We start from the raw sequence: 144,179 nt of genomic DNA on the forward strand, positions 1-144,179 counted from the left end.
ACACCTGGCCCATCTAGGAGTGGCGCTGCAGTGTCAGACAGGATGGCACTTCAAAATATAGTCCCCAAACAGCACATGATGCAAAGAAAAAAAAAAGTGCACCAAGGTCGCTGGATGGCTAAGCTAAGCGACTAAAAAGTGGCCGACACAAAAACCTGGCCCATCTAGGAGTGGCACTGCAGTGTCAGGCAGGATGGCACTTCAAAAAAATAGTCCCCAAACAGCACATGATGCAAAGAAAAAAAGAGGTGCAATGAGGTAGCTGTGTAACTAAGCTAAGCGACCCAAGTGGCCGACACAAACACCTGGCCCATCTAGGAGTGGCACTGCAGTGTCAGACAGGGTGGCACTTCAAAATATAGTCCCCAAACAGCACATGATGCAAAGAAAAAAAAAAGTGCACCAAGGTCGCTGGATGGTTAAGCTAAGCGACTAAAAAGTGGCCGACACAAACACCTGGCCCATCTAGGAGTGGCACTGCAGTGTCAGGCAGGATGGCACTTCAAAATATAGTCCCCAAACAGCACATGATGCAAAGAAAAAAAAGAGGTGCACCAAGGTTGCTGGATGGCTAAGCTAAGCGACCCAAGTGGCCGACACAAACACCTGGCCCATCTAGGAGTGGCACTGCAGTGTCAGGCAGGATGGCACTTCAAAAAAATAGTCCCCAAACAGCACATGATGCAAAGAAAAAAAGAGGTGCAATGAGGTAGCTGTGTGACTAAGCTAAGCGACCCAAGTGGCCGACACAAACACCTGGCCCATCTAGGAGTGGCACTGCAGTGTCAGACAGGATGGCACTTCAAAATATAGTCCCCAAACAGCACATGATGCAAAGAAAAAAAAAAGTGCACCAAGGTCGCTGGATGGCTAAGCTAAGCGACTAAAAAGTGGCCGACACAAACACCTGGCCCATCTAGGAGTGGCACTGCAGTGTCAGGCAGGATGGCACTTCAAAAAAATAGTCCCCAAACAGCACATGATGCAAAGAAAAAAAGAGGTGCACCAAGGTCGCTGGATGGCTAAGCTAAGCGACCCAAGTGGCCGACACAAACACCTGGCCCATCTAGGAGTGGCGCTGCAGTGTCAGACAGGATGGCACTTCAAAATATAGTCCCCAAACAGCACATGATGCAAAGAAAAAAAAAAGTGCACCAAGGTCGCTGGATGGCTAAGCTAAGCGACTAAAAAGTGGCCGACACAAAAACCTGGCCCATCTAGGAGTGGCACTGCAGTGTCAGGCAGGATGGCACTTCAAAAAAATAGTCCCCAAACAGCACATGATGCAAAGAAAAAAAGAGGTGCAATGAGGTAGCTGTGTGACTAAGCTAAGCGACCCAAGTGGCCGACACAAACACCTGGCCCATCTAGGAGTGGCACTGCAGTGTCAGACAGGATGGCACTTCAAAATATAGTCCCCAAACAGCACATGATGCAAAGAAAAAAAAAAGTGCACCAAGGTCGCTGGATGGCTAAGCTAAGCGACTAAAAAGTGGCCGACACAAACACCTGGCCCATCTAGGAGTGGCACTGCAGTGTCAGGCAGGACGGCACTTCAAAATATAGTCCCCAAACAGCACATGATGCAAAGAAAAAAAGAGGTGCAATGAGGTAGCTGTGTGACTAAGCTAAGCGACCCAAGTGGCCGACACAAACACCTGGCCCATCTAGGAGTGGCACTGCAGTGTCAGACAGGATGGCACTTCAAAATATAGTCCCCAAACAGCACATGATGCAAAGAAAAAAAAAAGTGCACCAAGGTCGCTGGATGGCTAAGCTAAGCAACTAAAAAGTGGCCGACACAAACACCTGGCCCATCTAGGAGTGGCACTGCAGTGTCAGGCAGGATGGCACTTCAAAAAAATAGTCCCCAAACAGCACATGATGCAAAGAAAAAAAGAGGTGCACCAAGGTCGCTGGATGGCTAAGCTAAGTGACCCAAGTGGCCGACACAAACACCTGGCCCATCTAGGAGTGGCGCTGCAGTGTCAGACAGGATGGCACTTCAAAATATAGTCCCCAAACAGCACATGATGCAAAGAAAAAAAAAAGTGCACCAAGGTCGCTGGATGGCTAAGCTAAGCGACTAAAAAGTGGCCGACACAAAAACCTGGCCCATCTAGGAGTGGCACTGCAGTGTCAGGCAGGATGGCACTTCAAAAAAATAGTCCCCAAACAGCACATGATGCAAAGAAAAAAAGAGGTGCAATGAGGTAGCTGTGTAACTAAGCTAAGCGACCCAAGTGGCCGACACAAACACCTGGCCCATCTAGGAGTGGCACTGCAGTGTCAGACAGGGTGGCACTTCAAAATATAGTCCCCAAACAGCACATGATGCAAAGAAAAAAAAAAGTGCACCAAGGTCGCTGGATGGTTAAGCTAAGCGACTAAAAAGTGGCCGACACAAACACCTGGCCCATCTAGGAGTGGCACTGCAGTGTCAGGCAGGATGGCACTTCAAAATATAGTCCCCAAACAGCACATGATGCAAAGAAAAAAAAGAGGTGCACCAAGGTTGCTGGATGGCTAAGCTAAGCGACCCAAGTGGCCGACACAAACACCTGGCCCATCTAGGAGTGGCACTGCAGTGTCAGGCAGGATGGCACTTCAAAAAAATAGTCCCCAAACAGCACATGATGCAAAGAAAAAAAGAGGTGCAATGAGGTAGCTGTGTGACTAAGCTAAGCGACCCAAGTGGCCGACACAAACACCTGGCCCATCTAGGAGTGGCACTGCAGTGTCAGACAGGATGGCACTTCAAAATATAGTCCCCAAACAGCACATGATGCAAAGAAAAAAAAAAGTGCACCAAGGTCGCTGGATGGCTAAGCTAAGCGACTAAAAAGTGGCCGACACAAACACCTGGCCCATCTAGGAGTGGCACTGCAGTGTCAGGCAGGATGGCACTTCAAAAAAATAGTCCCCAAACAGCACATGATGCAAAGAAAAAAAGAGGTGCACCAAGGTCGCTGGATGGCTAAGCTAAGCGACCCAAGTGGCCGACACAAACACCTGGCCCATCTAGGAGTGGCGCTGCAGTGTCAGACAGGTTGGCACTTCAAAATATAGTCCCCAAACAGCACATGATGCAAAGAAAAAAAAAAGTGCACCAAGGTCGCTGGATGGCTAAGCTAAGCGACTAAAAAGTGGCCGACACAAAAACCTGGCCCATCTAGGAGTGGCACTGCAGTGTCAGGCAGGATGGCACTTCAAAAAAATAGTCCCCAAACAGCACATGATGCAAAGAAAAAAAGAGGTGCAATGAGGTAGCTGTGTAACTAAGCTAAGCGACCCAAGTGGCCGACACAAACACCTGGCCCATCTAGGAGTGGCACTGCAGTGTCAGACAGGGTGGCACTTCAAAATATAGTCCCCAAACAGCACATGATGCAAAGAAAAAAAAAAAAGTGCACCAAGGTCGCTGGATGGCTAAGCTAAGCGACTAAAAAGTGGCCGACACAAACACCTGGCCCATCTAGGAGTGGCACTGCAGTGTCAGGCAGGATGGCACTTCAAAATATAGTCCCCAAACAGCACATGATGCAAAGAAAAAAAAGAGGTGCACCAAGGTTGCTGGATGGCTAAGCTAAGCGACCCAAGTGGCCGACACAAACACCTGGCCCATCTAGGAGTGGCACTGCAGTGTCAGGCAGGATGGCACTTCAAAAAAATAGTCCCCAAACAGCACATGATGCAAAGAAAAAAAGAGGTGCAATGAGGTAGCTGTGTGACTAAGCTAAGCGACCCAAGTGGCCGACACAAACACCTGGCCCATCAAGGAGTGGCACTGCAGTGTCAGACAGGATGGCACTTCAAAATATAGTCCCCAAACAGCACATGATGCAAAGAAAAAAAAAAAGTGCACCAAGGTCGCTGGATGGCTAAGCTAAGCGACTAAAAAGTGGCCGACACAAACACCTGGCCCATCTAGGAGTGGCACTGCAGTGTCAGGCAGGATGGCACTTCAAAAAAATAGTCCCCAAACAGCACATGATGCAAAGAAAAAAAGAGGTGCAATGAGGTAGCTGTGTGACTAAGCTAAGCGACCCAAGTGGCCGACACAAACACCTGGCCCATCTAGGAGTGGTGCTGCAGTGTCAGACAGGATGGCACTTCAAAATATAGTCCCCAAACAGCACATGATGCAAAGAAAAAAAAAAGTGCACCAAGGTCGCTGGATGGCTAAGCTAAGCGACTAAAAAGTGGCCGACACAAACACCTGGCCCATCTAGGAGTGGCACTGCAGTGTCAGATAGGATGGCACTTCAAAAAAATAGTCCCCAAACAGCACATGATGCAAAGAAAAAAAGAGGTGCAATGAGGTAGCTGTGTGACTAAGCTAAGCGACCCAAGTGGCCGACACAAACACGTGGCCCATCTAGTAGTGGCGCTGCAGTGTCAGACAGGATGGCACTTCAAAATATAGTCCCCAAACAGCACATGATGCAAAGAAAAAAAAAAGGTGCACCAAGGTCGCTGGATGGCTAAGCTAAGCGACCCAAGTGGCCGACACAAACACCTGGCCCATCTAGGAGTGGCACTGCAGTGTCAGGCAGGATGGCACTTCAAAAAAATAGTCCCCAAACAGAACATGATGCAAAGAAAAAAGAGGTGCAATGTGGTAGCTGTATAACTAAGCTAAGCGACCCAAGTGGCCGAACACAAACACCTGGCCCATCTAGGAGTGGCACTGCAGTGTCAGGCAGGATGGCACTTCAAAAAAATAGTCCCCAAACAGAACATGATGCAAAGAAAAAAAGAGGTGCAATGAGGTAGCTGTGTACCTAAGCTAAGCGACCCAAGTGGCCGACACAAACACCTAAATACCTGGCCCATCTAGGAGTGGCACTGCAGTGTCAGGCAGGATGGCACTTCAAAAAAATAGTCCCCAAACAGCACATGATGCAAAGAAAAAAAAGAGGTGCACCAAGGTCGCAGGATGGCTAAGCTAAGCGACCCAAGTGGCCGACACGAACAACTGGCCCATCTAGGAGTGGCACTGCAGTGTCAGGCAGGATGGCACTTCAAAAAAATAGTCCCCAAACAGAACATGATGCATAGAAAAAAAGAGGTGCAATGAGGTAGCTGTGTACCTAAGCTAAGCGACCCAAGTGGCCGACACAAACACCTGGCCCATCTAGGAGTGGCACTGCAGTGTCAGGCAGGATGGCCCTTCAAAAAAATAGTCCCCAAACAGCACATGTTGCAAAGAAAAAAAGAGGCGCAATGAGGTAGCTGTGTGACTAAGCTAAGCGACCCAAGTGGCCGACACAAACACCTGGCCCATCTAGGAGTGGCACTGCAGTGTCAGACAGGATGGCACTTCATAAAATAGTCCCCAAACAGCACATGATGCAAAGAAAAAAAAGAGGTGCACCAAGGTCGCTGGATGGCTAAGCTAAGCGACCCAAGTGGCCGACACAAACACCTGGCCCATCTAGGAGTGGCACTGCAGTGTCAGGCAGGATGGCACTTCAAAAAAATAGTCCCCAAACAGCACATGATGCAAAGAAAAAAAGAGGTGCAATGAGGTAGCTGTGTGACTAAGCTAAGCGACCCAAGTGGCCGACACAAACACCTGGCCCATCTAGGAGTGGCACTGCAGTGTCACACAGGATGGCACTTCAAAATATAGTCCCCAAACAGCACATGATGCAAAGAAAAAAAAAGTGCACCAAGGTCGCTGGATGGCTAAGCTAAGCGACCAAAGTGGCCGACACAAACACCTGGCCCATCTAGGAGTGGCACTGCAGTGTCAGGCAGGATGGCACTTCAAAAAAATAGTCCCCAAACAGCACATGATGCAAAGAAAAAAAGAGGCGCAATGAGGTAGCTGTGTGACTAAGCTAAGCGACCCAAGTGGCCGACACAAACACCTGGCCCATCTAGGAGTGGCACTGCAGTGTCAGACAGGATGGCACTTCAAAAAATAGTCCCCAAACAGCACATGATGCAAAGAAAAAAAAGAGGTGCACCAAGGTCGCTGGATGGCTAAGCTAAGCGACCCAAGTGGCCGACACAAACACCTGGCCCATCTAGGAGTGGCACTGCAGTGTCAGACAGGATGGCAGATTTAAAAAATAGTCCCCAAACAGCACATGATGCAAAGAAAAAAAAGAGGTGCACCAAGGTTGCTGGATGGCTAAGCTAAGCGACCCAAGTGGCCGACACAAACACCTGGCCCATCTAGGAGTGGCACTGCAGTGTCAGGCAGGATGGCACTTCAAAAAAATAGTCCCCAAACAGCACATGATGCAAAGAAAAAAAGAGGTGCAATGAGGTAGCTGTGTGACTAAGCTAAGCGACCCAAGTGGCCGACACAAACACCTGGCCCATCTAGGAGTGGCACTGCAGTGTCAGACAGGATGGCACTTCAAAATATAGTCCCCAAACAGCACATGATGCAAAGAAAAAAAAAAGTGCACCAAGGTCGCTGGATGGCTAAGCTAAGCGACTAAAAAGTGGCCGACACAAACACCTGGCCCATCTAGGAGTGGCACTGCAGTGTCAGGCAGGATGGCACTTCAAAAAAATAGTCCCCAAACAGCACATGATGCAAAGAAAAAAAGAGGTGCACCAAGGTCGCTGGATGGCTAAGCTAAGCGACCCAAGTGGCCGACACAAACACCTGGCCCATCTAGGAGTGGCGCTGCAGTGTCAGACAGGATGGCACTTCAAAATATAGTCCCCAAACAGCACATGATGCAAAGAAAAAAAAAAGTGCACCAAGGTCGCTGGATGGCTAAGCTAAGCGACTAAAAAGTGGCCGACACAAAAACCTGGCCCATCTAGGAGTGGCACTGCAGTGTCAGATAGGATGGCACTTCAAAAAAATAGTCCCCAAACAGCACATGATGCAAAGAAAAAAAGAGGTGCAATGAGGTAGCTGTGTAACTAAGCTAAGCGACCCAAGTGGCCGACACAAACACCTGGCCCATCTAGGAGTGGCACTGCAGTGTCAGACAGGGTGGCACTTCAAAATATAGTCCCCAAACAGCACATGATGCAAAGAAAAAAAAAAAGTGCACCAAGGTCGCTGGATGGCTAAGCTAAGCGACTAAAAAGTGGCCGACACAAACACCTGGCCCATCTAGGAGTGGCACTGCAGTGTCAGGCAGGATGGCACTTCAAAATATAGTCCCCAAACAGCACATGATGCAAAGAAAAAAAAGAGGTGCACCAAGGTTGCTGGATGGCTAAGCTAAGCGACCCAAGTGGCCGACACAAACACCTGGCCCATCTAGGAGTGGCACTGCAGTGTCAGGCAGGATGGCACTTCAAAAAAATTGTCCCCAAACAGCACATGATGCAAAGAAAAAAAGAGGTGCAATGAGGTAGCTGTGTGACTAAGCTAAGCGACCCAAGTGGCCGACACAAACACCTGGCCCATCAAGGAGTGGCACTGCAGTGTCAGACAGGATGGCACTTCAAAATATAGTCCCCAAACAGCACATGATGCAAAGAAAAAAAAAAAGTGCACCAAGGTCGCTGGATGGCTAAGCTAAGCGACTAAAAAGTGGCCGACACAAACACCTGGCCCATCTAGGAGTGGCACTGCAGTGTCAGGCAGGATGGCACTTCAAAAAAATAGTCCCCAAACAGCACATGATGCAAAGAAAAAAAGAGGTGCAATGAGGTAGCTGTGTGACTAAGCTAAGCGACCCAAGTGGCCGACACAAACACCTGGCCCATCTAGGAGTGGTGCTGCAGTGTCAGACAGGATGGCACTTCAAAATATAGTCCCCAAACAGCACATGATGCAAAGAAAAAAAAAAGTGCACCAAGGTCGCTGGATGGCTAAGCTAAGTGACTAAAAAGTGGCCGACACAAACACCTGGCCCATCTAGGAGTGGCACTGCAGTGTCAGATAGGATGGCACTTCAAAAAAATAGTCCCCAAACAGCACATGATGCAAAGAAAAAAAGAGGTGCAATGAGGTAGCTGTGTGACTAAGCTAAGCGACCCAAGTGGCCGACACAAACACGTGGCCCATCTAGTAGTGGCGCTGCAGTGTCAGACAGGATGGCACTTCAAAATATAGTCCCCAAACAGCACATGATGCAAAGAAAAAAAAAAGGTGCACCAAGGTCGCTGGATGGCTAAGCTAAGCGACCCAAGTGGCCGACACAAACACCTGGCCCATCTAGGAGTGGCACTGCAGTGTCAGGCAGGATGGCACTTCAAAAAAATAGTCCCCAAACAGAACATGATGCAAAGAAAAAAGAGGTGCAATGTGGTAGCTGTATAACTAAGCTAAGCGACCCAAGTGGCCGAACACAAACACCTGGCCCATCTAGGAGTGGCACTGCAGTGTCAGGCAGGATGGCACTTCAAAAAAATAGTCCCCAAACAGAACATGATGCAAAGAAAAAAAGAGGTGCAATGAGGTAGCTGTGTACCTAAGCTAAGCGACCCAAGTGGCCGACACAAACACCTGGCCCATCTAGGAGTGGCACTGCAATGTCAGGCAGGATGGCACTTCAAAAAAATAGTCCCCAAACAGCACATGATGCAAAGAAAAAAAGAGGCGCAATGAGGTAGCTGTGTAACTAAGCTAAGCGACCCAAGTGGCCGACACAAACACCTGGCCCATCTAGGAGTGGCGCTGCAGTGTCAGACAGGATGGCACTTCAAAATATAGTCCCCAAACAGCACATGATGCAAAGAAAAAAAAAAGTGCACCAAGGTCGCTGGATGGCTAAGCTAAGCGACTAAAAAGTGGCCGACACAAACACCTGGCCCATCTAGGAGTGGCACTGCAGTGTCAGGCAGGACGGCACTTCAAAATATAGTCCCCAAACAGCACATGATGCAAAGAAAAAAAGAGGTGCAATGAGGTAGCTGTGTGACTAAGCTAAGCGACCCAAGTGGCCGACACAAACACCTGGCCCATCTAGGAGTGGCACTGCAGTGTCAGACAGGATGGCACTTCAAAATATAGTCCCCAAACAGCACATGATGCAAAGAAAAAAAAAGTGCACCAAGGTCGCTGGATGGCTAAGCTAAGCAACTAAAAAGTGGCCGACACAAACACCTGGCCCATCTAGGAGTGGCACTGCAGTGTCAGGCAGGATGGCACTTCAAAAAAATAGTCCCCAAACAGCACATGATGCAAAGAAAAAAAGAGGTGCACCAAGGTCGCTGGATGGCTAAGCTAAGTGACCCAAGTGGCCGACACAAACACCTGGCCCATCTAGGAGTGGCGCTGCAGTGTCAGACAGGATGGCACTTCAAAATATAGTCCCCAAACAGCACATGATGCAAAGAAAAAAAAAAGTGCACCAAGGTCGCTGGATGGCTAAGCTAAGCGACTAAAAAGTGGCCGACACAAAAACCTGGCCCATCTAGGAGTGGCACTGCAGTGTCAGGCAGGATGGCACTTCAAAAAAATAGTCCCCAAACAGCACATGATGCAAAGAAAAAAAGAGGTGCAATGAGGTAGCTGTGTAACTAAGCTAAGCGACCCAAGTGGCCGACACAAACACCTGGCCCATCTAGGAGTGGCACTGCAGTGTCAGACAGGGTGGCACTTCAAAATATAGTCCCCAAACAGCACATGATGCAAAGAAAAAAAAAAGTGCACCAAGGTCGCTGGATGGTTAAGCTAAGCGACTAAAAAGTGGCCGACACAAACACCTGGCCCATCTAGGAGTGGCACTGCAGTGTCAGGCAGGATGGCACTTCAAAATATAGTCCCCAAACAGCACATGATGCAAAGAAAAAAAAGAGGTGCACCAAGGTTGCTGGATGGCTAAGCTAAGCGACCCAAGTGGCCGACACAAACACCTGGCCCATCTAGGAGTGGCACTGCAGTGTCAGGCAGGATGGCACTTCAAAAAAATAGTCCCCAAACAGCACATGATGCAAAGAAAAAAAGAGGTGCAATGAGGTAGCTGTGTGACTAAGCTAAGCGACCCAAGTGGCCGACACAAACACCTGGCCCATCTAGGAGTGGCACTGCAGTGTCAGACAGGATGGCACTTCAAAATATAGTCCCCAAACAGCACATGATGCAAAGAAAAAAAAAAGTGCACCAAGGTCGCTGGATGGCTAAGCTAAGCGACTAAAAAGTGGCCGACACAAACACCTGGCCCATCTAGGAGTGGCACTGCAGTGTCAGGCAGGATGGCACTTCAAAAAAATAGTCCCCAAACAGCACATGATGCAAAGAAAAAAAGAGGTGCACCAAGGTCGCTGGATGGCTAAGCTAAGCGACCCAAGTGGCCGACACAAACACCTGGCCCATCTAGGAGTGGCGCTGCAGTGTCAGACAGGATGGCACTTCAAAATATAGTCCCCAAACAGCACATGATGCAAAGAAAAAAAAAAGTGCACCAAGGTCGCTGGATGGCTAAGCTAAGCGACTAAAAAGTGGCCGACACAAAAACCTGGCCCATCTAGGAGTGGCACTGCAGTGTCAGGCAGGATGGCACTTCAAAAAAATAGTCCCCAAACAGCACATGATGCAAAGAAAAAAAGAGGTGCAATGAGGTAGCTGTGTAACTAAGCTAAGCGACCCAAGTGGCCGACACAAACACCTGGCCCATCTAGGAGTGGCACTGCAGTGTCAGACAGGGTGGCACTTCAAAATATAGTCCCCAAACAGCACATGATGCAAAGAAAAAAAAAAAGTGCACCAAGGTCGCTGGATGGCTAAGCTAAGCGACTAAAAAGTGGCCGACACAAACACCTGGCCCATCTAGGAGTGGCACTGCAGTGTCAGGCAGGATGGCACTTCAAAATATAGTCCCCAAACAGCACATGATGCAAAGAAAAAAAAGAGGTGCACCAAGGTTGCTGGATGGCTAAGCTAAGCGACCCAAGTGGCCGACACAAACACCTGGCCCATCTAGGAGTGGCACTGCAGTGTCAGGCAGGATGGCACTTCAAAAAAATAGTCCCCAAACAGCACATGATGCAAAGAAAAAAAGAGGTGCACCAAGGTCGCTGGATGGCTAAGCTAAGCGACCCAAGTGGCCGACACAAACACCTGGCCCATCTAGGAGTGGCGCTGCAGTGTCAGACAGGATGGCACTTCAAAATATAGTCCCCAAACAGCACATGATGCAAAGAAAAAAAAAAGTGCACCAAGGTCGCTGGATGGCTAAGCTAAGCGACTAAAAAGTGGCCGACACAAAAACCTGGCCCATCTAGGAGTGGCACTGCAGTGTCAGGCAGGATGGCACTTCAAAAAAATAGTCCCCAAACAGCACATGATGCAAAGAAAAAAAGAGGTGCAATGAGGTAGCTGTGTAACTAAGCTAAGCGACCCAAGTGGCCGACACAAACACCTGGCCCATCTAGGAGTGGCACTGCAGTGTCAGACAGGGTGGCACTTCAAAATATAGTCCCCAAACAGCACATGATGCAAAGAAAAAAAAAAAGTGCACCAAGGTCGCTGGATGGCTAAGCTAAGCGACTAAAAAGTGGCCGACACAAACACCTGGCCCATCTAGGAGTGGCACTGCAGTGTCAGGCAGGATGGCACTTCAAAATATAGTCCCCAAACAGCACATGATGCAAAGAAAAAAAAGAGGTGCACCAAGGTTGCTGGATGGCTAAGCTAAGCGACCCAAGTGGCCGACACAAACACCTGGCCCATCTAGGAGTGGCACTGCAGTGTCAGGCAGGATGGCACTTCAAAAAAATAGTCCCCAAACAGCACATGATGCAAAGAAAAAAAGAGGTGCAATGAGGTAGCTGTGTAACTAAGCTAAGCGACACAAGTGGCCGACACAAACACCTGGCCCATCTAGGAGTGGCACTGCAGTGTCAGACAGGGTGGCACTTCAAAATATAGTCCCCAAACAGCACATGATGCAAAGAAAAAAAAAAAGTGCACCAAGGTCGCTGGATGGCTAAGCTAAGCGACTAAAAAGTGGCCGACACAAACACCTGGCCCATCTAGGAGTGGCACTGCAGTGTCAGGCAGGATGGCACTTCAAAAAAATAGTCCCCAAACAGCACATGATGCAAAGAAAAAAAGAGGTGCACCAAGGTCGCTGGATGGCTAAGCTAAGCGACCCAAGTGGCCGACACAAACACCTGGCCCATCTAGGAGTGGCGCTGCAGTGTCAGACAGGATGGCACTTCAAAATATAGTCCCCAAACAGCACATGATGCAAAGAAAAAAAAAAGTGCACCAAGGTCGCTGGATGGCTAAGCTAAGCGACTAAAAAGTGGCCGACACAAAAACCTGGCCCATCTAGGAGTGGCACTGCAGTGTCAGGCAGGATGGCACTTCAAAAAAATAGTCCCCAAACAGCACATGATGCAAAGAAAAAAAGAGGTGCAATGAGGTAGCTGTGTAACTAAGCTAAGCGACCCAAGTGGCCGACACAAACACCTGGCCCATCTAGGAGTGGCACTGCAGTGTCAGACAGGGTGGCACTTCAAAATATAGTCCCCAAACAGCACATGATGCAAAGAAAAAAAAAAAGTGCACCAAGGTCGCTGGATGGCTAAGCTAAGCGACTAAAAAGTGGCCGACACAAACACCTGGCCCATCTAGGAGTGGCACTGCAGTGTCAGGCAGGATGGCACTTCAAAATATAGTCCCCAAACAGCACATGATGCAAAGAAAAAAAAGAGGTGCACCAAGGTTGCTGGATGGCTAAGCTAAGCGACCCAAGTGGCCGACACAAACACCTGGCCCATCTAGGAGTGGCACTGCAGTGTCAGGCAGGATGGCACTTCAAAAAAATAGTCCCCAAACAGCACATGATGCAAAGAAAAAAAGAGGTGCAATGAGGTAGCTGTGTGACTAAGCTAAGCGACCCAAGTGGCCGACACAAACACCTGGCCCATCAAGGAGTGGCACTGCAGTGTCAGACAGGATGGCACTTCAAAATATAGTCCCCAAACAGCACATGATGCAAAGAAAAAAAAAAGTGCACCAAGGTCGCTGGATGGCTAAGCTAAGCTACTAAAAAGTGGCCGACACAAACACCTGGCCCATCTAGGAGTGGCACTGCAGTGTCAGGCAGGATGGCACTTCAAAAAAATAGTCCCCAAACAGCACATGATGCAAAGAAAAAAAGAGGTGCAATGAGGTAGCTGTGTGACTAAGCTAAGCGACCCAAGTGGCCGACACAAACACCTGGCCCATCTAGGAGTGGTGCTGCAGTGTCAGACAGGATGGCACTTCAAAATATAGTCCCCAAACAGCACATGATGCAAAGAAAAAAAAAAGTGCACCAAGGTCGCTGGATGGCTAAGCTAAGCGACTAAAAAGTGGCCGACACAAACACCTGGCCCATCTAGGAGTGGCACTGCAGTGTCAGATAGGATGGCACTTCAAAAAAATAGTCCCCAAACAGCACATGATGCAAAGAAAAAAAGAGGTGCAATGAGGTAGCTGTGTGACTAAGCTAAGCGACCCAAGTGGTCGACACAAACACGTGGCCCATCTAGTAGTGGCGCTGCAGTGTCAGACAGGATGGCACTTCAAAATATAGTCCCCAAACAGCACATGATGCAAAGAAAAAAAAAAGGTGCACCAAGGTCGCTGGATGGCTAAGCTAAGCGACCCAAGTGGCCGACACAAACACCTGGCCCATCTAGGAGTGGCACTGCAGTGTCAGGCAGGATGGCACCTCAAAAAAATAGTCCCCAAACAGAACATGATGCAAAGAAAAAAGAGGTGCAATGTGGTAGCTGTATAACTAAGCTAAGCGACCCAAGTGGCCGAACACAAACACCTGGCCCATCTAGGAGTGGCACTGCAGTGTCAGGCAGGATGGCACTTCAAAAAAATAGCCCCCAAACAGAACATGATGCAAAGAAAAAAAGAGGTGCAATGAGGTAGCTGTGTACCTAAGCTAAGCGACCCAAGTGGCCGACACAAACACCTAAACACCTGGCCCATCTAGGAGTGGCACTGCAGTGTCAGGCAGGATGGCACTTCAAAAAAATAGTCCCCAAACAGCACATGATGCAAAGAAAAAAAAGAGGTGCACCAAGGTCGCAGGATGGCTAAGCTAAGCGACCCAAGTGGCCGACACGAACAACTGGCCCATCTAGGAGTGGCACTGCAGTGTCAGGCAGGATGGCACTTCAAAAAAATAGTCCCCAAACAGAACATGATGCATAGAAAAAAAGAGGTGCAATGAGGTAGCTGTGTACCTAAGCTAAGCGACCCAAGTGGCCGACACAAACACCTGGCCCATCTAGGAGTGGCACTGCAGTGTCAGGCAGGATGGCCCTTCAAAAAAATAGTCCCCAAACAGCACATGATGCAAAGAAAAAAAGAGGTGCAATGAGGTAGCTGTGTGACTAAGCTAAGCGACCCAAGTGGCCGACACAAACACCTGGCCCATCAAGGAGTGGCACTGCAGTGTCAGACAGGATGGCACTTCAAAATATAGTCCCCAAACAGCACATGATGCAAAGAAAAAAAAAAGTGCACCAAGGTCGCTGGATGGCTAAGCTAAGCGACTAAAAAGTGGCCGACACAAACACCTGGCCCATCTAGGAGTGGCACTGCAGTGTCAGGCAGGATGGCACTTCAAAAAAATAGTCCCCAAACAGCACATGATGCAAAGAAAAAAAGAGGTGCAATGAGGTAGCTGTGTGACTAAGCTAAGCGACCCAAGTGGCCGACACAAACACCTGGCCCATCTAGGAGTGGTGCTGCAGTGTCAGACAGGATGGCACTTCAAAATATAGTCCCCAAACAGCACATGATGCAAAGAAAAAAAAAAGTGCACCAAGGTCGCTGGATGGCTAAGCTAAGCGACTAAAAAGTGGCCGACACAAACACCTGGCCCATCTAGGAGTGGCACTGCAGTGTCAGATAGGATGGCACTTCAAAAAAATAGTCCCCAAACAGCACATGATGCAAAGAAAAAAAGAGGTGCAATGAGGTAGCTGTGTGACTAAGCTAAGCGACCCAAGTGGCCGACACAAACACGTGGCCCATCTAGTAGTGGCGCTGCAGTGTCAGACAGGATGGCACTTCAAAATATAGTCCCCAAACAGCACATGATGCAAAGAAAAAAAAAAGGTGCACCAAGGTCGCTGGATGGCTAAGCTAAGCGACCCAAGTGGCCGACACAAACACCTGGCCCATCTAGGAGTGGCACTGCAGTGTCAGGCAGGATGGCACTTCAAAAAAATAGTCCCCAAACAGAACATGATGCAAAGAAAAAAGAGGTGCAATGTGGTAGCTGTATAACTAAGCTAAGCGACCCAAGTGGCCGAACACAAACACCTGGCCCATCTAGGAGTGGCACTGCAGTGTCAGGCAGGATGGCACTTCAAAAAAATAGTCCCCAAACAGAACATGATGCAAAGAAAAAAAGAGGTGCAATGAGGTAGCTGTGTACCTAAGCTAAGCGACCCAAGTGGCCGACACAAACACCTAAACACCTGGCCCATCTAGGAGTGGCACTGCAGTGTCAGGCAGGATGGCACTTCAAAAAAATAGTCCCCAAACAGCACATGATGCAAAGAAAAAAAAGAGGTGCACCAAGGTCGCAGGATGGCTAAGCTAAGCGACCCAAGTGGCCGACACGAACAACTGGCCCATCTAGGAGTGGCACTGCAGTGTCAGGCAGGATGGCACTTCAAAAAAATAGTCCCCAAACAGAACATGATGCATAGAAAAAAAGAGGTGCAATGAGGTAGCTGTGTACCTAAGCTAAGCGACCCAAGTGGCCGACACAAACACCTGGCCCATCTAGGAGTGGCACTGCAGTGTCAGGCAGGATGGCCCTTCAAAAAAATAGTCCCCAAACAGCACATGTTGCAAAGAAAAAAAGAGGCGCAATGAGGTAGCTGTGTGACTAAGCTAAGCGACCCAAGTGGCCGACACAAACACCTGGCCCATCTAGGAGTGGCACTGCAGTGTCAGACAGGATGGCACTTCATAAAATAGTCCCCAAACAGCACATGATGCAAAGAAAAAAAAGAGGTGCACCAAGGTCGCTGGATGGCTAAGCTAAGCGACCCAAGTGGCCGACACAAACACCTGGCCCATCTAGGAGTGGCACTGCAGTGTCAGACAGGATGGCACTTCAAAATATAGTCCCCAAACAGCACATGATGCAAAGAAAAAAAAAAGTGCACCAAGGTCGCTGGATGGCTAAGCTAAGCGACTAAAAAGTGGCCGACACAAAAACCTGGCCCATCTAGGAGTGGCACTGCAGTGTCAGGCAGGATGGCACTTCAAAAAAATAGTCCCCAAACAGCACATGATGCAAAGAAAAAAAGAGGTGCAATGAGGTAGCTGTGTAACTAAGCTAAGCGACCCAAGTGGCCGACACAAACACCTGGCCCATCTAGGAGTGGCACTGCAGTGTCAGACAGGGTGGCACTTCAAAATATAGTCCCCAAACAGCACATGATGCAAAGAAAAAAAAAAAGTGCACCAAGGTCGCTGGATGGCTAAGCTAAGCGACTAAAAAGTGGCCGACACAAACACCTGGCCCATCTAGGAGTGGCACTGCAGTGTCAGGCAGGATGGCACTTCAAAATATAGTCCCCAAACAGCACATGATGCAAAGAAAAAAAAGAGGTGCACCAAGGTTGCTGGATGGCTAAGCTAAGCGACCCAAGTGGCCGACACAAACACCTGGCCCATCTAGGAGTGGCACTGCAGTGTCAGGCAGGATGGCACTTCAAAAAAATAGTCCCCAAACAGCACATGATGCAAAGAAAAAAAGAGGTGCAATGAGGTAGCTGTGTAACTAAGCTAAGCGACACAAGTGGCCGACACAAACACCTGGCCCATCTAGGAGTGGCACTGCAGTGTCAGACAGGGTGGCACTTCAAAATATAGTCCCCAAACAGCACATGATGCAAAGAAAAAAAAAAGTGCACCAAGGTCGCTGGATGGCTAAGCTAAGCGACTAAAAAGTGGCCGACACAAACACCTGGCCCATCTAGGAGTGGCACTGCAGTGTCAGGCAGGATGGCACTTCAAAAAAATAGTCCCCAAACAGCACATGATGCAAAGAAAAAAAGAGGTGCACCAAGGTCGCTGGATGGCTAAGCTAAGCGACCCAAGTGGCCGACACAAACACCTGGCCCATCTAGGAGTGGCGCTGCAGTGTCAGACAGGATGGCACTTCAAAATATAGTCCCCAAACAGCACATGATGCAAAGAAAAAAAAAAGTGCACCAAGGTCGCTGGATGGCTAAGCTAAGCGACTAAAAAGTGGCCGACACAAAAACCTGGCCCATCTAGGAGTGGCACTGCAGTGTCAGGCAGGATGGCACTTCAAAAAAATAGTCCCCAAACAGCACATGATGCAAAGAAAAAAAGAGGTGCAATGAGGTAGCTGTGTAACTAAGCTAAGCGACCCAAGTGGCCGACACAAACACCTGGCCCATCTAGGAGTGGCACTGCAGTGTCAGACAGGGTGGCACTTCAAAATATAGTCCCCAAACAGCACATGATGCAAAGAAAAAAAAAAAGTGCACCAAGGTCGCTGGATGGCTAAGCTAAGCGACTAAAAAGTGGCCGACACAAACACCTGGCCCATCTAGGAGTGGCACTGCAGTGTCAGGCAGGATGGCACTTCAAAATATAGTCCCCAAACAGCACATGATGCAAAGAAAAAAAAGAGGTGCACCAAGGTTGCTGGATGGCTAAGCTAAGCGACCCAAGTGGCCGACACAAACACCTGGCCCATCTAGGAGTGGCACTGCAGTGTCAGGCAGGATGGCACTTCAAAAAAATAGTCCCCAAACAGCACATGATGCAAAGAAAAAAAGAGGTGCAATGAGGTAGCTGTGTAACTAAGCTAAGCGACACAAGTGGCCGACACAAACACCTGGCCCATCTAGGAGTGGCACTGCAGTGTCAGACAGGGTGGCACTTCAAAATATAGTCCCCAAACAGCACATGATGCAAAGAAAAAAAAAAAGTGCACCAAGGTCGCTGGATGGCTAAGCTAAGCGACTAAAAAGTGGCCGACACAAACACCTGGCCCATCTAGGAGTGGCACTGCAGTGTCAGGCAGGATGGCACTTCAAAAAAATAGTCCCCAAACAGCACATGATGCAAAGAAAAAAAGAGGTGCACCAAGGTCGCTGGATGGCTAAGCTAAGCGACCCAAGTGGCCGACACAAACACCTGGCCCATCTAGGAGTGGCGCTGCAGTGTCAGACAGGATGGCACTTCAAAATATAGTCCCCAAACAGCACATGATGCAAAGAAAAAAAAAAGTGCACCAAGGTCGCTGGATGGCTAAGCTAAGCGACTAAAAAGTGGCCGACACAAAAACCTGGCCCATCTAGGAGTGGCACTGCAGTGTCAGGCAGGATGGCACTTCAAAAAAATAGTCCCCAAACAGCACATGATGCAAAGAAAAAAAGAGGTGCAATGAGGTAGCTGTGTAACTAAGCTAAGCGACCCAAGTGGCCGACACAAACACCTGGCCCATCTAGGAGTGGCACTGCAGTGTCAGACAGGGTGGCACTTCAAAATATAGTCCCCAAACAGCACATGATGCAAAGAAAAAAAAAAAGTGCACCAAGGTCGCTGGATGGCTAAGCTAAGCGACTAAAAAGTGGCCGACACAAACACCTGGCCCATCTAGGAGTGGCACTGCAGTGTCAGGCAGGATGGCACTTCAAAATATAGTCCCCAAACAGCACATGATGCAAAGAAAAAAAAGAGGTGCACCAAGGTTGCTGGATGGCTAAGCTAAGCGACCCAAGTGGCCGACACAAACACCTGGCCCATCTAGGAGTGGCACTGCAGTGTCAGGCAGGATGGCACTTCAAAAAAATAGTCCCCAAACAGCACATGATGCAAAGAAAAAAAGAGGTGCAATGAGGTAGCTGTGTGACTAAGCTAAGCGACCCAAGTGGCCGACACAAACACCTGGCCCATCAAGGAGTGGCACTGCAGTGTCAGACAGGATGGCACTTCAAAATATAGTCCCCAAACAGCACATGATGCAAAGAAAAAAAAAAGTGCACCAAGGTCGCTGGATGGCTAAGCTAAGCGACTAAAAAGTGGCCGACACAAACACCTGGCCCATCTAGGAGTGGCACTGCAGTGTCAGGCAGGATGGCACTTCAAAAAAATAGTCCCCAAACAGCACATGATGCAAAGAAAAAAAGAGGTGCAATGAGGTAGCTGTGTGACTAAGCTAAGCGACCCAAGTGGCCGACACAAACACCTGGCCCATCTAGGAGTGGTGCTGCAGTGTCAGACAGGATGGCACTTCAAAATATAGTCCCCAAACAGCACATGATGCAAAGAAAAAAAAAAGTGCACCAAGGTCGCTGGATGGCTAAGCTAAGCGACTAAAAAGTGGCCGACACAAACACCTGGCCCATCTAGGAGTGGCACTGCAGTGTCAGATAGGATGGCACTTCAAAAAAATAGTCCCCAAACAGCACATGATGCAAAGAAAAAAAGAGGTGCAATGAGGTAGCTGTGTGACTAAGCTAAGCGACCCAAGTGGTCGACACAAACACGTGGCCCATCTAGTAGTGGCGCTGCAGTGTCAGACAGGATGGCACTTCAAAATATAGTCCCCAAACAGCACATGATGCAAAGAAAAAAAAAAGGTGCACCAAGGTCGCTGGATGGCTAAGCTAAGCGACCCAAGTGGCCGACACAAACACCTGGCCCATCTAGGAGTGGCACTGCAGTGTCAGGCAGGATGGCACCTCAAAAAAATAGTCCCCAAACAGAACATGATGCAAAGAAAAAAGAGGTGCAATGTGGTAGCTGTATAACTAAGCTAAGCGACCCAAGTGGCCGAACACAAAAACCTGGCCCATCTAGGAGTGGCACTGCAGTGTCAGGCAGGATGGCACTTCAAAAAAATAGCCCCCAAACAGAACATGATGCAAAGAAAAAAAGAGGTGCAATGAGGTAGCTGTGTACCTAAGCTAAGCGACCCAAGTGGCCGACACAAACACCTAAACACCTGGCCCATCTAGGAGTGGCACTGCAGTGTCAGGCAGGATGGCACTTCAAAAAAATAGTCCCCAAACAGCACATGATGCAAAGAAAAAAAAGAGGTGCACCAAGGTCGCAGGATGGCTAAGCTAAGCGACCCAAGTGGCCGACACGAACAACTGGCCCATCTAGGAGTGGCACTGCAGTGTCAGGCAGGATGGCACTTCAAAAAAATAGTCCCCAAACAGAACATGATGCATAGAAAAAAAGAGGTGCAATGAGGTAGCTGTGTACCTAAGCTAAGCGACCCAAGTGGCCGACACAAACACCTGGCCCATCTAGGAGTGGCACTGCAGTGTCAGGCAGGATGGCCCTTCAAAAAAATAGTCCCCAAACAGCACATGATGCAAAGAAAAAAAGAGGTGCAATGAGGTAGCTGTGTGACTAAGCTAAGCGACCCAAGTGGCCGACACAAACACCTGGCCCATCAAGGAGTGGCACTGCAGTGTCAGACAGGATGGCACTTCAAAATATAGTCCCCAAACAGCACATGATGCAAAGAAAAAAAAAAGTGCACCAAGGTCGCTGGATGGCTAAGCTAAGCGACTAAAAAGTGGCCGACACAAACACCTGGCCCATCTAGGAGTGGCACTGCAGTGTCAGGCAGGATGGCACTTCAAAAAAATAGTCCCCAAACAGCACATGATGCAAAGAAAAAAAGAGGTGCAATGAGGTAGCTGTGTGACTAAGCTAAGCGACCCAAGTGGCCGACACAAACACCTGGCCCATCTAGGAGTGGTGCTGCAGTGTCAGACAGGATGGCACTTCAAAATATAGTCCCCAAACAGCACATGATGCAAAGAAAAAAAAAAGTGCACCAAGGTCGCTGGATGGCTAAGCTAAGCGACTAAAAAGTGGCCGACACAAACACCTGGCCCATCTAGGAGTGGCACTGCAGTGTCAGATAGGATGGCACTTCAAAAAAATAGTCCCCAAACAGCACATGATGCAAAGAAAAAAAGAGGTGCAATGAGGTAGCTGTGTGACTAAGCTAAGCGACCCAAGTGGCCGACACAAACACGTGGCCCATCTAGTAGTGGCGCTGCAGTGTCAGACAGGATGGCACTTCAAAATATAGTCCCCAAACAGCACATGATGCAAAGAAAAAAAAAAGGTGCACCAAGGTCGCTGGATGGCTAAGCTAAGCGACCCAAGTGGCCGACACAAACACCTGGCCCATCTAGGAGTGGCACTGCAGTGTCAGGCAGGATGGCACTTCAAAAAAATAGTCCCCAAACAGAACATGATGCAAAGAAAAAAGAGGTGCAATGTGGTAGCTGTATAACTAAGCTAAGCGACCCAAGTGGCCGAACACAAACACCTGGCCCATCTAGGAGTGGCACTGCAGTGTCAGGCAGGATGGCACTTCAAAAAAATAGTCCCCAAACAGAACATGATGCAAAGAAAAAAAGAGGTGCAATGAGGTAGCTGTGTACCTAAGCTAAGCGACCCAAGTGGCCGACACAAACACCTAAACACCTGGCCCATCTAGGAGTGGCACTGCAGTGTCAGGCAGGATGGCACTTCAAAAAAATAGTCCCCAAACAGCACATGATGCAAAGAAAAAAAAGAGGTGCACCAAGGTCGCAGGATGGCTAAGCTAAGCGACCCAAGTGGCCGACACGAACAACTGGCCCATCTAGGAGTGGCACTGCAGTGTCAGGCAGGATGGCACTTCAAAAAAATAGTCCCCAAACAGAACATGATGCATAGAAAAAAAGAGGTGCAATGAGGTAGCTGTGTACCTAAGCTAAGCGACCCAAGTGGCCGACACAAACACCTGGCCCATCTAGGAGTGGCACTGCAGTGTCAGGCAGGATGGCCCTTCAAAAAAATAGTCCCCAAACAGCACATGTTGCAAAGAAAAAAAGAGGCGCAATGAGGTAGCTGTGTGACTAAGCTAAGCGACCCAAGTGGCCGACACAAACACCTGGCCCATCTAGGAGTGGCACTGCAGTGTCAGACAGGATGGCACTTCATAAAATAGTCCCCAAACAGCACATGATGCAAAGAAAAAAAAGAGGTGCACCAAGGTCGCTGGATGGCTAAGCTAAGCGACCCAAGTGGCCGACACAAACACCTGGCCCATCTAGGAGTGGCACTGCAGTGTCAGGCAGGATGGCACTTCAAAAAAATAGTCCCCAAACAACACATGATGCAAAGAAAAAAAGAGGTGCAATGAGGTAGCTGTGTGACTAAGCTAAGCGACCAAAGTGGCCGACACAAACACCTGGCCCATCTAGGAGTGGCACTGCAGTGTCATACAGGATGGCACTTCAAAATATAGTCCCCAAACAGCACATGATGCAAAGAAAAAAAAAGTGCACCAAGGTCGCTGGATGGCTAAGCTAAGCGACCAAAGTGGCCGACACAAACACCTGGCCCATCTAGGAGTGGCACTGCAGTGTCAGGCAGGATGGCACTTCAAAAAAATAGTCCCCAAACAGCACATGATGCAAAGAAAAAAAGAGGCGCAATGAGGTAGCTGTGTGACTAAGCTAAGCGACCCAAGTGGCCGACACAAACACCTGGCCCATCTAGGAGTGGCACTGCAGTGTCAGACAGGATGGCACTTCAAAAAATAGTCCCCAAACAGCACATGATGCAAAGAAAAAAAAGAGGTGCACCAAGGTCGCTGGATGGCTAAGCTAAGCGACCCAAGTGGCCGACACAAACACCTGGCCCATCTAGGAGTGGCACTGCAGTGTCAGACAGGATGGCAGATTTAAAAAATAGTCCCCAAACAGCACATGATGCAAAGAAAAAAAAGAGGTGCACCAAGGTTGCTGGATGGCTAAGCTAAGCGACCCAAGTGGCCGACACAAACACCTGGCCCATCTAGGAGTGGCACTGCAGTGTCAGGCAGGATGGCACTTCAAAAAAATAGTCCCCAAACAGCACATGATGCAAAGAAAAAAAGAGGTGCAATGAGGTAGCTGTGTGACTAAGCTAAGCGACCCAAGTGGCCGACACAAACACCTGGCCCATCTAGGAGTGGCACTGCAGTGTCAGACAGGATGGCACTTCAAAATATAGTCCCCAAACAGCACATGATGCAAAGAAAAAAAAAAGTGCACCAAGGTCGCTGGATGGCTAAGCTAAGCGACTAAAAAGTGGCCGACACAAACACCTGGCCCATCTAGGAGTGGCACTGCAGTGTCAGGCAGGATGGCACTTCAAAAAAATAGTCCCCAAACAGCACATGATGCAAAGAAAAAAAGAGGTGCACCAAGGTCGCTGGATGGCTAAGCTAAGCGACCCAAGTGGCCGACACAAACACCTGGCCCATCTAGGAGTGGCGCTGCAGTGTCAGACAGGATGGCACTTCAAAATATAGTCCCCAAACAGCACATGATGCAAAGAAAAAAAAAAGTGCACCAAGGTCGCTGGATGGCTAAGCTAAGCGACTAAAAAGTGGCCGACACAAAAACCTGGCCCATCTAGGAGTGGCACTGCAGTGTCAGGCAGGATGGCACTTCAAAAAAATAGTCCCCAAACAGCACATGATGCAAAGAAAAAAAGAGGTGCAATGAGGTAGCTGTGTAACTAAGCTAAGCGACCCAAGTGGCCGACACAAACACCTGGCCCATCTAGGAGTGGCACTGCAGTGTCAGACAGGGTGGCACTTCAAAATATAGTCCCCAAACAGCACATGATGCAAAGAAAAAAAAAAAGTGCACCAAGGTCGCTGGATGGCTAAGCTAAGCGACTAAAAAGTGGCCGACACAAACACCTGGCCCATCTAGGAGTGGCACTGCAGTGTCAGGCAGGATGGCACTTCAAAATATAGTCCCCAAACAGCACATGATGCAAAGAAAAAAAAGAGGTGCACCAAGGTTGCTGGATGGCTAAGCTAAGCGACCCAAGTGGCCGACACAAACACCTGGCCCATCTAGGAGTGGCACTGCAGTGTCAGGCAGGATGGCACTTCAAAAAAATTGTCCCCAAACAGCACATGATGCAAAGAAAAAAAGAGGTGCAATGAGGTAGCTGTGTGACTAAGCTAAGCGACCCAAGTGGCCGACACAAACACCTGGCCCATCAAGGAGTGGCACTGCAGTGTCAGACAGGATGGCACTTCAAAATATAGTCCCCAAACAGCACATGATGCAAAGAAAAAAAAAAAAGTGCACCAAGGTCGCTGGATGGCTAAGCTAAGCGACTAAAAAGTGGCCGACACAAACACCTGGCCCATCTAGGAGTGGCACTGCAGTGTCAGGCAGGATGGCACTTCAAAAAAATAGTCCCCAAACAGCACATGATGCAAAGAAAAAAAGAGGTGCAATGAGGTAGCTGTGTGACTAAGCTAAGCGACCCAAGTGGCCGACACACAAGCACGTGTCCCATCTAGTAGTGGCGCTGCAGTGTCAGACAGGATGGCACTTCAAAATATAGTCCCCAAACAGCACATGATGCAAAGAAAAAAAAAAGGTGCACCAAGGTCGCTGGATGGCTAAGCTAAGCGACCCAAGTGGCCGACACAAACACCTGGCCCATCTAGGAGTGGCACTGCAGTGTCAGGCAGGATGGCACTTCAAAAAAATAGTCCCCAAACAGAACATGATGCAAAGAAAAAAGAGGTGCAATGTGGTAGCTGTATAACTAAGCTAAGCGACCCAAGTGGCCGAACACAAACACCTGGCCCATCTAGGAGTGGCACTGCAGTGTCAGGCAGGATGGCACTTCAAAAAAATAGTCCCCAAACAGAACATGATGCAAAGAAAAAAAGAGGTGCAATGAGGTAGCTGTGTACCTAAGCTAAGCGACCCAAGTGGCCGACACAAACACCTAAACACCTGGCCCATCTAGGAGTGGCACTGCAGTGTCAGGCAGGATGGCACTTCAAAAAAATAGTCCCCAAACAGCACATGATGCAAAGAAAAAAAAAGAGGTGCACCAAGGTCGCAGGATGGCTAAGCTAAGCGACCCAAGTGGCCGACACGAACAACTGGCCCATCTAGGAGTGGCACTGCAGTGTCAGGCAGGATGGCACTTCAAAAAAATAGTCCCCAAACAGAACATGATGCATAGAAAAAAAGAGGTGCAATGAGGTAGCTGTGTACCTAAGCTAAGCGACCCAAGTGGCCGACACAAACACCTGGCCCATCTAGGAGTGGCACTGCAGTGTCAGGCAGGATGGCCAATCAAAAAAATAGTCCCCAAACAGCACATGTTGCAAAGAAAAAAAGAGGCGCAATGAGGTAGCTGTGTGACTAAGCTAAGCGACCCAAGTGGCCGACACAAACACCTGGCCCATCTAGGAGTGGCACTGCAGTGTCAGACAGGATGGCACTTCATAAAATAGTCCCCAAACAGCACATGATGCAAAGAAAAAAAAGAGGTGCACCAAGGTCGCTGGATGGCTAAGCTAAGCGACCCAAGTGGCCGACACAAACACCTGGCCCATCTAGGAGTGGCACTGCAGTGTCAGGCAGGATGGCACTTCAAAAAAATAGTCCCCAAACAGCACATGATGCAAAGAAAAAAAGAGGTGCAATGAGGTAGCTGTGTGACTAAGCTAAGCGACCCAAGTGGCCGACACAAACACCTGGCCCATCTAGGAGTGGCACTGCAGTGTCAGACAGGATGGCACTTCAAAATATAGTCCCCAAACAGCACATGATGCAAAGAAAAAAAAAAGTGCACCAAGGTCGCTGGATGGCTAAGCTAAGCGACTAAAAAGTGGCCGACACAAAAACCTGGCCCATCTAGGAGTGGCACTGCAGTGTCAGGCAGGATGGCACTTCAAAAAAATAGTCCCCAAACAGCACATGATGCAAAGAAAAAAAGAGGTGCAATGAGGTAGCTGTGTAACTAAGCTAAGCGACCCAAGTGGCCGACACAAACACCTGGCCCATCTAGGAGTGGCACTGCAGTGTCAGACAGGGTGGCACTTCAAAATATAGTCCCCAAACAGCACATGATGCAAAGAAAAAAAAAAGTGCACCAAGGTCGCTGGATGGCTAAGCTAAGCGACTAAAAAGTGGCCGACACAAACACCTGGCCCATCTAGGAGTGGCACTGCAGTGTCAGGCAGGATGGCACTTCAAAATATAGTCCCCAAACAGCACATGATGCAAAGAAAAAAAAGAGGTGCACCAAGGTTGCTGGATGGCTAAGCTAAGCGACCCAAGTGGCCGACACAAACACCTGGCCCATCTAGGAGTGGCACTGCAGTGTCAGGCAGGATGGCACTTCAAAAAAATTGTCCCCAAACAGCACATGATGCAAAGAAAAAAAGAGGTGCAATGAGGTAGCTGTGTGACTAAGCTAAGCGACCCAAGTGGCCGACACAAACACCTGGCCCATCAAGGAGTGGCACTGCAGTGTCAGACAGGATGGCACTTCAAAATATAGTCCCCAAACAGCACATGATGCAAAGAAAAAAAAAAAAGTGCACCAAGGTCGCTGGATGGCTAAGCTAAGCGACTAAAAAGTGGCCGACACAAACACCTGGCCCATCTAGGAGTGGCACTGCAGTGTCAGGCAGGATGGCACTTCAAAAAAATAGTCCCCAAACAGCACATGATGCAAAGAAAAAAAGAGGTGCAATGAGGTAGCTGTGTGACTAAGCTAAGCGACCCAAGTGGCCGACACAAACACCTGGCCCATCTAGGAGTGGTGCTGCAGTGTCAGACAGGATGGCACTTCAAAATATAGTCCCCAAACAGCACATGATGCAAAGAAAAAAAAAAGTGCACCAAGGTCGCTGGATGGCTAAGCTAAGCGACTAAAAAGTGGCCGACACAAACACCTGGCCCATCTAGGAGTGGCACTGCAGTGTCAGATAGGATGGCACTTCAAAAAAATAGTCCCCAAACAGCACATGATGCAAAGAAAAAAAGAGGTGCAATGAGGTAGCTGTGTGACTAAGCTAAGCGACCCAAGTGGCCGACACAAACACGTGGCCCATCTAGTAGTGGCGCTGCAGTGTCAGACAGGATGGCACTTCAAAATATAGTCCCCAAACAGCACATGATGCAAAGAAAAAAAAAAGGTGCACCAAGGTCGCTGGATGGCTAAGCTAAGCAACCCAAGTGGCCGACACAAACACCTGGCCCATCTAGGAGTGGCACTGCAGTGTCAGGCAGGATGGCACTTCAAAAAAATAGTCCCCAAACAGAACATGATGCAAAGAAAAAAGAGGTGCAATGTGGTAGCTGTATAACTAAGCTAAGCGACCCAAGTGGCCGAACACAAACACCTGGCCCATCTAGGAGTGGCACTGCAGTGTCAGGCAGGATGGCACTTCAAAAAAATAGTCCCCAAACAGAACATGATGCAAAGAAAAAAAGAGGTGCAATGAGGTAGCTGTGTACCTAAGCTAAGCGACCCAAGTGGCCGACACAAACACCTAAACACCTGGCCCATCTAGGAGTGGCACTGCAGTGTCAGGCAGGATGGCACTTCAAAAAAATAGTCCCCAAACAGCACATGATGCAAAGAAAAAAAAGAGGTGCACCAAGGTCGCAGGATGGCTAAGCTAAGCGACCCAAGTGGCCGACACGAACAACTGGCCCATCTAGGAGTGGCACTGCAGTGTCAGGCAGGATGGCACTTCAAAAAAATAGTCCCCAAACAGAACATGATGCATAGAAAAAAAGAGGTGCAATGAGGTAGCTGTGTACCTAAGCTAAGCGACCCAAGTGGCCGACACAAACACCTGGCCCATCTAGGAGTGGCACTGCAGTGTCAGGCAGGATGGCCCTTCAAAAAAATAGTCCCCAAACAGCACATGTTGCAAAGAAAAAAAGAGGCGCAATGAGGTAGCTGTGTGACTAAGCTAAGCGACCCAAGTGGCCGACACAAACACCTGGCCCATCTAGGAGTGGCACTGCAGTGTCAGACAGGATGGCACTTCATAAAATAGTCCCCAAACAGCACATGATGCAAAGAAAAAAAAGAGGTGCACCAAGGTCGCTGGATGGCTAAGCTAAGCGACCCAAGTGGCCGACACAAACACCTGGCCCATCTAGGAGTGGCACTGCAGTGTCAGGCAGGATGGCACTTCAAAAAAATAGTCCCCAAACAGCACATGATGCAAAGAAAAAAAGAGGTGCAATGAGGTAGCTGTGTGACTAAGCTAAGCGACCCAAGTGGCCGACACAAACACCTGGCCCATCTAGGAGTGGCACTGCAGTGTCATACAGGATGGCACTTCAAAATATAGTCCCCAAACAGCACATGATGCAAAGAAAAAAAAAGTGCACCAAGGTCGCTGGATGGCTAAGCTAAGCGACCAAAGTGGCCGACACAAACACCTGGCCCATCTAGGAGTGGCACTGCAGTGTCAGGCAGGATGGCACTTCAAAAAAATAGTCCCCAAACAGCACATGATGCAAAGAAAAAAAGAGGCGCAATGAGGTAGCTGTGTGACTAAGCTAAGCGACCCAAGTGGCCGACACAAACACCTGGCCCATCTAGGAGTGGCACTGCAGTGTCAGACAGGATGGCACTTCAAAAAATAGTCCCCAAACAGCACATGATGCAAAGAAAAAAAAGAGGTGCACCAAGGTCGCTGGATGGCTAAGCTAAGCGACCCAAGTGGCCGACACAAACACCTGGCCCATCTAGGAGTGGCACTGCAGTGTCAGACAGGATGGCAGATTTAAAAAATAGTCCCCAAACAGCACATGATGCAAAGAAAAAAAAGGTGCCTGACTTAAACAAACCACGTCACCATCAGAATACTCCATGTCAATTTCCTCCCCAGCGCCACCAACACCCATATCCTCATCCTGGTGTACTTCAACAGTGACATCTTCAATTTGATTATCAGGAACTGTATTGCGGGTGCTCCTTCCAGCACTTGCAGGGGGCGTGCAAATGGTGGAAGGCGCAACCTCTTCCCGTCCAGTGTTGGGAAGGTCAGGCATCGCAACCGACACAATTGGACTCTCCTTGGGGATTTGTGATTTAGAAGAACGCACAGTTCTTTGCCGTGCTTTTGCCATCTTAACTCTTTTAAGTTTTCTAGCAGGAGGATGAGTGCTTCCATCCTCATGTGAAGCTGAACCACTAGCCATGAACATAGGCCAGGCCCTCAGCCGTTCCTTGCCACTCCGTGTCGTAAATGGCACATTGGCAAGTTTACGCTTCTCCTCAGATGATTTTGATTTAGATTTTTGGGTCATTTTACTGAGCTTTATTTTTTTGGCTTTTACATGCTCTCTACTATGACATTGGGCATCGGCCTTGGCAGACGACGTTGATGGCATTTCATCGTCTCGGCCATGACTAGTGGCAGCAGCTTCAGCACGAGGTGGAAGTGAATCTTGATCTTTCCCTTATTTACCCTCCACATTTTTGTTCTTCATTTTTTAATGTGTCGAATTATATGCCAGTAATATATCAATAGCAATGGCCTACTACTATATATACTGCGCACAACTGAAATGCACCACAGGTATGGATGGATAGTATACTTGACGACATAGAGGTAGGTAGAGCAGTGGCCTTCTGTACCGTACTGCTATATAGTATATACTGGTGGTCAGCAAACTGTGCAAAACTGAAATGCACCACAGGTATGGATGGATAGTATACTTGACGACACAGAAGTAGGTAGAGCAGTGGCCTTCTGTACCGTACTGCTATATAGTATATACAGGTGGTCAGCAGATTGTGCAAAACTGAAATGCACCACAGGTATGGATGGATAGTATACTTGACGACACAGAGGTAGGTAGAGCAGTGGACTACTGTACGGTACTGCTATATATATAGTTATACTGGTGGTCAGCAAACTGTGCAAAACTGAAATGCACCACAGGTATGGATGGATAGTTTACTTGACGACACAGAGGTAGGTAGAGCAGTGGCCTTCTGTACCGTACTGCTATATAGTATATACTGGTGGTCAGCAAACTGTGCAAAACTGAAATGCATCACAGGTATGGATGGATAGTATACTTGATGACACAGAGGTAGGTAGAGCAGTGGACTACTGTACTGTACTGCTATATATATAGTTATACTGGTGGTCAGCAAAATTCTGCACTATCCTTCTACTAGTATATATATTAGTGATGTACACCAGAAATTTTTCGGGTTTTGAGTTTTGGTTTTGGATTCGGTTCCGCGGCCGTGTTTTGGATTCGGACGCGTTTTGGCAAAACCTCCCTGAAATTTTTTTGTCGGATTCGGGTGTGTTTTGGATTCGGGTGTTTTTTTACAAAAAACCCTCAAAAACAGCTTAAATCATAGAATTTGGGGGTCATTTTGATCCTATAGTATTATTAACCTCAATAACCATAATTTTCACTCATTTCCAGTCTATTCTGAACACCTCACACCTCACAATATTATTTTTAGTCCTCAAATTTGCACCAAGGTAGCTGGATGACTAAGCTAAGTGACTCAAGTGGCCGACACAAACACCTGGCACATCTAGGAGTGGCACTGCAGTGTCAGGCAGGATAGCACTTGAAAAAAATAGTCCCCAAACAGCACATGATGCAAAGAAAAAAAGAGGTGCAATGAGGTAGCTGTGTGACTAAGCTAAGCGACCCAAGTGGCCGACACAAACACCTGGCCCATCTAGGAGTGGCACAGCAGTGTCAGACAGGATGGCACTTCAAAATATAGTCCCCAAACAGAACATGATGCAAAGAAAAAAAAGAGGTGCACCAAGGTCGCTGGATGGCTAAGCTAAGCGACCCAAGGGGCCGACACAAACACCTGGCCCATCTAGGAGTGGCACTGCAGTGTCAGGCAGGATGGCACTTAAAAAAAATAGTCCCCAAACAGAACATGATGCAAAGAAAAAAAGAGGTGCAATGAGGTAGCTGTGTACCTAAGCTTAGCGACCCAAGTGGCCGACACAAACACCTGGCCCATCTAGGAGTGGCACTGCAGTGTCAGGCAGGATGGCACTTCAAAAAAATAGTCCCCAAACAGCACATGATGCAAAGAAAAAAAGAGGCGCAATGAGGTAGCTGTGTGACTAAGCTAAGCGACCCAAGTGGCCGACACAAACACCTGGCCCATCTAGTAGTGGCACTGCAGTGTCAGACAGGATGGCACTACAAAAAATAGTCCCCAAACAGCACATGATGCAAAGAAAAAAAAGAGGTGCACCAAGATCGCTGGATGGCTAAGCTAAGCGACCCAAGTGGCCGACACAAACACCTGGCCCATCTAGGAGTGGCACTGCAGTGTCAGGCAGGATGGCACTTCAAAAAAATAGTACCCAAACAGCACATGATGCAAAGAAAAAAAGAGGCGCAATGAGGTAGCTGTGTGACTAAGCTAAGCGACCCAAGTGGCCGACACAAACACCTGGCCCATCTAGTAGTGGCACTGCAGTGTCAGACAGGATGGCACTTCAAAAAATAGTCCCCAAACAGCACATGATGCAAAGAAAAAAAAGAGGTGCACCAAGGTCGCTGGATGGCTAAGCTAAGCGACCCAAGTGGGCGACACAAACACATGGCCCATCTAGGAGTGGCACTGCAGTGTCAGGCAGGATGGCATTTCAAAAAAATAGTCCCCAAACAGCACATGATGCAAAGAAAAAAAGGAGCGCAATAAGGTAGCTGTGTGACTAAGCTAAGCGACCCAAGTGGCCGACACAAACACCTGGCCCATCTAGGAGTGGCACTGCAGTGTCAGACAGGATGGCACTTCAAAAAATAGTCCACAAACAGCACATGATGCAAAGAAAAAAAAGAGGTGCACTAAGGTCGCTGGATGGCTAAGCTAAGCGACCATAGTGGCCGACACAAACACCTGGCCCATCTAGGAGTGGCACTGCAGTGTCAGACAGGATGGCAGATTTAAAAAATAGTCCCCAAACAGCACGTGATGCAAAGAAAAAAAGAGGTGCCTGACTTAAACAAACCACCTCACCATCAGAATCCTCCTTGTCAATTTCCTCCCCAGCGCCAGCAACACTCATATCCTCATCCTGGTGTACTTCAACAGTGACATCTTCAATTTGACTATCAGGAACTGGACTGTGGGTGCTCCTTCCAGCACTTGCAGGGGTCGTGCAAATGGTGGAAGGCACAACCTCTTCCCGTCCAGTGTTGGGAAGGTCAGGCATCACAACCGACACAATTGGACTCTCCTTGGGGATTTGTGATTTAGAAGAACGCACAGTTCTTTGCTGTGCTTTTGCCATCTTAACTCTTTTAAGTTTTCTAGCAGGAGGATGAGTGCTTTCATACTCATGTGAAGCTGAACCACTAGCCATGAACATAGGCCAGGCCCTCAGCCGTTCCTTGCCACTCCGTGTCGTAAATGGCACATTGGCAAGTTTACGCTTCTCCTCAGACGATTTTGATTTAGATTTTTGGGTCATTTTACTGAGCTTTATTTTTTTGGATTTTACATGCTCTCTACTATGACATTGGGCATCGGCCTTGGCAGACGACGTTGATGGCATTTCATCGTCTCGGCCATGACTAGTGGCAGCAGCTTCAGCACGAGGTGGAAGTGGATCTTGATCTTTTTCTATTTTACCCTCCACATTTTTGTTCTCCATTTTTTAATGTGTGGAATTATATGCCAGTAATATATCAATAGCAATGGCCTACTACTATATATACTGCGCACAACTGAAATGCACCACAGGTATGGATGGATAGTATACTTGACGACACAGAGGTAGGTAGAGCAGTGGCCTTCTGTACCGTACTGCTGTATAGTATATACTGGTGGTCAGCAAACTGTGCAAAACTGAAATGCACCACAGGTATGGATGGATGGATGGATGGATAGTATACTTGACGACACAGAGGTAGGTAGAGCAGTGGCCTTCTGTACCGTACTGCTATATAGTATATACTGGTGGTCAGCAAACTGTGCAAAACTGAAATGCACCATAGGTATGGATGGATAGTATACTTGAGGACACAGAGGTAGGTAGAGCAGTGGCCTTCTGTACCGTACTGCTATATAGTATATACTGGTGGTCAGCAAACTGTGCAAAACTGAAATGCACCACAGGTATGGATGGGTAGTATACTTGACGACACAGAGGTAGGTAGAGCAGTGGACTACTGTACCGTACTGCTATATATATAGTTATACTGGTGGTCAGCAAAATTCTGCACTGTCTTCCTACTAGTATATATATTAGTGATGTACACCAGAAATTTTTCGGGTTTTGTGTATTAGTTTTGGATTCGGTTCCGCGGCTGTGTTTTGGATTCGGACGCGTTTTGGAGGATTCGGGTGTTTTTTTACAAATACCCTCAAAAACAGCTTAAATCATAGAATTTCTGGGTTATTTTGATCCTATAGTATTATTAACCTCAATAACCATAATTTTCACTCATTTCCAGTCTATTCTGAACACCTCAACCTCACAATATTATTTTTAGTCCTACAATTTGCACCGAGGTAGCTGGATGACTAAGCTAAGTGACTCAAGTGGCCGACACAAACACCTGGCCCATCTAGGAGTGGCACTGCAGTGTCAGGCATGATGGCACTTCAAAAAAATAGTCCCCAAACAGCACATGATGCAAAGAAAAAAAGAGACGCAATGAGGTAGCTGTGTGACTAAGCTAAGCGACCCAAGTGGCCGACACAAACACCTGGCCCATCTAAGAGTGGCACTGCAGTGTCAGGCAGGATGGCACTTCAAAAAAATAGTCCCCAAACAGCACATGATGCAAAGAAAAAAAGAGGCGCAATGAGGTAGCTGTGTGACTAAGCTAAGCGACCCAAGTGGCCGACACAAACACCTGGCCCATCTAGTAGTGGCACTGCAGTGTCAGACAGGATGGCACTTCAAAAAATAGTCCCCAAACAGCACATGATGCAAAGAAAAAAAAGAGGTGCACCAAGGTCGCTGGATGGCTAAGCTAAGCGACCCAAGTGGCCGACACAAACACCTGGCCCATCTAGGATTGGCACTGCAGTGTCAGGCAGGATGGAATTTAAAAAAAATTGTCCCCAAACAGCACATGATGCAAAGAAAAAAAGAGGCGCAATGAGGTAGCTGTGTGACTAAGCTAAGCGACCCAAGTGGCCGACACAAACACCTGGCCCATCTAGGAGTGGCACTGCAGTGTCAGACAGGATGGCACTTCAAAAAATAGTCCCCAAACAGCACATGATGCAAAGAAAAAAAAAGAGGTGCACCAAGGTCGCTGGATGGCTAAGCTAAGTGACCCAAGTGGCTGACACAAACACCTGGCCCATCTAGGAGTGGCACTGCAGTGTCAGACAGGATGGCAGATTTAAAAAATAGTCCCCAAACAGCACATGATGCAAAGAAAAAAAGAGGTGCCTGACTTAAACAAACCACCTCACCATCAGAATCCTCCTTGTGAATTTCCTCCCCAGCGCCAGCAACACCCATATACTCATCCTGGTGTACTTCAACAGTGACATCTTCAATTTGACTATCAGGAACTGGACTGTGGGTGCTCCTTCCAGCACTTGCAGGGGGCGTGCAAATGGTGGAAGGCGCAACCTCTTCCCGTCCAGTGTTGGGAAGGTCAGGCATCGCAACCGACACAATTGGACTCTCCTTGGGGATTTGTGATTTAGAAGAACGCACAGTTCTTTGCTGTGCTTTTGCCATCTTAACTCTTTTAAGTTTTCTAGCAGGAGGATGAGTGCTTCCATCCTCATGTGAAGCTAAACCACTAGCCATGAACATAGGCCAGGCCCTCAGCCGTTCCTTGCCACTCCGTGTCGTAAATGGCACATTGGCAAGTTTACGCTTCTCCTCAGATGATTTTGATTTAGATTTTTGGGTCATTTTACTGAGCTTTATTTTTTTGGATTTTACATGCTCTCTACTATGACATTGGGCATCGGCCTTGGCAGACGACGTTGATGGCATTTCATCGTCTCGGCCATGACTAGTGGCAGCAGCTTCAGCACGAGGTGGAAGTGAATCTTGATCTTTCCCTTATTTACCCTCCACATTTTTGTTCTCCATTTTTTAATGTGTCGAATTATATGCCAGTAATATATCAATAGCAATGGCCTACTACTATATATACTGCGCACAACTGAAATGCACCACAGGTATGTATGGATAGTATACTTGACGACATAGAGGTAGGTAGAGCAGTGGCCTTCTGTACCATACTGCTATATAGTATATACAGGTGATCAGCAGATTGTGCAAAACTGAAATGCACCACAGGTATGGATGGATAGTATACTTGACGACACAGAGGTAGGTAGAGCAGTGGACTACTGTACGGTACTGCTATACATATAGTTATACTGTTGGTCAGCAAACTGTGCAAAACTGAAATGCACCATAGGTATGGATGGATAGTTTACTTGACGACACAGAGATAGGTAGAGCAGTGGCCTTCTGTACCGTACTGCTATATAGTATATACTGGTGGTCAGCAAACTGTGCAAAACTGAAATGCACCACAGGTATGGATGGATAGTATACTTGACGACACAGAGGTAGGTAGAGCAGTGGACTACTGTACCGTACTGCTATATATATATAGTATATACTGGTGGTCAGCAAACATTGCAAAACTGAAATGCACCACAGGTATGGATGGATAGTTTACTTGACGACACAGAGGTAGGTAGAGCAGTGGCCTTCTGTACCGTACTGCTATATAGTATATACTGGTGGTCAGCAAACTGTGCAAAACTGAAATGCACCACAGGTATGGATGGATAGTATACTTGACGACACAGAGGTAGGTAGAGCAGTGGACTACTGTACCGTACTGCTATATATATAGTTATACTGGTGGTCAGCAAAATTCTGCACTGTCCTCCTACTAGTATATATATTAGTGATGTACACCAGAAATTTTTCGGGTTTTGAGTTTTGGTTTTGGATTCGGTTCCGCGGCCGTGTTTTGGATTCGGACGCGTTTTGGCAAAACCTCCCTGAAAATTTTTTGTCGAATTCGGGTGTGTTTTGGATTCGGGTGTTTTTTTACAAAAAACCCTCAAAAACAGCTTAAATCATAGACTTTGGGGGTCATTTTGATCCTATAGTATTATTAACCTCAATAACCATAATTTTCACTCATTTCCAGTCTATTCTGAACACCTCACACCTCACAATATTATTTTTAGTCCTAAAATTTGCACCAAGGTAGCTGGATGACTAAGCTAAGTGACTCAAGTGGCCGACACAAACACCTGGCCCATCTAGGAGTGGCACTGCAGTGTCAGGCATGATGGCACTTCAAAAAAATAGTCCCCAAACAGCACATGATGCAAAGAAAAAAAGAGACGCAATGAGGTAGCTGTGTGACTAAGCTAAGCGACCCAAGTGGCCGACACAAACACCTGGCCCATCTAGGAGTGGCACTGCAGTGTCAGGCAGGATGGCACTTCAAAAAAATAGTCCCCAAACAGCACATGATGCAAAGAAAAAAAGAGGCGCAATGAGGTAGCTGTGTGACTAAGCTAAGCGACCCAAGTGGCCGACACAAACACCTGGCCCATCTAGTAGTGGCACTGCAGTGTCAGACAGGATGGCACTTCAAAAAATAGTTCCCAAACAGCACATGATGCAAAGAAAAAAAAGAGGTGCACCAAGGTCGCTGGATGGCTAAGCTAAGCGACCCAAGTGGCCGACACAAACACCTGGCCCATCTAGGATTGGCACTGCAGTGTCAGGCAGGATGGAATTTAAAAAAAATTGTCCCCAAACAGCACATGATGCAAAGAAAAAAAGAGGCGCAATGAGGTAGCTGTGTGACTAAGCTAAGCGACCCAAGTGGCCGACACAAACACCTGGCCCATCTAGGAGTGGCACTGCAGTGTCAGACAGGATGGCACTTCAAAAAATAGTCCCCAAACAGCACATGATGCAAAGAAAAAAAAAGAGGTGCACCAAGGTCGCTGGATGGCTAAGCTAAGTGACCCAAGTGGCTGACACAAACACCTGGCCCATCTAGGAGTGGCACTGCAGTGTCAGACAGGATGGCAGATTTAAAAAATAGTCCCCAAACAGCACATGATGCAAAGAAAAAAAGAGGTGCCTGACTTAAACAAACCACCTCACCATCAGAATCCTCCTTGTGAATTTCCTCCCCAGCGCCAGCAACACCCATATACTCATCCTGGTGTACTTCAACAGTGACATCTTCAATTTGACTATCAGGAACTGGACTGTGGGTGCTCCTTCCAGCACTTGCAGGGGGCGTGCAAATGGTGGAAGGCGCAACCTCTTCCCGTCCAGTGTTGGGAAGGTCAGGCATCGCAACCGACACAATTGGACTCTCCTTGGGGATTTGTGATTTAGAAGAACGCACAGTTCTTTGCTGTGCTTTTGCCATCTTAACTCTTTTAAGTTTTCTAGCAGGAGGATGAGTGCTTCCATCCTCATGTGAAGCTAAACCACTAGCCATGAACATAGGCCAGGCCCTCAGCCGTTCCTTGCCACTCCGTGTCGTAAATGGCACATTGGCAAATTTACGCTTCTCCTCAGATGATTTTGATTTAGATTTTTGGGTCATTTTACTGAGCTTTATTTTTTTGGATTTTACATGCTCTCTACTATGACATTGGGCATCGGCCTTGGCAGACGACGTTGATGGCATTTCATCGTCTCGGCCATGACTAGTGGCAGCAGCTTCAGCACGAGGTGGAAGTGAATCTTGATCTTTCCCTTATTTACCCTCCACATTTTTGTTCTCCATTTTTTAATGTGTCGAATTATATGCCAGTAATATATCAATAGCAATGGCCTACTACTATATATACTGCGCACAACTGAAATGCACCACAGGTATGGATGGATAGTATACTTGACGACATAGAGGTAGGTAGAGCAGTGGCCTTCTGTACCATACTGCTATATAGTATATACAGGTGGTCAGCAGATTGTGCAAAACTGAAATGCACCACAGGTATGGATGGATAGTATACTTGACGACACAGAGGTAGGTAGAGCAGTGGACTACTGTACGGTACTGCTATACATATAGTTATACTGGTGGTCAGCAAACTGTGCAAAACTGAAATGCACCACAGGTATGGATGGATAGTTTACTTGACGACACAGAGATAGGTAGAGCAGTGGCCTTCTGTACCGTACTGCTATATAGTATATACTGGTGGTCAGCAAACTGTGCAAAACTGAAATGCACCACAGGTATGGATGGATAGTATACTTGACGACACAGAGGTAGGTAGAGCAGTGGACTACTGTACCTTACTGCTATATATATATAGTATATACTGGTGGTCAGCAAACATTGCAAAACTGAAATGCACCACAGGTATGGATGGATAGTTTACTTGACGACACAGAGGTAGGTAGAGCAGTGGCCTTCTGTACCGTACTGCTATATAGTATATACTGGTGGTCAGCAAACTGTGCAAAACTGAAATGCACCACAGGTATGGATGGATAGTATACTTGACGACACAGAGGTAGGTAGAGCAGTGGACTACTGTACCGTACTGCTATATATATAGTTATACTGGTGGTCAGCAAAATTCTGCACTGTCCTCCTACTAGTATATATATTAGTGATGTACACCAGAAATTTTTCGGGTTTTGTGTTTTGGTTTTGGATTCGGTTCCGCGGCCGTGTTTTGGATTCGGACGCGTTTTGGCAAAACCTCCCTGAAAATTTTTTGTCGGATTCGGGTGTGTTTTGGATTCGGGTGTTTTTTTACAAAAAACCCTCAAAAACAGCTTAAATCATAGACTTTGGGGGTCATTTTGATCCTATAGTATTATTAACCTCAATAACCATAATTTTCACTCATTTCCAGTCTATTCTGAACACCTCACACCTCACAATATTATTTTTAGTCCTAAAATTTGCACCAAGGTAGCTGGATGACTAAGCTAAGTGACTCAAGTGGCCGACACAAACACCTGGCCCATCTAGGAGTGGCACTGCAGTGTCAGGCAGGATGGCACTTCAAAAAAATAGTCCCCAAACAGCACATGATGCAAAGAAAAAAAGAGGTGCAATGAGGTAGCTGTGTGACTAAGCTAAGCGACCCAAGTGGCCGACACAAACACCTGGCCCATCTAGGAGTGGCACTGCAGTGTCAGACAGGATGGCACTTCAAAAAATAGTCCCCAAACAGCACATGATGCAAAGAAAAAAAAGAGGTGCACCAAGGTCGCTGGATGGCTAAGCTAAGCGACCCAAGTGGCCGACACAAAAACCTGGCCCATCTAGGAGTGGCACTGCAGTGTCAGGCAGGATGGCACTTCAAAAAAATAGTCCCCAAACAGAACATGATGCAAAGAAAAAAAGAGGTGCAATGAGGTAGCTGTGTAACTAAGCTAAGCGACCCAAGTGGCCGACACAAACACCTGGCCCATCTAGGAGTGGCACTGCAGTGTCAGGCAGGATGGCACTTCAAAAAAATAGTCCCCAAACAGCACATGATGCAAAGAAAAAAAGAGGCGCAATGAGGTAGCTGTGTGACTAAGCTAAGCGACCCAAGTGGCCGACACAAACACATGGCCCATCTAGTAGTGGCACTGCAGTGTCAGACAGGATGGCACTTCAAAAAATAGTCCCCAAACAGCACATGATGCAAAGAAAAAAAGAGGCGCAATGAGGTAGCTGTGTGACTAAGCTAAGCTACCCAAGTGGCCGACACAAACACCTGGCCCATCTAGTAGTGGCACTGCAGTGTCAGACAGGATGGCACTTCAAAAAATAGTCCCCAAACAGCACATGATGCAAAGAAAAAAAAGAGGTGCACCAAGGTCGCTGGATGGCTAAGCTAAGCGACCCAAGTGGCCGACACAAACACCTGGCCCATCTAGGATTGGCACTGCAGTGTCAGGCAGGATGGAATTTCAAAAAAATAGTCCCCAAACAGCACATGATGCAAAGAAAAAAAGAGGCGCAATGAGGTAGCTGTGTGACTAAGCTAAGCGACCCAAGTGGCCGACACAAACACCTGGCCCATCTAGGAGTGGCACTGCAGTGTCAGACAGGATGGCACTTCAATAAATAGTCCCCAAACAGCACATGATGCAAAGAAAAAAAAAGAGGTGCACCAAGGTCGCTGGATGGCTAAGCTAAGCGACCCAAGTGGCTGACACAAACACCTGGCCCATCTAGGAGTGGCACTGCAGTGTCAGACAGGATGGCAGATTTAAAAAATAGTCCTCAAACAGCACATGATGTAAAGAAAAAAAGAGGTGCCTGACTTAAACAAACCACCTCACCATCAGAATCCTCCTTGTGAATTTCCTCCCCAGCGCCAGCAACACCCATATACTCATCCTGGTGTACTTCAACAGTGACATCTTCAATTTGACTATCAGGAACTGGACTGTGGGTGCTCCTTCCAGCACTTGCAGGGGGCGTGCAAATGGTGGAAGGCGCAACCTCTTCCCGTCCAGTGTTGGGAAGGTCAGGCATCGCAACCGGCACAATTGGACTCTCCTTGGGGATTTGTGATTTAGAAGAACGCACAGTTCTTTGCTGTGCTTTTGCCATCTTAACTCTTTTAAGTTTTCTAGCAGGAGGATGAGTGCTTCCATCCTCATGTGAAGCTGAACCACTAGCCATGAACATAGGCCAGGCCCTCAGCCGTTCCTTGCCACTCCGTGTCGTAAATGGCACATTGGCAAGTTTACGCTTCTCCTCAGATGATTTTGATTTAGATTTTTGGGTCATTTTACTGAGCTTTATTTTTTTGGATTTTACATGCTCTCTACTATGACATTGGGCATCAGCCTTGGCAGACGAAGTTGCTGGCATTTCAGCGTCTCAGCCATGACTAGTGACAGCAGCTTCAGCACGAGGTGGAAGTGGATCTTGAACTTTCCCTATTTTTCCCTATCTTTATCTTTATCTTTCCCTATCTTTCCTCCACATTTTTGTTCTCCATTTTTTAATGTGTGGAATTATATGCCAGAAATATATCAATAGCAATGGTCTACTACTATATATACTGCGCACAACTGAAATGCACCACAGGTATGGATGGATAGTATACTTGACGACACAGAGGTAGGTAGAGCAGTGGCCTTCTGTACCGTACTGCTATATAGTATATACTGGTGGTCAGCAAACTGTGCAAAACTGAAATGCACCACAGGTATGGATGGATCGTATACTTGACGACACAGAGGTAGGTAGAGCAGTGGACTACTGTACCGTACTGCTATATATATAGTTATACTGGTGGTCAGCAAACTGTGCAAAACTGAAATGCACCACAGGTGTGGATGGATAGTATTCTTGATGACACAGAGGTAGGTAGAGCAGTGGCCTTCTGTACCGTACTGCTATATAGTATATACTGGTGGTCAGCAAACTGTGCAAAACTGAAATGCACCACAGGTATGGATGGATAGTATACTTGACGACATAGAGGTAGGTAGAGCAGTGGACTACCGTACCGTACTGCTATATATATAGTTATACTGGTGGTCAGCAAAATTCTGCACTGTCTTCCTACTAGTATATAAATTAGTGATGTTCACCAGAAATTTTTCGGGTTTTGTGTTTTGGTTTTGGATTCGGTTCCGCGGCCGTGTTTTGGATTCGGACGCGTTTTGGAAAATCCTCCTGAAAATTTCTTGTCGGATTCGGGTGTGTTTTGGATTCGGGTGTTTTTTTACAAAAACCCTCAAAAATAGCTTAAATCATAGAATTTCTGGGTTAATTTGATCCTATAGTATTATTAAAATCAATAACCATAATTTTCACTCATTTCCAGTCTATTCAGAACACCTCACACCTCACAATATTATTTTAGTCCTACAATTTGCACCGAGGTCGCTGGATGACTAAGCTAAGTGACTCAAGTGGCCGACACAAACACCTGGCCCATCTAGAAGTGGCACTGCAGTGTCAGGAAGGATGGCACTTCAAAAAAATAGTCCCCAAACAGCACATGATGCAAAGAAAAAAAGAGACGCAATGAGGTAGCTGTGTGACTAAGCTAAGCGACCCAAGTGGCCGACACAAACACCTGGCCCATCTAGGAGTGGCACTGCAGTGTCAGACAGGATGGCACTTCAAAAAATAGTCCCCAAACAGCACATGATGCAAAGAAAAAAAAGAGGTGCACCAAGGTCGCTGGATGGCTAAGCTAAGTGACCCAAGTGGCTGACACAAACACCTGGCCCATCTAGGAGTGGCACTGCAGTGTCAGGCAGGATGGCACTTCAAAAAAATAGTCCCCAAACAGCACATGATGCAAAGAAAAACAGAGACGCAATGAGGTAGCTGTGTGACTAAGCTAAGCGACCCAAGTGGCCGACACAAACACCTGGCCCATCTAGGAGTGGCACTGCAGTGTCAGACAGGATGGCATTTCAAAAAATAGTCCCCAAACAGCACATGATGCAAAGAAAAAAAGAGGTGCACCAAGGTCGCTGGATGGCTAAGCTAAGTGACCCAAGTGGCTGACACAAACACCTGGCCCATCTAGGAGTGGCACTGCAGTGTCAGGCAGGATGGCACTTCAATAAAATAGTCCCCAAACAGCACATGATGCAAAGAAAAAAAGAGGCGCAATGAGGTAGCTGTGTGACTAAGCTAAGCAACCCAAGTGGCCGACACAAACACCTGGCCCATCTAGTAGTGGCACTGCAGTGTCAGACAGGATGGCACTTCAAAAAATAGTCCCCAAACAGCACATGATGCAAAGAAAAAAAAGAGGTGCACCAAGGTCGCTGGATGGCTAAGCTAAGCGACCCAAGTGGCCGACACAAACACCTGGCCCATCTAGGATTGGCACTGCAGTGTCAGGCAGGATGGAATTTCAAAAACATAGTCCCCAAACAGCACATGATGCAAAGAAAAAAAGAGGCGCAATGAGGTAGCTGTGTGACTAAGCTAAGCGACCCAAGTGGCCGACACAAACACCTGGCCCATCTAGGAGTGGCACTGCAGTGTCAGACAGGATGGCACTTCAAAAAATAGTCCCCAAACAGCACATAATGCAAAGAAAAAAAAAAAGAGGTGCACCAAGGTCGCTGGATGGCTAAGCTAAGCGACCCAAGTGGCTGACACAAACACCTGGCCCATCTAGGAGTGGCACTGCAGTGTCAGACAGGATGGCAGATTTAAAAAATAGTCCCCAAACAGCACATGATGCAAAGAAAAAAAGAGGTGCCTGACTTAAACAAACCACCTCACCATCAGAATTCTCCTTGTGAATTTCCTCCCCAGCGCCAGCAACACCCATATACTCATCCTGGTGTACTTCAACAGTGACATCTTCAATTTGACTATCAGGAACTGGACTGTGGGTGCTCCTTCCAGCACTTGCAGGGGGCGTGCAAATGGTGGAAGGCGCAACCTCTTCCCGTCCAGTGTTGGGAAGGTCAGGCATCGCAACCGGCACAATTGGACTCTCCTTGGGGATTTGTGATTTAGAAGAACGCACAGTTCTTTGCTGTGCTTTTGCCATCTTAACTCTTTTAAGTTTTCTAGCAGGAGGATGAGTGCTTCCATCCTCATGTGAAGCTGAACCACTAGCCATGAACATAGGCCAGGCCCTCAGCCGTTCCTTGCCACTCCGTGTCGTAAATGGCACATTGGCAAGTTTACGCTTCTCCTCAGATGATTTTGATTTAGATTTTTGGGTCATTTTACTGAGCTTTATTTTTTTGGATTTTACATGCTCTCTACTATGACATTGGGCATCAGCCTTGGCAGACGAAGTTGCTGGCATTTCAGCGTCTCAGCCATGACTAGTGGCAGCAGCTTCAGCACGAGGTGGAAGTGGATCTTGAACTTTCCCTATTTTTCCCTATCTTTATCTTTATCTTTCCCTATCTTTCCTCCACATTTTTGTTCTCCATTTTTTAATGTGTGGAATTATATGCCAAAAATATATCAATAGCAATGGCCTACTACTATATATACTGCGCACAACTGAAATGCACCACAGGTATGGATGGATAGTATACTTGACGACACAGAGGTAGGTAGAGCAGTGGCCTTCTGTACCGTACTGCTATATAGTATATACTGGTGGTCAGCAAACTGTGCAAAACTGAAATGCACCACAGGTATGGATGGATCGTATACTTGACGACACAGAGGTAGGTAGAGCAGTGGACTACTGTACCGTACTGCTATATATATAGTTATACTGGTGGTCAGCAAACTGTGCAAAACTGAAATGCACCACAGGTATGGATAGATAGTATACTTGATGACACAGAGGTAGGTAGAGCAGTGGCCTTCTGTACCGTACTGCTATATAGTATATACTGGTGGTCAGCAAACTGTGCAAAACTGAAATGCACCACAGGTATGGATGGATAGTATACTTGACGACATAGAGGTAGGTAGAGCAGTGGACTACTGTACCGTACTGCTATATATATAGTTATACTGGTGGTCAGCAAAATTCTGCACTGTCTTCCTACTAGTATATATATTAGTGATGTACACCAGAAATTTTTCGGGTTTTGTGTTTTGGTTTTGGATTCGGTTCCGCGGCCGTGTTTTGGATTCGGACGCGTTTTGGAAAAACCTCCTGAAAATTTCTTGTCGGATTCGGGTGTGTTTTGGATTCGGGTGTTTTTTTACAAAAACCCTCAAAAATAGCTTAAATCATAGAATTTCTGGGTTATTTTGATCCTATAGTATTATTAAAATCAATAACCATAATTTTCACTCATTTCCAGTCTATTCTGAACACCTCACACCTCACAATATTATTTTAGTCCTACAATTTGCACCGAGGTCGCTGGATGACTAAGCTAAGTGACTCAAGTGGCCGACACTAACACCTGGCCCATCTAGAAGTGGCACTGCAGTGTCAGGAAGGATGGCACTTCAAAAAAATAGTCCCCAAACAGCACATGATGCAAAGAAAAAAAGAGACGCAATGAGGTAGCTGTGTGACTAAGCTAAGCGACCCAAGTGGCCGACACAAACACCTGGCCCATCTAGGAGTGGCACTGCAGTGTCAGACAGGATGGCACTTCAATAAATAGTCCCCAAACAGCACATGATGCAAAGAAAAAAAAGAGGTGCACCAAGGTAGCTGGATGGCTAAGCTAAGTGACCCAAGTGGCCGACACAAACACCTGGCCCATCTAGGAGTGGCACTGCAGTGTCAGGCAGGATGGCACTTCAAAAAAATAGTCCCCAAACAGCACATGATGCAAAGAAAAAAAGAGGCGCAATGAGGTAGCTGTGTGACTAAGCTAAGCGACCCAAGTGGCCGACACAAACACCTGGCCCATCTAGTAGTGGCACTGCAGTGTCAGACAGGATGGCACTTCAAAAAATAGTCCCCAAACAGCACATGATGCAAAGAAAAAAAAGAGGTGCACCAAGGTCGCTGGATGGCTAAGCTAAGTTACCCAAGTGGCCGACACAAACACCTGGCCCATCTAGGAGTGGCACTGCAGTGTCAGGCAGGATGGCACTTCAAAAAAATAGTCCCCAAACAGCACATGATGCTATGAAAAACAGAGACGCAATGAGGTAGCTGTGTGACTAAGCTAAGCGACCCAAGTGGCCGACACAAACACCTGGCCCATCTAGGAGTGGCACTGCAGTGTCAGGAAGGATGGCACTTCAAAAAAATAGTCCCCAAACAGCACATGATGCAAAGAAAAAAAGAGACGCAATGAGGTAGCTGTGTGACTAAGCTAAGCGACCCAAGTGGCTGACACAAACACCTGGCCCATCTAGGAGTGGCACTGCAGTGTCAGACAGGATGGCACTTCAAAAAATAGTCCCCAAACAGCACATGATGCAAAGAAAAAAAAGAGGTGCACCAAGGTCGCTGGATGGCTAAGCTAAGTGACCCAAGTTGCCGACACAAACACCTGGCCCATCTAGGAGTGGCACTGCAGTGTCAGGCAGGATGGCACTTCAAAAAAATAGTCCCCAAACAGCACATGATGCAAAGAAAAAAAGAGGCGCAATGAGGTAGCTGTGTGACTAAGCTAAGCGACCCAAGTGGCCGACACAAAAACCTGGCCCATCTAGTAGTGGCACTGCAGTGTCAGACAGGATGGCACTTCAAAAAATAGTCCCCAAACAGCACATGATGCAAAGAAAAAAAAGAGGTGCACCAAGGTCGCTGGATGGCTAATCTAAGTGACCCAAGTGGCCGACACAAACACCTGGCCCATCTAGGAGTGGCACTGCAGTGTCAGGCAGGATGGCACTTCAAAAAAATAGTCCCCAAACAGCACATGATGCAAAGAAAAAAAGAGGTGCACCAAGGTCGCTGGATGGCTAAGCTAAGTGACCCAAGTGGCCGACACAAACACCTGGCCCATCTAGGAGTGGCACTGCAGTGTCAGGCAGGATGGCACTTCAAAAAAATAGTCCCCAAACAGCACATGATGCAAAGAAAAAAAGAGGCGCAATGAGGTAGCTGTGTGACTAAGCTAAGCAACCCAAGTGGCCGACACAAACACCTGGCCCATCTAGTAGTGGCACTGCAGTGTCAGACAGGATGGCACTTCAAAAAATAGTCCCCAAGCAGCACATGACGCAAAGAAAAAAAAGAGGTGCACCAAGGTCGCTGGATGGCTAAGCTAAGCGACCCAAGTGGCCGACACAAACACCTGGCCCATCTAGGATTGGCACTGCAGTGTCAGGCAGGATGGAATTTCAAAAAAATAGTCCCCAAACAGCACATGATGCAAAGAAAAAAAGAGGCGCAATGAGGTAGCTGTGTGACTAAGCTAAGCGACCCAAGTGGCCGACACAAACACCTGGCCCATCTAGGAGTGGCACTGCAGTGTCAGACAGGATGGCACTTCAAAAAATAGTCCCCAAACAGCACATAATGCAAAGAAAAAAAAAGAGGTGCACCAAGGTCGCTGGATGGCTAAGCTAAGCGACCCAAGTCGCTGACACAAACACCTGGCCCATCTAGGAGTGGCACTGCAGTGTCAGACAGGATGGCAGATTTAAAAAATAGTCCCCAAACAGCACATGATGCAAAGAAAAAAAGAGGTGCCTGACTTAAACAAACCACCTCACCATCAGAATTCTCCTTGTGAATTTCCTCCCCAGCGCCAGCAACACCCATATACTCATCCTGGTGTACTTCAACAGTGACATCTTCAATTTGACTATCAGGAACTGGACTGTGGGTGCTCCTTCCAGCACTTGCAGGGGGCATGCAAATGGTGGAAGGCGCAACCTCTTCCCGTCCAGTGTTGGGAAGGTCAGGCATCGCAACCGGCACAATTGGACTCTCCTTGGGGATTTGTGATTTAGAAGAACGCACAGTTCTTTGCTGTGCTTTTGCCATCTTAACTCTTTCAAGTTTTCTAGCAGGAGGATGAGTGCTTCCATCCTCATGTGAAGCTGAACCACTAGCCATAAACATAGGCCAGGCCCTCAGCCGTTCCTTGCCACTCCGTGTCGTAAATAGCACATTGGCAAGTTTACGCTTCTCCTCAGACGATTTTGATTTAGATTTTTGGGTCATTTTACTGAGCTTTATTTTTTTGGATTTTACATGCTCTCTACTATGACATTGGGCATCAGCCTTGGCAGACGACGTTGCTGGCATTTCAGCGTCTCAGCCATGACTAGTGGCAGCAGCTTCAGCACGAGGTGGAAGTGGATCTTGATCTTTCCCTATTTTTCCCTATCTCTATCTTTATCTTTATCTTTATCTTTCCCTATCTTTCCTCCACATTTTTGTTCTCCATTTTTTAATGTGTGGAATTATATGCCAGAAATATATCAATAGCAATGGCCTACTACTATATATACTGCGCACAACTGAAATGCACCACAGGTATGGATGGATAGTATACTTGACGACACAGAGGTAGGTAGAGCAGTGGCCTTCTGTACCGTACTGCTATATAGTATATACTGGTGGTCAGCAAACTGTGCAAAACTGAAATGCACCACAGGTATGGATGGATAGTATACTTGACGACACAGAGGTAGGTAGAGCAGTGGACTACTGTGCCGTACTGCTTTATATATAGTTATACTGGTGGTCAGCAAAATTCTGCACTGTCTTCCTACTAGTATATATATTAGTGATGTACACCAGAAATTTTTCGGGTTTTGCGTTTTGGTTTTGGATTCGGTTCCGCGGCCGCGTTTTGGATTCGGACGCGTTTTGGAAAAACCTCCTGAAAATTTTTTGTTGGATTCGGGTGTTTTGGATTCGGGTGTTTTTTTACAAAAACCCTCAAAAACAGCTTAAATCATAGAATTTCTGGGTTATTTTGATCCTATAGTATTGTTAACCTCAATAACCATAATTTTCACTCATTTCCAGTCTATTCTGAACACCTCACACCTCACAATATTATTTTTAGTCCTACAATTTGCACCGAGGTTGCTGGATGACTAAGCTAAGTGACTCAAGTGGCCGACACAAACACCTGGCCCATCTAGGAGTGGCACTGCAGTGTCAGGCAGGATGGCACTTCAAAAAAATAGTCCCCAAACAGCACATGATGCAAAGAAAAAAAGAGACGCAATGAGGTAGCTGTGTGACTAAGCTAAGCGACCCAAGTGGCCGACACAAACATCTGGCACATCTAGGAGTGGCACTGCAGTATCAGACAGGATGGCACTTCAAAAAATAGTCCCCAAACAGCACATGATGCAAAGAAAAAAAAGAGGTGCACCAAGGTCGCTGGATGGCTAAGCTAAGTGACCCAAGTGGCCGACACAAACACCTAGCCCATCTAGGAGTGGCACTGCAGTGTCAGGCAGGATGGCACTTCAAAAAAATAGTCCCCAAACAGCACATGATGCAAAGAATAAAAGAGGCGCAATGAGGTAGCTGTGTGACTAAGCTAAGCGACCCAAGTGGCCGACACAAACACCTGGCCCATCTAGTAGTGGCACTGCAGTGTCAGACAGGATGGCACTTCAAAAAATAGTCCCCAAACAGCACATGATGCAAAGAAAAAAAAGAGGTGCACCAAGGTCGCTGGATGGCTAAGCTAAGCGACCCAAGTGGCCGACACAAACACCTGGCCCATCTAGGATTGGCACTGCAGTGTCAGGCAGGATGGAATTTAAAAAAAATAGTCCCCAAACAGCACATGATGCAAAGAAAAAAAGAGGCGCAATGAGGTAGCTGTGTGATGAAGCTAAGCGACCCAAGTGGCCGACACAAACACCTGGCCCATCTAGGAGTGGCACTGCAGTGTCAGACAGGATGGCACTTCAGAAAATAGTCCCCAAACAGCACATGATGCAAAGAAAAAAAAAGAGGTGCACCAAGGTCGCTGGATGGCTAAGCTAAGCGACCCAAGTGGCTGACACAAACACCTGGCCCATCTAGGAGTGGCACTGCAGTGTCAGACAGGATGGCAGATTTAAAAAATAGTCCCCAAACAGCACATGATGCAAAGAAAAAAAGAGTTGCCTGACTTAAACAAACCACCTCACCATCAGAATCTTCCTTGTGAATTTCCTCCCCAGCGCCAGCAACACCCATATACTCATCCTGGTGTACTTCAACAGTGACATCTTCAATTTGACTATCAGGAACTGGACTGTGGGTGCACCTTCCAGCACTTGCAGGGGGCGTGCAAATGGTGGAAGGCGCAACCTCTTCCCGTCCAGTGTTGGGAAGGTCAGGCATCGCAACCGGCACAATTGGACTCTCCTTGGGGATTTGTGATTTAGAAGAACGCACAGTTCTTTGCTGTGCTTTTGCCATCTTAACTCTTTTAAGTTTTCTAGCAGGAGGATGAGTGCTTCCATCCTCATGTGAAGCTGAACCACTAGCCATGAACATAGGCCAGACCCTCAGCCGTTCCTTGCCACTCCGTAAATGGCACATTGGCAAGTTTACGCTTCTCCTCAGACGATTTTGATTTAGATTTTTGGGTTATTTTACTGAGCTTTATTTTATTGGATTTTACATGCTCTCTACTATGACATTGGGCATCAGCCTTGGCAGACGACGTTGCTGGCATTTTAGCGTCTCAGTCATGACTAGTGGCAGCAGCTTCAGCACGAGGTGGAAGTGGATCTTGATCTTTCCCTATTTTTCCCTATCTTTATCTTTTTCTTTATCTTTCCCTATCTTTCCTCCACATTTTTGTTCTCCATTTTTTAATGTGTATAATTATATGCCAGAAATATATCAATAGCAATGGCCTACTACTATATATACTGCACACAACTGAAATGCACCACAGGTATGGATGGATAGTATACTTGACGACACAGAGGTAGGTAGAGCAGTGGCCTTCTGTACCGTACTGCTATATAGTATATACTGGTGGTCAGCAAACTGTGCAAAACTGAAATGCACCACAGGTATGGATGGATAGTATACTTGACGACACAAAGGTAGGTAGAGCAGTGGACTACTGTACCATACTGCTATATATATATAGTTATACTGGTGGTCAGCAAACTGTGCAAAACTGAAATGCACCACAGGTATGGATGGATAGTATACTTGACGACACAGAGGTAGGTAGAGCAGTGGCCTTCTGCACCGTACTGCTATATAGTATATACTGGTGGTCAGCAAACTGTGCAAAACTGAAATGCACCACAGGTATGGATGGATAGTATACTTGACGACACAGAGGTAAGTAGAGCAGTGGACTACTATACCGTACTGCTATATATTTATAGTTATACTGGTGGTCAGCAAACTGTGCAAAACTGAAATGCACCACAGGTATGGATGGATAGTTTACTTGACGACACAGAGGTAGGTAGAGCAGTGGACTACTGTACCGTACTGCTATTTATATAGTTATACTGGTGGTCAGCAAACTGTGCAAAACTGAAATGCACCACAGGTATGGATGGATAGTATACTTGATGACACAGAGGTAGGTAGAGCAGTGGCCTTCTGTACCGTACTGCTATATAGTATATACTGGTGGTCAGCAAACTGTGCAAAACTGAAATGCACCACAGGTATGGATGGATAGTATACTTGACGACACAAAGGTAGGTAGAGCAGTGGACTACTGTACCATACTGCTATATATATATAGTTATACTGGTGGTCAGCAAACTGTGCAAAACTGAAATGCACCACAGGTATGGATGGATAGTATACTTGACGACACAGAGGTAGGTAGAGCAGTGGCCTTCTGCACCGTACCGCTATATAGTATATACTGGTGGTCAGCAAACTGTGCAAAACTGAAATGCACCACAGGTATGGATGGATAGTATACTTGACGACACAGAGGTAAGTAGAGCAGTGGACTACTATACCGTACTGCTATATATTTATAGTTATACTGGTGGTCAGCAAACTGTGCAAAACTGAAATGCACCACAGGTATGGATGGATAGTTTACTTGACGACACAGAGGTAGGTAGAGCAGTGGACTACTGTACCGTACTGCTATTTATATAGTTATACTGGTGGTCAGCAAACTGTGCAAAACTGAAATGCACCACAGGTATGGATGGATAGTATACTTGACGACACAGAGGTAGGTAGAGCAGTGGCCTTCTGTACCATACTGCTATATAGTATATACTGGTGGTCAGCAAACTTGTCAAAACTGAAATGCACCACAGGTATAATGGATAGTATACTTGACGACACAGGTGTAGGTAGAGCAGTGGATTACTGTACCGTACTGCTATATATATATAGTTATGCTTGTGGTCAGCAAACTGTGCAAAACTGAAATGCGCCACAGGTATGGATGGATAGTCTACTTGACGACACAGAGGTAGGTAGAGCAGTGGCTTTCTGTACCGTACTGCTATATAGTATATACTGGTGGTCAGCAAACTGTGCAAAACTGAAATGCACCACAGGTATGGATGGATAGTATACTTGACGACACAGAGGTAGGTAGAGCAGTGGCCTTCTGTACCGTACTGCTTTATAGTATATACTGGTGGTCAGCAAACTGTGCAAAACTGAAATGCACCACAGGTATGGATGGATAGTATACTTGACGACACAGAGGTAGGTAGAGCAGTGGCCTTCTGTACCGTACTGCTATATAGTATATACTGGTGATCAGCAAACTGTGCAAAACTGAAATGTACCACAGGTATGGATGGATAGTATACTTGACGACACAGAGGTAGGTAGAGCAGTGGAGTACTGTACCATACTGCTATATATATATAGTTATACTGGTGGTCAGCAAACTGTGCAAAACTGAAATGCACCACAGGTATGGATGGATAGTATACTTGACGACACAGAGGTAGGTAGAGCAGTGGCCTTCTGCACCGTACTGCTATATAGTATATACTGGTGGTCAGCAAACTGTGCAAAACTGAAATGCACCACAGGTATGGATGGATAGTATACTTGACGACACAGAGGTAAGTAGAGCAGTGGACTACTATACCGTACTGCTATATATTTATAGTTATACTGGTGGTCAGCAAACTGTGCAAAACTGAAATGCACCACAGGTATGGATGGATAGTTTACTTGACGACACAGAGGTAGGTAGAGCAGTGGACTACTGTACCGTACTGCTATTTATATAGTTATACTGGTGGTCAGCAAACTGTGCAAAACTGAAATGCACCACAGGTATGGATGGATAGTATACTTGATGACACAGAGGTAGGTAGAGCAGTGGCCTTCTGTACCGTACTGCTATATAGTATATACTGGTGGTCAGCAAACTGTGCAAAACTGAAATGCACCACAGGTATGGATGGATAGTATACTTGACGACACAAAGGTAGGTAGAGCAGTGGACTACTGTACCATACTGCTATATATATATAGTTATACTGGTGGTCAGCAAACTGTGCAAAACTGAAATGCACCACAGGTATGGATGGATAGTATACTTGACGACACAGAGGTAGGTAGAGCAGTGGCCTTCTGCACCGTACCGCTATATAGTATATACTGGTGGTCAGCAAACTGTGCAAAACTGAAATGCACCACAGGTATGGATGGATAGTATACTTGACGACACAGAGGTAAGTAGAGCAGTGGACTACTATACCGTACTGCTATATATTTATAGTTATACTGGTGGTCAGCAAACTGTGCAAAACTGAAATGCACCACAGGTATGGATGGATAGTTTACTTGACGACACAGAGGTAGGTAGAGCAGTGGACTACTGTACCGTACTGCTATTTATATAGTTATACTGGTGGTCAGCAAACTGTGCAAAACTGAAATGCACCACAGGTATGGATGGATAGTATACTTGACGACACAGAGGTAGGTAGAGCAGTGGCCTTCTGTACCATACTGCTATATAGTATATACTGGTGGTCAGCAAACTTGTCAAAACTGAAATGCACCACAGGTATAATGGATAGTATACTTGACGACACAGGTGTAGGTAGAGCAGTGGATTACTGTACCGTACTGCTATATATATATAGTTATGCTTGTGGTCAGCAAACTGTGCAAAACTGAAATGCGCCACAGGTATGGATGGATAGTCTACTTGACGACACAGAGGTAGGTAGAGCAGTGGCTTTCTGTACCGTACTGCTATATAGTATATACTGGTGGTCAGCAAACTGTGCAAAACTGAAATGCACCACAGGTATGGATGGATAGTATACTTGACGACACAGAGGTAGGTAGAGCAGTGGCCTTCTGTACCGTACTGCTTTATAGTATATACTGGTGGTCAGCAAACTGTGCAAAACTGAAATGCACCACAGGTATGGATGGATAGTATACTTGACGACACAGAGGTAGGTAGAGCAGTGGCCTTCTGTACCGTACTGCTATATAGTATATACTGGTGATCAGCAAACTGTGCAAAACTGAAATGTACCACAGGTATGGATGGATAGTATACTTGACGACACAGAGGTAGGTAGAGCAGTGGAGTACTGTACCATACTGCTATATATATAGTTATACTGGTGGTCAGCAAACTGTGCAAAACTGAAATGCACCACAGGTATGGATGGATAGTATACTTGACGACACAGAGGTAGGTAGAGCAGTGGTCTTCTGTACCGTAATGCTTTATAGTATATACTGGTGGTCAGCAAACTGTGCAAAACTGAAATGCACCACAAGTATGGATGGATAGTATACTTGACGACACAGAGGTAGGTAGAGCAGTGGCCTTCTGTACCGTACTGCTATATAGTATATACTGGTGGTCAGCAAACTGTGCAAAACTGAAATGCACCACAGGTATGGATGGATAGTATACTTGACGACACAGAGGTAGGTAGAGCAGTGGACTACTGTACCATACTGCTAAATATATATAGTTATACTGGTGGTCAGCAAACTGTGCAAAACTGAAATGCACCACTGGTATGGATGGATAGTATACTTGATGACACAGAGGTAGGTAGAGCAGTGGCCTTCTGTACCGTACTGCTATATAGTATATACTGGTGGTCAGCAAACTGTGCAAAACTGAAATGCACCACAGGTATGGATGGATAGTATACTTGACGACACAGAGGTAGGTAGAGCAGTGGACTACTGTACCGTACTGCTATATATATAGTATATACTGGTGGTCAGCAAACTGTGCAAAACTGAAATGCACCACAGGTATGGATGGATAGTATACTTGACGACACAGAGGTAGGTAGAGCAGTGGCCTTCTGTACCGTACTGCTATATAGTATATACTGGTGGTCAGCAAACTGTGCAAAACTGAAATGCACCACAGGTATGGATGGATAGTATACTTGACGACACAAAGGTAGGTAGAGCAGTGGACTACTGTACCATACTGCTATATATATATAGTTATACTGGTGGTCAGCAAACTGTGCAAAACTGAAATGCACCACAGGTATGGATGGATAGTATACTTGACGACACAGAGGTAGGTAGAGCAGTGGCCTTCTGCACCGTACCGCTATATAGTATATACTGGTGGTCAGCAAACTGTGCAAAACTGAAATGCACCACAGGTATGGATGGATAGTATACTTGACGACACAGAGGTAAGTAGAGCAGTGGACTACTATACCGTACTGCTATATATTTATAGTTATACTGGTGGTCAGCAAACTGTGCAAAACTGAAATGCACCACAGGTATGGATGGATAGTTTACTTGACGACACAGAGGTAGGTAGAGCAGTGGACTACTGTACCGTACTGCTATTTATATAGTTATACTGGTGGTCAGCAAACTGTGCAAAACTGAAATGCACCACAGGTATGGATGGATAGTATACTTGACGACACAGAGGTAGGTAGAGCAGTGGCCTTCTGTACCATACTGCTATATAGTATATACTGGTGGTCAGCAAACTTGTCAAAACTGAAATGCACCACAGGTATAATGGATAGTATACTTGACGACACAGGTGTAGGTAGAGCAGTGGATTACTGTACCGTACTGCTATATATATATAGTTATGCTTGTGGTCAGCAAACTGTGCAAAACTGAAATGCGCCACAGGTATGGATGGATAGTCTACTTGACGACACAGAGGTAGGTAGAGCAGTGGCTTTCTGTACCGTACTGCTATATAGTATATACTGGTGGTCAGCAAACTGTGCAAAACTGAAATGCACCACAGGTATGGATGGATAGTATACTTGACGACACAGAGGTAGGTAGAGCAGTGGCCTTCTGTACCGTACTGCTTTATAGTATATACTGGTGGTCAGCAAACTGTGCAAAACTGAAATGCACCACAGGTATGGATGGATAGTATACTTGACGACACAGAGGTAGGTAGAGCAGTGGCCTTCTGTACCGTACTGCTATATAGTATATACTGGTGATCAGCAAACTGTGCAAAACTGAAATGTACCACAGGTATGGATAGATAGTATACTTGACGACACAGAGGTAGGTAGAGCAGTGGAGTACTGTACCATACTGCTATATATATAGTTATACTGGTGGTCAGCAAACTGTGCAAAACTGAAATGCACCACAGGTATGGATGGATAGTATACTTGACGACACAGAGGTAGGTAGAGCAGTGGACTACTGTACCATACTGCTATATATATATAGTTATACTGGTGGTCAGCAAACTGTGCAAAACTGAAATGCACCACAGGTATGGATGGATAGTATACTTGACGACACAGAGGTAGGTAGAGCAGTGGCCTTCTGCACCGTACCGCTATATAGTATATACTGGTGGTCAGCAAACTGTGCAAAACTGAAATGCACCACAGGTATGGATGGATAGTATACTTGACGACACAGAGGTAAGTAGAGCAGTGGACTACTATACCGTACTGCTATATATTTATAGTTATACTGGTGGTCAGCAAACTGTGCAAAACTGAAATGCACCACAGGTATGGATGGATAGTTTACTTGACGACACAGAGGTAGGTAGAGCAGTGGACTACTGTACCGTACTGCTATTTATATAGTTATACTGGTGGTCAGCAAACTGTGCAAAACTGAAATGCACCACAGGTATGGATGGATAGTATACTTGACGACACAGAGGTAGGTAGAGCAGTGGCCTTCTGTACCATACTGCTATATAGTATATACTGGTGGTCAGCAAACTTGTCAAAACTGAAATGCACCACAGGTATAATGGATAGTATACTTGACGACACAGGTGTAGGTAGAGCAGTGGATTACTGTACCGTACTGCTATATATATATAGTTATGCTTGTGGTCAGCAAACTGTGCAAAACTGAAATGCGCCACAGGTATGGATGGATAGTCTACTTGACGACACAGAGGTAGGTAGAGCAGTGGCTTTCTGTACCGTACTGCTATATAGTATATACTGGTGGTCAGCAAACTGTGCAAAACTGAAATGCACCACAGGTATGGATGGATAGTATACTTGACGACACAGAGGTAGGTAGAGCAGTGGCCTTCTGTACCGTACTGCTTTATAGTATATACTGGTGGTCAGCAAACTGTGCAAAACTGAAATGCACCACAGGTATGGATGGATAGTATACTTGACGACACAGAGGTAGGTAGAGCAGTGGCCTTCTGTACCGTACTGCTATATAGTATATACTGGTGATCAGCAAACTGTGCAAAACTGAAATGTACCACAGGTATGGATAGATAGTATACTTGACGACACAGAGGTAGGTAGAGCAGTGGAGTACTGTACCATACTGCTATATATATAGTTATACTGGTGGTCAGCAAACTGTGCAAAACTGAAATGCACCACAGGTATGGATGGATAGTATACTTGACGACACAGAGGTAGGTAGAGCAGTGGTCTTCTGTACCGTAATGCTTTATAGTATATACTGGTGGTCAGCAAACTGTGCAAAACTGAAATGCACCACAAGTATGGATGGATAGTATACTTGACGACACAGAGGTAGGTAGAGCAGTGGCCTTCTGTACCGTACTGCTATATAGTATATACTGGTGGTCAGCAAACTGTGCAAAACTGAAATGCACCACAGGTATGGATGGATAGTATACTTGACGACACAGAGGTAGGTAGAGCAGTGGACTACTGTACCATACTGCTAAATATATATAGTTATACTGGTGGTCAGCAAACTGTGCAAAACTGAAATGCACCACTGGTATGGATGGATAGTATACTTGATGACACAGAGGTAGGTAGAGCAGTGGCCTTCTGTACCGTACTGCTATATAGTATATACTGGTGGTCAGCAAACTGTGCAAAACTGAAATGCACCACAGGTATGGATGGATAGTATACTTGACGACACAGAGGTAGGTAGAGCAGTGGACTACTGTACCGTACTGCTATATATATAGTATATACTGGTGGTCAGCAAACTGTGCAAAACTGAAATGCACCACAGGTATGGATGGATAGTATACTTGACGACACAGAGGTAGGTAGAGCAGTGGACTACTGTACCGTACTGCTATATATATATATATATATATATATATATAGTTATACTGGTGGTCAGCAAAATTCTGCACTGTCCTCCTACTAGTATATATATACTACAATGCAGCACAGATATGGAGCGTTTTTCAGGCAGAGAACGTATAATACTGGTGGTCACTGGTCACTGGTCAGCAAAACTCTGCACTGTCCTCCTACTATATAATACTGCTGGTCCCCAGTCCCCACAATAAAGCAATTAGCATACTGAGCACAGATATTTGCAGCACACTGAGCACAGTCAGATATGGAGCATTTTTCAGGCAGAGAACGTAGATATTTGCACTTGCAGCACACTGAGCACAGATATTTGCAGCACACTGAGCACAGGTATTTGCAGCACAATTTGCAGCCCACTGAACATAGAAACTGAGAGGACGCCAGCCACGTCCTCTCACGATCATCTCCAATGCACGAGTGAAAAATGGCGGCGACGCACGGCTCCTTATATAGAATCAGAATCTTGCGAGAATCCGACCGCGGGATGATGACGTTCGGGCGCGCTCGGGTTAACCGAGTTGATCGGACCCGTGCAAAAAAAGGTGAAGTTCGGGCGGGTTCGGATCCCGAGGATCCGAACCTGCTCATCACTAGTAAATATGTATCTTAATCTTAGAATCCACAAATAATCCATGGTGATTTATTTCGATTTCAAAGCTACAGCATTCCTAATGATTCTTTATGTAAATCTTTTTGCAAAGCATTGGGTTATAAAACCTGGCACTTCTGATTGTGTTAATGCCTGATATTTGGGAGGGAAATGCATTTACTAGGTATACATGGCTAGTAAAAGCATTGCCTTTCTAAATATCATGTACTGTATACCATGATCCGAACTCCAGGTTTTACAACTCGACACTTTGTAAATAACTGTTTAGTCTGTAATTGGAGTTGATCCATTCTCTTGACAAATAGCAAATATAGTACAGATATATTCATATTTTCAAGTCATTCTTAGTAGAAATTAAGTTGTTCAAGTGTGTTTATGCTGATTCTGTTTGTACTCTTCTGTAGTAAATACAAGTTTCAAGAATATTTTTTAACATTTGTTTTAAAAATATTAAGAAAAAATAGAAATGTAATTCCTCTGGAACTACTTCCACACATCTGGTTGTCTCTCTGCCTCCATTCTTTACAGCTTAGGATCAAACTGTTAAGGCCAAATGAGGAGTTATCACTCATTTCGGCACCAAAATTTAAGAAAGAAGAGCTCATGACATGAACGAGGTACTAAGTCACTTTAACCACATGACATGACCCTCAATCATTGGTAGTCTAAGGATAGTTCAAGATAGATAAATAGTATACTGTAGGTCTAGTGTAAGTCTATAAGTAAAATGTATATATATATATATACATATATATATATATATATACACACACACACAGTATATATACACAGGTTGAGTATCCCTTATCCAAAATGTTTAGGACCAGAGGTATTTTGGATATCGGATTTTTTCCGTATTTTGGAATAATTACATACCATAATGAGATATCATGGTGATGGGACCTAAATCTAAGCACAGAATGCATTTATGTTTCATATACACCTTATACACACAGCCTGAAGGTCATTTTAGCCAATATTTTTTGTAACTTTGCGCATTAAACAAAGTGTGTCTACATTCACACAATTCATTTATGTTTCATACACACCTTATACACACAGCCTGAAGGTCATTTAATGCAATATTTTTAATAACTTTGTGTAGTAAACAAAGTTTGTGTACATTGAGCCATCAAAAAACAAAAGTTTTACTATCTCACTCTCACTCAAAAACGTCCATATTTCGGAATATTCCGTATTTCTGAATATTTGGATATGGGATACTAAACCTGTATATATATATATATATATATATATATATACTGTATATATATATATATATATATATATATATATATATATCCTTTATGTAAAAAATGTAATTATAATGAACTTGTAAAGCTATTACACATATATTTCTGAATGGTAATAGTACTGCAGCACTTTTATAACGCAATCAATATTTTGGTTTTGATGCACTTTTAGAGCAATATAACATCTAGACAAACACATAATTGAATACAAGTTTAAAACATGTAAAGTCATCCATTTGGAAAATTGCAGTTACAATCAATGGCTAATACATAATGTAAAGTTTGAGCTAATCAGCAAAAAAATGTTGTTCAGTGAAAGTTGGTATAATAAAATAGGAAAGTACAAGTTTTTCATAATAAACTTTGTAAAATAATGCTAATATAATGCATAAAGCTAATTATTTCATAAAGTAGTAGCTCATGGCCAATAATAAACCACTGGGTAACATAAACCAAAATGACAGCAGAGCAGGACTCCTGCTGTACTTCTCCAAATTCCACTTCATTGAACAGCTACAGCCTTAGGGGAGCAGTAATCATTTTCCTCTGACATAACTGCACATACATTACAGTATATGCAAATTTTTATAACCAACTGTGTCATCACTGACATTGCTGGTGTTGCAATGATTGCAAAATGTTGTGCGCCAAATTAGTCTTTAAAACATAAACATAATTTACCTTGTTTATTTATATAAAATATAAATAATCTAAAAGCAATAAATAATCTCAACAACAAATAATAAAAATATAGCTATAATTATTACTAGTAATTATAAAGAAGTATATAACACTGCTGATTAGAGTAACTGCTATATCAAATGTAATTATGTATACTGTAGCTATCTAATTAAGTCAAGTATGTCACATAAGTGTGTCACATATGCTGTATATAAAAAAATACATGAATTAAAAAATGCATAATTTATTAATTAAATAAATAAATAAATACATAAATAAATAATCTATTCTTTAAAATAATGCACATTAGTATCAATACTTGATATACAGTATCTAAATCCAGACTACTACTACTACTGGGAGAAGTAAAGAAGACTCTTGTCTGGGGGAATATGCTGGCCTGTTTTCATATACAGCATACCCTTCACATGTTCGATTAATATCTATCTGTCTCTCCTGTCCTTAAGATAAAATGTATAGGTTCTTTTTTTATATACAGTAACTAGCGCATGTATTATCTTTGCTTCTTTAGACCAACCTACAGTATATGTATGGGAATGAAATGTGAAAGACACTTGCCTATGAATTAATATGCATGTTATATCTGATTATATCTGCCCATGAGAAAAGGTACCCACGTGGAATATAAAAAATGCTGCTTACTTATTTTTGACAGTAGAGAAAACAATTGTGTGGCCGCATACAGGGGTTGTCTGCAAAAATATTAACATTTATCTCTTTCACTAGATCATGTGCTTTCATAAAATGCACTTGTCTATGGGGTTAATATGCATGTTACATCTGATTATATCTGCCTATGAGTCAGAAATATATGTGGACTATGAGAACTGTTTATTTCTGATAGCAGGGAACATTATTTTATGGCCGCATATAGGAGTTGTCTGCAAACAATATTGGCATTTACAGTATCTTTGTGACCAAATCATGTGTTTATAGCTCTGGAATATTGCATGTTTTTGCTAATAATTAACTCCTGCTGAGCCTACCCTGACATTCACAATTCAAGGGGAATAAACACAAGTATTTCTTTATTCTTAACAGCATGATTGAGTAATTATATATGCCTTGTTTTCTCAGTATATTTGTGAGATCACTAAGCACAACGGTATTTCAGAATACCTATACTTGGCTGGATGTCACTCACAGTCTGTGTAAAAAAGACAGTATAAATAGCATGTACTAAAAGGTATTACAGGTTGAGTATCCCTTATCCAAAATGCTTGGGACCAGAGGTATTTGGGATATGGGATTTTTCCGTATTTTGGAATAATTGCATACCATAATGAGATATCATGGTGATGGGACCTAAATCTAAGCACAGAATGCATTTATGTTACATATACACCTTATACACACAGCCTGAAGGTAATTGTAGCTAATATTTTTTATAACTTTGTGCATTAAACAAAGTGTGTGTACATTCACACAATTCATTTATGTTCCATATACACCTTATACACACAGCCTGAAGGTAATTTAATACAATATTTTTAATAACTTAAACAAAAGTTTGTGTACATTGAACCATCAAAAAACAAAGGTTTCACTATCTCACTCTCACACAAAAAAGTCCGTAATTCGGAATATTCCGTATTTCGGAATATTTGGATATGGGATACTCAACCTGTACCTGTATAGTTATAAGCTTAGAATTGAAGAATAGCTGGAACCTTATGTAACTAAGGATATTGATACCCATTAAAGTTTATTGTTACATCGGGTGCAATTTTTATTTGCATTTATGTCTTGAAGTACAAAAATGTATTTCCCACAACCAACATTTACATAAATAGAAGGGCTTTATTGGTAAGAAATTTGTAAGTCATTTATTTTCACAGAGTCATTGTATACGCACATTTATACGTTATGGTATTAGATGTGTAAACACAATTATATGTTTTAAACTCATTAAACATCATACTGGGAACATCTCCTATTTCAAACTTATTTTTAATATATATCGAATAAAAGTTACATTTTATTGAAATTAGTCAGGCCACCAGACAAGATTCTTCTTTATTTCTCCCAATAGTAGTAGTCTATATTCCAACTCAGGGGAGTACCACCAACCCTCATACAACAGGGGAATTATCTAGGAGGTGGCCCCAATAAATGACGTAGGTAGTTAGTTAAGCAAATAAACAACACAATATTTATTTTCTCTCTGTACCTCCTCACTGGCTTACCATACCTGGGCTGTAGGTAAGGGAGGGACCTAGGCTCTTGTTAGATTGTAGACATACAAAACTCGCAAACATAGCGTTTTTTTGTCTGGATGAAGTCCGCAACGCACATGCACGGACTTCTGCATTACGATTGCATCCCTGAAGGATGTGATCACAATGTGATTGATAGCGGCGGCCATCGGTGGGCCATCGATGTAGTGTTACAGGTGAGTGGTCCAGACAACAGAGGCATGTCCGGACCATTTTCAGGGTGGCTGAGTGATGTCACTATTGGCCACTGTGACCCAAAAAATGGCAGCAGTCCACCTGCATATGCAGCATATCTGCATATGCAGGGGGTCAACCCTAATACCTGACTCAGCAATGCAATCTCAATAGTTTTGCGATTGCATCACTGGCCACCGATTAGTATGCTAGGCGGTCTTGCCCTGCACTGAGCGGCCCCCAGTATGCAATTTAATAAGTAGCATATTCTGCTTTTTAAAAGAATCTGCAACTGATACTAAGTGGGGTCCCTAGTGCGGAGCTACTGTATGTCCCCTTTACTCTATTCCCAGATTTTCTCAAATTATATCTAAGCCCACACAACAAAGGTTAAAAGAATGACATCACAGGTAAATTTGTATACATGTAGTTTAAATACAGCGTAGTAAAAAGGCAATTAGAATTTTTTATAATAAACTAAAAAAATACTGTACCATCCCAAGCATTAGGCAGAACAATGAAACTTGTAGCTGGGTTAACATTACTTCAACTGTAAAGTACTTCATAATTGCAAACCAAAATGTACTACTAGTGAATTTAAAAATCCAAATAAAAAAAAACTGTGTATAGAAGTACAAAAGCGTCAGTGTCTCTGAAATATGGTTAAGAAACAGACAGTTACAAGCTTGCATCGTATTCAAACACTCTTCCAGCAAAAGAGTGATCTATCATCAACGAGAGATGAAGGACTGCTCTTGATCGGTTGGCCATCTATTAAGCAGTTGGTTTTACCAGACTTTGACTCATTTGGTGACAGGAGTTTGTCAATGAGGGATTTTTTCTTACATTTTAGAATTGGTTGAATAAATACAGGAGGCCTTCCTTTGTCCTGTCTAAAGAACAAAGCCATCATTGTGCATTGAGTGGCTGCAACATCTTTCTAAAGAACTAAGCTACAGTATAACGCTGTTAACTTGCCAAGTCTGTGTTTACTGTTATTACATATTGGACCATAAGCTGGGAACACAATGGGACTAATTCAGACCTGATCAGTGCTATGCATTTTCACACAGCAGCGATCAGTGCACCGGCGCATGCCAGACAGCCGAAGGCTGTCTTAGCCCTGCAATCTCCTCTGCCTTATTGACAGGCAGAGGTGGTTGCTGGGCTTGAGGGGGGCGAGCTTGCAGCCGCCGCTCCGATTAGGGGGCACGGTCAGATTTAACGCACATCCACTGCGACCCGGGCAGCGATGAGTAGCTCCATACCAGCGCGCAGGAGCTGCGCTGGCTTGGAGCTACTCTTCCAGTACAAAAGCATCGCCGCTGTTCGATGCTTTCATACTTGTGCAGGGGGGAGTGTCGGGCCTGACATGTGGAGCGAACTAGCCCTGTGCTGGTCGTTCCCCCGCATGTCTGAACACTGATCATAGATGTGCTAATTTCAGGTCTGAATTAGGCCCAATGAGCGATATATTGGCCGTTCAGTCGAACAGCTGATATATCGCAAGCCTGTGGGCAGGTGTGTACCTGCTAAATGTCTGTGAATGGTATATCACATCGGCCCTATAGCACAGACGGTGGCCGATATATCTACACTTGCTAAAGGCACATTGAAATGCCTGCCCTGTTGTGACATCAGACACAAAACATCGGGATGATGATTGGTAAGTGTGTATGCACTAGAGATGTGCGGCGGGCACTTTTCTGTTTTGTGTTTTGGTTTTGGTTCTGGTTCCATACTCGTGTTTGGATTAGTGATGAGCGGGTTCGGTTCCTCGTAAACCGAACCCCCCCGGAACTTCACCCATTTTACACGTGTCCGAGGCATACTCGGATTCTCCCGTATGGCTCGGTTAACCCGAGCGCGCCCGAACGTCATCATCCCGCTGTCGGATTCTCGCGAGATTCGGATTCTATATAAGCAGCCGCGCGTCGCCGCCATTTTCACTCGTGCATTGGAAATGTTAGGGAGAGGACGTGGCTGGCGTCCTCTCCGTTTATTATTCTTGAATTCTTGATGCAAAAATATTTGTGCTTATTGCTTAATTGTGGGGACTGGGGAGCAGCTGTATTATATAGGAGGAGTACAGTGCAGAGTTTTGCTGACAGTGACCACCAAAATACGTTGTCTGCCTGAAAAACACTCCATATCTGTGCTCAGTGTGTTGCATATATCTGTTCTCACACTGCTTAATTGTGGGGACTGGGGAGCAGCTGTATTATATAGGAGGAGTACAGTGCAGAGTTTTGCTGACAGTGACCACCAGTATACGTTGTCTGCCTGAAAAACACTCCATACCTGTGCTCAGTGTGCTGCATATATCTGTGCTCACACTGCTTTATTGTGGGGACTGGGGACCACCAGTATATTATATAGGAGGAGTACAGTGCAGAGTTTTGCTGACAGTGACCACCAGTATACGTTGTCTGCCTGAAAAAAACTCCAAATCTGTGCTCAGTGTGCTGCATATATCTGTGCTCACACTGCTCAATTGTGGGGACTGGGGACCAGCAGTATTATATAGGAGGAGTACAGTGCAGAGTTTTGCTGACAGTGACCACCAGTATTATTTGTTCTCTGCCTGAAAAACACTCCATATCTGTGCTCAGTGTGCTGCATATATCTGTGCTCACACTGCTTTATTGTGGGGACTGGGGACCAGCAGTATTATATAGGAGGAGTACAGTGCAGAGTTTTGCTGACAGTGACCACCAGTATACGTTGTCTGCCTGAAAAACACTCCATATCTGTGCTCAGTGTGCTGCATATATCTGTGCTCACACTGCTTTATTGTGGGGACTGGGGACCACCAGTATATTATATAGGAGGAGTACAGTGCAGAGTTTTGCTGACAGTGACAGTATACGTTGTCTGCCTGAAAAACACTCCATATCTGTGCTCAGTGTGCTGCATATATCTGTGCTCACACTGCTTTATTGTGGGGACTGGGAACCAGCAGTATTATATAGGAGGAGTACAGTGCAGAGTTTTGGTGACAGTGACCACCAGTATATGTTGTCTGCCTGAAAAACACTCCATATCTGTGCTCAGTGTGCTGCATATATCTGTGCTCACACTGCTTTATTGTGGGGACTGGGGACCGCCAGTATATTATATAGGAGGAGTACAGTGCAGAGTTTTGCTGACCAGTGACCACCAGTATACATTGTCTGCCTGTTACGCACACCAGTGCTAACAGGAGTATACCGGTGTATGAACAGAGAGGGAAGCGAAGCAAACGAACTCAGACAGTATAACATAACATACACAGGAGGTGATGGAATAACTAATAAACACAAAGTGAACGGAGAAGCCCAAAGGCTCAGGAATTGGGTGTCTCCCTAGTGTCAGGAATGCTCAGATGGAATAGAGCGGACAATGATGCGATGTGTAGTGATTTAACATGTGGAGCACCTGAAATGATGTTGCTAAGAGCAACATAAAAAAACCCCAAAGGGTTACCAACGGGTGTGGGAATAAACTCCTTGGTCAGAGATAGAAATATAGACACAAGGAGAGTATCCACAATCCTAACCCCCACTTGCAGGGCACAGGTTCAGCTTACTGCCACTAAACTGACACCTGGACGCCCTGCACAGTGAGGGAGGATTAAGCAAGCAGGTCTGAGAGTACAGCCGCAAACCTGCTGGGTTCACAGAATAGCAAAAGAACCCCAGCAGGTCAAACAACTGACTCAACTCTTACTGCTAGGTCCGGATTGGCAGAATGAAGTACCGAATCCCAAGGCCTATTCGCAGTAAGCAACAAGTAAATACAAAGTCACACAGTACTAGCTAACTCTCTGGAACTGACTAACAAACAAAGATTCAGCAGCATTTGCCTAGCCTGAGAGGATGGTTTATATAGCAGGTGCTGTCCACGCCCCACTCAGACCTCACAGACTGTGAGCACAAAACCAGCGCCGGATTCCCTGCCGTGCACAGAGCCTGTAACCACTACACAGTAAAAACCCGGACCGGAGTATCAGCTGCGCTCAGGTTACTTCGCTAACACTTGCCTCCCGGTTGCCATGGCGACGTGGCAGCACAGAGCAGGAGATCCTAACACTGCCTGAAAAACACTCCATATCTGTGCTCAGTGTGCTGCATATATCTGTGCTCACACTGCTTTATTGTGGGGACCAGCAGTATTATATAGGAGGAGTACAGTGCAGAGTTTTGCTGAAAGTGACCACCAGTATATATAGCAGTACGGTACGGAAGGCCACTGCTCTACCTACCTCTGTGTCGTCAAGTATACTATCCATCTAGATTCTATACCTGTGGTGCATTTTAGTTTTGCAGTTTGCTGACAGAGACCACCAGTATATATAGCAGTACGGTACGGAAGGTCACTGCTCTACCTACCTCTGTGTCGTCAAGTATACTATCCATCTAGATTCTATACCTGTGGTGCATTTTAGTTTTGCAGTTTGCTGACAGTGACCACCAGTATATATAGCAGTACGGTATGGAAGGCCACTGCTCTACCTACCTCTGTGTCGTCAAGTATATTATCCATCTAGATTCTATACCTGTGGTGCATTTTAGTTTTGCAGTTTGCTGACAGTGACCACCAGTATATATAGCAGTACGGTACGGAAGGCCACTGCTCTACCTACCTCTGTGTCATCAAGTATACTATCCATCTAGATTCTATACCTGTGGTGCATTTTAGTTTTGCAGTTTGCTGACAGTGACAACCAGTATATATAGCAGTACGGTACGGAAGGCCACTGCTCTACCTACCTCTGTGTCGTCAAGTTTACTATCCATCCATACCTGTGGTGCATTTCAGTTGTGCGCAGTATATATAGTAGTAGGCCATTGCTATTGATACTGGCATATAATTCCACACATTAAAAAATGGAGAACAAAAATGTGGAGGTTAAAATAGGGAAAGATCAAGATCCACTTCCACCTCATGCTGAAGCTGCTGCCACTAGTCATGGCAGAGACGATGAAATGCCATCAACGTCGTCTGCCAAGGCCGATGCCCAATGTCATAGTAGAGAGCATGTAAAATCCAAAAAACAAAAGTTCAGTAAAATGACCCAAAAATCAAAATTGAAAGTGTCTGATGAGAAGCGTAAACTTGCCAATATGCCATTTACGACACGGAGTGGCAAGGAACGGCTGGGGCCCTGGCCTATGTTCATGGCTAGTGGTTCAGCTTCACATGAGGATGGAAGCACTCATCCTCTCGCTAGAAAAATGAAAAGACTTAAGCTGGCAAAAGCACAGCAAAGAACTGTGCATTCTTCTAAATCACAAATCCCCAAGGAGAGTCCAATTGTGTCGGTTGCGATGCCCGACCTTCCCAACACTGGACGGGAAGAGCTTGCGCTTTCCACCATTTGCACGCCCCCTGCAAGTGCTGGAAGGAGCACCCGCAGTCCAGTTCCTGATAGTCAAATTGAAGATGTCACTGTTGAAGTACACCAGGATGAGGATATGGGTGTTGCTGGCGCTGGGGAGGAAATTGACAAGGAGGATTCTGATGGTGAGGTGATTTGTTTAAGTCAGGCACCCGGGGAGACACCTGTTGTCCGTGGGACGAATATGGCCATTGACATGCCTGGTCAAATTACAAAAAACATCACCTCTTCGGTGTGGAATTATTTCAACACAAATGCGGACAACAGGTGTCAAGCCGTGTGTTGCCTTTGTCAAGCTGTAATAAGTAGGGGTAAGGACGTTAACCACCTAGGAACATCCTCCCTTATACGTCACCTGGTCCGCATTCATCAGAAGTCAGTGACAAGTTCAAAAACTTTGGATGACAGCGGAAGCAGTCCACTGACCACTAAATCCCTTCCTCTTGTAACCAATCTCATGCAAACCACACCACCAACTCCCTCAGTGTCAATTTCCACCTTACACAGGAAAGCTAATAGTCCTGCAGGCCATGTCACTGGCAAGTCTGACGAGTCCTCTCCTGCCTGGGATTCCTCCGATGCATCCTTGAGTGTAACGCCTACTGCTGCTGGCGCTGCTGTTGTTGCTGCTGGGAGTCAATCGTCATCCCAGAGGGGAAGTCGGAAGACCACTTGTACTACTTCCAGTAAGCAATTGACTGTCCAACAGTCCTTTGCGAGGAAGATGAAATATCACAGCAGTCATCCTGCTGTAAAGCGGATAACTCAGGTCTTGTCAGCCTGGGTGGTGAGAAACGTGGTTCCGGTATCCACCGTTAATTCAGAGGCAACTAGAGACTTGTTTGAGGTACTGTGTCCCCGGTACCAAATACCATCTAGGTTCCATTTCTCTAGGCAGGCGATACCGAAAATGTACACAGACATCAGAAAAAGAGTCACCAGTGTCCTAAAAAATGCAGTTGTACCCAATGTCCACTTAACCACGGACATGTGGACAAGTGGAGCAGGGTAGACTCAGGACTATATGACTGTGACAGCCCACTGGGTAGATGCATTGCCTCCCACAGCAAGAACAGCAGCGGCGGCACCAGTAGCAGCATCTTGCAAACGCCAACTCGTTCCTAGGCAGGCTACGCTTTGTATCACCGCTTTCCATAAGAGGCACACAGCTGACAACCTCTTACGGAAACTGAGGAAGATCATCGCAGAATGGCTTACCCCAATTGGACTCTCCTGGGGATTTGTGACATCGGACAACGCCAGCAATATTGTGCGTGCATTACATCTGGGCAAATTCCATCACGTCCCATGTTTTGCACATACCTTGAATTTGGTGGTGCAGAATTATTTAAAAAACGACAGGGGCATGCAAGAGATGCTGTCGGTTACCCGAAGAATTGCGGGCAACTTTCGGCATTCAGCCACTGCGTGCCGAAGACTGGAGCACCAGCAAACACTCCTGAACCTGCCCTGCCATCATCTGAAGCAAGAGGTGGTAACGAGGTGGAATTCAACCCTCTATATGCTTCAGAGGATGGAGGAGCAGCAAAAGGCCATTCAAGCCTATACATCTGCCCACGATATAGGCAAAGGAGGGGGAATGCACCTGACTCAAGCGCAGTGGAGAATGATTTCAACGTTGTGCAAGGTTCTGCAACCCTTTGAACTTGCCACACGTGAAGTCAGTTCAGACACTGCCAGCCTGAGTCAGGTCATTCCCCTCATCAGGCTTTTGCAGAAGAAGCTGGAGAGATTGAAGGAGGAGCTAAAACAGAGCGATTCCGCTAGGCATGTGGGACTTGTGGATGGAGCCCTTAATTCGCTTAACCAGGATTCACGGGTGGTCAATCTGTTGAAATCAGAGCACTACATTTTGGCCACCGTGCTCGATCCTAGATTTAAAACCTACGTTGTATCTCTCTTTTCGGCAGACACAAGTCTGCAGAGGTTCAAAGACCTGCTGGTGAGAAAATTGTCAAGTCAAGCGGAACGTGACCCGTCAACAGCTCCTGCTTCACATTCTCCCGCAACTGGGGGTGCGAGGAAAAGGCTAAGAATTCCGAGCCCACCCGCTGGCGGTGATGCAGGGCAGTCTGGAGCGAGTGCTGACATCTGGTCCGGATTGAAGGACCTGGCAACGATTACTGACATGTCGTCTACTGTCACTGCATATGATTCTGTCACCATTGAAAGAATGGTGGAGGATTATATGAGTGACCGCATCCATGTAGGCACGTCAGACAGTCCGTACGTATACTGGCAGGAAAAAGAGGCAATTTGGAGGCCCTTGCACAAACTGGCTTTATTCTACCTAAGTTGCCCCCCCTCCAGTGTGTACTCCGAAAGAGTGTTTAGTGCAGCCGCTCACCTTGTCAGCAATCGGCGTATGAGGTTACTTCCCGAAAATGTGGAGAAGATGATGTTCATTAAAATGAATTATAATCAATTCCTCCGTGGAGACATTCACCAGCAATTGCCTCCAGAAAGTACACAGGGATCTGAGATGGTGGATTCCAGTGGGGACGAATTAATAATCTGTGAGGAGGGGGATGTACACAGTGAAAGGGGTGAGGAATCGGAGGATAATGATGAGGTGGACGTCTTGCCTCTGTAGAGCCAGTTTGTGCAAGGAGAGATTGATTGCTTCTTTTTTGGTGGGGGCCCAAACCAACCAGTCATTTCAGTCACAGTCGTGTGGCAGACCCTGTCGCTGAAATGACAGGTTCGTTAAAGTGTGCATGTCCTCTTTATACAACATAAGGGTGGGTGGGAGGGCCCAAGGACAATTCCATCTTGCACCTCTTTTTTCTTTCATTTTTCTTTGCATCATGTGCTGTTTGGGGACAATTTTTTTTGAAGTGCCATCCTGCCTGACACTGCAGTGCCACTCCTAGATGGGCCAGGTGTTTGTGTCGGCCACTTGGGTCGCTTAGCTTAGTCACACAGCGACCTTGGTGCACCTCTTTTTTTCTTTGCATCATGTGCTGTTTGGGGACTATTTTTTTGAAGTGCCATCCTGTCTGACACTGCAGTGCCACTCCTAGATGGGCCAGGTGTTTGTGTCGGCCACTTGTGTCGCTTAGCTTAGTCACATAGCGACCTTGGTGCGCCTCTTTTTTTCTTTGCATCATGTGCTGTTTGGGGACTATTTTTTTGAAGTGCCATCCTGTCTGACACTGCAGTGCCACTCCTAGATGGGCCAGGTGTTTGTGTCGGCCACTTGGGTCGCTTAGCTTAGTCACACAGCTACCTCATTGCGCCTCTTTTTTTCTTTGCATCATGTGCTGTTTGGGGACTATTTATTTGAAGTGCCATCCTGTCTGACACTGCAGTGCCACTCCTAGATGGGCCAGGTATTTGTGTCGGCCACTTGGGTCGATTAGCTTAGTCACACAGCTACCTCATTGCTCCACTTTTTTTCTTTGCCTCATGTGCTGTTTGGGGACTATTTTTTTGAAGTGCCATCCTGTCTGACACTGCAGTGCCACTCCTAGATGGGCCAGGTGTTTGTGTCGGCCACTTGTGTCGCTTAGCTTAGTCACACAGCTACCTCATTGCGCCTCTTTTTTTCTTTGCATCATGTGCTGTTTGGGGACAATTTTTTTGAAGTGCCATCCTGTCTGACACTGCAGTGCCACTCCTAGATGGGCCAGGTGTTTGTGTCGGCCACTTGGGTCGCTTAGCTTAGTCACACAGCTACCTTATTGCGCCTCTTTTTTTTTTTTTTTTGCATCATGTGCTGTTTGGGGACTATTTTTTTGAAGTGCCATCCTGTCTGACACTGCAGTGCCACTCCTAGATGGGCCAGGTGTTTGTGTCGGCCACTTGGGTCGCTTAGCTTAGTCACACAGCTACCTCATTGCGCCTCTTTTTTTCTTTGCATCATGTGCTGTTTGGGGACTATTTTTTTGAAGTGCCACTCCTAGATGGGCCAGGTGTTTGTGTCAGCCACTTGTGTCGCTTAGCTTAGTCACACAGCTACCTCATTGCGCCTCTTTTTTTCTTTGCATCATGTGCTGTTTGGGGACTATTTTTTGAAGTGCCATCCTGTCTGACACTGCAGTGCCACTCCTAGATGGGCCAGGTGTTTGTGTCGGCCACTTGGGTCGCTTTGCTTAGTCACACAGCTACCTCATTGCGCCTCTTTTTTTCTTTGCATCATGTGCTGTTTGAGGACTATTTTTTGAAGTGCCATCCTGTCTGACACTGCAGTGCCACTCCTAGATGGGCCAGGTGTTTGTGTCGGCCACTTGGGTCGCTTAGCTTAGTCACACAGCTACCTCATTCCGCCTCTTTGTTTCTTTGCATCATGTGCTGTTTGGGGACTATTTTTTTTTGAAGTGCCATCCTGTCTGACACTGCAGTGCCACTCCTAGATGGGCCAGTTGTTTGTGTCGGCCACTTGGGTCGCTTAGCTTAGTCACACAGCTACCTCATTGCGCCTCTTTTTTTCTTTGCATCATGTGCTGTTTGGGGACTATTTTTTTGAAGTGCCATCCTGTCTGACACTGCAGTGCCACTCCTAGATTGGCCAGGTGTTTGTGTCGGCCACTTGTGTCGCTTAGCTTAGTCACACAACGACCTTGGTGCGCCTCTTTTTTTCTTTGCATCATGTGCTGTTTGGGGACAATTTTTTTGAAGTGCCATCCTGCCTGACACTGCAGTGCCACTCCTAGATGGGCCAGGTGTTTGTGTCGGCCACTTGTGTCGCTTAACTTAGCCATCCAGCGACCTCGGTGCAAATTTTAGAACTAAAAATAATATTGTGAGGTGTGAGGTGTTCAGAAAAGACTGAAAATTAGTGTAAATTATGGTTATTGAGGTTAATAATACTATGGGATCAAAATGACCCCCAAATTCTATGATTTAAGCTGTTTTTGAGGGTTTTTTGTAAAAAACACCCGAATCCAAAACACACCCGAATTCGACAAAAATTTTTCAGGGAGGTATTTCCAAAACGCGTCCAAATCCAAAACACGGCCGCGGAACCGAATCCAAAACCAAAACACAAAACCCGAAAAATTTCTGGTGTACATCACTAGTTTGGATCTGGATTAGTTTTGCCAAAATCACCCGTTTGTGTTTTGGTTTTGGTTTTGGACCTGGATGATTTTTGAAAAAAGCATAAACACAGCTAAAATCACAGAATTTGGGGGTAATTTTGATCCTATGGTATTATTAACTTCAATAACATTCATTTCCACTCATTTCCAGTCTATTCTAAACACCTTACAACTCAAAATATTGTGTTTAGGCCAAAAGGTTGCACCGAGGTTGCTGTATAACTAAGCTAAGTGACTCAAGTGTGCGGCACAAACACCTGGCCCATCTAGGAGTGGCACTGCAGTGTCAGACAGGATGGCAATATTCAAAAACTAGGCCCCAAACAGCACATGATGCAAAGAAGAAAAAGAGGTGCAATGAGGTAGCTGTATGACTAAGCTAAGCGACACAAGTGTGCGGCACAAACACCTGGCACATCTAGGAGTGGCACTGCAGTGGAAGACAGGATGGCATTTCAAAAAAATAGTCCCCAAACAGCACATCATGCAATGAAGTAAAAGAGGTGCAATGAGGTAGATGTATTACAAATCTAAGCGACACAAGTGTGCGGCACAAACACCTGACCCTTCTAGTAGTGCCACTGCAGGGGCAGACAGGATGGCACTTAAAAAATAGTCCCCAAACAGCATATCATGCAAAGACATAAAAGAAGTGCAATGACACAAGTGTGCGGCACAAACACCTGGCCCATCTAGGAGTGATACTGCAATCCCACTGCACTAAAGGTAGATACTGGATGCACTTCTACCACCAGCATAGTTGCTATGGCCTCAGTAATCCACTTTGCAACAGGGTACATATATACGGCAGTATCACTGGAATTATATGGCAGTACCACTGGACATATAAGGCAGGATCACTGAAATTATATGGCATACCACTGGACATATACGGCAGTATCACTGGACTTACACACCAGTACCACTGGATTTATATGGCAGTATCACTGGAATTAGGCAGCAGTATCACTGGAATTATATGGCAGTATTACTGGAATTATACAGCTGTACCACTGGACTTATATATGGCAGTACCACTGGACTAGATTTATATGGCATTAACACTGGATTTATACGCCTGTACCACTGAAATAATACAGCAGTATCACTGGAATTATATGGCAGTACCACTGGACATATACGGCAGTATCACTGGACATATACAGCAGTATCACTGGACTCGATTTATACGCCAATACCACTGGATTTATACATCAGCACCACTGGATTTATACTGCAGTATCACTGGAATTATATGGCAGTACCACTGGACAGTATACGATAGTATTACTGGATTTATACACCAGTACCACTGGAATTCTACAGCAGTATCATTGGAATTATATGGCAGTATCACTGGAATTATACGGCAGTATCACTGGAATTATACGGCAGTACCACTGGATTTATATGGCAGTACCACTGGAATTATACAGCAGTATTACTCGAATTATATGGCAGTACCACTGGACTTATATGGCAGTACTACTGGACTGAATTTATATGGAAGTATCACTAAATTTATATGCTAGTACCACTGGAATTGTATGGCAGTGTCACTGGAATTATACGGCAGTACCATTGGACTTATACGGCAGTACCACTGGACATTTACGGCAGTAGCACTGGACATATACGGCAGTAGCACTGGACTGGATTTATATGCCAATATCACTGGATTTATACGGCAGTACCACTGGACATATACAGCAGTATCACTGGAATTATATGGCAGTACCACTGGACATATATGGCAGTATCACTGGATTTATACGCCAGTACCACTGGAATTATACGGCTGTATCACTGGAATTATTACAGCAGTATTACTGGAATTATACGACAGTATCACTGGATTTATACGCCAGTACCACTGGAATTATACGGCAGTATCACTGGAATTATACGGCAGTACCACTGTACTTATACGGCAGTACCACTGGACATATACGGCAGTATCACTGGACATATATACGGCAGTATCACTGGACTGGAGTTATACGGCAGTACTACTGGGCATAAATGGCAGTATCACTGGTTTTATAAGCCAGTACCACTGGAATTATACAGCAGTATCACTGGAATTATACGGCAGTATCACTGGAATTATACGGCAGTACCACTGGATTTATACGGCAGTAGCACTGGACATATACAGCAGTATCACTGGCATTATATGGCAGTACCATTGGACATATATGGCAGTATCACTGGACCGGATTTATATGGCAGTATCACAGGATTTATACGGCAGTACCACTGGACATATACGGCAGTATTACTGGAATTATATGGCAGTACCATTGGACATAGACGGCAGTATTACTGGACTGGATTCATACGCCAGTACCACTGGACTTATATGGCAGTACCAAAGGACATATACAGCAGTATAACTGGTATTATATGGCAGTACCACTGGACATATACGGCAGTATCACTGGTTTTATACGGCAGTACCGCTCGACACATACGCCAGTTTCACTGGACATATATGGCAGTCCCTCTGGACATATACAGCAGCACAGGAACACCACCACTGGACTGATGCAGGACAACACATCACCACTGCAATGGACTTGACTTATACAGCAGCACTGGACATATGGCAGGAGAGGACACCACCACTGTGACTGGACTGATGCAGCACAATACACCACCACTGAACTGATGCAACACAACACAGTACCACTGGACTGGACTTATACAGCAGCACTGGACATATGGCAGCAGAGGACACCACCACTGTGACTGGACTGATGCAGCACAAGACACAGACACTGAGGACACTGAGGATGGAGACCTGTCCTCTCGCTACACTCTCCAATGCCGGAGTGAAAATGGCGGCGATGCGCGGCTACTTATATGGAATCCAAACCCCGCGAGAATCCGACAGCAGGATGATGACATTTTGCCTTGTTCTGGTTTCCGAGTCAGGCGGGAAAACCCGATCCGGACTCGTATCCGGGCTGGAAGTCCGGTAGGGTTCGATTATCAGAGAACCGAACCCGCTCATCTCTAGTATGCACTTACCAATTGTTAGATAGGTTAGTGGCTCGGCTGATTCATCGGTCAGGTTTGTACCCAGCTTTACTATTACCTAAAGACTCTCCATTCAGTTAGTGTGTGCTGGGATACTCACTATTAATAAGATATTATTAGTGATGAACCGAATCCGCTCATCACTAGATATTATATATACTGTTTGTCCTATAGTGTATTGGAGACTTATAGATATTGCATTTATTTTAGTTCATTAGGACACATTTGCTGAATTTCTTTTAGGAGTGTTTATCTCTATTGTACTAAAGTTCTCTGAAGAGTGTTAATGCATATTATTGCAAGGCTTAGTACAGTATATACATTTACAGTATCTTTATCCTTGAATAATTGACCTGCACTGTTTTACAGACTTCCTGGTTGCAGAATAAACACCACAGTTTTTTTTACGTACCACCAGAGTCATATCTCTTTGTGTCTATTCTGGGTGCTGTCCTTACCTCTCTGTCAGGATGTGGCACAGTAATAAGATTATCTCAGATGAGAAACTAACCAAGAACCAGCTGCTTCCAATCTGTACTCAATGCACCCATTAAACTTCACCAACCGAGGAAACCACTTCATTTAGTTTTTTTGCTGAATATGTGCTGCGTCTAAATATTAATCTAAACTAAAGACCTGAAAAAGCTTCAGCATAAAGCAAAATACACTTTGGCAGGATCGGACTGGCCCACAGGGTTACAGGGGAAATCCCTGGTGGGCCCTACTGCCTGGCAGGCCCCATTCCTTCCTCTAGGGATCAGGTTCCAGACTGTGTATTTGAATTATACATTATACATATGTTACATTATACGGCACAGGAATTTGGTGTATTTTCTACACTGTATTGTTGTTATTAATCTGGTACATTATCATGCATGCACTAGTATTTACTATATATACCGCTGCTGCTGCTGGTGTTTCTGCTGGTTGCTGATCCGGTGGTCACAAGAGGAATCCGGTATACACGATGGGATCTTCTGGCGCTGGCGGGTGATGGCGTCCCCATGGAGGCTGCTGGCGTGATGTTCAATGCCGCGTCTCCGGCCCCGGCTGCATCCCCGGCTCTTGCTGTGCCTCGGATGGTGTCCGCGGCTGGTGCTTCTGGGGTTGCCTGGTCAGCGCTTCCGGTGTCTCCATCTCCGGCTGCATCCCCAGCTCCTGCTGCTGTGCCCCCGGATGATGTTGCTGGGGTCAGGAGGGCAGCGCTTTCGGTGTCTCCGGCCCCGGTGTCTGGAGCGGGGATCCATGGTGTAGAAGCTGTTGCACCTGGGGCTCCTGCAGAGGAGGGCATAAGGGGGGAGAATCCTTACCCTGGAAAGCAGGGGGAGCTGTGGAGACACTGAGGGGAGCTTCGGTAGGTGCTCCACCTGAGGCTGCTGGTGGCACTACAAGGGAGAAATACCATCACCACAGTTGGCAGGGAAGAAATCATCGGAGCAGTGGTGGGTCCAGGCCTTGGGAAAGGCAGAGCTGGCAGCATCACCTACCGCTGAGTCGCCACCCCCCGCAGTCTGAGGAAGCAGAAGAGGGGTAAGAGAGCTGGTCTCCTGTCAAGATTGAGGCAGCGGCCCTTTAACTCTCCTTTGCCTAGTATATTTTTAGCAAACGTGAGATCTCTTACCAACAAGCTGGATGAGGTTAGGCTGAAAATTGCCTGTTACAGGACATTAGCTAACAGTTCCTTGGTGATATTCACTGAGACTTGGCTAGGGGTCAGTGATCCGGATTGTCCTTTTGAATTCCCTGATAGGACTTTATTTAGATTCAATAGGACTTCTGAGTCTGGAAAGAAAAAAGGCAGTGGTCTCTGCATATATATTCACGATCGATGGTGTTGCAGTCTGATTGAGACCTTTTGTTCTGCTGACTTGGAACTCATGCTTATGCGGTGTAGACCATTTTATTTGCCCCGGGAATTTTCTGTAGTTTTTGTGGCCGCAGTGTATATCCCCCCGCAAGCAAATATTGCCTTGGCATTAGATATCTTGTTCATTTCTTTTTCCAAACAGATAACCCTACACCCGGATTGTGCATTTATTGTTGCCGGTGATTTTAATCAGGCAAATTTAAGATCTGTGTTTCCCAAATTTGTACAGAATGTTTTGGTACCAACTCGGGGGGCTGACACTCTTGACCATGTTTATACTAATGTTAAATATGCGTACAAATGTCTTTTGTGTCCTCATGTTGGGCAGTCCGATCACTCATCACTCTGGTTAATTCCCAGATATTTGTTGGTATTAGAGAGGGACCGACCAATTACTAAGGAAGTTTAGATCTGGCCAGAGGGAGCTTTATTAAGTTTGCAGGGTTGCTTTGAATGTACCGACTTGGATCAGTTTATTGAGGAGGCTACTGGGGATTCAGGTGTTGATAACGATCGTTTGGCATCAATGGTGTTATTGCATATTAATTGTTGCATAGAAAGTGTTACTAAGAGGAAGGTAGTTCGTACCTTCCCAAACGACAAACCTTGGATGAACAGTAAGGATGGTTCCCTATTGAGAGCTAGGGATAGGGCGTTTAGAGTAAAAGATAAATTAGCTTATACGATTGCCCGTTTTAACTTAAAAAAAGGTATTCGTTCTGCTAAGGCAGCTTATTCGAGTAAGATTGAAAACCATTTTAAGGAATCAGGTGATGCAAGAACGATGTGAAGAGGAATTAAATGCATCTCTGATTACAAAAGTTCTACTTCTGTCAGGACAGGCAGTCCTTCGGCTGATGAGCTAAATCATTTTTATGCACGTTTTGAAAAGGTTGACACTTCTACTGGTAATTCTTTTAGATTCCACTCAGATAGTTTTCTGACCCTAACTGAAGTTGAGGTTAGGGATTGTTTTAGCAGAACGAACGTAAGGAAGGCTTCTGGCCCGGATTGTATTCCAGGCAGAGTATTACGGGCGTGTGCTGAGCAGCTGGCAGGCATTTTTGCAAAGATTTTTAACTTTTCACTGAGTCAGTGCATTGTTCCATTGGTCGAGAAGGCTCAGCAGCATCTTTTTTCTTACGGAAGCTCCGAGTAGCAGGTCTGCAGCAATCTACTCTTGTTAATTTTTATTGCTACGTGATTGAGAGCTTGCTGACCTACGCGATCACGGTGTGGTATGGTAATGCCAAGTGTTCGGATCTTGTTGCCTTGGAAAGAGTGATTAAATCTGCAGAGAGGATCATAGGTCAACCCTTGCCTAGGTTGGCGGATGTACTCACTGCGAGGAGTCTGTCGAAGGCAACCAAGATAATTGAAGATAGGGGTCACCCCTGTAATATGTTTTTTTCCCTTTTGCCATCGGGGAGACGTTATAGGTGTTTAAGATGTCATACCACTTGGTTAAGGAATAGTTTCTTTCTTTCTGTGATTGTTGGTTTGAATTCTCAACTTTGCTAAACTTATGTGATGTATTTTATCTGGTGTATATGACATGAGAATTGTATGTAATTTTGCTATACATGTCCACATATAATGACAGTAAATTCTTCTTATTCTTATTCTTCTTATTCTTATATATTTAACAAGTGCCCCAGACCATGCAATTGTTAATGATTAGCCAAGCCTCAAAGCATGGGCCCGTACCACTTTATTCCTCATGTGGGCCCTTCATGCACCAGTCCAACACTGCGCATCGGTGGTATAGCCGTGTGTCATCAGCACTGAATATGAATGCAAATATATGACCATTTGTGACCTCCAATATCAAATGTCGAATGTGCATATGCGTATTCTGCTAACTATTTGAGCATGTGGAGGGCATATTCAAATGCTGGAGCACAGTTGTTTACTGCACTGTTTATACAAAAGATACATGGTCACTTATGAATGAAGGGAGTGTGTATACCAGTGTGCATGCACAAACCTATTTGTCTCTGCCCACGATACATATATGTAAAAAAATATTTTTCTTTTGGGATATAGCAGTACCAATAAAGCATCATAATGGTGCAGGATCACTAAGTTTATATGAAAACTCATGGGAAAGACAAGGTTGAAGTGCAAATAACACACACTGAGCTCTATAACTAACCAATGGGTGCTTAGAAAATATAATTGATCATAATATGTCTTCACCCTAATAAAGTAAAAAGAGACTATGGGGGTCATTCCGAGTTGATCGCTCGCTAGCAGTTTTTAGCAGTCGTGCAAACGCTAAGCCGTCGCCCACTGGGAGTGTATTTTAGCTTAGCAGAAGTGTGAATGAAAGGATCGCAGCGCCCCTACAAAAAAAAAATTGTGCAGTTTTAGACTAGCTCCAGACCTACTCAGTGCTTGCGATCTCTTCAGACCTGTCGAAGTCAGAAAAATGTCTCTATGCACGTTGCCATATTTGCACCGCACACTGGTCCGCGCTGCGCGTGCGTGCGCTCTCCCGTGGAGGCGCATACCCGCAATAGCGTGCACTCACAGGCGCGGTATGCGTATTTACGGTAGAGTTTATGTGATCGTAGCGTGCGACTCATTCGTTACAAATGTTCACAATTAATGTAGTTTATAGATTATGGTCCCTTTGATAGATTCTGAAAGTTTGGTTAATATAGAATGTCCCTGAACGGAGGAATCCCTCTTTGTATTGTGCGAAGGGTCTAACAGGAGTCAGACAGTGGTGTTTGGTACCTATCGGAAGAGTATTTAAATAGCAATATTCCGGTGTTGGTTTGGAGCAGATTAATTGCTCGTGCGAATAGTTATGGACATAAGAAGTTATGTCCATTTATTCATTATTATTTGTCCTTACTTAGTCATGCATCTGAACAGTTGGAGACAGGCATCAGTAGGTCTCAAATGTCTCTTTGACCTCAGAGATCCCCCAAACAATAGTTTGCATGTTAAGAGGGCCTCATCTCTACACATGCATAAGGTAAACACAGGAATAGTAATTGAAGATCAATTGTACTCCAAATCAGTATCTTTCCCGCAGACGGAGTACAATAGTCTTTAATTACACTGAGCTTTTGAGACTCAATGAGGAGGGTCAACACCTGTGTTTACAAATGGGGCTGGATTTGTATACAGGAGAATGAGGGCTGAGATGTCATTGTCTCAACTGAAAGTGGACATCATGAATATAGAACAGAACCCAGACAGGATTCTGTTTTGTATTCGCCAAACAATACCCCCTCCAGAAGACAGGAATGTGTTAGTTATCACCCATTGTTTTGCATAACCAGGGCCACTGATATGAATCAACTTGTGACCTTTGTTATAATGCGAAGCCGAGTTCCTGCGTCCAATGGACAGTGAGACTGTAGGGACCAATAGATTGCATTGTGTGAGTAGCATAAAAGACGGGTCTGTGACATCCAGCCTTCACTTCTCTTCAAACTGTTATCATTGCTGATAATCGGGAAGCTGGCTGTCCAGAGGCGCTTGCGATCGTTACCCGTTGTGCGTAAGTTTCTCTCCGTAATCATTGTCTTTCTGTGAGCCAATTTCTCTCATCTCTCTCCGTCTCTCTCTCTCTCTCTCTCTCTCCCTCTCTCTCTCTTCTTTTCTCTTATATCTCTCATAGTATAAGATAGTATTGTATTGTATTGCATTTAGGTCAGTGTAGTATTGTCTTTTTGTATTTATTGTTTAGATCTGTGGTTAGGAAGTCTCTGTTATATTGTAGTGTATCATTTGTACTGTTATCCCCTTTTACAAGTATATTAGAAATAATACAGTTAATAGGCTTTGGAACCTAAACCAGTATCTGTGCATTTTCTATAGTGTTAAGTGTTCACTTGAGCGTCGGTGACGCTCAAGCAGCTTTGTAGATAGTCAGGTTACACAAGGTTGCACTTACACCCTGTACTCACATTAAGGTATTCAGTGTATTTCATTGGTATAAGGTTTTAACATAAAGGTATAGTGTTGTAAGCGTCTGCATCGCTGGTGACCTCCTCGTGGTCTCGAACGTATGCTACGCTACAGCGAATCATTCCCCTAGACATAACCAATAACGTGTCCTGTGATCACTGGGCCGTGAGCGAACGTGACGCTTGAGCGTCTCGCCTACGGCTGAGCGATCGCTACGCAGATAGCGTACCATTACGGTACTTCTTAAGTAAACAGCGTACAGTGTTCTTAGCTTCATAAAGGGTTGTTTATACGACAAAGGAATTTAGCATTGTCAATTGCGGGCTCGTCCTATACTTCTCACATCTGCACTAGGTAGATCAGCAGACATTATCCCCCAGCAAAGGGTGGGAGGTTGTCTCACAGTGCTGGCGGGATAAGCGTCTGCTTCGCTTAGATAAAGAGTGCTGAAGGAACCCGGTAACCGGAAGTAAGAACAAAACGCTTGTGTCTTTTAAAACTTTTATTTCTCCTCTGTCTTGCGTATACACGCACGCATACATATATCTGCATTTCTGTTTCATTTTTCGTATATCACTATTCCTGTTTGCCAATTTTATAGTTGATAGAAAGTGCTAAAAAGAGATTTGCTGTTATTTAATAGTAGAGGTGATAGTTAAAGTATAGAACAAACACACGGTTTGTCTGAGATACAAGGCAGTCAGTGTGGATTGCGGTAGATGATCAGGGATCATTTACATTGATAAAAATATATTGTGTTACGGTGGATCTTTGCTGTGCGTACACGTGTCTCTAACAAAAGACTGAGACTTGCGTACGCAACCCAAAGGCCGACGCACGCAGCGCAACGGAGCGTCCGTGTACGCTCATGTAACAAATCACAAATGTTATAATTAAAAAGCAATAAGTAGCGCAACGCGGTAAATAACGCAAAGCGATAAATAGCACAAATTGATTTCAGCTTTCCAAAACTTAGTTTAAATACCTTACTTTACTGTAATACCTCTGGGGAGAGCTATCAGACTACGGGAAATGATTTTTCTGATCAGAAAACTATAAGAATGATAGTGGGTTGAAAACGGTATGAGTGTATTGAATCCCGCTTTGTGGACTTTGTGATCTATGTGATAATCCCGCTTTGTGAACTTTGTGATCTATGTGGAACGTGATGAGCACGATCTGAGTGAAAACGTGCAACAGAGTGTGATAAAGTTTTCGTTGTATTACGCTCTGGCTGTTTTGGAGCACAGTAGGGAGACTCCAATGATCCTACCATTTATGGGCAACAAGTGTCTATAAGTGGTACGATTGGACCGCACGGTTGTATGTGTGACCAATAACGCAACGTGATATGAGGTCGTATATCCATGCGTAAATCTTGCCCTCATACGTGTTGTAGGGAGCACATGCAAGCGTGATTTGTGTAAAGAAAAAGGAAGGGAATTTTCTCAGGAAAATCTCTAAAAATAGGGCCTGCAACGGCTACACGTGTCTGCTAGAAGGCGGAACGGAGATACCCGGAGCAGAAGAAGTTCAGTGGAAGAGCTTTAAGGATTTCCAACGAAGTTCTGTGTTTGGTGCATTTTAGGAAGTTTTTTTCTGTGTTAAAAAGGTCCACAATGGCAGCCAAGTGCACAATACAGAGACGGTCGGAGGTCAGGATTCAGACTCCAGAGGCTTGCAGACCCCGAGGGTCTGCTCGGTTAGTAATGTGGGGGAAATATGGTCCCCACTCTGAGACCTTTTGTGATGAATGGACACGAATGACTGCGGGGGATAAGGTACCATTTCCCGGGATAGGTAGTTTTGACTTAGAGGTGTTGCATAATTTAAGGCGGAGGATCTGTCTCATAAAATACTTGAAACTACGGGTTAAACATGATGATTGTTTGCAGTTATGGCTACAGGAGAGTGAAATACAGAGAAATGTAACTTACATACCTAACTTTCATCTTGAGAGGAGAAACGTGGCAGCAGGGAGAATTATGATTGCGGAGAAAAGCACAGGGGTGAACAATATAAACGCTCTTAGCAACTGTAGTATAGATGATAAGAATAAGTGTAATAAATGTAACAAAGATAATTGTAATACTGTTGAATGTACAACTATTAACCCATGCAAGTCGCACCCCATGTTAAACTTTCCTCAGGAACACCAACCAGAAAGTGAACCCAGAACGATGTCGGCACCTCTTCCAGAAGCCATCACACAAGACGTCCAGGTGGACGCGACCCAGTCAGTAAAAACTGTAATCAAACCCCCTAATGGAGGGTCAGGTGAGGTCGTGTCCACAGGTATGTATGGTATTATACATCACGCACAAACAAATGTACCTTATATCCTAGAATCAATTCAGAATGACATTACTGGACTTAATCCTGTTAGGATAATTGCAGTACCAAATGGGGAAACTGACTCTTCAGGAATCACTCCTGTCAGGAACATCGCCATGTACTGCCCTTTTTCCCGAACAGAATTAAGAGCAATTCTGTCTGAATTTCCTGATCCCAGGAAAGACTTAGTTGCTTGTCAAAGATACATTAGAGTGCTAGGACTTACTGCAGAGCCAAGTAACAAAGATTGGAGGACAGTTTTGAGGGCATGTTTACCCCCCGATGTTGATTCATTGAAATTTATCACTGATTGTAAGCTAGATGAGGAAGTGCCACTAACAAACAAGTATAACCAAGATAATGTAAAAAGAATCAATCTACAGTTGAAAGAATATTTTCCTACAGTAACAAAGTGGAATAAAATCTATACAATAAGACAAAAAGAAGGTGAATCCGCAGAAGAGTATTTTCACCGGGCTCTGCAGGATATGGCTAGGTACACTGGTATAGATGACATTGAAACTAATGTACACCACAGAGAGGTAGCTGTGTCCGTATTAGCGAACAACTTAAAAGATACACTAAAAATTAGGGTACAAACTTCAATACCTCATTGGAGAGGTATCTCGGTGGCGGCATTAAGAGAGTCCGCTATCGAGCATGACCGAAATATCCAAAGAACCAGGGAAGCGCAGGGAGAGCGGTTGATGACACTGAACATCCAAGCACTAGAGGATGCATCAAGTCGACCGGAACCCCAGGCCCCTAGCACATGGAGAAAGCCAAGGATTTGTTACCATTGTAGAAGAGAAGGGCATTATGCCAACAACTGTAATAACCCACATAAAGTTAGACCCCCTAGACCAAGAAATGAGCAAAATTACAACACACACCATTATAATCAGAGATCAGATAGGAGGAATTTTGAGCCACACCCATGATAGGTAGTCAAGAAAGGTGATCATACGACGGATGGTAAGCCTGAGGTAATGGTTAGTAAATTGGGAGGTCATTCACTGAAGACACAGGAATGACCAGGTTAAACGTTGTAAATGTATTTGTGAAAAATGTTTTTTCTCTCTCTCTCTATCCCCATCTCTGACGATTATTGGTAAGAATTCAAACATTGCATATTCGCTTGGTCCTTGCAGAAGTCTACCAAACCCCAGCATGACCTATCCACCACAATGTATTCTGGCCAGATACAGACAGTGGAATAATGCAAGTGCTGGTGGGGAGGGACTGCTCAAGGAAACCATTAGACACGTAGATACGACTGCCTAATAGTCTGACAATGTTTTCTTAATGTTGACAACGTTTAAAAATGCTTTGTTTCTCTTCTCTTATTGATGGTTATTGCCGAGTTATGTAATGTATATATGCACATGAATTGTTCTCTATCTCTTTTGTTTTTTATTTTCTCTCTCTTCTCACTCATGTTTCCATGATTTAAAGATGGTATGTCACCCCTCAGTTGGACCAATGGTAATGCCAGATTTTTGCTCTACACAGAAAGATCGCTAGTTAGGAAGAAAGATTACATCACCAGAAGGTTCATTCGGAAGACTGAAGAGACAGCACCTTTTGAGAGGACAGCAGAACAAGAAGAACGACAAGACGAGAGAACTTATTATCGTAACGAGTTCTCTCCCCCTCAAACTGATTTTCTTATACCCCATTTACAAATTTCTTCTTTTCTCCTCCTGTAAGATGGACTTGCCCCAAGAGACTGTGATATGGATTTTTCCCGTTAACCATGATGTTGACCAGAGCAGTCTGTTTCGGTGAGAGTACCAGTGAGGTCGAGAAAGGATCCAGAAAGGTCCTGATGACTGAGACGGAGGTGTAAATTTCCAATAGCAACCCAATCACCAAGCAAAGGCGAGTACCGGGCACGATCTAACAACCATGTTATTTGTAAACAACTGTGAAGGAATGTTAGTTCAAAAAGAAAGTTGTATCTGGAGGCTCTGTAACAAAGAAATGCCAATCCAGTTTTAATATCCATATGGACCGGCATCCATTGAGTGACTATCACTCTCTAGTGGGTAATGTGTTAAACCAAACAGATTGTTGGGTATGCTCTCAAGTACCTCAGGGTCACAGCAAATCAGGGCTAGTACCATTTCCTTTAACGTTAGGGGAGGTACTTGAGCTAAGGGGTGGGAGACCGGTGGACCGGAGGTTTAACATCTCCAGCCCTCCTAGTTTGAAGCTCCACCAATACCATGTGGATAGGTCCCTCTTATGTTTTAATATCTCCAATCCCCGTAAGCCGGGAAATTGGGAAGTGTCATGGAGCAACCTTACCATGACCTTTTCACACAGAGCAGATAGAATGCCTACAGATACAGAGCTCGTACGCCACATAGCCAGTAGAGGAAAATCTTTCCGGTATCGATATACCTTAGGAAATAGGATTACTAGAGTTGGAGAGGTATCACCAGGATACTGTGCACATATCGTACAAACCGATACGTGCATTAAGCAGTTGGAAGAATTAGGGTCAGGAGATTTCACCTGGAAGGTTTGTAACATGGTCATGTCCTTCTCCGTCCCATATGTTCTCCCCGATGATGCATATTTCATATGCGGGAGAAAGGCGTACAAGTGGCTTGCCCCAAACTCTGAAGGATTGTGTTATATTGGAAAAGTATTGCCTGAAGTGATGACTGTTACACATGACAAAATGAAGGACATACACCGTGGTGCCCAAGCTCCTTATACTCACACTCATTACGAGCACCGAGTTAAAAGACAACTGTCAGAAAGGTTAGAGCATCCGGCCTCTGATCTTATCCATGAATCCACCGGGATTCAGGTTCTGGTAGCGTTAGATTTCACTCGTACCGCTCGGGGAGTGATGAATTATAGATACATTTCCGCACTCGCCAATTTGTTAGATAATATCACTGAAATGTATGATGACACGTTTAGATACACTGGAAGAGAACTTCAAGCTTACAAAACAGAACTAGTTCAGCATAGGATGGTTCTTAATTATCTTACAGCAATAACAGGCGGATATTGTGTTACATTGGCAACACAGTACGGCATAAAGTGTTGCACGTATATCACAAATAGCACCGAGGATCCGGTAGAGGTCATAGACCAAAAGATGGACGATATTCTCCAATTGAAGTGGGAATTTCGTCGAAAACACAATCTCACCCTTGCTGCTGTAGGTAATGAGCTGACTGGTTGGGTGTCATGGTTGAACCCGCGAAATTGGTTCTCCGGTTTAGGAGAGTGGGCTCAAGGAGTCATAATGGATGTTGGAAAGTTTCTACTATGTATCTTGGGTGTCGTTATATCGATTGGATTGATATTTAGATGCGGGCAGGCTTTAATGAGGTGCAAACAAAGTACAAAAGTGATGAGCTTGAGGAGTGAGGAAACTGTAATTAACTTGGATTTGATTTATGACCCAATGATAGAAACCAGGATGTGATGAAAATGCGATTATACGGTCCGTTTCTTTCACCTGTTTTTCTGCTTTTCTCCCAGATACAAAGACCCCCTTGGACGAGGAAGCTGACGAGACGAGATGTATACAGACAACGGATTGACCAAAGAAGAAGATTTGACAACTTTAAATATGAACACTTGATGAACTTTGCCATAGATCCCCAGTTTCCCTAGTATCTTTAAACTCACGCTAGCCCAACATTTTTGTAAATCTGATGGCTCAGACAAAGCTATTTGCTCATGCCTAAGGAGCAATACAGCGCAAAGAAGACGACTCTCAACAGATACCGAAAACAACTTCGACGACAGATGTACATTTCCCTGACATAGAATATCATTGCATTTTTCGTAAGTGTTCTTTATCTTCATCTCTACAACCCTCAGGTAACGACACACATAGACGATAGGGAATACAGGCACAGATATCAGCAACCACATACCTCCCCCATTCATGTATCATCAACTAAAATGTGCTCCCCATTTTGTTCAAAATCCGAAATGAGCTCGGTAAAGTTTGACAGCCCATCCACAGACCTGTGCCACAGGATAAGAAGGAATTCAAATGTATACTTCGCAATACCTCGAAGCTTGATTTACCACACGTACGGCACGATGATACATGACCCCCCAAACATGGACTCATACACACATGCTTCTACTTTCTCACTAGGTCATACCCTTTTCACACCTACTCCTCTCTTCTTCCTTACCCCACCATGGAAATCAATTAACCCCTGACTTACATTTTTCTCCTTAAATGTTTTGTGGCAGTTATTATTGACTGCCAAAGGGTGGACTGTCGAAGTCAGAAAAATGTCTCTATGCACGTTGCCATATTTGCACCGCACACTGGTCCGCGCTGCGCGTGCGTGCGCTCTCCCGTGGAGGCGCATACCCGCAATAGCGTGCACTCACAGGCGCGGTATGCGTATTTACGGTAGAGTTTATGTGATCGTAGCGTGCGACTCATTCGTTACAAATGTTCACAATTAATGTAGTTTATAGATTATGGTCCCTTTGATAGATTCTGAAAGTTTGGTTAATATAGAATGTCCCTGAACGGAGGAATCCCTCTTTGTATTGTGCGAAGGGTCTAACAGGAGTCAGACAGTGGTGTTTGGTACCTATCGGAAGAGTATTTAAATAGCAATATTCCGGTGTTGGTTTGGAGCAGATTAATTGCTCGTGCGAATAGTTATGGACATAAGAAGTTATGTCCATTTATTCATTATTATTTGTCCTTACTTAGTCATGCATCTGAACAGTTGGAGACAGGCATCAGTAGGTCTCAAATGTCTCTTTGACCTCAGAGATCCCCCAAACAATAGTTTGCATGTTAAGAGGGCCTCATCTCTACACATGCATAAGGTAAACACAGGAATAGTAATTGAAGATCAATTGTACTCCAAATCAGTATCTTTCCCGCAGACGGAGTACAATAGTCTTTAATTACACTGAGCTTTTGAGACTCAATGAGGAGGGTCAACACCTGTGTTTACAAATGGGGCTGGATTTGTATACAGGAGAATGAGGGCTGAGATGTCATTGTCTCAACTGAAAGTGGACATCATGAATATAGAACAGAACCCAGACAGGATTCTGTTTTGTATTCGCCAAACAATACCCCCTCCAGAAGACAGGAATGTGTTAGTTATCACCCATTGTTTTGCATAACCAGGGCCACTGATATGAATCAACTTGTGACCTTTGTTATAATGCGAAGCCGAGTTCCTGCGTCCAATGGACAGTGAGACTGTAGGGACCAATAGATTGCATTGTGTGGGTAGCATAAAAGACGGGTCTGTGACATCCAGCCTTCACTTCTCTTCAAACTGTTATCATTGCTGATAATCGGGAAGCTGGCTGTCCAGAGGCGCTTGCGATCGTTACCCGTTGTGCGTAAGTTTCTCTCCGTAATCATTGTCTTTCTGTGAGCCAATTTCTCTCATCTCTCTCCGTCTCTCTCTCTCTCTCTCTCTCTCTCCCTCTCTCTCTCTTCTTTTCTCTTATATCTCTCATAGTATAAGATAGTATTGTATTGTATTGCATTTAGGTCAGTGTAGTATTGTCTTTTTGTATTTATTGTTTAGATCTGTGGTTAGGAAGTCTCTGTTATATTGTAGTGTATCATTTGTACTGTTATCCCCTTTTACAAGTATATTAGAAATAATACAGTTAATAGGCTTTGGAACCTAAACCAGTATCTGTGCATTTTCTATAGTGTTAAGTGTTCACTTGAGCGTCGGTGACGCTCAAGCAGCTTTGTAGATAGTCAGGTTACACAAGGTTGCACTTACACCCTGTACTCACATTAAGGTATTCAGTGTATTTCATTGGTATAAGGTTTTAACATAAAGGTATAGTGTTGTAAGCGTCTGCATCGCTGGTGACCTCCTCGTGGTCTCGAGCGTATGCTACGCTACAGCGAATCATTCCCCTAGACATAACCAATAACGTGTCCTGTGATCACTGGGCCGTGAGCGAACGTGACGCTTGAGCGTCTCGCCTACGGCTGAGCGATCGCTACGCAGATAGCGTACCATTACGGTACTTCTTAAGTAAACAGCGTACAGTGTTCTTAGCTTCATAAAGGGTTGTTTATACGACAAAGGAATTTAGCATTGTCAGACCATTCAGTTCCGGATTTGACGTCACAAACACGCCCTGCGTTCGGACAGCCACGCCTGCGTTTTTTCCTGGCACACCTGCGTTTTTTTGAGCACTCCCTGAAAACGGTCAGTTGACACCCAGAAACGCCCACTTCATGTCAATCACTCTGCGGCGGTCATTGCGACTGAAAAGCTTCGCTAGACCTTGTGTAAAAATACATGCGCAGAAGTGCCAGTTTTTTACTTAATCCCTGTGCAGCAAACATTTCCAGCTAGCGAACAACTCGGAATGACCCCCTATAATGGTATACCAAACCATTGTCTCGTTTTATAGCGCTGTGTGACGGACGCACATAAAACACAGTGACCACTTAATAAACATACAAAAAGCCATATGCAGTTAACATCCTGGTTAATAATTATACTGCTACTTACAAGTCAAAACAACCATTTTAGATGCAGAAACTGTGCTACCAGTTAAGAGCAAAAATCCAGCAATCACAAAGGAAGGCTAAAAACTGTATGACGTTTACAACCTGCTGCTGAAAGTAGCAGTACCCTCAGCTGTAAAGAGATACAATTGTATGATTAGCAGCAGTGCTTAAAGTGGTCCTAGAGAGATGATGTCTCTCCACCCACCTCCACCCCTCCCCCTGGCTCCCATGGAATAAAAGTATTGCGTGCCCCAAAAAGGGGCGTGGTATCAAAATGAAAGGGGCATGGTCACAAAATAGTAATAATGCCCACAGTAGTAGCACCCCTAATACACATAGTGCCCACAGTAGTAGCACCCTGTAATACACAATGCCAACAGCAGTAGGGCCTCTTTTACAATGACCACAGTAGTAGTGCTCCTTATGCAATGCCCCCAGTAGTAGTGCCCTTTATGTCCCCAGGAGTGATGCCCCTTATGAAGTTCCCCCTTTACAATGCCTTCATTAGTAGTGCCCCCATTAGTAATGCCCTTAATGGTAATGGCCCAGTGTATTATTGCCCCCAGTAGTAATGTTGCCTGTAGTAATGCCCCCAGTCATATAGCTCCCTGTAGTTTAGCCCCAGTATTAATGCCCCCAGTAGTTTCACCCCCAGTAGTAATGCCCCTGCAGTTATGACCCAAGTAGTTTACCCCCACTTTAGTTTAGCCTCCCAGTGGTAATGCCCCCAGTAGTTTAGCCCCCAGTGGTAATGCCCCCTGTAGTTTAGCCCCTGCAGTTATGCCCCCAGTAGTTTAGCCCCCCAGTAGTAATGCACCCAGTAGTTTAGCCCCATGTAGTTTGCCCCAAGTAGGAATGTCCCCAGTAGTTTAGCCCCTGTAGTTATGCCCCCCCCTGTAGTTTGCCCCCTTGTAGTTTATCCCTCCTCTAGTTATGCCCCAGTAGTAATGTGCCCCTGTAGTTATGCCCCCAGTAGTAATGCACCCCTGTAGTTTGCCCCCAGTAGTTTGCCCCCTTGTAGTTTGCCCCCAGTAGTTAGCCCAATGTAGCTTGTACCCAGTAGTTAGCCCCCAGTAGTTTAGCCCCTAGTAGTAATGCCCCCTTGTAGTTTAGCCCTGCTGTAGTAATGCCCCTGTAATTTGCCCCCAGTAGTAATGTGCCCCTGTAGTTATGCCCCCATTAGTAATGCACCCCTGTAGTTTGCCCCCAGTAGTAATGCCCCCTTGTTGTTTAGCCCCGCTGTAGTAATGCCCCTGTTGTTTGCGCCAAGTAGTAATGCCCCTGTTGTTTGCCCCCAGTACTAATGCGCCCCAGTAGTTATGCCCCCAGTGGCAATGCACCCCTGTAGTTATGTCCCCAGTAATAATGTGCCCCTGTAGTTATACCCCAAGTAGTAATGCGCCCCTGTTATTATGCCCTCAGTTGTAATGCGCCCCTGTAGTTATGCCCCCCAGTAGTTATGCCCCCAGTAGTAATGCACCCCTGTAGTTTGCCCCAAGTAGCTTGCACCCAATAGTTAGCCCCATGTAGCTTGCCCCAATTAGTAATGCCCCCAGTAGTAATGCCCTCTGTCGCTTGCCCCCTTGTAGTTTCGCTCCCCTGTAGTAATGCCCCTTGTAGTCTAGCCCCCCTGTAGTTTTGTCCGCAAATAGTTATGCCCCCAGTAGCTTAGTCCCTGTAGTTATGCCCCCAGTAGTGTGCCCCAAGTAGTAATGCCCCCAGTAGAAATGTGCCCCTGTAGTTTGCCCCCAGTAATTTACCCCTTGTAGCTTGCCCCCAGTAGACGTGCCTTAAAAACCCAGGAAAAGCCACCATACTTACCAAGACCTGCTCCTGCGTCTGACTGCTGTGATCTCCTGGCGTCCGGCTCCCTGCACTATGAGAGAGACATCATGACGTCTCTCTCAGGGCGGGATGTACTAAGCCTTGAAGAGTGATAATGTCACTGTGATAAAGTCCCAGCTAATCACCTCCTAACTGTCATTTTTCTAACACAGCCTGTGACATGGCAGTAAGGATCTGATTGGCTGGTGCTTTATCATAGTGAAATTATAACTTTTCTAAGCTTAGTACATACCGCCCTCATAGCGCACACTAGAGCCGGGAGCCGAAATCAGGAGCTCAGTAGTAAGCTCCTGCCGCCGGTCTTCCACTGTGCAGGGAGAGCTGGGTGCCACTGGTAACAGCGGGCGCCTGGCATCTCCCTGCGGCGCCGGCACACATCGGGAAAGGTGAGCCGGAGGAGCCAGAACTGCATTTCTTCTCCAAATGGAACTGATGAAACGCAGTTCCGCCCCATTCCGGCTTACTTTAACTCCTGATTAGCAGGACTTTGTTTATAGTATATACTGTAAAAGGAAACAAATCTTCATAGTGTACCAAAAGAAACAACTGTATCACTAACAGGAATTCTACCTACAGTGCCCAATGGGTGTGGTATGGAAGGTCGACCACACTTAGGTCGACAGTGTCTCGGTCGACCACTATTGGTCGACAGCAACTAGGTCAACAGGGCTTCTAGGTCGACAGGGTTTCTAGGTCGACAGGGTCTAGGTCGAGAGGTCAATAGGTTGACATGAGTTTTTTTATTTTTTCCTTAAGTCATTTTCTCCGTACAGTGACGGGGAACCCCAATTAGTGCACCGTGTCTCCTGGCATGGCTCGCTTCACTCGCCATGCTTCGGCAAGGTGCCTCGCTGCGCTCGGCACAGGTTTCTATTCCCAATCGTAGTCCACGTGGATCGTTAAGTATTAAAAAGTTCAAAAAAAGAAACAAATTGTGAAAAACTCATGTCGACCTTTTGACCTGTCAACCTAGAACATGTCGACCTACAGACCCTGAGAACCTAGAAACCCTGTCGACATAGTTTCTGTCGACCAATAGTGGTCGACCTAAGTGTGGTTACCCTAGAGACCGGATACTGTGCCCGATATTTACATATATGCATACAATGAAATTATGGAAGAAAGCCTGAATGTGGAATTATTTTTCTAATACAACTGATTCAAATAACGTATATAAGACAAGTCAAATAATAAAGCTTAATAATATATTTATTTGACGGTGTACAGAAAGATAGAAATCTGAGTAAAAAGATGAGTAAAAACAGGCTTTCAATTAAAGGAATATTTCCTTACCATGATATATAAGATAATAGCATAGAGATAATGAACAACTAAACAACAAACAAAAGTGACACATATCAGTTTAATTATCTTTGTGTAAGGAACACACAAATATCTAAGAAGGAGGAAGATCTATTCTTAACAAGAGAAATATCAGTCACATTACAGAATAAAAGACGACACACGGCCTTGTTTTTAAATGTCTTTTTGATATTTTTCAAATTTTTCAGACAAAATGTTTGTTTTGTTTGTCTTATCCCATTATTCTATTTCTATTATTTTCATATATTTTGCTTTGCATGACCCTATCTTGAGGTCAACATGATACAACATGTGGGATAATAAATTAAAGGAAAAAGCTCCTAATGGGTATTGGTATTCCTTAACATTTTAAAATTTTACAGAAATAAAGGAAATTATTTTAATTAAATAACTACACATTATCTTATGTGATAGGGAAAGAGTGCATCTATACGGAAAGTCGGAAACTGATTCATTTTTGTCTATTGTTGCCTTTATTTATCTCTTGAATCAGTAGGTAGCACTGGTGTATTGAACTAATGTGGAAATATTAAATATATCAAGTATCAATTATAATTAAAAATAGTTATTCCCTAGAATTTCAACTGGATTAGTGATATTCTTAGCGCAAGATTATCCTTTTCAATCAGATGCTTCTAAATATTCTTTATATATATATATATATGTACGATAATATCCAATAATACCCAGCAAGTAATAATAATAATAATAATAATAATAATCATAATCATAATCATAATAATAATAATTTAATAAATGGATGCACAATCGCCATGCTGTTTTTAACTGTGAATATATGCATGTGATATTGCTTCAAGACCTCCTGTCTAGAGAAACCTATTATGAGCACAGTAGCCACTCCATGAGAATTTATCTTTTTTTTCTGGCTCAAAGAAACATCACTGAGCTCATAGATGCATCATTTAGACTTTTCATTTTAATTTTTAAAATGTGATTTTACAAAATAACTTTCTGGAAAAACACAGACTCGGCTAACATACAAAGATTAATGATAATTCTTAATCTTTCTGACTGGTAATTCTAATATTTATTTTTTATTAGAGGTGCATATATCGCTAATGGAAGGGGGTCCCAGGGCCCGGAGCCAGATTAACCATGGGGGCCATAAATCTTAAATATTATAATGGTTTTCTTCCAGAATTATGCAATTGTTCTATTTTTATGTATTTAGGTAGTCAGTGGGGCTGAAAGTGTGGATGCCAGTGTACATAGCCACATGACATTGGCCACACACGCACAGCACTGGTTACAGCTTCTCCCATTCTCAGTTTAGGCTCTTGAATATTGTCTATCCTAGACCCATGTGGCCCTTAATCCGGCCCTGCCCAGAGGTGAAGGGGTGCATGTGAATTCTGGGATAACCTCCCAAAGTCCCCATTCTGATCCCACAATGGCAGATTGGGGGAATATATTTAGCATGCATAGTTCTGGTGCATACTGTATGTAGTGAAGGTATATTTGGGTATTCACTGCACTTGGATTTGGTACTATTTTTTTGCTTCTGCTACTCTAGGTATATACCAACAATTGCATTGACATTTTTTTAGAACTTCTCTCATTGTGTTTTCTTACTTGGACATTGATCTGCATTATCCAAAATAGACCTATTTTTGGCCTCAATAAAATTCAACGTAAATTACAGATAAAGCCCAATAAGCAAATAAATATATACAGTATATATATATATATATATATATATATATATATATATATATATAGCTTCCAACTGATTTAGGAAGGGGTTCCGACCTATTCAATAGGGGATGATTTTTTACAACAAGTCGGGAATTCCCGACTTGTCGGAAAACACGTGGATCGGCAGAATAGCCGCCGATCAGCGTGCTTCTGTCGGAAATGGGGCCAAATCCGACAGGTTTTGGCTGCCTTTCCGACAAACTCAATCCAACTTGAAAACAAGTCAGATTTAAATGAGGAGATGGGGAGTGTTGCAGCGGGCTACGGGGAAGAGAGGTACCTTGACGGCCAGGCACCTCTCTCCCTGCAGCGCCTCCCCCCGCCAGCGCAGACATCACCCCCACTGCCGCAGATGCTGGCAGCTCCCCCCGCTGCCTGCCACCGTCTAGCTCCGCCAACCGCCGTCCAGCTCTGCCTGCTGCCGTTCAGCTCACCCCCGCCACCTGCCGGCATCCAGCTCACCCTCGCCGCCCGCCGCCATTACTCCCTCCACCGGCCGCCGCCGCTGGCAGCCACAGCAGGACAGGACCCCAGGTTCGTCCAAATCGGACAGTTGGATTTGGCTCAAATCCGACAGTCAGATTTGGCCGTCCATTGAATATCCCATGTTGGATCCATTCCGACAAACGCATGTCGGAATGGATCCAACACTTATTGAATACACCCCTATATATATATTCAATTGCGGTGACCAGCACTCCAAATAATTAACTGCCCCGATGCCCTCCAAATGAATGAATGTCATAGAGATAGCAGGGTAGGCGGCACTCACAGGGACTTTGTAGAGAAAGAACATACTGCAGGAACAGGTGCAGGCTTCTAAAGTTTCGGATTTAATCTGTCTTCAGAGATGGATTCAATCCGAAACGTTAGAAGCCTGCACCTGTTGCCGCAGTGTGTTTTTCTCTACAAAGTCCCTGTGAGTGCCGCCTACCCTGCTACATATACATATATATATATATACATATATATATAATAGTTGAGAAACTAAAAGGAACTAATCAATTTTGTATGCATTTTTGCAAATTCATAAATACTGTATTTATACCCATTAAAGATGTTCAGTGGATCAAAAGTATTCTACCATTAACACATTAAAGAAGTGATGTCTTTTGTATGCTTTCTGTCTGATTCCAGTTTCTTGATTGTAGTTTTTGTTAATAAATAATAATAATAATAATAATAATAATAATAATAATAATAATAATAATAACATAATTATTTAAAAGTCTCACCTTTTCTTTCTATTTATAAATCTGATTGATTCCTAAAAATACAACTGTCATTATGCTAATAGAATGTGAGTTAGAGGTTTATCTATGATGGAATTAGGGTATGTAATGCAAATGTGCCCATGAGTCAGTGGGGCCCTACACAAGCCCATTGACTTGTGGACCCACCTTGCACCATAGTGGTGGGCCTATCACACTTGTTGTCTTTCATGAGTGAGGCATGCTATCTGGTCTTATCCCCACTGACATTTTAAAGGTGGAATCCCATGTGATGCAGAAGCTCTCTGCCAATGGGAGCATACCTGGTGATTAGATTCTTGAGCCAACCAGTTACTAGGAGCCACATATCATGTGATCTGGTGCAAGGCATTCAGGAAGAGACCACTGAAAATAGTTAAAGAGGGTAATTATTATTATTTTCTTAAATTTTATTTATAAGGTGCCGCAAGTGTTTCACAGCACAGTAAAAGGGGCATACAATAGAACAGTACATGGAGACAGAACTTAATATTACAGTAGAAAAGAACAAAAATCGAGTACAGGTAACAAAGAGCACCACAATTCTCAATACACAATACAGCTTAGATGTAAGTAGTGAGGGAGTAATCAGCGTACTATTAGGGTCTGGCGGCCATAGATAGAGATGAGCCTTTACCAGCAGTAGAATATGCGGGTAAAGATGGTCGCAGAGTAGGAGAGAAGTACAGTAGGAGTGTGAGGAAGAATGGATATGTGAAGAAGAGGAACAACAAGGATTAAAACAGAACTAGATGTGCAACTGTCATTGGCTGTGTCTGACTCTGGGATAGAAATAATGGGACCCTGAATTACAGTATATCTCTATAGCTTAATTACATACAGTAGTTCACTGGTTGCCTTGACACCTTCACTGACTTCCAGAAGTAAACAGATGTTATCCATTCATTGATTAGTTCTGTGAGGGCTGGGCTGGTTGATTTCTATTATCCTTCTCATTACTGACCCTGTTTATATTTTTCTTACTCTCAGCCTCAATGTTTACTAAGTTACTACTTAATCTGTGCCATCTGCATTGTCTTTTTTCCATTTGGCGGCATGGTCTGACCTCAGTTTGTGACCTTTCTATTCTGTTACCACATAAACTGAACTTAAGGTGCATGCACATGGTGCGACCCGTGTGGCAGCTGATACTGACTATATTGACGCTGGAGGCATGAGCCTCTGATATAGATAGTATTTTCCCTGCCTGCACCCACTATATTTCATTGCGATGCCGATCCCATGGGATAGCGCATCAGCATTGCAAGATGCATACACGTGGTGCACTATATTTACATCTGATATGGACTATATAGTCCATATCGGAGGTAAAATTGCACTCTGTGTATACACCTTTACTGTATTGCTGTACTGTTTGTGGTTATTGTTGGAAATTATGTGTATGCAGGTGTTGATATTGCAGAGTTATATAAGCACACTCCAGTAGATGACTCAAACTATGAACAATCCAGTTATTTAACCAGTTGTTTGTTGATAGCAGGTACAGCTGAACCCCCATTTTACACACTGGTTTCAAAGAAGGTTTCAGAGTGGGGTTGCAAACAGCTCACCAGCCAGTGAGTGTATACTTCAAATGGATAGCAGTGCATGGATGCTGGAATAGCTTTATGGCAGCTACTAACCAGGTTTAATGTCTCCCACCATGACTTCTGTCCCCCACCATGTCACAGTACTTAGTTTTACACAGTAAAAGTCAAGTTGGTCCCTGCACATGCTCAGTAGTGATCTCGGAGGCCATCTTTGGATAGGGCAAGCAGCCTTTCTGGAGAAAGGGAAGACTGGAGTCTATGCAGTACCCACTCCTCTTTCAACAGTCATCACCTCAGCAGAGCTCAGTAAATACACTGTTCTCAACAAATTGTTTGTGGCTAATTCTCCAGATTTATTGTTTGCTTCAGGTACTATGTAAACCTATGCTATAATGCACATAAGATCTGGGAGCAAGGGAGTATAGGTGATCAGATTCCACCCTATGGGAAAGGGAGCTGCTATATATGCAGATTGTGTTTGTCAGAAATCTGGGGTTATTTATTACAGAAAGTAAGTGGAGATCATAAGAGGAGGTAACATTAGAATGCAACACACATTATAAAGGGGGCAGAGAAGGTAAAACTAAAGAGAGAGAGAGAGAGAGAGAGAGAGAGAGATAGAGAGAGAGAGAGAATAGAAACAGTGAGCCTCTTCTAACACTCATGTAGTGTGTTTATGGTAAGTGGAGGGGGGTAAAGAGGGACATGGAACAATATGCAATGAATAACAGAGATAGATAAATGTCAGATTAGCCCATTCCAGTCTCGCCAAATATATTTAACCACTGTTTTCCACTTGTCACATATACATACATTCCAACTTTCCCAAATTTAGAGGACTATCCAGCCAACGTGAGTAAAAAGATTTTTCTACCAAGTCAGGGACAATTGAGAGATATGGCCCTCTAAGAAAAGGCCCTTGTATACCATGCTTAGAAACAGTAGGTATATGGGTACAGGAGTGTTTTAGAGGAGGGATTAGGATTGTGCCATGTCCTCAAAATGATCTGGATAGTTTAACCATGTTTTTTTGTCATGTGCTCTCTATCACCCTGTCCTAATTCGACATTCATAAATGTTAGAGTTATGCGTATTGGGAAGGGGGGCAAGCACTAATCTTGCACATAGACAGTTATTCCTTAAAAATATGCATACACTAGTACTGAAATGCAATTTAACTAAGTTTGAGGGTATCTGTAAATAGGAGTCAATTTCCTCAGAGTTTACCCCAGAAGGAAACATATCTGCATTATATTTCTCTGTTATTATTTTTTAAGTAAACCTTCCTCATACAACATCTATATAGTAATAAAAAAGTGTACATTTAATTTCGGATTATGTCTTTCTCAATATAAATTGCTTTCGGTTTTGGTGATTGTCAAATTTTTATCTATACAAGTGTTCCATAAGATGAAAAACATAATTTTCTGATATACAGTACTGTATGATACTTCTTGCAGCGATTATCATCCTATCTTTCAGCTCTGTGATTAAGTATTATTTTTTATAGTGTACAGGTTTAAACCTGACCTTTAAATAGACATGCAGGATAACTAAAATGTATATGTGGCTACGCATTTGATATGCACAGGAAATTGAAAACTGATATAAGCACAAGAGTCATCTGAGCTAAATTAATGTATTTATATTTATATTCTAAGATAGAAATTATTAAAAGGGCACCTTATGTTTGATAAGCAGAAGGCCATATTGGCTTGATTGCTACATAAGCAGCTATTTTGTGGGTGAGAGATGGAGAGTTGAATAGATAAGATAAAGATGTTTTAAGCCTGTAAGAGAATAGATGGGAGGGAGATTAGATATTATTTAGGGGTAGGTATTTCCTCGAGTATCTCTACTTCCTGAGAAGTTACTGAGGTATAATTGTCAAGTATACATTGAGTTGTATGTACCTGCCATTCTAACCCTCAATGTCTTTCTATTATTCTGTTGTTGTTTTCCACCACTTATTCAATTATTTCTTTATTCCCCTTTCTTATTTTCTAGCACCATGTCATGTCCCTTGGGCACTTCCACTCAACAATTCTCCAAGTTCCCTTGCTCTATCTTTTCCACCACAACTGTATTTTTCCCCATAAGTGGCACCACCTACCCACCTCTCAGCTTGCACCACTTATTAGTCTCATGAGCTAGTAGGCCCTTCTGCAACACTTGTTAGTCTCATGAGCTAGCAGGCCCTTCTGCACCACTTGTTAGTCTCATGAGCTAGTAGGCCCTTCTGCACCACTTGTTAGTCTCATGAGCTAGTAGACCCTTCTGTACCACTTGTTAGTCTTATGAGCTAGTAGGCCCTTCTGCACCACTTGTTAGTCTCATGAGCTAGTAGGCCGTTCTGCACCACTTATTAGTCTCATGAGCTAGTAGGCCCTTCTGCTCCACTTATTAGGCTTATAAGCGAGTAGGACCTTCCAACCACTTCTATTCCTCTGACATAACTGCAACTGAAACATGCAGAGAAAGGATTTATTATTTGCTTTAACTCTACTTCAGGGAGGCTTCCTTCTATTATTTTATGTGGATGTCAGCCCCCTATCATTTAAGCCTGCTAATACAGAAGTGATTGTACTAGGAGCATACTGTTAACATCCACCATGGCAGCTTGCATGTCAGCCATCTCTAGTCAGCTAACACAGGAGAACTTACAGTACCAAGCATACTTGTACACTGGTAGTCATTTGCCCAATCACTGCATAGTGATTGACAACCTTCTTTTTTGATGAGCAGTCACCACAGATGTTATATGTAAATGAATGTAAGACATCAATAACTTTCAAAGAATGTATTAAAGTGATGTAAAGTGTTAAAGTTGTGCTCCTAGTGTTGATTACTCAGGACTTTTTTTATTAACCACTATTGTGGGGATGCAATTAGGCATTCATTTAGTGTATATTGTAGGCAGCTCGATCACCATTGGCCAAGAGGTTGTGTGTTCTCCTGGGCTGTTATCAGATGAGGTGGTTTGGTGTCCGGGGTTTCTAATGGGATGGCCTTTTAATCTTGTTCAGGGATTCTATTGAGAGATGATGCATCTCAGTTTGTTTTTTGTTAGTTTTTGGGGCCAATGCCCTTGGTGTTGACCGTATTCTCTCCATTAAGGCCAATTTGGTAACATTTCAGTTTTATTTTGGTTCTGTTCAGATGTTCTGGTATAATATAGTACAGATGAAGGTCTAGAGTTGCGCACATGGTGTGGCTGCAATAGATCAGGTCCAGAGAAAGGTCAGTGTTTCTGTGGGACACTTTGTGAACTGCTGTGGGGGGGGGGGGATTAGTATGGTTTATGAAGATGCGCATATTATTTGCCCAGATTGGGGGAACCTAATGAGGGCAGAGATGCCACTTTTCTGGCTAGTTTTTGTTTTCTGCATTTGGGGTGGAGTTGTAGGTTCACTTGGGTGGTGGGCTATGATACTTTTTAACCTGACAGTGGTGTGAAAGAATTGCCAATAGGGTGGAGGTGACAGTTGCAGAGCAACTCTCTTTGGTGAGGCAATTTATTTCTGCCCTTATGGCTTCTTCTTTGACTTTGACCCCAGTAGCAATACACCAATACTAGAATAAAGGGGAAGAGGAACCTTCTTAACTCAGATTGTAAGGGGTCATGGATTTGGTAATTCAATTATGGCTAGAGCTACAGTGTAGGAGTTGTAATGCTTTATTGGACACCCATTTCATCGCATTAGTTGTATTTAATAAAATGAAACTTATAACTCCATGTTGGTGCCTTTACAGGTTGAGTATCCCATATCCAAATATTCCGAAATACGGAATATTCCGAAATACAGACTTTTTTGAGTGAGAGTGAGATAGTGAAACCTTTGTTTTTTGATGGCTCAATGTACACAAACTTTGTTTAATACACAAAGTTATTAAAAATATTGTATTAAATGACCTTCAGGCTATGTGTATAAGGTGTATATGAAACATAAATGAATTGTGTGAATGTAGACACACTTTGTGTAATACACAAAGTTATAAAAAATATTGGCTAAAATGAGCTCCAGGCTGTGTGTATAAGGTGTATATGTAACATAAATGCATTCTGTGCTTAGATTTAGGTCCCATCACCATTATATCTCATTATGGTATGCAATTATTCCAAAATACGGAAAAATCCCATATCCAAAATACCTCTGGTCCCAAGCATTTTGGATAAGGGAGACTCAACCTGTATTTCAATTTATTTTAACATTTACTTAAATTTGGTCATGCTACATTCTCGCGCCTATCAGGTAATAGACAGCTTTACATCCTGCAGTAACATTCTATCTATTTTTATTAGCTTTCTCATTATTTGGTAATTCCACTCCCTAAGTAATGGCTGTTCTTGTTTGAATCTAATTAATAAGGCTCATGTACAACTCTTGAAAGCACTTTTACAAATTAAGGTGTAAACGTTATCTCGGGAAAGTTTGACTATATCAATCACACTAGGACATAGACTACTTGCAATCACTTAAGATTAACACAGATTTGTAACCAGTTACTTCTGAAAAATGTAAAATAATAAAATAATAAACACCTCCAGACTGGGATAAAGTACAAATAAATTACACCTTAAAGTCTAATATTAATTGCAGTAATTATAGGTTCACATTATGTATATTATCTATACATATATTTGGGATCCAGTCAGGATCCCAGCAGTTAAAAAAAGATACAGACACTGGGATACAAAAAAACCTCGGAATGCCAGCGCTGGCATTCTGACTGGGATCACAATCCTGGCTCCGGCATCTATACACCCAGGGTCTCGAACTAAACACTGCTGGCTCGTCGGAGAGGTAAGACACGGGAAGGGGGTGGTGGGTTGGTTTAGGCTGTAGAAGGAGGATTAAGATTAGGCTCCAGGGAGGGGGTTTAGGCTGCGGAGAAGTGGCTTAGGTTTAGGCACCCCCGGGGAAGGTTAATGTTAGGTTGAGGGGAGTGGGAGATGGATTTAGGTTGCGGGCAGGAGGTTTAGGTTTAGGCACCACTGGGGAGGGTTAGGGTTAGGCTGCGGGGAGGGGGGTTAGGTTTAGGCTGTAGGAAGGGAGGATTTGGTGACCTTTGGAGGAAGGTAAGTATACTTACCTACTCGTTGCCCCCTGTTGGGATTCTCACTGTCAGGATGTTGCGGTTGGTATTCTGACCACCAGCATCCTGACCGCTAGCACTTTAAATCCAACCCTATATATATGTTTGTAAAACAGTGTGATAAAAACATGCCTTTGTGTGTCAGCATTGTATGTGTGCAATTCAGGACCCAGGACTTCACTTCCATGTGATGGCATCATTCGGCCCCATCTGGCGCAGAGAATCAGCGCTGACTGTATGAAGAAACACATCTCCATTGTAACACAATACATTTCAATAGCTACACGATGCACACGTGAAATATGCTTAAACGCATTATGCTGTGTAGAATAGATAAAACACCATGCTAATAAGTCACCAGTCAATGACAAACAAAACATATTAAAAATGACTCCAAAAATAAATCTGTTAAAACACAGATATTTGCGTGCACATTTCCTATAGAGAAAATAGTACATAAAACTGCTTATAGCTGTATCTGTGAACCAACTGTCAAAAAAATTAGACAATAAAAATAATAACGCACTGTCCTCATGTAGCGAGAGCTAATAAATTGTGGTGCTTTGAAAATATCTACTCTCATGAAAAATATTGTGAGCAACCAAAACTATTTGCTCTATTAAGTAAAGAGAATGGGAAATACCTAGTGATGCCTTTTGAGATCTGTATGTCAATTATCTGATCAAATTGAACAATTAAATAGGAATATTACAATGGTGAAAAATGTAATGCAGCATTAACAGCATTTAAGCATGTTTCACATGTGTGCTCAACAATATGCCCACCATTGGCTGCTACAGCATTCCATTTTGCTAAAAATGGATCTCAATATTAAATACATGCTTAATGGGCCTCATGTTATTAGTGATAGAGGAGTCTGTACGCAAATGTAATGTCACCAAAGAGAAAGTAAAAAAATATGAGAAGGAACATCAGGTCACATTGCTATTGGATATGTCCTTTAATTGAATGGATAAGCTAAAAACGCAAATGGAGGGGGTACAAAATGGAACTCATTGAGCGGTATTCAAATGATATATCACACCCAATCTCCTTTCTAAAGTGACCCCTGTTATCACGCATATTGCACCCATAGTTATCAGGTTTAGTTGCGAAAATGGTTGGGCACCCTCGCTACCCCTGGGGTAGCGAGCTGAAATGATTATATCACACCCATCAGCAGAAACAAAACAGGTGTGGAAGGGGGTGAAAAGAATTGAATACCACCCATTAAGTTTAAACAACAGAAGCTTGTTAAAGTCCAGCAGGAATATGATTACCATAAAGCTTACCCCTAGCTGTCCCCCCAGCAATCGGGACGAACAAGACAAAGTTTCAGCACAGCAGAACACGCAATTAACATACTAAATATTCCAGCACTTCTGCCAGTGACACGGATGATCAAGTCCATGAAGCATGAAATACAAGTCAACAGAAGCACGCTTTAGGCCTTGAAAATCCCCATCGAGAAGGGGTAGGCAAACAAGGTGGCAGAACCACTCAAAGACCGCAAAGGGAAATCAGACCTAATTTTTTATCTTTCATCTACCCCACTTACACCGTCTGCATGCTCAGTAAAGGACTATCCAGAGTTTCCAACATTGATGAGAGATACTGTATCTCAGTGTTGGAGTGGGGCATGAAAGGCTCACCGGGGGGATGCAGTGGTAGGGGCCCATGTTTAGGGATGTGGCCAGTCTCCAGAGGGGGTGTGGTCAGCCATCGTATTGGTTTGCCTAATCAGTAGAGAGTGCATGAGCTGGGGTCTTTCATAAATATATATAAAAAATTACTGATAGCACATGCATGATAATGTACCAGATTAGAGCCAGAATGCACTATAGAAAATACTCCATAGTCCAGTGCAGTATAAATTAACATATGTATAATGTATAACTTAAGTCCACAGTCTGGAATCTGATCCCTGGAGGAGGGGGAGGGCCCCCAGGCAGTAGGGCCACCTGTGAATTCCCCTGTACCCCTGTGGGCCAGTCCAAACCTGCTGTATCTGGATGGATCCATCTGTGTTACCCCTGTCTGTCTACCCCTCCCCTTTAGATTGTAAGCTCTCAGGAGCAGGGCCCTCTTCCCTCATGTGCTTATCCTTTTTCTTACTTTAATAATCTTCAACTGTACCACATCCAGCAGTCTTCTGCTACCTGATACTTATTCCAGTGTCATCTGTTGATGTAGCTATGTTTATTTACCCTGTACTTGTCCTATATCGTCATCAACTGTAAGTTGTTGTTTTCTGTTTTAATTATTTGTTTATGTACTCTGTATTTGGGCGCTGCGGAACCCTTGTGGTGCCATATAAATAAAGGATAATAATAATTACAAATAAATAAATGTGCAGTTTGGACATTTGAGACAGTAAATCTGCTCTTTAAGAATTCAATCTTCTGCTGCATACGAGGAACACACCCTGAAACTAATAAACATACTGTAATTAGTATTTAGAAGTATTGCACTCAGTCTGTGTCTATAAGTTATGTCTGAAGTAATATTCATAAGTATTGTGCTCAGTCTATGTGCATAAGTTATGTCTGAAGTAATATTCATAAGTATTGTGCTCAGTCTATGCGTATAAGTTATGTCTGAAGTAATATTCATAAGTATTGTGCTCAGTCTATGTGTATAAGGTAAATCAGATGTTAAAAGATTGAGAGAACATTAAATTGAAATGGTTTATTCAATATAAAAGTGTACAAAGACACAACATTTATGTACAAATACAAACAATGCATATGTGTTTCTATAATGGGTGCAATGTAAACCGCATAAATTACACGGGTCCCCGGGTCCAGTGGGGGCCCACACCGCACACGCTGCACCCATTTTTAAAGCTTACCTTTTACGGAGTCCAGTGTTGGGCAATGCAGTCGCTGCAAAATTCACTGCAAAAATGCTGCTGAGCATGTGCAGTGGCCATATTGGTCTTTGGAACCTGGCAGGCTCTGTGTTTTCGGAGACCAACGCATGCGCAGTAGACTCCGGCACAATGCCGGAGATTAATGCTATGGACCACCTCCTCTGTTAAAACGCCCCTGAATTAATGCCTAAAGAATTTATATAACCGCCTAAAACCTTCTCTCTAAATCATGTGTCCTATGTCTATCAAAATACTGGTAACCAGACAGTGTGAATGGAGTGTGGTGTCCCACTATTATTATTATTATTATTATTATTATTATTATCATCCTTTTTAATATGATGCCACAAGGGCGCAGCAGCATCTAACAAAGTACATGAGCAAATGAGCAAAACAAGAAAACAATGACTTATACTACAAGACAATGTAGGGCAAGTACATGGTATACAAACATTGCTGCATCAGCAGACATAATACTGAAAAAAACAAACATCAGGGTGGCAGAAACCGAGGGCTACATGCTATCATAGGGAGAATGGAGTATAAGACAGTCAAGAAAGAGATGGCTGGGTTTGATGAAGAAGTGGGTCTTGAGAGTCCATTTGAAGTTTTGTAGAGAGGTGGACAGTTTGATGGAGAGAGGTAGAGAATTCCAGAGATAGGGAGCACCACCTGCCAAAATCTTGGAGGTAGGAGTGGGAGGAAGTAATCAGTAGGAAGGAGAGGGATCAAAGAAGATGGGCAGGATTGTAAAGGGAGATAAGGTCAGAGATGTAAACAGGAAAGGAATGGGTGAGGGATTTATAAAAGAATGTCAGAAGCCTGAATTGGATTCTGAAGGGGTAGGGGAGCCAGTGTAGGGCTAGTAAGAGAGGGGAGGTGGACATAGTACATTTGGCAGCAACATTGATGATAGATTGGAGTGGAGAGAGGCGGTATTTAGGGAGGCCATTACAGCAGTCCAATCTGGAGATAACTGGTTACTGGATGAGGGTCTTAGTACTGTCGCATTGATGATGAGAAAGAGTCTGATCCTGGAAATATTTTTTTAATTGGAAGTGGCAGGAATGTGAAAGGTAATGAATGTGTGTTTTAAAGAAAGGGAGGAGTCAAGGAACCAGGACAGCATACTTGTGGGCTAGAGGAGATGTTGTGCTCGCAATAGATAATGAAATTGTGGGAGGTGAGGTTATGCGGGAGGGTGGGCAGATGATCAGCTTAGTCTTAGACATGTTAAGTTTAAGAAAGTGGTGGGACACCCAAAAAGAGATAGCAGAGAGACAGCTGGAGAGAAGAGCCAGGAGAGAGGGGTAGAGGTCATGGGAGTAAAAGGTAAAATTGTGTATCAACAACATACTGTATAGAGGATATTGGAAGTCAAAAGTGCTAATGGGCTCACCTAAAGAGGACCTACAGTATATTAAGAGTAGAGGAGAGGTCTAAGAACAGAACCTTGAGGAATATCTACTGTTAGTGGAAGTGGGTGAGGTGGAGTCATAAAAAGGAATGGCCAGTACGTAATAGGACAGCCTGTAGATTGTCGTATCATGCAGACCAAGGGAGTGAAGGATTTGCAGGAGGAATGGATGGTCCACAGTGTCAAAAGCTGCAGATAGGTCAAGGAGAATAAGCAGAGAGTTGTGGTCCTTAAATCTGACAGCAACGAGGTCTTTGCAGACTGTTGTGGGGCATTTTCAGTGAAATGGAGCGGATGGAAGCCAGATATAAATGGATCAAGCAGGGAGTGGGAGGAAAGGAAGGCAGTAAGACAGTTGTAGGCAATATGCTCAAGGAGTTTAGACGCATATGGGAGGAGAGAGATGGGTTAGGAGTTGGAGAGAGTGTTAAGGGGGGTACTCACGGAGCGATATTCTAAGCATTCTGACTAGATTGCTTAGAATTTAAGCATTATCACTTCGTGTGTACCCCCTACAGTGATAGCGATGTGCAGCCCCGCGCATCGCTATCGCTGTGCTAAGCGGGGGGAGAGATGTGTGCTGAGCGAACCGCTCAGCACACATCTCTCCCACATCGGCCCATCTATATGGGCCTTTAGGATCAAGGTTAGGATTTTAAGAATAGGGGAAATAAGGGCATGCTTGATGGCAGAGAGTACAGGACCTGATCAGAGGAAGAGATTGAGGAGGTGAGCAAGAGGTGAACAGGCAGAATGAGAGAGGTACTGTAGCAGATGAGTCTGGAGTGGGTAGGGTGAAGTGGGGGAGTGGTTTGGGGTACCAGATGAGGGCAATAACTTTCTCTACAGATACAGGCGAATAAGAAGTCAGAGATAGTAAAAAGAATGGGATGGGGTTGTCAGAGAAAGGAGGGCATGGGTTGCTGAGGGTCTGATGGAATGTGATGTCCTGATGTATAGAGTTAATTTTGGATGTGAAGTGCATGTCAATGTAAAGCAGAGTTGAGGTGGAGATGGGCAGAGGAGGGAGTGACAGTGTTAAAAAGATGCTGGGGGTTTGAATACTGTAAGGAGATGTAAGGAGACAAGGTTCTTAAAATCTGACTAATTAGAGAGGGACAGGGTAGGATGAGAGCATGTATTTGAAATGGAAGTCTGCCATAGAGTGTGATTTCCTCCACTGTCGCTCGGAAGGTTCATGAACATTTTTGCAGATATCTGGTGAATTTGGACTGCCGGTGTTGATGTGTGGATCTGCTAGGATGAATGGAGCAACAGAGTCAAGATCAGAAGTAAGCAAGGCATTGTATAGGAAAGTGGCTTGTTCAGGGCAGGAGAGAGAGAGAATAGGAAAGAGATGTGAGTTGAACAGGGAGATAAGGAAATGGTGTCCATACTCTCAATGTTACGCTTAGTGATGGTAACCTTAGCAGGCAGAGGTGAAGAAGCAGAGAAGGATAAGCTAAAAGAGAGCAGATGATGTTGCGAGAGGGGGAATGGGCAGTTGGATTAATCAGAAATATCACAACAATGAGTGAAGATCAGATCAAGTGACTGCCCTCTCACATGGGAGGGTGAGGGGGTCCATTGGGAGATAGCAAGTGATGATGTGAGGTTAAGGAGTTTAAAGGCAGAGGATTTTTTGGTATATTGATTGGGATGTTGAAATCACCTCAGATAATGACGGGAATATCTGAAAAGAAGAAATGACTAATTAAATCAAAGTTGTTGAAGAATCTATGTGCCAGGAGGGGGGGTAAATAACATCTTCTCTAAGGAAAACAGGTTGAAAGAGGCATAAACAGTAGCATGTAAATAATGTAACGAATGGTTCTAGGGGTATGAGTTGGTAGGAATAGCCAGAGGATAGAAGGACTCCAACACCACCATCATGGTGACCCCTGGGCCGGGGGGTATGAGGGTAAGTAAGGCCCCCAGAGGACAGAGCAGTGGGAGAAGTGGTGTCAGAGTGGGAAAGCCAGATATTTGTAATGGTTAGGAGATTCAGGGAGTTGGAGATGAAAAGATCATGGTTGGGGACTAGTTTGCTACAGAAAGTTATGGTATTCCAGAGGGCACAGGAGGGAGGGGGAGAGTTTGTGGTGAAAGATGTGAATGAGATTATCGAGTTGTTATAGCACTGAGATGAGAATAATTCAGATAGCAGGAAAAAAGTGTAGTGATGGTATAGGCACCTGAGCTAGGGTGGAAAACTGGAAATAGGAGTGGAGGCTGTATGAGAGACAGAGCAGTAGAATTGTAGGAATGCAGGTGAAAGTACAGTGTTGATCAATGTGTATATTCAATGTCAATAGTTTAGTTTCAAGCTAAATAAAAGTGAAAATTATAAGTTTGCAGAAAATTGCATTTTTAGGTAGACTGTGTCAGAAATGAGAGGATGTGTGGCTAGGCAAAAACGCAAAGGTAATTCAGACAGGACAATGTATGAAGGCAAAATTACATTGGTATAACTGTCAAGTCAGATGTTTGTGAAAAAATGAAAGTATAAAAACAAGAAATTGATGGTTTAGGAGAAAGATCTTGCAGTATCCAAAACATGGAGTGCTCGGGGTGTAATTCAGAGATAAAAGCAAATGCGAATTGCCCATAGTGGCCAATACTTGCCAAAGTACGCATGCGCAGAAGATACAAAGTACACAATGTGCATGCGTTAAATCTCATTGCGAATTTCACACCAAAAGGTGTGCGAACACACAACAGTGGAGGTCATTCAGATCTGATCGCTGCTGTTTTCGCACAGCGGGCAATCAGATCCAAACTGCACATGTGTATGCACCGTAATGCACAGGGGCAGTGGACGGCTGCAACGGGGATCGCTAGTCAGCAACGGGATGGTGCGAAGGATCCATTCGTACAGGCGTTCGCAATGAGATTGACAGGAAGAGGCCATTTGTGGGTGGCAACTGACCGTTTTCAGGGAATGTGAAAAACGCAGGTGGGCTCAAGCGTTTTCAGGGAGGGTGTCTGACGTCAGTTCTGGTCCCGATCAGGCTGTTCCCATCGTACTGGAAGCGTAAGTCCTGGGCTGCACATAGATTGCACAAACTCAGTTTGTGCAGCTCTGATACACATGCTATTGGACACCTGCACAGCGAAAAAACACTCCCCCTGTAGGTGGCGACTATCTGATCACAAGGCAGCAAAAAAACGCAGGCCAGAAAATTGCAACTGCACAATGCGAGCTCACACACATAAGATAGCATTTCCAGCTATTTTCTAGAGTAGGGCTGATAGAGCATGACAGCACAGCTATCTGAAAATATATCGGTGGACAAACATTGGTATTCTGCTGCTAACAATTAAAGCAGGTGTTTGCAATGATCCTGATCACTATTAGCCATGATTACTCTTTAGCAAACAATTTAAACCGTGACTACAAGAAACAAAACTTGCATAACATAATTTAAACCAATACTGAAATGAATTGCAATCTAAAATACATATTTATAGGAAACAGCAGAGCTGAACATACAGAAAACACTTTTTTTCTGCAAAGATAGTATTAGTATAAATATAAAATAATTTTCATGCTTGTGCACAAATTCTAAATAGAAGCATAAATAAGATGAAATTTGCATACATGTGCACAAAGAGAATATAGTATCAGAATTAAACATATGCATATCTGCATACATACAAAACTGTACCACAAAAAACTGAACATAGCAAAACATTTGTAAAGAAATAGGAATAAATTGCAATTAGCATACATCTGCATAAATTGTAAACAAATAATATAGGAATAAATGTTAAAAAACATAAAAATTTCAACATCTACTGTAGGGATTGAAATATACAGAATCATGCATGGATTTCCATCTTAGCAATTGTGAACAAGATTATGGGGAGTTATTCAGTAAGAATGGCAGATTCTCCTTTCTGTTGCAGGGCAATGCGGTCCAGCATGCTAAATGGCCTGCCCAGTGGCTGCGACCGCAATTTAATTGCAATTGCAGCAACTCTGGATAACCCCTGCAGCAGCAGCTAGGCTGCGAATGTGATGTCACACAGCTGCCCCGAACATATTGCCAACCTGCCCCTGTTTTGGATGCGCCGTCCCTGCAATGCCCTGTCGCTGCCCCTCCCATGCCCGGCAAATGCCTCTGTCTGTCAATCAGGCAGAGGCATTCACAGCCAATGCGGGACAACAAGGTTATTGTGGTTGCATTGATTAGCAATGCGACCTGAATAACCCCCTATACTTTGTTGGTGGCACCACATCTTCCGTAACTGGATGTTGCCTTGTACTATGTTGTACATGGCTGTCTGGTCCTGCAGTGGTGGTTGCTGCTGTGGATGTGGAAGGTTGTATTGGGGCAGACTCTGGCACCCTGGCATTAGCCCTCAAGGCATCAGCAACAGTCTGCACAGTTTTGTTCATGCCAGTTTCTAAAATAACGTTGCAACGTCTTGATATGGTCTTGCTCTCCTCCATTTTAGCATGTATGCAGATGGTTCTAATTTCCATCGTACAAGCACTCCTTTGTTGCAATGTTTGGGCATTTTGTGTGCTCTAAGTATGCATCTCCTGCAGTATGGCATGCCTGCTTGGGAGGGATATCTCTGTGGATATAGCTATAATTTCTTCATGGGGATGTTGGAGCTTCTCAACATGTGGCTCTGGATGCTGTGGTACTACAAATGTAATGTTTATTTATTTTATTTTTTTCATTTTGTTTCAAATCATAATTTGTGAAACATTAACTCATTTTTCTATGTAGACTATTTATAATGAGTCTTCGTACCTGAGCAGGTCTATCAGAATTCCACCTTTGCCCACATCATACACTTCCACATTCTGAATAAATCCTGTTAGTGAAAGTGTCTAGTCCTGTTTGTCTAGCCTTGTTACTATGACCTTTCCTTGTTCATATGCATCCAGCCGGAATCCTGTCTTCTAATCTGCAAATCCTACCTGCCTAGTCTGTTATCATATTCCAGAGACTGCATCTCCAGGTGTCGTTGACTTGTTTCCCCCTGTTCATGCATGTTCCGTTATCCTGTATGCCTTGTCTGGATTTCTATCGCAATATGGTTTTATTTTGGATCATCTTCCTGGCTTCTGTTTTCGGTTCACCTCCTGCAGTAATTTAGTCTGCTCTGTGGAAGATAAATACTTGGATTAGATGAGCCCAGCCTCTAATGCTCTGCCATGATAATGTTCATCACTTGCTCCAGTGCCCTCCTTTATGAGGATGTTCATTACCTCCAACATGCAGTATCCAAAGAAAGCCTACTCCAGTAGCTGCATGTACTCACGAGACAGGCCTTAATGCACAGTCCCTGGAAATGTGATTTCCAATGAGGAATATGTCCTCACTAGTGATGAATTAGAGTAGATTGCCCTCTGCACCAGTTGCCGATGGAGGTGGTTGTGTCCTCTCTGATGGTTTTCAAGAATAGAGGTCTCTGTATCCTTATTATTCACCAGGTTGGAAGCTTGTGCTCACAGTGAGGTGTGCTCGAAGGAAGTCAGCCATTTTTGCATGGACCCCGATAATCTCAGATTTACAGGTTGCTCTGGTGATGTGATCAGAACAAATCTCATGACAGTTCCCCTTTGGTTTCTCCTCCAACTGGGGAGAGCTTGCAGTCAGCAAGTTATTGATATCCATTGCGCATGTAATTGTCTCCAACGTGTTTTAGCCCTTAAATGGCCTTGTTCTGGCAGTAATTAGTGTGTGATCCAACTTTTCTCATGTTAGTTGAAATGAATCCCTCACATTCCTAATTTAGAATCCCATTCTGATTGGTAGCTGAACCTGTCACTCTTCTTTCAGTGGGTGTGTATGATAGTACTCTATACTTGATTGGTGCCTGATTCATTTATGCAATAAAATCATTGTTTTATTCACACTGTTGTTACATGCTATTACAGTACTTATATAAATGTAAAATATATTCAATTGTTATTTACATATACTGTATGACAGTAATTAAATTTTTTGATTGCATACAAAAAAAATAGGTACTTCTGCTGCCCTAATTTCAATTGACTTCAGTCACAAGGAGAATGACATGGCTCAATTGCAAAAACTGATATAATAAACAATATATCAGATCAATAATACTTTAATTATCTCTTATACTGCGCTTATATGTACTTATGCTTCATTAAACTACTGTACGTCTAAAACATTTTCTTCCATATCTATTCGGGTCGGTATATATATACCAGCACCGTTGTCCCGGCGGTCAGAATCCTGACCATGGGATGATGGGCGCCAGAATTCCGGCAGCAGGGTGAGTGCAAAAGATCCCCTTGTTGGGTCGCTGTGCTCACCATGCTGTGGCCAAGGTGGCATGCTACATGCGCCATGCTATTTATTCTCCCTCGAGGGGTGTCGTGGACACTTCAAGAGGGGGAATAGGTGGCAGGATCATGGCGGTCAGGATACCGTCACCAGTATGCTGCGCGCCGGAATCCCTGACAGCCGGGATATTGAATGCATCCCATCTATTCTTATTACCTGGTCTTCATCAGAAGTAATGTTTAGTTTTGTTCTTAATTTTTGTTCTTTAGTCTTTACAAATTATAGATTTATCTCATTGTAAATATTGAGCCCATTCAGTTTGTGGATGAGGTCCCCCATCACCTTTCCTAATACTATATAAGTGCTCACTAATTCTGATAGTCAGTGTTCGTACAGTTCTCCCATGTGTTGTATTTGCTTGGCTTGTTTAGAATACTCAGTATTAAAGTAAATCTCTTCTTCATTATCTTTCTTTGTTTTGTCTCTGTATTCCAATAATGTGGCTCTATCCACATGTTCTACTTCTTCAAAGGCCTGCAGTACTTTTTTTTTAGGAAATTGCCTGACACTCGTTTTTGTAGTAATTTATTTTTGAACATTTTCTCCTTAAACATTTAAGCTGACCTTTGGGTATAGTGCTGAGCCATCTAGCATGGTGCTAATTTATAGTCAATTAAGCAGTTATCATCCACTGGTTTATGTGTAGGACATTATCCTCAGTAAAAATCTTGAGGTCTAGAAGATTACACTTATTTTACTTTTGTTGGAGGTGAACCTGAGATTGTTTTTATTCTTACTGAACAGTCTTAAAAAAATCAGAGTGTCTTCTTCACCTCTCTATATGAAGAAACATAGTCTTTTAATCTGGTCCATAGTACATGATATGCCCCAAGCTCCTGGTTGTACCATATGTTGTTGTCCTCCCACCAACTCATGAAGAGATTGGCATATCATGGGGCAAATATCTTACCCATTGCTAAACATAATTATGTTTCAAGATGAATTCTATACTGTTGAGAAGGAATTATATTTGTTCATCTAACATCTGTCTTTACTTACATGATTTCTTATGCTTTCAATACCTTGAGCATGGTTACTGACAGAATAAAGTCATGCCAGTGACAAGCCACAATTGGCTATTCCATATAATGTCCTTTAGTATATTCAATATATGTGTAGTGTCTGTAAGGTAGCACTGTTGTTTCTGAACATACTTTTGTAAAATTATCCAGCTATTGAGACAGATTGGAAGTCAAATAGCCTGTGCCCAATATGATGGCCCTGCCAGGTGGTTTCTTACACTCTTTGTGGATCTTAGGTAGAAAATAAAATACAGGAATACAGTACTCTTGATTGGTCAGTATACCTGCTTGTAGACCCATTTGGAGATGATTCCCCAGCTTCTTATTGAAGTCTGACGTGGGATCTTTTTAAAATTGCAGTATGTGTTTTCATCATCTAGAATTCTATGTGCCTCTAGCAAATAATCTATTTTATAATGTGACTGTACCTCCACTTGTAGGTTTTATGATTATTCAGTACAATCATTGTCTTGAGCATCTCTTAGTGCTGCAACTTCCTTTTTGGTCAGGTTTTGTAGCATTCTAATTTTATCCTGTCATTTCTCTATGTCTTTTTCTACTGTGTGCATAAATGTATTAATATGATGACCCCCCCTGATGGCTGGGGTAAAAATCAGATGCAGATGGAGGTTTAGGATTTGTATGCTTATAAAGGTTTGTGTCAGTAACATATCTGATCTCTGGTGGTTTGGTGGACATTTGCTACAGAGGTTAACTCTATAGTTGTTTCCAACAAAAAATGAAGATGGTCCTGTATACACAGTTGAAATAACAAATAAAAGTACACAAAAAAATCCTCTACGCATTTATTTATATTTTTTCTGTTTTTTTCCCCATATAGATGGCTATCGTGTTCTATTAGAAATAGCATGTTTTGCTTATTCTAGGGTATAGTTTTTGGCACTTCATTTAGCTCTATTTAATGCCTTGGGCATATGTTAGCTATGCCATTTTTATGTATTTTATTCTGTACATGGCTCTAGTACTATTATTCCTTTGTATTAATAATAAATAGTTAGTTCACATGTATTCATTCTTCTTATGGACTGATTGTATTTTTGTATTATGCTGCTATATTTTTCTTGTTACAGCTTCCTGTTTCTGTGGTTGTTATGGTGATAAGTTGTGCACATGCCTTATATCACTGATGCCAGTTTGATGCACCGCCGTCCATATGAGCGTTTTTTGCTTCCATGTACAGAACATTTAGAGCAGTATTCAATTCTTTCACACCCGTTCTGTTTCTGCTGACTGGTATGTGATATCATCATTTCAGCTCGCTACCCCTGGGGTAGCGAGGCACCCAACCCTTCACGCAGCTAAATCTGATTACTATGGGCGTGATATGCGCAATAATGGGGATCCCTTTAGAAATGAGATTTGGAGTGATATATCATTTGAATATTGCCTTAAGACTGTTACAGTAGAACTTTGTTACTGTGAACTTACCTACACTGCCACCATGTTTTATTCATTTAAAGTTACTGTGTGCAACTAATTTTTTCTACTGAAAAGGCAGCATGTTTGCACTGTAATTAACATTGTGGCCTTGCAGATCACGTCCTCAACCTGAGCACTATGTGGAGTTTATATATCATACCTGTCTTCTGTAAGATTTTTCTCCTGGTGTTCCAGTTACCTCCGTAAATCCAAAAACATGCTAATGTTTATATGTGTACAGCACGTGTGTGCATGTGTACTACAGAATGTAGCCTATAAGCTCCACTGCAGCAAGGACTAATGTGAATAATTAGTATTTTAAAAACTTGGTGTAAATAAAGGATAATAATAATAATAACTTGTGGATAATATAATCAAATAAATTCTATAAGCACTGCACAGAGAACTAAATATCTAAGCTACCATGTACAGGAACAGCAAGTGATAGGTCACTTTTTCCTTTATTTGGAGCTATATAGATTATTTAATTCCTAAGTATAACCTTTCTTTTCAAACTTTTAAGTGTAACACACATTTCTACAATACAATTCAGGAGCTGAAAGGAGCACATTGTGGACTAAATTTAACAATAGACGAAGAGTCAGTGGTGGCAAAAGTATAATACTCTCAAAGGGTTTAGGAAAAATGCCATGGCAGATGGTTTTATAGATCATGCTTGAAAGTGGCCAGCCTGAAAGTGGCATAACATTTAAAGTTAAAAAATATTTCAATATGTAGTAGGTTATTGCAAATGCTAAATACATTTAATATTAAGGTGAATGCTACAAAAAAGAAAAAAGAAGTCAGAATAGCTGGGTACAATGATCAGATAATATGAAGAATTATATTGTAGTTATTGCTTTACTAAACATAAAATCTTAAAAAGGTAGCTAGAAGAAAAATCTTAAAGAACTTGATCATTAAATAAAAAGAGCACACTGCTTATATCCGTGGTTACCAAAGTTTTTTTTTAATGATGGTGCCCTAGAGTATCAGAATTTATTTATGGCATCCCTTGGCCAAAAGTGTCTTATTATGATATTCAGAAAATAATTTCAAATTGAGTATATTGTGTTTATATGTCATCCTTACAGTCAATTATGTGGTGAGCAACATGATTAGCTTCTGTTTGTTCACATATTTTGTGATGGGCAATTACAAGCACTGGTTTTGCTTAATACATTGACCATAGATAAATTTAATTGGTCCTGGACCACCATTTCAGGACACCCCTGCAAGTGCCCTGGGAACCACTGGCTTAGAATATTGGTCCTTCCAATAAAAAGTTAGATTTTAATTTATTCAAATTATATTTTATTGTGTTGTTAAAATAAAAGATAATTCATTTTTTTTCTTTTTTTTGTTTTATTTAACTTCTCTTTTTGGTTTTGCATGAACTTACATTGGTTTTACATACCAACTATTTACTAAAGTCAAAACCAAAGGAAATGCAACAAAATGACCGACTTGAGAACATTTTAGAACATTGGACAAGCTATCCATTTTTTTCACATAGACAAGTATACAAACCACAGATTTTCTAAGCATCAGTTTTCAAACCAACCAAAACCCAACAATGAATCTACAGCCTACCTGCCAAATTTATAGACTACCAACTGACAGGTGTAGTTGAGTTCTAAAACACATTATTAAACAAAGCACTTTTTAACAACTTTTTCACATGTAATTTCATACCTTTCATTTGTGTGTTGTTATTGAAAAACTGAAATACAGTAATGCTCTAGTACACAGGTTCTCAAACTCGGTCCTCAGGACCCCACACGGTGCATGTTTTGCAGGTCTCCTCACAGAATCACAAGTGACATAATTAACTCCACCTGTGGACCTTTTAAAATGTGTCAGTGATTAATTAATACATCTGTGCACCTGCTGGGTTACCTGCAAAACATGCACTGTGTGGGGTCCTGAGGACCGAGTTTGAGAACCACTGCTCTAGTACATCATATAGGATAGATACTTGATGAATATCTACACAAAGATTTTTATACACCAATATTATTGTTTAAAAATAAAAAATACAATTGACACTACAAACTGATGAATAGTAAATACAAGTTTTATAGTACTAAACATGTCATCAGTTTCCATAGATTTTTAAATAAAATTAAAACTGAGGGGTAATAAATTTACCATTCAGTCTCAAACTAAGCAGGGATTGTAATAGCCGGTGATTTGGTAAATTCAGAAAATTTCTGGAAATTCCCAGATGAGTTGCAAATTAAATGTAATGAAGTCTAAATTTCCAAAATTCTAATTATGTTAATACTAAGACTAGAAATCAACAGATGCACTAAGCACAAAGTTAAAAAAATCTGACCAGCCATACTAAAGAAAAACATGTACCTCCCCCCCCCCTCCTCTTTTATATTAGACATTTGCTATTCAGTATCCGGTGCAGTCTTCAAGGAGGGAGGGCAGTGAATGAATATGCAGCTCCCTACCTAGAGATGAGTAGACCAATGCTGACTTGTAGGTCAGGGACGTGCAGTCAGGGGAGGCAGGGGAGGCAGTGCCTCCCCTGTCATAATCATTAAAATAATAAAAAGAAGATATTTATAACACAGTCTGTTATAAATATCTTTTTTTTATTATTTTAATAATTCCCCCCCTGTGGCTGCGTGTGAGGGACAGGTGTGAGGCAGCGGGAGAGGTGCCTCCCGCTGCTAACACTAAAAGTCCGGGCAGTGGGGGGCAGGCAAGGGGCGGGGCGCAGCAATGGGCTGTGAAAGCCTATTAAAAATGAATGGTGAAGCGGCACCTATACTGGTGCCGCAATGACAGGGGCGTGCATTCAGCCCCGATGAATGCACGCCCCTGTCAGTGCCCCCGATGTGATTGGCCCAGCGGATCCAGTGCTGGATCCGCTGTCCAATCACTAGCGAGCCCCCTTCCTGGCTGCAGCAGGCGCCGTGTGCTGTGTTGGCGCCCGCTGCAGCCAGCGCCGCTGACTGACACTAGAGGTCATAATTGACCCCTGGTGTCTGAGTGGCGCTACTATGGGAGAGACGTCATGAGTCATGACGTCTCTCCCATAGTAGAGAGGATCCGGCGGACGGAGGCGGAGGACAGCGCTGCAGGAGCGGTAAGTATGTGTGTGTGTATTTTTTTTTATGTGTTTGTGTTGGGGGCACAGCAAAAGGGGCACAACTACAAGGGGCACAACTACAAGGGGCACAGCAACTGGGGGCACAACTACAAGGGGCACAGCAACTGGGGGCACAGCAACTGGGGGGCACAACTACATTGGTCACAGCAACTGGGGTGCACAACTACAAGGAGCACAGCAACTGAGGGCACAGCAACTGGGGGCACAACTACAAGGGGCACAGCAACTGGGAGGCACAACTACAAGGGGCACAGCAACTGGGGCACAACTATAAGGGGCACAGCAACTGGGGGCACAACTACAAGGGGCACAGCTACAAGGGGCACAGCAACTGGGGGCTCAACTACAAGGGGCACAGCAACTGGGGGCACAACTACAAGGGGCACAGCAACTGGAGGCACAGCTACAAGGGGCACAGCTACAGGGGGCACAGCAACTGGGGGCACAATTACGGGGGTCACAACTACTGGGGTCACAGCCACAAGGGGCACAGCTACTGGGGGCAAAGCTACAGGGTGCACAGCGACTGGGGTCACAACTTCTGGAGGCACAGCGTCTGGGGGCACAATTACAGGGGTCACAACTACTCGGGGCACTGCTACAAGGGGCACAGCAACTAGGGGCACAATTACAGGGGTCACAGCTACTGGGGGCACAGCCAAAAGGGGCACAGCTACTGGGGGCAAAGCTACAGGGTGCACAGCGACTGGGGTCACAGCTAATGGGGGCAAAGGTACAGGGGGCACAGCGACTGGGGGCACAGCGACAGGGGGCACAACTACAGGGGGCACAACTACTCGGTGCACAGCTAGGGGGCACAGCTATTGGGGCAAAGCTACAAGGGGCATAGCGACTGGGGTCACAACTACAGGGGTCACAACTACTGGGGGCGCAGCGACTGGGGGAAAAGCTACAGGGGCCACAGCGACTGGGGGCACAACTACTCAGGGCACTGCTACAAGGGGCACAGCTACAACGGGCACAGCTACAGGGGTCACAACTACTGGGGGCACAGCCACAAGGGGCAAAGCTACAGGGGTCACAGCTACAAGGGGCACAGCGACTGGGGTCACAACTACAGGGGTCACAACTACTTGGGGCGCAGTGACTGGGGGAAAAGCTACAGGGGCCACAGCGACTGGGGGCACAACTACTCAGGGCACTGCTACAAGGGGCACAGCTACAACGGGCACAGCTACAGCGGTCACAACTACTGGGGGCACAGCCACCAGGGGCAAAGCTACAGGGGGCACAGCTACAAGGGGCACAGCGACTGGGGTCACAACTACTGGGGGCGCAGTGACTGGGGGAAAAGCTACAGGGGCCACATCGACTGGGGGCACAACTACTCAGGGCACTGCTACAAGGGGCACTGCTACAACGGGCACAGCTACAGAGGTCACAACTACTGGGGGCACAGCCACAAGGGGCAAATCTACAGGGGGCACAGCTACAAGGGGCACAGCGACTGGGGTCACAACTACAGGGGTCACAACTACTGGGGGCGCAACGACTGGGGGAAAAGCTACAGGGGCCACAGCGACTGGGGGCACAACTACTCAGGGCACTGCTACAAGGGGCACAGCTACAACGGGCACAGCTACAGGGGTCACAACTACTGGGGGCACAGCCACAAGGGGCAAAGCTACAGGGGGCACAGCGACTGGAGGCACAACTACAGGGGTCACAACTACTCGGGGCACTGCTACTGGGGGCACTGCTACAGGGGGCAAAGCTACTGGGGGTACAGCTACTGGGCTCACAACTATTGGGGGAGCCTGCTTCATCATCCCAGCTAGCAGCAGCACTCTCCTGTCTGTGCTAACGTCCTCCCGCGTCAGCGAGTGTATAATATTCATTAATTTCCCTCTATTTCTCTCTCTCTCTCTCCTCCTGTGGATTACTTCGTTTGTAAGTATAATTTTCATTTTTACAGGTACCGGCCTTATTGGATTCTACTGGACAAGTGGACGTGACCGGCGTGGGATGTAGGTAAGTAATCTCTCTCTCATTTTTACAGGAACCACCTATTGGATTCTACATGGACAAGTGGACGTGACCGGCGTGGGATGTAGGTATGTAATCTCTCTCTCATTTTTACAGGATCCACCTATTGGATTCCACATGGACAAGTGGACGTGACCGGCGTGGGATGTAGGTAAGTATGTGTGAGTGTGTAAGTGTGTTTTAATAAATTTTTACTTTCACGGTGTGTGTGTTGTGTTTTTATTTGGGTATTTATTTTGTTGTAGAACTACAGGTACCAGCGGGCCCGTTATTTCCCCGCATGCTGGTACTTGAGGTTCTCCAAGTACCAGCAAGCAGGGGAGGCTTGCTGGGCCTTGTAGTTCCACAACAAAAAACAATATTCTTTTTTTACACACTTATGGCTATCAGCCCGGCACCCACCGCCCAGGGGTGCTGGGGACAGCCTCGGGCTTCACCCCTGGCTCTTGGGTGCCTGGAGGGGGGGACCCCTTGATTTAAGGGGTCCCCACCCCTACAGGGAACCCCGGCCAGGGGTGACTAGTTGGGGGGGTAATGCCACAGCCGCAGGGACCTACATAAATGTGTCCCCCGGCTGTGGCATTATGTCCCTGGCTAGTGGAGCCCGGTGCTGGTTTTAAAAATATGGGGGACCCCTACATCTTTTGTCCCCCGTATTTTTAGAACCCGGACCGGTCTAAGAGCCCTGTGCTGGTTGCCTAAATACGGGGAACCCCTGTCCAATTTTTTCCCAGTATTTAAACAACCAGGACCGGCTCAAAGAGCCCGAGGCTGGTTATACTTAGGAAGGGGGACCTCACGCATTTTTTTTACATTTTTTAACCCATTCAGACCCTTCTCCATTAAGTTAATGGAAGCCCTGGACAACAAAATTGCATTCATGTCCTCCTCCCACTCCCTTCCCAGTCCCAAACACTAACTTTTTTTTTTTTCTATAAAAATGTACAATATATCACAAGTATGGTGAGCAGGCAGGCAGTGGGCATTGGCGGCATCGGATTGAGATGCAAATTAGTGGCAGAGGGCTGGGTCAGTTGATGGTGGGCAAGTTTGTAAGCAATTGGTGGTGGCAGCAGGCATCGGTTCAGAGGCAGTAGCGGTCATTGGCTCGGCGGCGGTAGGGGTCATCTGCAGGATTCGGCGGACATTATGGCTGTAGTGCCTCACCAGCCATTGACCTCACCGCACGCCACTGTTGTAGGTGTAACCCTGGAGATGGCAGGGTATGTCTAGGAGGTTGAGAGAGATATTACAGGTGTTAGGTGGTTATGTGACTGACCCTTACCCCTTTAAGCGTTGTTCCCCATACCTTGTCTCATAGTACCATGCTCAGAGTGGTAGAAGAGATTGCTACGAATCAGAAGTGAGTCAGCAATTCCAACAGGAATTAATCTGCAAAGAACTCTGGATTTAGGATGAATGATGGATTTAGGAAAGTTACTTGGGTGAGGAAATACAAAAGGAAGACTTTTGTATAAGAAAAACAGAATTATTCAAATTTCTTTACAGTTACAAAACGTCATCCAATTTGCAATAGAAAAGTTATTAGAATCCTGAAGAATTACTAGAAATAAGATGAGAAGCAATTAAAAAATGAACATAAAATCATTGGAATCAATCAAATCAGACACTATGAATCACATTCTACAATGTGATCACAAAAAGAAGAAAGACAATAAGTTTCAGTAAGTTTAGCTACTGACTTCTAACTTTTCCTAGCCAAGGCAACAAGTATCTTCACCAGCAGTTATCTATTGAGCTCTTGTTACAACTTGCTATGCCACAGTATGTCAATGAAGCAGGAGTGGACACACAGTTACTGGGGGGGGATCCTGGGGTAAACATGTCTATTGGGCACAGTTCTTTATCTGATAGAGGATGTAACTAGCGAAGGAATAGCAATGTCTCTTACCAATGGCACTTATATCACAATAGGGGCTTTGGGTATGCAACTAACTCAGTCTCTTATAATTGCAGGGTTTAAACAACACTTATGTCATTAGCTCAGTCCTTCAGCAGTGATTATCTATCTGCATTGCACAAACTCAGTCCTTTAGCACAGATATGTCTCTTGTTTGCATCAGAACTGTAAACACTTTCCTTGAACTTGAAATAAACTCAGTCCTGGTTTTAGCCCTTCATTTATGGGGTTTTAGCTGGTACAAAATGGCGCTGCTGACTGCACCATTCTCAGTCACTGGCTAGCTTGTAACACAGGTTGTGGAGCCTAAACACTAGTCCGTGGCTGGCTGTCAGTTTCAATCAGTACTCACTCAGACACATGGAACGGTATTTCGACCTGGCTGTTCCCGCTGTATTGGCTCCTCAGTCTCCTTTCCAAGATGGCCATGGTGTCCAGGCCTGGTGTTGTCCAGTTCTCTGGCTGTGACATCTCAACACCCGCTCTCCAGCAACACTCTGCTGCTCTCACCACCCAGCGTCCTGCAGTTCTCTCCAGTATACAGCTCCCACTCTGCTTCATGTTCCCCCTTTAGCCAGCACACACCACTCTCTCCAGACTTCTTCTTCCCTGCATTCCACTCTTCTCTCAGCAGCCTCCTTCCAATCAGCTCCCTCTCTTCAGACCACATGACCAGATCCATGGCTCAGTTAGCTCCTTCTGCATCAGCATTTCTCCTGCTGCTGCGGAGCTACAGCAAAGGTCTCTTAAAGGGGCAGACACACACAGTTCTGGGGTGCCACATAGGCATATATATAAATGCATGTATTGCTTAATGCCACAATTCACACATCTATGGGGAGTAAGTGGGACTAAAATTATGTGATTATCATAGATTTTCATCAAATTTGCTTTGTCCCCTCTCCATAGAAACATACATAATGCATAATGCCACAAGCTGGCTATGATAGTGAGCAAAAAAAATGATTGGTCCTACAGGGAGAGTTTCTGTGTCAACTATTGGCATAGCAATTATTGTAAAAATCCATTATAAAATGTCCAGTTTTACATTTACTGTTTTTTTTATCTTGTAAATTACTGTAAATATTGTTTCCTAATTCCTACACAATTAGATTTACAAATATTTGTTTATTAGGAGTGTTAATATTTTCTTTTATAATATTTAATTAAGACATTTCAGCTAATTACAATTCCAAAACGAAAATGGCACTGTACATACAACAGATCACATTATGAAATTTAATTTTTGATACGAGAGAGTGGGTGCATGGGGAATGGGCAACAGAAAAAGAAAATACAGAGAATCTCACAAACTTACAATATTACATATCCTATTACATGTCATATTAAATATAATGTCATGCTATATCATATATCAATGTTTATTAATGAAATATATATAGATAGATATAGAAAATAATGTGAAAATTATGGATGTCAAATACCATAGAACTTTTTTAATTCTGTATGTTGTTGTTATAGTTTACAGTGTTTTAGACTTTTCTATTACATTTCAGGTCTATAGAACATACAAATTTTCATTATTTTAATAAAATATTTATAATTATTTATTATTAATGTTTATATGAAACATACATTAATGTTCAAATAATTTAAATGTTTTGGTAAGTGCTTTTTTAATTAGTCTTTCGGTATCATTGAATATTGTGCATACATATATCCTCTGTGACACTGAATATAATGTATTACTAAGTGCATGATTATTCATTTAAAGGTCTTTGTGATAGTAGTCACCTTTGACTATGACTTCATGAAAGTTGTTGCCTTTCTCTTATAGCTGAGCACACTTACTAGTACTCACATGCTCCTGGGTCGTCTACTGCAAGTAGTAGAGAATTTTTACATGTAGGAATTTCCGGGTCTGGGACTCCAGGTCGACAACAAAAAGGTCGACACACCTTAGGTCGACGTCAATTGGTCGACACACCTTAGGTCGACATGGACAAAAGGTCGACATGGACAAAAGGTCGACAGGAACAAGGTCGACATGGAAAAAGGTCAACATGAGTTTTTTATGTTTTTTTGGTGTCGTTTTCTTCGTAGAGTGACCGGGAACCCCAATTAGTGCACCGCGTCCCCTCGCATGGCTCGCTTCGCTCGCCATGCTTCAGGCATGGTGCCTTCGCTTTGCTCGGCACAGATTACCGTTCCAATAATAGTCCACATGGATCGTTAAGTATGAAAAAGTTCCAAAAAAGAAAAAAATTGTGAAAAACTCATGTCGACCTTTTTCCATGTCTACCTTGTTCCTGTCGACCTTTTGTCTATGTCGACCTTTTGTCCATGTCGACCTAAGGTGTGTCGACCAATTGGTGTCGACCTAAGGTGTGTCGACCTTTTTGTTGTCGACCTGGAGTCCGGATACCGGAATTTCCATAGTTAAAAGGTAGACAGAACACTAAATATGGCCTTAAACATTTATAAAATAAACAAATTTAATATTAACAAAGGCAGAGAGTACAATAATTCACTGTCAAAATTGCAAGTAGAACAATGTGTGAAAATGCACTGACATAAATAGTATATAGGAATGCAGAGGACAGGGCTAGCTACAGATGGATTAAAATAATAATGTACTTCAAGACTGTTGGGTAATGGCAGCATCAACAGTCATCTCTCCAGTGGCCAAAGCTTGCTGCAGACAATCAATAGTAATGATTTACAGATGGAGCCGCACTCATCTGAGGTGGCTCTATCGCAGGCGTGCACTCCCGGCATAACTAGGCGTTCTGTCTGCCTACGCATGCCGGGAGTGCACAGAGATGCTCCCATTCGGAATGTCTCCGTCCGGGCACACAACGGAGACGCTCTCCTATTCTAGTGAATGGGACACATCTCCATCACGAGCGCACATGCCCAGCCAGCTGGAGATGCTCTTGGCGTTAGGCGCACCCGAGCGGGGTTTGCCCAGGCACAGACGGAGCCACGACTAGCGTGGCTCCATCTGTATTCTAATATTAAAGGTTGGATGCAAGTGATATAATGACTGTGTGGCAAAGTTGGTTATATACACTAACTATACCAATAACACACTTCAGGGTTATAGGCTGAATACATTGAAAACTCCAGGGTTAGGTAAGGATGCATACAAATGATAGTCAGCAAGAAGCCCAAGGTTTCATTAAAGTAGACAGCATAAACCACATATGGAAAAAAATCAACAACAATGAGCATATCTGTTAAGGTTTGTATTGCATGGTAGCTGATTGCAACTGCTACAGAACCTATGGTGCAGTACATTCTTCACCAATAGCAGCCACCTTTCTTGGAACTACAGCATTTACCAATCTAGCAAGTCTGCCAAAGAAAGCAAGCTGTCTTCATGCAACAGCTTTGACCAAGTGGAAGTACAAAAATTGCTGTAATTACCCAAATGTTGTGTCCCTCCACTTGTGATCTGGACCCTGCCTCAATCAAGCTTCTATTAGGGTGTATGGAAATAATTGGCCCTGTATTTGCAAAAATAATTCAATGCTCTTTGCAGACAGGTATTTTTCCTGTACCACTAAAGGAAGCAATAGTCACGCCACTTCTTAAAAAATCTAATTTAGACCCTGACTGCATGACCAACTACAGGCCAGTATCCAACCTTCCTTTTCTAGTAAAGGTTATTGAGAAAGTGGTTGCAACTCAACTAGAAACCCACCTGTCAACCCATGACATTTATGATCCATTACAGTCAGGATTCAGGAGAAGACATAGCACTGAAACAGCCCTGGCATATGTGCTTTCTGATCTACTAATGGCAAGAGAAAGAGGTGACTGTTCAATCTTAAACCTTCTGGATCTCTCTGCAGCATTTGACATCATGAACCATGAAGAATTTCTGTGTTCTGGATGGCATAGTCCTTAGCTTGTTCAAATAATATTTTTGCTGGCAGTTCACAGAGAGTTTTGTCAGGAGTATACTCTTCACCACCAGTGCCATTGACTTGTGGTGTCCCACAGGGTTCTATACTATCTCCCATACTATTTTCAGTATACATGCTACCACTGGGTGAAATAATCAGACGTCATGGCCTGTTCTACCGCTGCTATGCAGATTGTACGCAATTGTACCTGTCCTTTGCTCCAGGTACTGATAACCCAATAACAACCTTAAATGGTTGTCTACCTGAGCTTCAGGAGTGGATGAGTGCCAGTTGGCTGAGACTGAACCCGGATAAAACAGAAGTCCTGATGATAGGTCACAGGACAAGACTGCAGCATAGCCAACTGACAGGACTTAAGCTTGGGTGTTCTTAACACTTAACATTTAAACATCAGGTGTCAGCCACAATCAAATACTCATTCTTTTATCTGAGCAACATAGCCATAATCAAGCACTTAATTCTCTCAGAAGACCTGCCTAAAGTCATACATGAATATGTATCATCACGACTAGATTACTGCAATGCCCTCTACCTTAGTCTCCCAGCAAAATAATTGCCCCACTTGTAGATGGTACAACATGCAGCTGCCAGACTATTAACCAACCAGTCCCGTTCCAGCCACATAACACCCATTCTCTACTCTCTTCACTGGCTACCTGTAAAATGGCAAATCATTTTGAAGATTGGCTTACTTTCAAAGCCCTACATTACCAGGGCCCAAGGTACTTGAAGCATCTTCTGAAACCTTACTGTTCCACTCAATTACTATGATCTGTAGAAGAAAGACTACTAACAGTACCTAGAATCTCCCGGAATTCATCTGGGGTTGAGCTTTCAACTTTGTGGCTCCAACTCTATGGAACTTTCTTCCTTGCAGAGTGTAAAAAACTGCCACTCTGGGGGGCGTGGCCTAGCTACTGACTGGATCGGTCACATGTGCCTGCAGCTCTGCTACTTAGAAGTGGTTTCAGGGCCTCTATCACTCTCCCTGTGGCCCAGTCTCGCCATACAGGGTCTCGCTGGTCCTCTCCCATGCCCCGATCATCTTGCCACTCCACAGATGACCCGTTTCCCGGGATCCAGTTGCGGCCTACCACGCCATCATGGGCCATGGTCTGAAGTTCTGCTGCTGCCGCGGGGTTCTCCGCTGCTACTGCTGGGGGCCGTTTCTGGACTGGAGGCTCGAGGGGTTCACTCTTGTCCTTGGTGCCCTGCTGTCACTGGTCAGCCTACGTGGCAGATATGACGAGCTGTGGCCTGCTTCTGGGAGGAGACCAGGATCTCGATTGCTGCTGGAGCCCTGGCCGGAAGTGGATCGCGGCAGGCCCGTGTTGTGTGTGGCTGGCTGGACGCGTCTATGACTCCTGGTTATATCATACCTGCTCCCTCCAAGCTGTTCTGGATCAGTGGTGGTGAGTCTGTGTACCGGGGCAGCATGCTCAGGGAAACTCCGGTGCCCTATCCCAACCCACCCCTGTGTATGCCTGTTAGGCCTTGAGGGTCCTCCTAGCCCCTCTGGAAATGGATAGTGTCCCCACCACTATTTATTTTATACCTGGCTGTGTAATCCGTGGGCTTCCATAGGGTATCTAGCTGCAGTAAAGACAAAGTGACACCTTCCTATCACCAGAACTGCACCCCCATTTAGAGCTATAGCTCCTCTATTCTGTGGCTGTGTGTCTATCTGATATATTTGGATATACTCTTGTCTTGCTTTGAGTTAACCATATGGTACCACCATTTGTTTCATTCCTGCAATATTACATTATCCTGCCTTGGAGCTCCATCTCCTGGTCATTTAATCTTGTTACACCTAAGAATTGCTCTAGTTTCATTTGATGCTGCCATATTAAAGAATGATCAGTTAACTTTACTGGGTCCAAGCCTGGGGGTCTCACGCTTTTTATTTCTTTTCGCAACTTAATGGGATTTTGACGCTGACTGTCCTCACTCAGTTCCGATAATTCTTTGTGCTTTATTTCCAGGACTTTTATACACCATGCCAAGATCAAAAAAATCTGCTCCCCCTGCGGATCTGTCAATGTTCATATCTAAAATAACGCCTTGCTCTTCTAAACAAATACCTACTTCTCAGTCTGCTCCTGCCTCCGAATCTGAGAAAGAAACACGTGTTTTAGATTCTTCTATGAAGGACTGTATTTCTTCTATTTTACATGAGATGAAGTCGCTGAAACAAGCTTTTCATTCAGAGATTCACAAAGTTATATCTGGTCTCAAGGAAGAAATTTCTGATCTTGGTGCACGCACTAATGACGTTGAACAGAAAATGGATGAAGTGATCCATTTCCGGCAAGAGATGGAATGCTCTGTTTATGTCATGCAGGAGGACATCTATCTCCTCAAAGATCAGCAGGAGGATACAGATAATCACGCAAGACGTAATAACTTACGCATGAAAAATATCCCTGAGTCGATAGAACCCGCCCAATTAGAAGATTTCATAATTCGTTTTTTTCAACATCTTCTACCTGACACTTCATCTGATCATTTGCTTCTGGATAGGGCCCATCGCTCCTTGAGACAAAAACCTCCACCGACATCCCCACCAAGAGATGTTGTTTTAAGGTGCCATTATTTTAAGACCAAAGAAAACGTTCTGGCTGCATCTCGCGACAAGGACTCTTGCCAATTTGAAACCTATAATCTGCTGGTATTTCAAGACTTATCTCCTATTACTCTAAAAAGACGCTTTGACCTGAAGTACTATGCCCGAATCCTCAGAGAGAATCAAATCCATTGTAGATGGGGCTACCCCTTTGCTCTGATAGTACAACATGATGGAAAGAAGCGGTTGGCAAGATCTAGGGAAGAGGCTCACCAGCTTCTCTTGGCCCTCAACCTCTCACCCCCACCAGTTGCGTCAAGACCCCAATGTCCCCCCGGATCTCCGCTGCCGCAGAGAGCACCTTGTCGTCTTTGGTCGACGGGGCCAGCTAAAACCTTCTCCAGATGAAATCCTGCATGTGCCTCTTATTACAGATATTCTTTAGGGTTATTGCTTATTACTGTTTCATATGGTTGTTTATATTTTAGAGGTTCTATTTCTACCTGAGCTGAGCTGCTATAGTTGAGTTTACACTTCTATTATTCATGTAATCTTGTTGTTACCTTGCAATGTCAAAGTTTACTGTGTTCCCCCAGGGATACTCTATGTATTCTCCTTACTGTCTGATGGTCCTCACCACCATGCCCTCCATTTGACCATTATGGTCAGTTATGAGCATGAGGGGGCTCCTTCCTCCTCAATTGCCCCATATGGGTGCTCGAATACATGGACCCATGCTGTTAGTGCATTGGGTATTTGGCTTAGATTACTTTTTCTTTTATTGTGTTATTTGTTTTATCTTTCTTCTCTTTCTTTCTTTTTCCCACTGCCTTTTGCTTTCCTCCTTCTTGCTACCTTTTTCTTCCTTTATCCTCGGGGGAGAGGCCCAACATGTGATTTTAGAAGTGACTTAAGCTTGCTCTTGTATACACTAATATGTCGATTAATGTCATAACCTACAATGTGAAGGGTCAAAGTAGCCCTCAAAAACAAACCAAATTATTCCTTTTTCTGAAACAAGCTGGGGGAGACCTAGTATTTCTACAGGAGACACATTTCAGAGACACTTCGCATCCTGAATTACGTTCTAAATGTTACCCGGTAGTTATACATGCATGTGACCATAATCATAAAAAACGTGGTGTTGCTATAATGATCCCAGCTCATTTGCACTGGGAGTTGGATAAACTAGTTAAAGATAAAAGGGGTAGATTCCTTATAATAGTGGGCAAACTTAATAGTATTCTCTTTACTTTGATAAATGTATATGCTCCAAATGTTAATCAAGCCTCTTTTTTTGCCTCTTTGGATTCTAAAATTGCCCAATACAGGAAAGGTGATATATTGATGGCAGGAGATTTTAATTCCATTCTTCACCATAGTTGAGACTGCTCCCATTCCCTACCCTCCTCTCAGTCTCAAGCTAGCAATCAAAACTCTAAAGCTCTATTGTCTTTAATCAAAAAACATTTGTTGTTCGATTCCTGGAGAGTTCTCGATCCCTTAGCTAAAGATTATACTTTTTTCTCCCCTGTACACAACCTTTATACGAGAATTGACATGATTATGGTTAGTAGAGATTTAACCTCTAAAATCCAAAAGGTTCTTATACACCCAATAACTTGGTCCGACCATGCTCCTGTGTCTTTACTCATCTCTGGTATATCCCGCATTTCTTCTCCCCCATCTTGGTCCCTTAATGACTCTCTTCTCCAACGTAGTGATGTATTACCTCAGATTGCCCGTATTCTCTCTGATTATTTTAGTATAAATCAAAACCCTGGTATATCTGATATGAACTTATTGGAGGTGCATAAAGCGGTCCTTAGGGGTTATTTTATTCAGATTGCGGTTAGACTTGCTAAACAATGCTCCCAAAAGATTTTAGAATTAACCGAACAACTTCATCATTTAGAGGAAGTACATAGGTTGTCTTCAAGCCAACCTGATCTAGAACGGTTACTTAAAGTTAGAGGTGAACTTAATCTGTTATTGTCTCATAGTACTGAACAATGGGGGTAATTCCATGTTGATCGCAGCAGGATTTTTGTTAGCAGTTGGGCAAAACAATGTGCACTGCAGGGGAGGCAGATATAACATGTGCAGAAAGAGTTAGATTTGGGTGGGTTATTTTATTTCTGTGCAGGGTAAATACTGGCTGCTTTATTTTTACACTGCAAATTAGATTGCAGATTGAACACACCACACCCAAATCTAGCTCTCTCTGCACATGTTAAATCTGCCTCCCCTGCAGTGCACATGGTTTTGCCCAACTGCTAACAAAAATCCTGCTGCGATCAACTTGGAATTACCCCCAATGCCTTAGATGTCTTAATCAAATATATTATGAAAAAGGAGATAAAGCGGATAAAACCCTTGCCAGGAAATTACAAGCTTAGATATCCTCCAAAAATATCTTATTGATTCGTACCAAACAAGGGGCATTAACCCATGATCCTGATAAAATTCTTAATGAATTCGAAGAATTTTATGAATCATTGTATAATGCTGATGCTAATGCTTCATCTTCTAAGAAATTTCATGATGGAATTGAATCTTTTCTAGACAAGTGCAATTTACCTAAATTAAGCCAACAATCGAGGAGCTTGAGAATGCCCTCAAGTTTCAGAAATCGGGAAAAGCCCCTGGGCCAGATGGCATATCCGTTATGTATTTTAAGAAATTCAAGGGTATCTTATTGCCTCACTTATGCAGACTCTTTACTGGCTTTCTTAAGGGCGAGCCTTTATCCCCACGCACGCTAGAGGCTCGAATTGTTCTGATCCATAAGGCTGGGAAGGATCCCAATTCATGTGCCAGCTATCGCCCAATTTCCTTATTAAACAATAATATTAAACTTTTTGCCAAAATTTTAGCCCTGCGATTAAATTCAGTTCTTCCACAATTAATACATGCTGACCAGGTGGGCTTCATCCCAGGCCGACAAGCTAGAGACAATACTCGGAGAACTATTAATCTGGTTCATGTGATTAATAAAGCTAAATTGCCTTCTATCCTTTTTTCACTTGATGCAGAGAAGGCCTTTGATAAAATTTTATGGCCTTATATGTTTGCTGCTCTGCGTAGGTTTGGCCTGGGAGGAAGCCTATTAAAAGGTATCCAAGCTCTATATTCTAATTCTTCAGCAAGAGTTCGAATAAATGGTAAAGATTCTCGCCTATTCCAGATTAGTAATGATACCCAGCAGGGGTGCCCCCTGTCACCATTAATATTTGCCATGACAATCGAGCCTCTGGCGTGTATGGTGAGGGCTAACGCTAATATAAAGGGTATAGTAGTTGGTGATGCAGAGTTCAAGCTATTGTTGTTTTACTGATGATGTATTATTAACTCTATCCTTTCCTCATACATCTATCCCAAATTTGTTTCAAACTCTGTCCTCATACTCTTTTTATTCAGGTTACCAAAACAATTATGCTAAATCAGAAGTGCTTCCCCTGCATCTCAGTGAGGAAACTAGGTCTCTCTTAGCTGCTAATTTTAATTTCTCCTGGCGCTCCAAGAAAATAAAATATTTGGGCATTTTTATAACAAATTCCTATGGGTACCTATATTCTGAAAACTTTCTGACTCTTTTTAATTGTATTGAATCTGATCTACGGACTGCGTTTTTTAGCACACTCCCGGAAAACGCTAAGTTACCACCCAGAAACGCCCCTTACCTATCAATCATTCACCGATCAGCAGTGCGACTGAAAAGCGCCGCACGAACACCAGCAAAACTGCTAAGTTTTTAGTTAAATAACTAAGCGCATGCGCGCTGCGTACCATGCGCATGCGCATTTAGCAACAAATCACAGGATAGCGAAAATCGGCAACGAGCGAACAACTCGGAATGATCACCTTAGTTTGGACGTATTGTTTCAGTAAAAATTAATATCTTGCCCAGGCTTTTATAGTTGATTCAAACGATTCTGTTATGCATTCCTGCGGAGACTTTAAGCCGAATGCAGAAATTTATAGTGAGATTAATTTGGTCTCATAAACCCCCTAGAATTAAGACTTCTATTTTGATTAGAAGCCCAGTCGATGGAGGTAGAGGCCTTCCGGGTATACAAAAATATTATCATGCAACTCACTTAAGCCATGCTTTCACCTGGTTTTCTCAATCCCATCTTTTACCTTGGATACAAATTGAACTCTCACTGGCCAAAACCTCCACTTTGATATCCCTTTTAATGCCAGCTAAATCTACTCAGATGGTACAAACTTGTGCTCCCACTACAAAATTTACTTGTTCTTTTTGGTGTTTCTGTATTCGGCACTATAAACTCTCTACATTCCCATCTCTTATCACCTCTATATGGGATAATCAAGATTTCCCTCATGGCTCCTCCCTACACTCACACTCATGGTTTCACTTGAATCCACAACCTACACTTGTTTTTGGCTTTATCGAAGGTAATGCCTGGCGTTCTTTAGATGCTCTCAGGGACAAGTATAGAATCCCTAGTCCTATATTTTATGAATATTTGCAACTTCATTCCTTTTTAAATCCTTTACCTAAGACCATGATCTTTTGCCAACTTACCCCTTTTTAAAGATTTTGTATCCATTCCCCTATGACAAGGTATTATCTCTATACTTTGCGGTTTACTACGCTCACTACAGTCGGTTGATATTCTCCCTCATGAGAGTAAATGGGACCTGACTGGAGAAGCAGCTGGATGCAGGGAATCTGGGCACCTGCTTCCTAAACTGAATATTGCTGTTTAAGTGGGAGGTGAATTGTGAATATTTCATTACTTTTTGCTTTTTCATCAGTCGGAGTGCCTACACGGTGATGCTGCCGGTCGGATTGCTGTGATTATTGAAGCACTTCGCTAAAGCTGTTGTTTGTGACGCTCTCTCAATTCCATTGGTCACTCTCCCATGATTACTGGTGGTATTGTTATTGTACCTGATGAACACAGTTGAATACTCCTGACGTCTTGGTGGATTACAATTGCACTCCATTTTTCCTTTTTTTTTCTCTTTCCCTGATGACCTCACTTGACTGCATTATGTGATCTCTCACCGCACACAGCTGTGATGTAACGTTTTTTTCTGCCTCCATTGCTAACGGCATACCGTCTCCTCCGTTCGACCCTCATGAGTTTGTAACTATTATTATGGACAAATTCTTAAGCTCTTCTACACCAAAACCTCAACGATATAGAAGTGGTAACAAGCGAGGGGAACTGAGCCCTGAATCCCCACTGTCATCATCTATTTCAGATTGCTTAGACGTTGCGGTTGACTCATCACCCACCATGCCCCCAAAGGCTCCCCCCGCTCCTCCTTCCTACTCGGAAATAGTGAAAGCGATCAAGGAAACAGTGAAACCCCTACTATAAGCCCAGGTGGATAAATTCATGTCCGCAGTGTCGGATCTGAAGTCGTAACTTGGGTCTATTTCGCACCGAATCTCAGTAAACGAGAATAGAATTGGAGCAAACTTCAAGGAAATTGAAGATCTTAAAGACCAGGTCGCCTCCCTCGGCTCTTTGCGCCAACATATGATGATGAAGATGGACTATCTTGAGAATAGATCACCGCATAACAATCTGAGAATTGTCGGTTTTAAAGAATCGCTGAAAGGTCCTGACCTCCTGAAATTTCTCCTCTCTGATCTGCCAGACCTCTTGGGCATCCCCGAAGAATTATCTTAGGTAGAAATCGAAAGGGCTCATAGACTGGGCCCGCCACGTGACTCTAACCAATCTAGACCTCACCCTGTTATCTTCCGGTTGTTTGAACTTCCGACATAAAGAAATTATGTGGGCTGCCGCTCGGAATAAAGGTTCTCTCCAATGGGATGGCCAACGACTGTTCCTATTTCAACATTATTCTGCAGAGGTCTCCAGGGCCAGAAGAGAAATGTCTCCAATCTGCTCTCAACTGGTAAAGAGCGGTACCCGATTTGTCCTTCTTTATCCTGCACTGATGTGCATATTCACCCCACAAGGTCCGAAGGATTTCACATCGGTGGACTCTGCCAAAGGTTTTGTAGCCGAAATCAGAGGACCAATTCAGCTGCCTTCGACTTCACCCTCATCCTCACCGTCCATGGTTTGTAATGACTGACCCCTGATTCTATGGTATAATTGTTTCTCCGCATACTGGTTAATACTACTAAAAATTTTTGTTCTTTGAGGGTTGTGATGTGTCTAATTTTTTGATTGATGGTTTTGATAGCGATCTATTTTCCCTACATATGGGTCATTACGTTATTTTCTTTAGATACGTTATCTCGGTTTTGCCTGTTAATTGTTTTTTGATTTACATCGCAGCTGTTAATGTTGATTGTTTATGCTGTAGTTTCCTGATATATATGTTTTCATCTTCTGTTCTTATTTCCGCTTCTTCTATCTCTTTTTTCAGACATTTTCTTTTTTCCTCTTTATCTCTTCTCTCATGCAGCCACTTTGCCGGATGAGGTGGGGGTTCATATTGTCTTTGCTGCGCTGGTCAGCTCGTTTAGGGTTTTTTCCCATTTATAGACATATTACTGTTTTTCCGTATTCCCATGCTGAATGTATAGATGTTAGAGATGAGCGGGTTCGGTTCCTCGGAATCCGAACCCGCCCGAACTTCATTTTTTTTTACACGGGGCCGAGCGACTCGGATCTTCCCGCCTTGCTCGGTTAACCCGAGCGCGCCCGAACGTCATCATCCCGCTGTCGGATTCTCGCGAGGCTCGGATTCTATCGCGAGACTCGGATTCTATATAAGGAGCCGCGCGTCGCCGCCATTTTCACACGTGCATTGAGATTCATAGGGAGAGGACGTGGCTGGCGTCCTCTCCGTTTATAGAGAAGAGAGTGAGACTAGAGTAGAGAGAGACACAGTAGTAATTTTGGGGAGCATTAGGAGGAGTACTTTAGGAGGAGTACTACTACTTGCTGAAGTGATAGATAGATAGTGTGACTGTATAATGTATATCTGACTTGTGGGGGAGACACTGACAGTGGGGAGCAGTTAGAGTCTGAGAGCAGGACTCAGGAGTACATATAACGTACAGTGCACACTTTTGCTGCCAGAGTGCCACACTGCCATTGTGACCACACTGACCACCAGTATAATATATATTGTGATTGTCTGCAAGTTGCTGATAGTGTGACCAGTGACCTGACCACCAGTTTAATAATCACCACCAGTTTAATATATATAATATATATATATAATTGTATATAATATATATATAATATTGTATACCACCTACCCGTTTTTTTTTTCTTTCTTCTTCTTTATACATACTACTATAGTAGCTTACTGTAGCAGTCTGCGGTGCTGCTGAGCTGACAGTGTCCAGCAGGTCTGTCATCAGTCATTACATAATAAATATATATACCTGTCCGGCTGCAGTACTAGTGATATTATATATATATATATATATATATATATATTGATTTCATCTCATTATCATCCAGTCTATATTAGCAGCAGACACAGTACGGTAGTCCACGGCTGTAGCTACCTCTGTGTCGGCAGTCGCTCGTCCATCCATAATTGTATACCACCTACCCGTGGTTTTTTTTTTTTCATTCTTCTTTATACATACTACTATAGTAGCTTACTGTAGCAGTCTGCGGTGCTGCTGAGCTGACAGTGTCCAGCAGGTCCGTCATCAGTCATTACATAATAAATATATCTACCTGTCCGGCTGCAGTACTAGTGTGATATTATATATATATATATTGATTTCATCTCATTATCATCCAGTCTATATTAGCAGCAGACACAGTACGGTAGTCCACGGCTGTAGCTACCTCTGTGTCGGCAGTCGCTCGTCCATCCATAATTGTATACCACCTACCCGTTTTTTTTTTCTTTCTTCTTCTTTATACATACTACTATAGTAGCTTACTGTAGCAGTCTGCGGTGCTGCTGAGCTGACAGTGTCCAGCAGGTCCGTCATCAGTCATTACATAATAAATATATATACCTGTCCGGCTGCAGTACTAGTGATATTATATATATATATATATATTGATTTCATCTCATTATCATCCAGTCTATATTAGCAGCAGACACAGTACGGTAGTCCACGGCTGTAGCTACCTCTGTGTCGGCAGTCGCTCGTCCATCCATAATTGTATACCACCTACCCGTGGTTTTCTTTTTTTCTTTCTTCTTTATACATACTACTATAGTAGCTTACTGTAGCAGTCTGCGGTGCTGCTGAGCTGACAGTGTCCAGCAGGTCCGTCATCAGTCATTACATAATAAATATATCTACCTGTCCGGCTGCAGTACTAGTGTGATATTATATATATATATATATATATTGATTTCATCTCATTATCATCCAGTCTATATTAGCAGCAGACACAGTACGGTAGTCCACGGCTGTAGCTACCTCTGTGTCGGCAGTCGCTCGTCCATCCATAATTGTATACCACCTACCCGTGGTTTTTTTTTTCTCTTTCTTCTTTATACATACTACTATAGTAGCTTACTGTAGCAGTCTGCGGTGCTGCTGAGCTGACAGTGTCCAGCAGGTCCGTCATCAGTCATTACATAATAAATATATATACCTGTCCGGCTGCAGTACTAGTGTGATATTATATATATATATATATTGATTTCATCTCATTATCATCCAGTCTATATTAGCAGCAGACACAGTACGGTAGTCCACGGCTGTAGCTACCTCTGTGTCGGCAGTCGCACGTCCATCCATAATTGTATACCACCTACCCGTGGTTTTTTTGTTTTTCTTTCTTCTTTATACATACTACTATAGTAGCTTACTGTAGCAGTCTGCGGTGCTGCTGAGCTGACAGTGTCCAGCAGGTCCGTCATCTGTCATTACATAATAAATATATCTACCTGTCCGGCTGCAGTACTAGTGTGATATTATATATATATATATATTGATTTCATCTCATTATCATCCAGTCTATATTAGCAGCAGACACAGTACGGTAGTCCACGGCTGTAGCTACCTCTGTGTCGGCAGTCGCTCGTCCATCCATAATTGTATACCACCTACCCGTGGTTTTTTTTTTTTTTCTTCTTTATACATTCTACTATAGTAGCTTACTGTAGCAGTCTGCGGTGCTGCTGAGCTGACAGTGTCCAGCAGGTCCGTCATCAGTCATTACATAATAAATATATCTACCTGTCCGGCTGCAGTACTAGTGATATTATATATATATATTGATTTCATCTCATTATCATCCAGTCTATATTAGCAGCAGACACAGTACGGTAGTCCACGGCTGTAGCTACCTCTGTGTCGGCAGTCGCTCGTCCATCCATAAGTATACTAGTATCCATCCATCTCCATTGTTTACCTGAGGTGCCTTTTAGTTGTGCCTATTAAAATATGGAGAACAAAAATGTTGAGGTTCCAAAATTAGGGAAAGATCAAGATTCACTTCCACTTCGTGCTGAAGCTGCTGCCACTAGTCATGGCCGAGACGATGAAATGCCAGCAACGTCGTCTGCCAAGGCCGATGCCCAATGTCATAGTACAGAGCATGTAAAATCCAAAACACCAAATATCAGTAAAAAAAGGACTCCAAAATCTAAAATAAAATTGTCGGAGGAGAAGAGTAAACTTGCCAATATGCCATTTACCACACGGAGTGGCAAGGAACGGCTGAGGCCCTGGCCTATGTTCATGGCTAGTGGTTCAGCTTCACATGAGGATGGAAGCACTCAGCCTCTCGCTAGAAAAATGAAAAGACTCAAGCTGGCAAAAGCACCGCAAAGAACTGTGCGTTCTTCGAAATCCCAAATCCACAAGGAGAGTCCAATTGTGTCGGTTGCGATGCCCGACCTTCCCAACACTGGACGTGAAGAGCATGCGCCTTCCACCATTTGCACGCCCCCTGCAAGTGCTGGAAGGAGCACCCGCAGTCCAGTTCCTGATAGTCAGATTGAAGATGTCAGTGTTGAAGTACACCAGGATGAGGAGGATATGGGTGTTGCTGGCGCTGGGGAGGAAATTGACAAGGAGGATTCTGATGGTGAGGTGGTTTGTTTAAGTCAGGCACCCGGGGAGACACCTGTTGTCCGTGGGAGGAATATGGCCGTTGACATGCCTGGTGAAAATACCAAAAAAATCAGCTCTTCGGTGTGGAAGTATTTCAACAGAAATGCGGACAACATTTGTCAAGCCGTGTGTTGCCTTTGTCAAGCTGTAATAAGTAGGGGTAAGGACGTTAACCACCTCGGAACATCCTCCCTTATACGTCACCTGCAGCGCATTCATAATAAGTCAGTGACAAGTTCAAAAACTTTGGGCGACAGCGGAAGCAGTCCACTGACCAGTAAATCCCTTCCTCTTGTAACCAAGCTCACGCAAACCACCCCACCAACTCCCTCAGTGTCAATTTCCTCCTTCCCCAGGAATGCCAATAGTCCTGCAGGCCATATCACTGGCAATTCTGACGAGTCCTCTCCTGCCTGGGATTCCTCCGATGCATCCTTGCGTGTAACGCCTACTGCTGCTGGCGCTGCTGTTGTTGCTGCTGGGAGTCGATGGTCATCCCAGAGGGGAAGTCGTACTCGTAAGCCCACTTTTACTACTTCCACCAAGCAATTGACTGTCCAACAGTCCTTTGCGAGGAAGATGAAATATCACAGCAGTCATCCTGCTGCAAAGCGGATAACTGAGGCCTTGGCATCCTGGGTGGTGAGAAACGTGGTTCCGGTATCCATCATTACTGCAGAGCCAACTAGAGACTTGTTGGAGGTACTGTGTCCCCGGTACCAAATACCATCTAGGTTCCATTTCTCTAGGCAGGCGATACCGAAAATGTACACAGACCTCAGAAAAAGAGTCACCAGTGTCCTAAAAAATGCAGCTGTACCCAATGTCCACTTAACCACAGACATGTGGACAAGTGGAGCAGGGCAGGGTCAGGACTATATGACTGTGACAGCCCACTGGGTAGATGTATGGACTCCCGCCGCAAGAACAGCAGCGGCGGCACCAGTAGCAGCATCTCGCAAACGCCAACTCTTTCCTAGGCAGGCTACGCTTTGTATCACCGGTTTCCAGAATACGCACACAGCTGAAAACCTCTTACGGCAACTGAGGTAGATCATCGCGGAATGGCTTACCCCAATTGGACTCTCTTGTGGATTTGTGGCATCGGACAACGCCAGCAATATTGTGTGCGCATTAAATCTGGGCAAATTACAGCACGTCCCATGTTTTGCACATACCTTGAATTTGGTGGTGCAGAATTTTTTAAAAAACGACAGGGGCGTGCAAGAGATGCTGTCGGTGGCCAGAAGAATTGCGGGACACTTTCGGCGTACAGGCACCACGTACAGAAGACTGGAGCAACACCAAAAACGCCTGAACCTGCCCTGCCATCATCTGAAGCAAGAAGTGGTAACGAGGTGGAATTCAACCTTATATATGCTTCAGAGGTTGGAGGAGCAGCAAAAGGCCATTCAAGCCTATACAATTCAGCACGATATAGGAGGTGGAATGCACCTGTCTCAAGCGCAGTGGAGAATGATTTCAACGTTGTGCAAGGTTCTGCTGCCCTTTGAACTTGCCACACGTGAAGTCAGTTCAGACACTGCCAGCCTGAGTCAGGTCATTCCCCTCATCAGGCTTTTGCAGAAGAAGCTGGAGACATTGAAGGAGGAGCTAACACGGAGCGATTCCGCTAGGCATGTGGGACTTGTGGATGGAGCCCTTAATTCGCTTAACAAGGATTCACGGGTGGTCAATCTGTTGAAATCAGAGCACTACATTTTGGCCACCGTGCTCGATCCTAGATTTAAAACCTACCTTGGATCTCTCTTTCCGGCAGACACAAGTCTGCTGGGGTTCAAAGACCTGCTGGTGAGAAAATTGTCAAGTCAAGCGGAACGCGACCTGTCAACATCTCCTCCTTCACATTCTCCCGCAACTGGGGGTGCGAGGAAAAGGCTCAGAATTCCGAGCCCACCCGCTGGCGGTGATGCAGGGCAGTCTGGAGCGACTGCTGATGCTGACATCTGGTCCGGACTGAAGGACCTGTCAACGATTACGGACATGTCGTCTACTGTCACTGCATATGATTCTCTCAACATTGAAAGAATGGTGGAGGATTATATGAGTGACCGCATCCAAGTAGGCACGTCACACAGTCCGTACTTATACTGGCAGGAAAAAGAGGCAATTTGGAGGCCCTTGCACAAACTGGCTTTATTCTACCTAAGTTGCCCTCCCACAAGTGTGTACTCCGAAAGAGTGTTTAGTGCCGCCGCTCACCTTGTCAGCAATCGGCGTACGAGGTTACTTCCAGAAAATGTGGAGAAGATGATGTTCATTAAAATGAATTATAATCAATTCCTCCGTGGAGACATTGACCAGCAGCAATTGCCTCCACAAAGTACACAGGGAGCTGAGATGGTGGATTCCAGTGGGGACGAATTGATAATCTGTGAGGAGGGGGATGTACACGGTGATATATCGGAGGATGATGATGAGGTGGACATCTTGCCTCTGTAGAGCCAGTTTGTGCAAGGAGAGATTAATTGCTTCTTTTTTGGTGGGGGTCCAAACCAACCCGTCATTTCAGTCACAGTCGTGTGGCAGACCCTGTCACTGAAACGATGGGTTGGTTAAAGTGTGCATGTCCTGTTTATACAACATAAGGGTGGGTGGGAGGGCCCAAGGACAATTCCATCTTGCACCTCTTTTTTCTTTAATTTTTCTTTGCGTCATGTGCTGTTTGGGGAGTGTTTTTTGGAAGGGCCATCCTGCGTGACACTGCAGTGACACTCCTAGATGGGCCAGGTGTTTGTGTCGGCCACTAGGGTCGCTTATCTTACTCACACAGCTACCTCATTGCGCCTCTTTTTTTCTTTGCGTCATGTGCTGTTTGGGGAGTGTTTTTTGGAAGGGCCATCCTGCGTGACACTGCAGTGCCACTCCTAGATGGGCCCGGTGTTTGTGTCGGCCACTAGGGTCGCTTATCTTACTCACACAGCTACCTCATTGCGCCTCTTTTTTTCTTTGCGTCATGTGCTGTTTGGGGAGTGTTTTTTGGAAGGGCCATCCTGCGTGACACTGCAGTGCCACTCCTAGATGGGCCAGGTGTTTGTGTCGGCCACTAGGGTCGCTTATCTTACTCACACAGCTACCTCATTGCGCCTCTTTTTTTCTTTGCGTCATGTGCTGTTTGGGGAGTGTTTTTTGGAAGGGCCATCCTGCGTGACACTGCAGTGCCACTCCTAGATGGGCCAGGTGTTTGTGTCGGCCACTAGGGTCGCTTAGCTTACTCACACAGCTACCTCATTGCGCCTATTTTTTTCTTTGCGTCATGTGCTGTTTGGGGAGTGTTTTTTGGAAGGGCCATCCTGCGTGACACTGCAGTGCCACTCCTAGATGGGCCCGGTGTTTGTGTCGGCCACTAGGGTCGCTTATCTTACTCACACAGCTACCTCATTGCGCCTCTTTTTTTCTTTGCGTCATGTGCTGTTTGAGGAGTGTTTTTTGGAAGGGCCATCCTGCGTGACACTGCAGTGCCACTCCTAGATGGGCCCGGTGTTTGTGTCGGCCACTAGGGTCGCTTAGCTTAGTCATCCAGCGACCTCGGTGCAAATTTTAGGACTAAAAATATATTGTGAGGTGTGAGGTATTCAGAATAGACTGAAAATGAGTGGAAATTATGGTTTTTGAGGTTAATAATACTTTGGGATCAAAATGACCCCCAAATTCTATGATTTAAGCTGTTTTTTAGTGTTTTTTGAAAAAAACACCCGAATCCAAAACACACCCGAATCCGACAAAAAAAATTCGGTGAGGTTTTGCCAAAACGCGGTCGAACCCAAAACACGGCCGCGGAACCGAAACCAAAACCAAAACACAAAACCCGAAAAATGTCAAGTGCACATCTCTAATAGATGTCACAACTTAGTATATTTTCTTGGAATGTTAGGGGTATTCATTCTCCTATCAAACAAAGACGTATCCTTACCTATTTAAATAAAGTGAAAGCAGATGTCTCAATGCTCAAGGAAATGCATCTAGTACCTGCTGAACATCTTAAGCTTGCTATGCTTAGGCATGAGGTTTTAGCCTTTTCTTCTTATTCTTCCAAAGTGAGGGGGGTTGTGATCCTCATTCGCATGGGTATTAAGTTCGACATTCATCATCAGATTATTGATCCCTTAGGTAGGTACATTGGGGGTCATTCCGAGTTGTTCGTTCGGTAAAAAT

This window comes from Pseudophryne corroboree, chromosome 1 (genome assembly GCF_028390025.1).
Source record: "Pseudophryne corroboree isolate aPseCor3 chromosome 1, aPseCor3.hap2, whole genome shotgun sequence".
Taxonomy (NCBI): Eukaryota; Metazoa; Chordata; class Amphibia; order Anura; family Myobatrachidae; genus Pseudophryne; species Pseudophryne corroboree.